Raw genomic sequence first — 101,409 nt, 5'->3', positions numbered from 1 at the left:
TTCTAAATGGCCCTAAGGGCTGGTCCCTGCTCGATGTCCCAGAGGAAGGCGAAAAACCTCCAGGGTCTCTGGCCAATCTGCCCTGGAGGAAAATTCCTTCCTGACCCCAACCATGGCGATCAGTTTCACCCTGTGCATGCGAGCAAGGACCACAATGGGAAAGGACCCACTGGTTGCTATGGTTACACACCCTGCCCCAGTCAAACCCTGAGATACAGTCTGTGTCCCAGTATTCGCCAATCTCCAGTGCTTTCCTCTGATAAGGTACGACTCACTTCATTGCTTCCATCCTGGCAGACAGAACCAGCTGCTCTCCTTCCCCAGCAGGTGAACAGATACGAATTTGAATCCTCCCACAGCCCTGTCAAGGTGAATGCTATTTCTTCACCAGTACCACCAGCAGCAGCATCATTTCCCTACTGGCTGCTCTGACCAGTTGCACTGCTTTATCCTTGGTGGGTCCAACAGCCTCTTCCTCCATAGGCAGGTATCAATCAGCCCCTTCATTAACACACAGATACAACCAGATATTGCTGACCTGTGACAGTTACAACCAGCTCCACTGCTCAGTCCTGACAGACACAACCTGTTACACTGCTTTCCTCTTCCCCTGCACTAATTTCTCCTTCCAGTTCCTCTCTCTATAGTCACAACCAGCTCCTTTGTGTCTCTCTTGCCAGGGGGATTTCAACACCACTCACAGCAGAAGCAGATGCACTGAGAACCTAACTGACAGAGACAGCTGCACCGCTTCCCCGTTAGAACGGCCAATTTTCTCTGAGTCATAACCTGACGGAGTTAGACCCAACTGCATAGTTCAGCACCCAGTCAGAGTGTAAAACCAGGAATTTTTTCTTACTGTTCGTTGGATCTAGTTCTGAAGGAAATTGGAAAACTTGGGGAAATATATTCACTGTCCTACCATGAACCCTTCATTCTAATGGCTGTGGGAAGGGCACCCACATATCCCATTCCTCACGAGTACAAGCCAATAGTTATCCAACCCATCCTAAAAATGACCACCCTGTCATTAGCCCAATATCAGACAATGCATTCCATTCTGGGAGAGGGCTCTGTTAAGTCAGCATCTGATTAGGCTCCAGTCTCCTAGAGTAATAACACCTGGTTCCTATACAGTGTTTTCCATCAGAAGATCTCCAGGTGCTGTGCAAAGGAGCTCGGTGTCCTTATTCCCATGTTACAGATTCAGCAACTGAAGCACAGGGAGAGGAAGAGACTGTTAGAGCGCTTTCCCTTCACCCTCTCCCCGGGTTCTTGTCACGCAGACAGAAAGCAGAAGACCAGAAAGCAGAAGTGCCGGCAATGTGATGTTTATTGAGGTTAGTTCCAAGCAAACATATCCAGAGCTCTACACGCTGGCAGAGTCTGTTCCCAAGTGTTCCATTCCCAGCTCCGACGCCACAGAGTGTTTACTCTGATCACCTTTCCCAGCTCCGACGCCACAGAGCATTTATCCCGATCCCCCTTCCCAGCTCCGATGCCGCAGAGTGTTTACCCCAATCCCCCTTCCCAGCTCCGATGCCGCAGAGCATTTACCCTGCATCCCCCTTCCCCGCTCCGACGCCGCAGAGCCTTGCCTGTGTCCCCATTCCCACCTCCTCCTTCTTAGCAGGCCCAGATATACCCAGGTCTTCGTCCCACCTCTTTTGTATCCCATAGGGGGTGACGAGAGGGTTGTGCTCTGGCCAAGGACAGGCGTTTCTTTGGCCTTTAGTGTTTCTTATGCCTCCCACCCCCATCTCCCCTTGCCCCTCCTAACTGGTTGCTTGACCTTGGCTTGAGAAAGAAGTCAGGCAGCCTTTCAGTGTATGCTCAGATTTAAAATTTTTATTAGAAAATGTTTAAAAATAGATGATACAGAGTGTTGAAACTTCAGTTATTAGTCATCGGGGGTGACATATAGAGTATAGGGGGATGTTAGTATTTTGATATTGGATAGCACATAACACATACAATCTGCAATATCCCCAATGGGGGGGTATAAGGTGGATGAATCAAGGTACAGTCAGCAAGCAGTGAGGGTACATCACTCATACAGGAATTACAGACAATCATAGGTATAAATAAGTGGGCCAGGTAATGAGGATAGGATGACCCTCACATGGTGCAGTTCAGTTTGGTTCGGTGGGTTCAGGGTTCAGGGGATAAGGTCCAACAGAGGAAGTCTTCAGGTCTCTGCTTCATTGCGGGTGCATGAAGTCACACCGGCTCACTCTCGGTATTGGCAGTGGCCAGTGATGTGCTCTGTATAAATGTCTCGGGACCATCAGATAGCGTCCGAGACCATTAGACTTCGCATGAGCCGCGCGTAGCGATGGCCTACCCCGCAGGTCCTAAGTACACGCTCGTCACAGGGGTCCCAGGCGCCCAGGGCCCCAACGATCAGAGTGTCGGAGTACACCTTATAGCCCTTTGCCCGCAGGGTGTCAGCCAAGGGGCGTACTTTTCAAGTTTGCAGGCTCGGGCTTCGCGGAAGGCCGGTGTCCTATTCTCGAACGGGATTGTCACATTGACGAGGATGATCTTTTTCCAATCCTCATCCGCGACGACAATGTCCGGGTGCAGCGGGCTGTCGGTGTCGGGGATGGCGCGGTTAATGGCGCTCTCTCCCAGGCGCGGGGCGATGGCCTTCACTAGGTGGTCCTGGACGGCGTTGTGGCGCAGCTGCCAGGCTCTGGCGTGGGGCTTGCAGCTGCACAGGACGTAGGACAGGGTCTCCATGATGTACCCGCACTTCCTGCAGTGCTTGTCCCAGTTCCCATGGCGGATGGCTCCATTGAGAGGGATGCAATCAGTCAGGTGCGGTGTATGAACCGCCAGTCAGCGAATCGAGTGAAGCTGCCCGCGGGGAGAAAGTCGTTGCTGGAGTCCCACTTGCTGGTCACCTCGAAGGCCTTACCCTGGTCCGGCTTTTCCTCACTCCCACCATGCCCATAACACTTTAGCTCCATCTCTTATCTTTTCCCATTGCACTAAAAGCCCCACCTGACTGTGGGAAATGCAACACACAGTGTCTTTGTTCATTGTTCTTCACACGTTTTAGGATACGAGATAAGAGTATCAAAAAGTCAAACCCAAACTTCTGTCTCAGCCTGACAAACAAGCCTAGATATTAACAGGGACTTGTTCAAGATCCCCCTGCAGCCTAGCCCAGGTCTCCTGAGTCCCGTCCTAGGCTCTGTCCACTAGACCAGCTCAGACATATTTCATTTTGTCCATTCAATGGACCGTATCACAGCCAGTGCGCCAGGGACAGCTGCTGTGGGGCTGCTTGAGCATTTCTAGTCTAGCCCCACTGTGCTCTGGCTTGGTGCTTTCTCTCACTCCTGCCTTCCGGGATGATGGTTTTTAGCCCGTCAACAAGACTGAGGAGGCTGGGTCCCAATGCCTGAATGACTGAGACACTGGGAGCCTGGGTCTGCCCTGGGTCCCCTGGACAGCAGTGACTAAGGTTCTAAGTCACTCGGGTGAGCCGGGCACAGTCCTTCATCTGGCAGGATCCGGGAGAATGGGGCTGGGTCACTGGGACCTGGCTGGGATGGGTGGGCCCAGGAGGGACTGGAAGGGGCGGCTGCATTCTGAAAGGATTTGAAAGATTCTATTTCTGGGGCCAAGAGGCTACTTCACCCCATCTCGAGGTGTCACTTAGTCTAGTCTAGTCTAGGCAAGTTCTTATCCTGCACTCATCTCTGAAGCATCCATAGCGTCCAGTTAGGAATTAAGGACTGGGACTGACCTCTGTCATGTGGTGTTTGTTCTCTCATTTGCTCATGGGGCAAAAGCATGTGCAGGGGCGTGTCTTGTTTTGGTAAGATTTATACACAGATATTTATACACACTGGTCTGTTTCCAGTAGAGAAGGCAGGTCCGACCCAGACTCCTGGTCCTTGCAGCAGGAATGGGGAGGTTTGGGATGGGTCTGGGTTTGTGGGGAGCTCGTTCCACCGTCTGGGGCCAGCCGCCAGTTAAGTTCTGTCTCCTGCACAGATGAGCTTTACCCTGGTGATAGAGAGTCCACTGGGCCGGAGGAGCGGAGCTGTCACCCACGGTCTCATCCCTGGGCCCAGGCCATGGAGCGCCTTGAAGATAAGGGCCGAGCTTCCACCCAGCCTGTCCCACTGGCTGGCACTTGGGGGTCCTAGCCATGGATGCTCCCACTCCCTGCCCCATGGCATGCAGAGAGGGGGAATCAGGAATGCAGCCCCTCTTCTCCACTTGTGCTGGGATCTGCAAACTCTAGCATGGCTGTGCAGGGGCTGTCCTCCCCCTCTCCCCCATCCCACTGCATAGAGGCCTTGGGACTAGGGACAACGGATGAGGCTCACAAAGGTACTTGGATGCTGTGACACTCAGGCCCCTTGGCAAAGGGGCCCCTGTTTTTTGCAAACAACTTTCATCTCAGACCTGACAAACTCACTACACCAATTATGTATTGCAGGGTATTTATCCAGAAGGGGTAATATGTAAGGTATCTACAGAAAGCTCGTAACTTGTCGAGGCTCACAATTGTTGTGAGATGCGGGTAAGGTAACATTTAAGGAATAATGTAACGATATTGACAATTTGCTTGGCCTCGGAGTAAACGTTAGTCCCCAGGGGGTTATGTGCCTTAGTGGTGGCTGTCCCCTTTCCCTGGTTAGCCGGTAATGTAATGCCAGGCTCAGTTGTCTAGTCTTGCTACATCCCAAGACTTTCAATGGCAAACCCTCAGAGACAACCAGGGCCGGCTTTAGGAAGTGTGGGGCCCAATTCGAACAGTTTCAACGTGGCCCCGGCAGGGATGACTAACAAAAAAAAAAAACACTTAAAAAAATACCCTTTCATTTCTTCCATGTATTATTTACTTTCCATGACTACATAAATAATAAGAAAATTATATATTACATACATTGCGTCATATATTAATTAGCTGATTTTCACTTTCATATTAGGACAATAATTTATGTTTTGATAGTTGTACAACTGATTTTCTTCAATAATGTTTATTTTATTAAAATTTATAAAATATTTCCTTATTAATATAAAATTGTGCCCTCCTCCCCCCCCGCAGCACCGCCCTGCCCCGCAGAAACAACTCCCTCCTCCCCGCGGAAACAAACCCTGCTTCCCCAGCGCCGCCCCACCGAAACAGCTGTGGGCCGAAAAGGAAGGTTTGGGAGCGGGGGGGGGGGGGAAGAAACGGCACACATAGGGTGACCAGATCACAGCAGTAAAATAGGACCCGCCCCCTCCCCGTTCGGCCCCACCATCACCCCCCTCTTCCCCCCTAACCTGCCGTTGGCTTGCTGCGTCCCTCCTAGTCAGTCCCCGACCCACCACTCGCCTCCTTTCATCTTCTCCCTCCCCTGCCAGAAACCCCCATGCCCGCCCCTAGAACCCCTGCTGACTCACTGCTCGCCTCTTTGCCCACCCGCTGCTTGCCCACCCGCTCGCCCCCGACTTGCTGCTCGCCCCCCCCCCCCAAGTATAAAGCCTCATTCAAAGACCCAGGGTCACTATATTACTGCACACAGCAGTCAATCAATGCAGTTTTAGTTAAATCTCTGCATTATGCATTTTTGTATAACTTTTATATGACTTTGTATTGACCCTTGGTAATATGTTATAGCAGGCCCCTATGGTAGTATAATTAAGGTAAAAGAAAAATGTCTTTTTGCTAGAAGTAGAATAAGATCTTCCCCCCACTTTGTAATCAATTGCCCTGTTGAATGAGGGCTATTCTCCCCCCAAAGCCGATCTATTTTATTGTTGCAGGGAAATGAAGGAGCCAGAGTTTAATGGAAATATTCAGCCCCTACAGTGGTCTTGCAGCAGGGGAAGCAGAGTTGATGGGAAGGGAACTGGTTTGGATAGGAGCCCCTGTCCCCCTCCTTTGCAAAATAATTTGGGGAGGGGAATCAGATCACTCCGTGCCTCAGTTTCCCCTCTCTGGGGTGGTGGGGGAAGAGATAAAAGTCTCAGCCTGTCGTGTTGCAGACCTTTCGCATTCTCCCCTCTTGATGTATTTGATTTCCTCGTCCAAACCTTCCTCTCTCTCTCACCTGGAATTCACAGCACTAAGTACCGGCTCGGGGCTTTCTTCCTGGGTTACATGATCCCGAGTTTAGTTTTGAAACAGACACAGGCAGGCACAAACTCACCCTAAAACAGCAACACCACCAAAAACCACAAAGCCAACCCAATATTACAAACCTAGGGGGAAATCACAGGATCAAACACTCACCGACCAAAGCCCCAGCAGCTGCTCAGGTGAGTGAAGTCGACTGCAGAGACTCCTGTCTCCCACCGGACCGGAAGCCCCCTCGGGGTCTCCTCCAGTTGAGTGCCGGGGGGAGGGGAGGGGAAGGCTGCAAAGCACATGTGCCTTCTCCCCCCCTCCCAACCTGCAATAGCCGCCGCTGCCTCTGCTGGCCAGCATCTCTCATTGCCTAGCAGCAACAGCTGCTGCTTCCAGGAGAGCCGCAGAGCTTTGCTTCAGGCAGGGACGCTGCCCGATCTGCGCGGGGCCCTCTTAGGCGCGGGGCCCAATTCGGGGGAATCGGCCTAAAGCTGACCCTGGAGACAACTGAAAACAATCGAAACCACTTGGCAGTAAAAAAGGAACATTACAACAGACAAGGGATCACCCTGCCTGGGAATAGAAACAAAAGACTTTTTCAGTGTAACACTGAAGGGGAGAGGCCCCCTGAATCCATTCACTGAGGAAACATCTTGCTGAACGGGGGTGTTTCATGAAAGTTTGGATCCTGGTTCCTGTGCCACTAGCGAATTCTGCAATAGACTGAAATTCAGGGGGGGTGGGAGGTTATTTTGCCCGCTAGGAAAGGGAACTATTGATAAGTGTGGCCCTAGTTTGCATTTTATGATTTTGTTTTGTATTGTAACCACCGGTTTCACCTGCTCACTTGTTTATAGTGGAATCTGTATTCTCTCTTAAATAAACCTCTTGTTTCACTACAAGTGCTGTGTGGTTTACAGGAGCAATGATTTAAGGTGAAACTAGTAAAGTGGGATATGTTGCTCCTTTAGGGGCAGAGGATCTGGGCTTTCTGGGAGTAGCCAGCATCAGGGGCTGGATATCACAGGGGAATGCTTCAAGGGGACTGGGGTGCACCTGTGAGGCAGACAGGGCTGGCCTAGCCCATAGGAGAGTGCTTGAGTGGCTGACGGGCTGGTGGGGTTAGGGAGCTGACCCCAGCCACCACAGCAAGGCTCCCTCTGGCTAGAGTACCTCAGTCCTGGGTACCCCAAGAAAATCACAGGCAGCTAAACCCCAGACTAGGTCTGGGGTTTAGGTGCCTAAGTCTCAGTTTGAGACTTCACTGAGATCCACAAACCTCCCCCTGGCCCATGAAGGCGCCTAAACTCATTTGGCACCAACGTTTTCAGGGAAAAGTTGCCTCCACCCCTAAGTTTGTGCCTCGGGGCATATGCCCTGCTGCCTCGCTCTAGGTGCCTGAGTACTTAGCTCCTGCCTACGCCCCAGTGCGATCTGTGAATCGGGGGAAGACAGGCACCATCAGACTTGCATGCAGGGTCCAAGCCAGTATGCGCGCTCAGAGGCCACCTACCGGAGCAGGTCCCATCAAAATCTGGCTGGCAGCGAAGGAGGTGGTGGTGTCCACCGTATGGCTTCTAGCCCACTGGTTAGCACACTCAGCTGGCCTGTGGGAACCCCAGGTTCAATTCCCCCATTTGCTTGCGGCGGAGAAAGGATTTGCACAGGAGAGGTTTCCTAACCACTGGGCTAAGGGATATTCTGATGGAGGATCCCTCGGTTTCAGCTGTCGTATTCTGGATCAATACCAGATCATTGGAGCAAGGGACTGGGCCCTGGATTTCCCACCTCCCAGCTCAGTCCCTACCCATCAGGCTTCACAGTCACGCTCTCTGGCCCAATAATCTTCAAGCTGTGACTCGGTGCGGGGGGAGGAATAGGAAAGGGATGCAGTGAGATTCTGCACTCGTGAAAGGAAGTGCTGCAAGACAAAGCCAAACAGAGGGACGGTTTAAGCTGTCTCTGGTCCAGGGATTGAGCGAGAGGGGAGGCTGGCAGGTCGGCACTGGAGATGGTAGGTCTAGCACCTTCTTCTACCTGGGGACGTGGCTGGCTTCACCGGCGCAGTGTTTAGGAAGGAGGGAGGCAGGCAGAGGAGCTGCTGCTCACAAGGGAGAGCTACAAGCTGGCTCCTTAGCGACAGCCCCCACCCTCCGCCCCAGACACCTCTGAGTGTGGGGACAGGGGACAGTGCCAGGAACAGAGACCCCAAATGGCCCCCAGAGCAGGACCCTGCATGGGCAGCAGGGACGATGCCCTGACAGTGCCCCAAGACCCCTGCAGAAGGAAACTCCAGGTGGTGAGGGGGGCTGAGTTCTCTCCTGTGCTTAAGATTAATTGAAATGAGACCACCCAGCTTCAACCAGCAGAGCCCCACTGCCCCGCCCTGAGCTGTCAGGGGAGCCCCCTCCCCCCCACACCTGCCCCGCCCTGAGCTGTCAGGGGAACCCCTCGCCACCCCACTACCCCGCCCTGAGCTGTCAGGGGAACCCCCCCCACTGCCCCACCCTGAGCTGTCAGGGGAGCCCCCTCCTCCCCCCCACTGCCCCACCCCGAGCTGTCAGGGGAGCCCCCTCCTCCCCACCGCTGCCCAGCCCTGAGCTGTCAGGGGAAACTCCCTCCAACTGACCAGCCCTGAGCTGTCAGGTGAGCCCCCCCTCCACTGCCCCACCCTGAGCTGTTGGGGAGTCCCCTTCCGCCCACTGCCGAGCCCTGAGCTGTCAGGGGAACCCCCTCACCGCTGCCCAGCCCTGAGCTGTCAGGGGAGCCCCCTCCCCCCCCTCACTGCTGCCCAGCCCTGAGCTGTCAGGGGAGTCCCCTTCCGCCCACTGCCCAGCCCTGAGCTGTCAGGGGAACCCCCCCCACCGCTGCCCAGCCCTGAGCTGTCAGGGGAGCCCCCTCCCCCTTCCACTGCCCCGCCCTGAGCTGCCAGGAGAGTCCCTTCCCCCTCCACTGCCCAGCCCTGAGTTGCCAAGGGAGCCCCACCACTGTCCAGCTCTGAGCTGAGGAGAGCCCCCCTGCACTCCCACCCAGCCCTGAGCTGCCCAGGGAGAGCCCCCCTGCCATTGCCCCGCCCTGAGTTGCCAAGGGAGCCCCCCCGTGGCCCATCTGAACTGAGGCGAGCCCCCTCATGAACCCCCCCCCAGCCCTGAGCTGCCAGGGGAGCCCCCTCTGCTGCACAGTCCTGACTTGCCATGGGGAGCCCCTCCCCACACTGGTCAGCCCTGAATGCTCAGGGAGAACCCCCCATTGCCCAGCCCTGAGTGGCCAGGGAGAGAACCCCTCCCCACCCCACAGCCCAGCCCTGAGCCGATAAGGACAGCCCCCACCCCCATGCTGTGCAATTGGGATTTCCCTCAGTCACCTGAGCTGGGAGGCTCTCTCTCCCAGCAAACCCATGAATATCTCCTGCATATCAGCTCGAGATCCCGACCTGGGAAGCAGAGCTAAAGGTTAAAAAACACATGGGGGGGGCTCTTCCCCGCTTTCCCCTTCCCTTCCTTTCTGCCTTCCCTGCAGAGCTCCTACACTAATGACTTTACTGAATGCTAGCCAATGGCTCCCTGTGCCCCCCAATTCCAGCCAGGTGGCTGGTACAGCCGGCTTTGTGGGTGTCACTGGGAAGAGCTGGCGCACGGGCGGTGGAATAGCAGCAACCCCAGCATGAGGATTGGTTGGGAAAGTGGAGATGGGCTACCAGAGACAGCCTCATTCAAAGCCTCCCTGCCAGCCAAAAGACAGCATGGAGCCTCTCCGGCCTGGGAGGCTGCTTGGGGAGCCAGCCAGCCACCCCTGGGAAGCTGAGACCCGGATGAGAGGAGCAGCCAGGCCTTGCCACACCACCAGCCTAGCTTCACTGGTTCAGACCACACCCCTCCTTTCCCCCAGATCTCTGGCAAGGCTGGGCTCAGCCCCTGTTGGTAAGATGCCAGAGGGTACATCTGCACTGTGCTTTACACCCACAGCAGTGCGTCTCACAGCCCAGGTTCGCAGAGCTCACACTATGGCCCTACACACAGCTGTGTAGACATTCGGGCTGGGGCAGGATCCTGCCCTCTGAAGCCCAGGGAGAGGAGGGGGCTGCTGGCGCAGCTTGCAGCATTTCCGGTTTAGACCCAGGGATGGTTCCCATTGTTTCTAATTCTAATATAACTCTATTACACTGGAATATTGCTCCGACTGACTGAGCTGCTCAGCTGTTTATCTGATTTATGGACAAAAACTGCCTCCATCCTCTGAGCTGAACTCATGACACTGACCGACAACATCTCACACTCATACTCACGTTCTCCAGGACGTTCATTAACAACCTGTTGTGGAGATGATGTTGCTAAATCGAATCACTTGCCTTAAATTCCAACGGTTCCTTCTTCCCCTGTGGAGGCCGGCAGCTCTTCCCTCTGAGATTCTGCATTTTATCTGCATGGTAAATAGGAACTAATCAGAGATAGTGTCTGTGTCAGCCAGGTGTCTCCAAGTGTCTGTTTCAGCTCAGTGTGTAAATATGCTTGGACCTGCCTGCTGTGAAGCACAGAGGGGTTTATGGACATGTTTTTCTGACCCCCAGGGCAGCGCCGGAGGACTCTGCTCCAGTCCAAGGGCTTGGGGATGTGGCTGGAATGTCACCCGACTCCTGTGCTTTGCTGCCATTCACTGGGGTAAGCCTTCCTGCTGCTCTTTGATGGCCTGCTGCTGCCCCTGCCAGGGGAGAATTCACAGACGTATCCCCGGGAAAGCCCTGGGAGAGGAGTGGCATTGTTGTGGCACCATCAGTCGCTCCTGGTCTAACTAGGGACATGTCACTGCCAGGCCATTGAAACAGATTCATTTGGGCCAGAATTCCCACCCGGGGGTGATTATTTAGGGACCTAAATCCTATTCCTCCTAATCTCTTCTCTTTTGGCCCCTCCTGTATCCCAGAAAGCAGTAGAGTCCCTAGCAATTACCTGAGAAACACGGCCCCCTGAGGCTGAGGAAGCCAGGTGCTTCCACCCTAGTTACAATGGAGAGGCCTTCACATGGGCCTGCATGGCTTCCCAAGGCAGCTCACAGTTCCCCAGCCAGGCCAGGGGCCGATGAATTCCTCTGCACAGGCGTGGTCCAGGCCAGCTCTCCCCTCTACAAGTGCTTCCCTGGGCCTGCTCACTGCACTGAGAATGTCTGGACCTAGGGGTGAAAGTAACTTAAAGGACTTACCGGTACGTTGGAGTCTTCAGCAGGGGGTGTGGCCTCAACCAGAAGGGGCGGGGCCTTTAAATATCCGGGCTCTTTAAATCAAGCTGTGGATGAATTTTTTTGATTTTCCGTTGGGGAAAATCTAAATCAAATCTTTTGTTTCAGGTCAATTCAACCCAAATGAAAATATTTCAGTTTGTTGAACTGAACAGTAACATTTCATTTCAAGTCAGTTTGCTATTAACCTGCATCTATCTTTGGTGACATGCTGTCTCGTGGAAGTTGTACTTTGGGTGTTTCTAGGGTTACCATCCATCCGTATTTCCCCGGACATGTCCAGCTTTTGCGTCTTTAAATAGCCGTCCGGGAGGAATTGGTAACAAGGTTAAAAGGTCTGGGATTTCCCCCCCTCTCCTCCCTCCCTCCCTTCCATGCAGAATGCGGCACGGCTCATTGGGCGGCTGGGCCTGATTGAGCCGCTCCCCTTGGCCTCCAGCAGCCAGAGCCCCTCTCCTGCTCCACCCTGCTGCCTGCAGCCCGGTGTAATGACAGAAACCGCCCCACCGGGAGCTTGTTTTGCCTAGACGTGGAGCTAGCATTTGACCGGCATGGGCATGGTAAGGGGAGTCCCAGGGGGCAGTCAGGGAGCGGGAGGGTTGGATGGGTCCCTGGCCTCCACCTGCCACCCCCCTCCGTGCATCCCCCCCCGCCTCTCCTGTGCCTGCTTGTGCTGCCCACATTCCTACGCCCTCCCGGCAGCAACTGCTGTCTGCTGTCCCAGGGTCCTAGTGCCCCCCCATCCACTAATGGCAAGACAGGCTGCCCTTACCCTGCCCTTCCACCCTAGCCCTGAGCCTCTCCAACACCCCAAACCCCTCATCCCCAGCCCCAGCCCTCATCTCCCCACATCCTAATGCTCTGCCCCAGCCCTGAGCCCCCTCCTGCATCATGAACCCCTCATCCACAGCCCTCACCCCTGCACCTCCTCCTATTCCCAAACTCCCTCCCAAACCCCCTCCCCTTCCCACACACACCCTCCTGCCTTCAAATTCCCTCCCAAAGCTTGCACCCCCTCCCTTTGCACTGCCTCCCACCCCCAAACTCCATCCCAGAGCCTGCACCCCTCATCCCCTCCTGCACACCCACCCCCTGCCCCAGCCCGGAGCCTGCACCCAGCACCCAAACTCTATCCCTGCACACTGCACTCCTCCTGAACCCTAATACCCAGCCCAGGACCTGTACCCCAGACCTCCTCCCCCCACCCAACCCCCTCCCAGAGCCTTAGGCAGGTCGGGGGGTCAGGTTCTGGGCACCACCAAAATTTCTACAAACCTGACACCCATGCGAGTGGATAAGGGTCGGGGCAGTCAGGGGACAGGTAGGGTCCTAGGGGGACAGTTAGGGTGGGGGGGGTTCTCAGGAGGGGGCAGTCAGGGGACAAGAAGCAGGGGGGGTTGGGGGCTCTGAGGGGGTGGGAAGTGGGAGGGAGTGGATGGGGGCGGGGCTAGGGAAGGGCTCCCCCCCCCCCCCAGTGTCCTCTTTTTTGATTGTGGAAATATGGTAACCCTAGTGTTTCATGCCTCCATTTTATCCCAAAGGCCAGGCTCCTTGGCCAGACTATATCTCCCATGATCCACTGTTGTCTTCCCTCTGCTGGGACACATGGCTGCAGTTGTATCATGGGAGAGACAGGCTAGCCAGGGATCCCGGTCCACAGGGGAAAATGAGGGCCTAAGGCCACTGAACTACAACTCCCAGGATGCACTCCAGCACCACAGGCAGATACAGTTTAATGTTGAACTGACTCGAAGTGAAACATTTTGACTTTTCCTAATCAACATTTTTCTGAACTTTTTCATTTTGTGAAAAAAAATTATATTTCAACCTTTCAGGATGAAAACAAAGGTTGAAATATTGGAATTTCCTGCAGAAAAACATTTTTTGGTTGAGCTTTAGCTCTAAGGGGCAAATCCTGAAGTTGTATTAAATCTATGGTGCAAGACTTTTGATCCATGCTTTGCAAATCAAGTGTATGATATGTTCCCTGAAATGAACACTACTGAGCTGAGGCCAGGTCCCTAGGCTGCACTGTTTAGAAGAAGATCTGACTTCAGGGCTATTTTCAGATAGATTTCCGTAACCGTAGAGACACTTCAATATGGTGGTTGTTTTGTAGCTAAAATCCCTTGATTGCATCAAGTAATGATGAGAAGTAATATAGATACAGTGTTTCAGTTATGTCACGTTCAACTCTGTGCTAGTTTCAGCCTTGATTTGTAGTTCATCTTTATCTTTTCCTGATTTGTAAGCACTATCAGCTGGGCCAGTTTCTTCTCCATTTTACAAAGCTCTCCAAAAATGTCTTGTATCTTAGATTAGCTGCTAAAGCAGAGAAGTGCCAAACACCTGCAACTTCTGGGAATGCTCAAATCTGGCTCTGGATCCAGACTTTGTTGATGGTCTCATATGTAAAACTACAAAAGAAAAATTAAAATGGAGTGAATCCCATATTTCTGTGCCTGTCAAAAGAGGGCCTCGAGCACGGATATGAGGAAAAACTAAGTTTTAATGAACCTCCTTAAAAACAATTCCGCCTCTGGGAAATCCTTTTGGTTCTTCCTGGTGCACTGAAAGTATCCCAGCATACATCTCTCAGTGACAACAGCATGGAATCCATCTATGGATCACAATGAGACATTTGATATTTGTGGTGTCTCATTGTGGGATACTTTCATTAAACCACAACCTACCAAAGGATTTCATAGAATGGGGGAAAGGGGGGTTGGTTAGTTAGCTTGTTAACCTCTGCTGAGTGGAGACATTCAGACCAGAAATCAAAGCCTAAAGCCGTTTTAATTTTTGCAGTTCACCTTTTACCAATTTTCAATCCCTGTATTTCTTATTTCACTAAACTCTGCTAGTTAGGTAGAGACTCTCAGCATGAGATCTGTGATGTCAGAGCCAAGAATAACAAATATAGACCATTAGAACTGGACTGGTCTCTTACAGGCAGGCTGGTATCACTGCCTAGCATTAAGGCTGCCAATGCTTCCCATTATAAGACTCTGGTTTCTGTTGCTTATAACTTTGCCAGGCTTTAACCATTTGGATGGACAGTTTTCCACACGGGTTGTCTGCCCCAAGCTGAACTATTTGGAAAATGTCAAGCAAAACACTTCAGCTATGTCCAAGAACAAGGCTACGGAAAAAATATGTTGTTTTGCTCCTGTTCAAAAAATCGGGTGAGCTTTTTTTTGAAAAGCTCTGGTGCCCCCCTTTGGAGCAGGAACTTGAAATGTGGCAGGGAGCAGGTGTTTGTGTCAGGGAGATGCCTGTGTCTCTGGTCACACTAGTGTGTGCAAGCGGTCTCCTGACCGGGAGCATGTGCGCCTGTCTCGCTCGTTGTCACTAGAGCCCTGCAAGTCTGTGGTATCTGCTTTAGATCCATGGATATCCGCATCTGTGGAGATAATTATGTATCCGCGCAGGGCTCTACTCAAATGGGACACCCAAAATTACTTCCGGCCTTAATCTCTCTCGTCCAGCTCCTCAAAGGTATTTAGGCACCTAACTTGCAATAAAGTCAATGGCTGTTAGGTGCCTAAATACCTTTGAGAACCAGTGCCTCTATGCCTCTGTTCCCATCTGTGAAATGGGGCTAATACCCCCCTCTCATCTCCCAGGGCTGTTGTGAGTATAAACTCATTCATGTCTGTGAAGCACTCAGATACTGGCATGATGAGCGCTATAGAAAAGCCTTTGGGGAAATGAATAATTCTGTCTTCAGAGCAGGGTTTGTATAGTGTGCAGTAAATAAGGCTGGGGCGGGGGAGGGGGGAGGGGTGGTCACACATTGACCAGTGAGGAGAAAACACACTATTGAATAGCTCCTCATTCAGTGAGCACTGTCCATCCTCTGCACCGAGGGAGGCAGAGGACCCATGGAAAAATAGTACATTATCATGCCATTAAAGACTATACCATTGTGCATGCGCATAAGGGGGCTGAACTCAGTTACATGGGCAACCTTAATATTGGCATTTCCTAACGTTTGAGCGCTTGACTTTGCAAGCTAAATAATGTTCTTTTAATGCAGTTCCTTTGTGTGTGATATAAGATATAGTCTGGTGTCACCCATTGATAGTCAACTCATAGCTCTGTCACTGACTGTCACACAACTTTGCCTGTTTTTACTCTTTCCAACAGTGCTAGTGACTCAGGTGGAAGTGGGAGCCTGGACCTACCATTATGGTAACAAAGCTGATTACTCCTGGGAGCTGGCCAGAAACTTTTGCAGATCATTCTACACCGACCTCGTAGCAATCCAGAACCAGGGGGAAATTGCTTATCTCAACAGTGTCTTACCCCACCATAAAACATACTACTGGATTGGGTTACGAAAAATAAACAATGTCTGGACGTGGGTTGGCACCAACAAGGCCCTGACGAAGGAGGCTGAGAACTGGGCTAACAAGGAACCCAACAATAAAGGGAGGAACCTAGACTGTGTGGAGATTTACATAAAGAGGGATCGTGATGCTGGAAGATGGAACGATGAGAACTGCCAAAAGAAAAAGAGGGCGCTGTGTTACCAAGGTAACCACCCCACCACTGTCATTCTCTCTGGAAGTGTGGGTCTGTCTAACACGTGTAGGGCTGGGGAGAGTTGCTGGATTGACAGCTCTGGAGAATTAAGTCCCTAATGGTCCATAGAAGAGTGACAATGGGCCGGCCGCCTCCCATGCCCCCTCGTGGTCTGAGGTTGCTCCGCAAGCCACTCTCGCCTCGCCTGGCTGGAGTCTTTCCCTACTGCCTGGAGTCTGTTCTCCCTGGCTCTCAGCCTTCTTCAGCCCTCTGGCTCAGGCTTCCTTCCAGGCCCAAACCCTGCCCCCGGTGAAGGGTTTCCTGCAGAAGCCTCCTGGCTTGTCTCTCCCTGAGCATCCCCCTTCTCTGAAGCTTCCTGCCACTTGTCCAGGGACATCAGCTGACCCCTGCTCAGCTGTGCCTACCTGGTAACTAGGGTTGGCTGGCCCCAGGCCTCTAGCCCTTAAAGGGCCAGACACACGGTTACAAAGAGGTACTGTCTGGGCAGAGGAACTTCACCCACCCACCCACCTAGAGTGCCTCAACCCTCATCTGCAGGGTCAGTCGGTCTCCATGGCCCACCGAATCCTGACTTCTCTACGGAGACAGCTACCAAGGGCCTGGTTAGTGGTTGCTGGTGTGAGGCATTAGTGATATTGTCCCGTGGCCGGCAGCACAGGCCTGCACCCGCTTTGCATGTTAGCTGCTGTGTGTAACACCTGTGCCTGGGAGCACTCACTGCTCTCTGTGCCTCGCTGGGCCACGCAGACGGGAGCTGAGCCTGGGCTCTCAATGAGTCTTGCTTTGATCCCTAGATTCCTCTCATCACAAAGTCCCGTTGTAAATTGACATGCCAGGCACTTGGTCCCAGGAGCACCTGTTCTGAGCCCTGGGGGGATGCAGTGGAGTCTCCTTGCCAAAGAGTTACTACCCTCTTCGGAGTGCAATCATTGCGGGGGGGGGGAAGGAAGGTCAAAGCACAGCCTGATAGCCAAACGTGGCACACGCTGCCCTCTGATCAATGCCTGGGTGTGTCCCCTGCAGGCCCAGCATGCAACGCTCCATCTCAATCCAGAGGGCAGCCTACCCGTCCAGGTCAGCGCTGTCCACAGGCAGCGCCTCTGGGTCCACGAGCAGTGTGACCATCTGTGCAAAGCAGCCACTGCCTCCAAGCTTCTGGCAAGGTGCCAATGCCACCTGGCTGGGCAAAGCTTGGGTGCCCTGGATGGTATCTAGGCCCCGAGTGCTCTTGCAGGGCCGGAGCCAAGGCCTTTGAAAGCAGGTTTTTAACCCATGACTTTAACAGGCTCTGACAGAATCCCGCAGTGAAGAAATGCAGCAGGGATGGAGTGCAGGATCCGGGCAGTGGGGTGGGGTCTGACTGGGCACTAAGGAGCTGTTAGGGTGGATCCTAACCCAGCTGTATCTCTGCAGCGTCTTGCCAGCGTTCCTCCTGCAGCCAGCGTGGCGAATGCGTGGAGACCATCGGGAACTACACCTGTGATTGCTACCCTGGTTTCTCCGGGCCTGAGTGTGAACACGGTAAGGGCAGTCGAACAGGGGCACTAGGGGAGGGAGCCCCGCTGCAGGGCCTGCTACAGTCACTGCATTTACTTTCTGGAGGGTCTCCCCAGAGACGGCCTCTGGGGCGACGGCCTGGGCACCCCTCAGTGCTGCTCTTCGATTCACCAAAGAGGGGGACTAGCACAGCCGGAGGAGGGGCCGTTGCTATGGCTCCCTGGCCAAGGAGGTAGAGTGGGGTGGGGGTGTAGCCTCCCAAGCGCCTGCCCGCCCTGCGGCTACAGCACGCCCGCCCCAGGCCAGCCCCGGCAGTTTGCCTCCCTTAGGGGTAAGGCTGCCCCCCATCCCGCTGCCAGCTGGAGCTGCCCAAGCAGCACAGACAGTCGCGTCTCCCGTAGGGCCGAGCAGGGTGCCCAGGCCTCGACTGGGGGCAGAGCCTCCTGCTGGGCTGAGTCTGCAGCAGCTGCCAGGCCCGGAAAGTCTCTCAGCTGTGGGGGGGGGGGGGGGGGGGGGGGGGGGGCGCGTCGGCTTGTGCCCGACGGCCAGACACCGCTTCTCAGACAGGCTGCTCAGCTCGCTCTGTTACCCCCAGAAAGCACGTGCTCTTCTCCTTGCCTTGCCGAGCTCAGCCTCTGCAGGGCCTAGGGTTACCATAGATCAACAATCAAAAAAGAGGACGGTGGGAGCCCCGCCCTAGCCCCTCCCACTTTCCGCCCCCTGATTGCCCCCCTCAAAACCTGCAACCCCCCCCCACTCCTTGTCCCCTGACTGCCCCCTCCTGGGACCCCTGCCCCTACCTGTCCCCTGAATGCCCAAAACCTTATCCACATCCCCACCTCCTGACAGACCCCCAGGACTCCCACATCCCATCCAACCACTCCCCGCCCCCTGACAGACCCCCTCCCCAGAACTCCCGACCCATCTAAACCCCCCTGCTCCCTGACCCCGACTGATCTGATCCCTCTCCCCACCCCTGCTCCCTGACAGCCCTGCCCCCAGAACTCCCAACCCCCCTGCTCCTTGTCCCCTGACTGCCCCCTCCTGAGAGCCCCCCATCCTAACTGCCCCCTAGGACCCTACCTGTCCCCTGACTGCCCAAAACCTTTGGCGTCGGGGAACTGGACAGCAGCCGCTCCGGAGTGTGCAGGTGGGTGCCAGCAGCTGCTCCTGCCTCCTCCCCACTGACTGTACAGTGGGATTCTCAGAGCAACCCAGATCCACTGATGCTGATTGGACGTTGGGCACCTCGCCCCTTTGAACAGCCCCTGCCTTAGCATTGAATACCTGTGGCTTCTCCTGCGGTGTTTGCAGCCGGTGGTTGGCCTGGAGCCCTCACTAATCTTTCTATCTCTCTGGGGTTTAGACCACAGTCATCTCCGTGTTATCTGCACCTTTACCAGCTCTCCAGGTACAAGTATTGTCTCTGGCTGGTTTCCCCATCCTCCCATGGTGGTTGGTTTTTAATTGTAAAATGTAGTCGCGCTCCAGCTGAATGTAACTGGTTTGATGTCTTCCGCTTGGGAAGCTCCACCACAGTCACAGGGACCACCCGAGTCTGCAGGCTGGACGAGGGTTGTCCCCCGCCACACCTGTCAATCGTAAATAAGATAAATAGATCTTTTTCATTCTTACTGGAAGGCAGGGTTCCTGGCCCACAAATCAGCCTCATAGCTTCTTTCTGAACCCTTTCCAAGTTTGCAAAGCCCTTTTAAAAGCGTGTGCCCAGAACTGGACACGGGCTTCCATTAGTGGTGTCACCTGTGCTGTGTTTAGAGGCAAAATCCCTCTCTACTTGCACTCGATAGCCCCCTGTGTCTGCATAGATCAGTTCTGGGAGGGCACTCTAGGCAAAGGGGCGGTTCAGAAGAAAGCATGAAGATGCTTGTGGGAGCCAGCTAACCAGAAGCAGAGACTGGCAGCATGGGTAGAGCAGAGGGCCCGAGGGTGGAAAGATGATAAAAAGCAAGATCAGATAAGTAGGGAGAGGCAGAGTTGTGCAGGAACAGATATGTTTGGGGTGTAATCAGCTAACCCTCACTCACATCCTCAGCTAGCCCTGTGCATAGCAGTGTGAGCATGGTAAACAGTCCCTTACAACTGGGGCCAGCAAAAATTGTTGTGCAGGGCTATTCAAATGCTAAGGCTGACTTTGATGTGCAGCTGTCAAAAAAATATTAGCAGATGCCACACATAACCAGTCTGACTTAGAGGACTAGGAACTGACCGAAGAGCGACTACAGACCTCAGCCTTGACAAGCTTCATGCTAGTAATGAATGGTCTGCAGCAGATTCCCCACACCCGGGGGTGGCACTGTGCATTTCCTAGACCGTGCCCAGTACTGTGGCCTCTGCAGCATGTTCTAACTGCTTGAAACCTACCCTGCTCTAGAGTGAGGCCAGCAAGAGTCACGGGCTTTGTGACGGGATCAGTAAGAACAGGAGCCGCCCAACACCTTAAGCCAAAGAGTCTGATGGATAATTTCCAACCAGAAATGCCCCTCTGAACCCCTGCATTTCCTGCATTTCTGCTCCCCGAGCGGCCGGAGCGCCAGGAGGAGGGCGGAGAGCCCGGCCGCTGCCCCGCTCTCCCCGGCCTCTCCAGGTGCCACCCCAAGCACATGCTTGGTAGACTGGTGCCTGGAGCCGGCCCTGGTGTTCCTGTCGACTAATAAACCTTCTGTTTTAATGGCTGGCTGAGAGCGGAGTTGGGGTGCAGGGCCCTTTGGCTTCCCCAGGAGCCCCGCCCAGGCGGACTCGCTGCAGGCTGCGCACGGTGAGGAAGGGGATGCTGAATGCTCTGTGGTCAGACCCAGGAAGGTCGAAGCTGTGTAAGCTTCTTGCCCTGGTGACAATATGCTCAGAGAGGGGAGGCTCCCTCGGGGTCCTGACTGGCCTCATATGGAGTAGTTCCAGAGCATCGCCCGGTAACTCCGTGACATGCCCCGACCCCTGGTAGAGCTCCTCATTCACTGCACAGCTGAGACAGCGGCGCAGAGTGAGACAGGAGCATTAGGGAGCCCGCGGCCTGCACAGTGAAGTTGGCCCTACACACACACTAAATATTGGTTTATAAATGCTGGCTGTAAAAACCGGGATGCATGGCTGCATTGTGAATGTCACAGGTCACTAAATCCAGCTGAATCCAACCCAGTTCTCAGACATTTCTCCCCTGTTATAACTGTTCCCTTGTAAATGTCAGCAGTTTATCCCAAAGTGTTTTGGCTGCAGAGGTTTTAAAGAAAACATTGCACTGAATTTTTGTTTTATACAGGGAAAAGTGTGTTTCTTCACATTTCTCATAATCAAAACTTAGCTTTGGCTTAATCTTTCCCCAAAATTTCACCTTTGCACATATAAGCAATAGCCCAATAAGCAAAAGTTTTGGAAAATTCTGAGCAACTGAAAAACCAGGACTTAGCATGGAAACCTTTAGGCATCCTTAACTGTAGAAAAAAACAAGGAGTCTGGTGGCACCTTAAAGACTAACAGATTTATTTGAGCATAAGCTTTCGTGAGTAAAAACCTCACTTCTTCGGATGCATAGAGTGAAAGTTACAGATGCAGGCATTATATACTGACACATGGAGAGCAGGGAGTTACTTCGCAAGTGGAGAACCAGTGTTGACAGGGCCAATTCAATCAGGGTGGATGCAGTCCACTCCCAATAATAGATGAGGAGGTGTCAATTCCAGGAGAGGAAAAGCTGCTTCTGTAATGAGCCAGCCACTCCCAGTCCCTATTCAAGCCCAGATTAATGGTGTTAAATTTGCAAATGAATTTTAGTTCTGCTGTTTCTCTTTGAAGTCTGTTTCTGAAGTTTTTTTGTTCAATGATAGTGACTTTTAAATCTGTAATAGAATGACCAGGGAGATTGAAGTGTTCACTTACTGGCTTATGTATGTTACCATTCCTAATGTCCGATTTGTGTCCATTTATTCTTTTGCGGAGGGACTATCCGGTTTGGCCAATGTACATGGCAGAGGGGCATTGCTGGCACATGATGGCATATATAACATTAGTGGATGTGCAGGTGAATGAGCCCTTGATGGTGTGGCTGATGTGGTTGGGTCCTCTGATGCTGTTGCCAGAGTAGATATGGGGACAGAGTGGTGTCCCTGTTCTGACTATTATCAATTTGCCTCCCAGTCAGGCCTAAAGGCTCGAGTTGGGACTCTGTCATGTAGGTTTCAGAGTAACTGCTGTGTTAGTCTGTATCCGCAAAAGAACCGGAGTACTTGTGGCACCTTAGAGACTAACAAAACGAAAGCTTATGTTCAAATAAATTTATTAGTCTCTAAGGTGCCACAAGTACTCCGGTTCTTTCTGTCATGTTGGACACTTGTACAATAGAAGATGGCCCCTCCCCTGAAAAGCTGACAATCAGACAGACACAGCGATACAGGCAAACTAGAAATAGGCACATGTCGAAAGAGCAGAGGGGGTGAGGAGTAGGAACTTCCTGTGCATGAAGGACGCACTCCAGCTGAGTGGACTGTCTGCAGCTGTCAAGTACCCAGCCCTGGCCACCCCGGGCGGGGGCCAATTAAATTGCACTTACTGGCATGGAGATTTCACGTATAACTCCAGCTGCGCCTTCTCCTGCAAGACCGGGTTTGTGCTGAATGGAGCAGAGACACTGGAGTGCACGGCCCTGGACAATGGACAGGGCGTCCCTGTGATGTTATGAGTGTAATATAATATCTCATTGAAAGGTGACATAGGGCCAGAAAGAGTTAATTAACTCACAGATTGACCTGACCCATGGCTGAACTTTAAAGACTGGTTAGGAAGATATGTAAATGAACAAAGCTTTGAAATGCAGCCTGCATTGTTAGAGATAGAAGGGGAGATGTTTGCTCAGGTCTTGTGATGTAAGGAGACAAGTCTTGTCTATTGCTATAGGTTTGATTCAAAGATCAAAAAACGAATATTAACATTTATGATGACACGAGTGAAATAGTAATATCCAAGAAGCAGTGCATACGTGGAAGAAGTTTCTGTGTGTCTGTCTGGTATCTCAGAAGTGAATCTGGCATAAGGCTCAGGAAGATGTTTCTCTAGAGCAAATTGAAGTTGGTGATCAGGTTAAAGACCGAACTGAGGAAGTAGGGGGTACAGTCCTGGTGAGTGATAAATTGTTGGCTAGTGAAGCTTGGGAAAGTCAGCCTGACCCAGGTAAAAGTGATGTAATAAGACACTATTTGTGGAAACAGCAGTTTATCTGTTAAGGGAGGGGAAGGCAAAGGAAGTTTAGATGAGCATAGGCTGCCTTCTGAGCTGATGGCTTTGTCTAATCAGCAGTTTGGGAAGGCCAGGTTAGTGGAACGTGAGTATCCCTGTACCTTACCTGTTACCAGCCTGAAGAATTGTGACAGTGAAGGAAATGTTTCTGTGACTGTTGGGGGTAATGACTTGCCTATGAAGGGAGCTACCCAATCTCCAAGCAATTGTTCATGAACAGCCATGTGTGCTAGGATAAGAGAAATAATATCCGAAGCTGTTTGTTTGTTAAAGGGAAATGTTTCTCCAGCTCTTTTCTGTTTGTAAAGCAGAGAGAAGAAGTCTTTGAAGTCTGCAAAAAGTCCATAGCTGTGCCTAGTAGGGGCGAAAAGGAATTGTTTCCATTGACTCTTAATGGTCCATTGTTGATAGTAAACAGTCTCTTATCAACCTGTCTGTACTGGGCTAGCTTGATTATCACTTCAAAAGTTTTTTTTCTCTTACTTAATTGGCCTCTCAGAGTTGGTAAGACAACTCCCACCTGTTCATGCTCTCTCTGTGTGTGTGTGTATATATATATATATATATATATATATGATGTTCCATTCTATATGCATCCGAAGAAGTGGGCTGTAGTCCACGAAAGCTTATGCTCTAATAAATTTGTTAGTCTCTAAGGTGCCACAAGTACTCCTCTTTTTTTGCTGATACAGACTAACACGGCTGCTACTCTGAAACCTGTCTTCTGAGGAAAGTGTGTTGGTACCTAGTGGCCAAAGTCTTTCAAATGAAAATGAATCCACTGAATTTGCTTTCAAAAAAAATCCACTGTGGGGAGCTTTGAGGAGATTTCAGATGGAATAAAAATTGTTAGGGAGTTTAAACAGCCCTATAAGCTTAACCAGCTTGTTGGGGAGACAATGGTGTTGGGACAGGACTGTCTCCATGTGGATTCTTTGAGTAAACAAACAGTCTGTATCTCTGGTTCAGAGGGAAGACTGGACAGCTGAATCTGCAGAGCAGAAGGACAGTTGTGCAGTGAATCCCTGGAGAATACAGGGGATGGCAGGTAAACTCTTGGCTCTAGATATTTTGGATATGACTTGTAGTCTTAGTGGACTGGACATCTGATTCCATATAGAAGCAGAGGTTGGTAATGGAAGGACAAGAGAACCTTGAATTTAACATGCTAGTGAAAATTGACAGTCTCTCTTAAGGACTGTGCGCCTGACTGTCCCCCCCTCCCAAGCCTGCATCTTGTGTTATCACTTGCATCTGTGAAAAGGAAACCAAGCAGAATTGCTGAATTTTACATGGCGGGTAGTGATCAATCTATCGGGGATCAATTTATCGCGTCTAGTATAGATGCAATAAATCGATCCCCGATCGCTCTGATGGGGGAGCGGTGGCAGTCGACCCCGCGCCGTGAGGACGTGAGGTAAGTCGACCTAAGATACATCGACTTTAGCTATGCTATTCTTGTAGCTGAAGTTGCATAACTTAGGTCGATCTCTTCCCCCACCATCCAGGGTAGACCAGGCCACACACTTTGCACAGTATAACTAACTGCACAAAATGCAGCAGAATAACGTCCTGTGTTTCAGGCTTTTATAGATTTTAAGGCCAGGGAGGGATCATTATGTACATCTACACTGACATCCTGCAGAACACAGGTCACAGACTCTCGCTTAATAATTCTTGCATCGAGCCCAGAACTTTTGAGCTAAATCACATTAGAAGCAAGAAGATGACCAAGGACAGGGTAGGCCCGTTACTCAATGAGGGGGGAAAAACAGTAACAGAAAGTGTGGAAACGGCAGAAGTGCTAAACAACTTTTTTGTTTCAGTTGTCACCAAAAAGGTTAGTAGTGATTGGACATCTAACATAGTGAATGCCAGAGAAAATGAAGTAGGATGTGAGGCTAAAATAGGGAAAAAACAAGTCAAAAATTACTTAGACAAGTTAGATGTTTTCAAATCACCAGGGCCTGATGAAATACATCCTAGAATATTCAAGGAACTGACTGAGGAGGTATCTGAGCCATTAGCAATTATCTTGGAGAAGTCATGGAAGAAGGGAGAGATTCTAGAAAACTGGAAAAGGGAAAATATAGTGCCATTCTATAAAAAGGGAAATAAGGACAACTTGGGGAATTACAGGCCAATCAACTTAACTTCAGTTCCTAGAAAGATAATGGAGCAAATAATTAAGTAATCAATTTGCAAATACCTAGAAGACAATAAGGTGATAAGTAACGGTCAGCGGGGATTTGTCAAGAACAAATCACGTCAAACCAACCTAATAGCTTTCTTTGACAGGTTAGCAAGCCTTGTGAATAGGGGAGAAGCAGTAGATGTGGTATATCTGCACTTTAGTAAGGCTTTTGATATTGTCTCACATGACCTTCTCATAAACAAACTAGGGAAATACAACCTAGATGAAGCTACTATAAGGTGGGTGCATAATTGGTTGGAACATCGTTCCCAGAGAGTAGTTATCAGTGGTTAACAGTCATGCTGGAAGGGCATAACGTGTGGGGTACCACAGGGATTGGTTCTGGGTCCAGTTCTGTTCAATATCTTCATCAATGATGGCATAGAGAGTACACTTATCAAATTTGCAGATGATACCAAGCTGGGAGGGGTGGCAAGTGCTTTGGAGGATAGGATTAAAATTCAAAATGATCTGGATAAATTGGAGAAACGGTCTAAAGTAAATAGGATGAAATTCAATAAGGACAAATGCAAAGTACTTCACTTAGGAAGGAACAATCAATCAGTTGCACACATAGAAAATGGGAAATGACTGCCTAGGAAGGAGTACTGTGGAAAGGGATCTGGGGGTCATAGTGGATCACAAGCTAAACATGAGTCAACACTAACGCTGTTGCAAAAAAAAAAAAGCAAACATAATTCTGGGACGTATTAGCAGGAGTGTTGTAAGCAAGACACAAGAAATAATTCTTCCGCTCTACCCTGCCCTGATTAGGCCTCAACTGGAGTATTGTGTCCAGTTCTTTGCGCCACATTTCAGGAAAGATGTGAACAAACTGGAGAAAGTCCAGAGAAAAGCAACAAAAAATGATTAAGGGTCTACAAAACATGACCTATGAGGGAAGATTGAAAAAATTGGGTTTGTTTAGTCTGGAGAAGAGAAGACTGATGGGGGACATAATAACAGTTTTCAAGTACATAAAAGGTTGTTACAAGGAGGAGGGAGAAAAAATTCTTCTATCTCTGAGGATAAGACAAGAGGCAATGGGCTTAAATTGCAGCAAGGGAGGTTTAAGTTGGACATTAGGAAAAACTTCCCAATTGTCAGGGCAGTTAAACACTGGAATAAATTGCCGAGGGAGGTTGTGGAATCTCCATCACTGGAGATTTTTAAGAGCAGGTTAGACAAACACCTGTCAGGGATGGTCTAGATAATACTTAGCCCTGCCATGAGTGCAGGGGACTGGACTAGGTCTTTTCCAGTCCTACAATTCTAGGATTCTATATACTATGTTGATTAAAAAAACAGCACCATACACAATCAGAATATCAGAGGTCTTACAGAAGTCTAAGAGTTAGTCTACACTAGATGTTGCTGCACCAATGTAGCGTGTGTGGTGAAGATGCTCTATGCCGACGGGAGAGCGCTCGCTCATTGGCATAATAAATACACCTCCATGAGAGGCAGCAGCTGTGTCTGTGGGAGAAGCTCTTCCGCTGACATAGCGCTGTCCACACCGGTGCTTAGGTCGGTGTAACTTGCATCGCCCCGGGGGGGTGGCTTATTCACCTCCCCGAGCGATATAACTTACACCAGGGGTCGTCAACCTTTCAGAAGTGGTGTGCCGAGTCTTCATTTATTCATTCTAATTTAAGGTTTCGTGTGCCAGTAATATATTAACGTTTTTAAAAGGTCTCTTTCTATAAGTCTATAATATATAACTAAACTATTGTTGTATGTAAAGTAAATAAGGTTTTTTAAATCTTTTAGAAGCTTCATTTAAAATTAAATTAAAATGCAGAGCCTCCCGAACCAGTGGCCAGGACCCGGGCAGTGTGAGTGCCACTGAAAATCAGCTTGTGTGCCGCCTTCGGCACGCGTGCCATAGGTTGCCTATCCCTGAGAAATACCAATGTAAGTGGTAGTGTGTACAAGCCCTAAGTGTATTATGTCAACAGTTACCTTTATCAACCAAATTAGTCATAAAAAAAACTATAGCAAGTTTGTTTGTCTGGGATTATAGCCATATTTACCAGCTGATGGTTTTCAAAGCAGGCTGGAGCCAGTGGAGCAGGTTACTGGGTTTATGAAGGGAGGTGTGGTGATCTGTGGGTTTCTTGTCTAGGGTTGGCTGTAGGGTTCCATTGTTGAAGCTGATGGTGGTGTCCAGGAAGTTGATACTAGTGTGGGAGTGTTCCCCAGAGAGTTTAATGGATGGCTGGCGGTTGTTGAAGTTGGGGTGGAAATCTACTTGGGAGTTTAAGCATTGCATTGTGCTGTGGTACTGGGAGTATCTCTCCCAGACCTGAGGAAGAGCTCTATGGAGCTCGAAATCTCATCTCTCTCACCAACAGAAGTTGGTCTAATAATAGCTATTCCCTCACCCACCTTGTCTTTCTAATATCCTGGGACTGAGACAACTACAGTGCACTCAACGTGATGGCATTTCTCTTGGTCTGTGACACAATAATCTGGAACACCACAGCCCATCAATTCCGAAGTTTCAGGGAGTATTGAAGGCATCACTGGGCAGAACTCTGTTGTTCTTGTCTGAAATCAGAAAACCCAAAGGGGGAAAAGTGGGGGACACATGGAGTGCCTGCTCTGTTTATTCATAGACTCTAGGACTGGAAGGGACCTTGAGAGGTCATCGAGTCCAGTCCCCTGCCCTCATGGCCGGACCAAATACTGTCTAGACCATCCCTGATAGACATTTATCTAACCTACTTTTAAATATCTCCAGAGATGGAGATTCTACAACCTCCCTAGGCAGTTTATTCCAGTGTTTACCCACCCTGACAGTTAGGAACAGTTAGCAGAGTAACAGTTTGGAACAAAGATCCCTCTGCAACTGTCTAAATGAAAGAACCAGTTTATGGCACCAATTAACACTTTCCAGAAGAAAAACATTCCCATCTTGTCTCTGCTCAGTCCCCCAGTAGAGTGTGACATGCTGACACTGGATGATTTATGTCCCGGGCAGGAAGAGGAGAAATAATAACAGTGGGGAAGGGAGGAGGGGAAGGCTCACAGAGCCCCTGACACAAGGAGGATGGGGGACCTGGTCTGGGGACAATGCTGGAACGAGGGTACAGCCAAAGCCCTGAGCATGCAGGGAGAATGGGGGGCCCTGGAATGGTGGAAATGGAGAGAATTATGGCACAGAGAGCTCCTGGCTTGGGGCAGAATTGGGGAGTGTAGCATGGCGGGGGGGGGTGAGAAATGGGGGAGACAGAGCTCCTGGCACAAGGGTGGGGGCTAGGGAGTCCCTGAAATAGAGGGGGATGGGAGGGTGGCCCCCAGGGACCTTGTGGGGACAGAGGGATGCAAAGAGTCCCTGGTGCATGCAATGTGCTTGACCTACAGAACCAGCAAAAATGTGGGCATCCCTCTAGTTTAGCCCCTGAAGAGTCCAACCCAAACCCACAAAGGGTTGAGCAGAGTCAGGATGAAGTTGTATGCTCAGTAATAGGTTGTAATTGAGTGTTTGCTTTGCAATAGTGCTTAGAGGCCTCAACCAACATGTGGGGTCCACTGTGCTAGGCCCTGTACACTAGAGCTGGCGGTTTCAGTTTGTGAGAAGTTTCATTATTTCAGAATTGGCTTCATTCCAAATCGAGACGGATCAGGACTGCACCAGCGCCAGGGACCCGAGGGCTTCCAGAGTCCCAGAGGCCAGTTACAAGTAGAGCAGCCTGGGGAGTCACTGGCCCAGGACTCTAGAGGCCCTGGGATTTCCAGCCCGGGGCAGTCTGCATGTTGGAGCGACCCCAGAGCTCCACCCCTGGGAGCTGGTCCTGGAACTTCCAGGCTTCCAGCTCCATGGCAGGGACACTGGAAGCGCCAAGAGCCCTGGCTCGAGCAGGGAGCCGAGCAGACAACAAGAGCCCCTAGAGACCTGGCTCTGCCACAGTGTGGGGAGCCCACCCGCCCCGAGACTCGACTCCCGACTCCCCGAGCTGGGGCTCGCAGGACACAAGAATGGCCAGACTGGGTGAGACCAAAGGTCCAGCTAGTCCAGTGTCCGGCCTTCTGACAGTGGCCAGTGCCAGGTGCCCCAGAGGGAATGAACAGAATGGGCATCATCCAGTGATCCGTCTCCTGTCGCTCATTCCCAGCTTCTGGCATCCCCATCCCTGCCCATCCTGGCTAATAGCTATTGATGGACCATCCTCCAGGCACTTATCTGGTTCCCTGTGGCTCTTGGAACACCAACAGAAACCGGTGTGTGTTTTGACGAAAGTGGAGTCAAATCTGTAGTAGATTTGGTGAATCAGTTCTCTTCAGTGCATTGGCATTTTCAGTCTAAGCTAAGTTTTGCCAGAACATTCGCAATCAGCTCTACTGTAGATGGACATAGTGCGAGAGCCCCTGAGCCAAAGAATTTACACTCTAAACAGACAAGACAGACAAAAGGGGAAGATCGGGCAGACGTCCTAACAGTAGATTGGGAAGTGAGACACAGAGAGATTAAAGGACTAAATCCACACAGGGCTTTAGGTCCTTAAATCCAACATCTGGGGGCCATGGAGATCCTCAAAACCCCTGCTCAGCTGTCGCCTGGCTCTGGAGCTGCTGAAGTTTCCACCAGTAAAACCAGTGCTAAAGACTTGCTGACACTCTCTCGCTATGCTGTAAGCACAGCCCTGCCCAGAATAACGGTTTTCCCCGATCCTCACTCCCCTGCCCTTGCCAGCAGAAGTGCATCACTTCTCAGAACTGCCCATTCCACGTTCTTCAGTGAATCCCATTTTTCTGTAACAAAGGAGAATTGGCTACCCTCTCTCTTGCCCTGCATTGGGCTGGTGAAGGGAAATAGGTCTCAAGAAGGGTTTGAATGTAAGGAATTTGGCAGGTGTGTCAGGCTTACACAAGGTTCAGGTATGTCGTCACATTGTTGGAGGGGGTTTGTCTAGACTGAAGCTTCTGGGGTTACCTGCTCACTAAACAGAGCAGAAAAGTCTTGACATGCACAATACAGCTCTATATGGGGCCAAACAAAAGAACATCCATTTAAACTCTTAACAAGCAGGAGAAACTAAACATCAGGACTGGCGAGATTCATTTTATACATCTGCCCTTGTTTGCTGGCACATTGAACTGTTTCTCAATGAAGGTGCCATCATCTGCGTTTCTCTTTCTGCAGAAATTACCCACCTGATGGTGAAACAAACCCCAACCAGTGTCAGTGATTTCAAAGGCTCAGAACTTACCACGAAGTGTACATTCAAGACAGTCAATAACCACAGCACCATGTATGTGCGATGGTATAACTATGGGACTGAGGGACTAAAGAAAGAGCTGGTGAATGAGAGCGGTGTGATCATAACCCTGCATTTGGACAATGGGTTTGCCTCTCTCACTTTGAAGAATGCGAATTCATCTCATACAGGACCCTATGTGTGTGAGGTAGGGAAGATAGCAAGGAACCTCTCTGGGACTGGAACAGGAACCCAAGTGCTGGATTTTCCTACCTGATCTTCTTGGGGAAATGGAGGCGAGTGAGTGAGAACAAGAGCACACATCTCCTGGAAGGTCTTGAGTGTCTTCAGTTCCACCTTCAATGGGAGCTGAGGGTGCTCCATGCCTGCCCAGAAGCACTAAACTCCTTGCAAGATAGAGCCCTGCAGGATGGTATTAAGGGGGAACAATGTTTCCATTTTAGGTCCTTTACAGCCAAATGTTTCACATGGCCTCAAATTAGTCTCTAAACGTATGCTTGCTCATGTTGCATACACACACATTGGTACATTCAAAGCCTGCCTGCGTGCCTGGAATCTGGAATTTGTGAGAGATAACAGGGTAGTTAGACATGAATTCATGTCTGATTTGTGGATGGGTGAAACCTGGGGCTGCTTCTTATGTCAGATCCGGTTCACATAAGGATCCATATTGCAGGAGGCAACTTCTCCAGACTGAACATTCGGGGGAGTGGGGAGATGGTTTGCTGGTCTTGCCAGGCATCATAAAGCTATGAATGGAACTAAGTGAAAGCATCACGTTAACCTCTAATAAGCAGAGAATGTTAAATGGCCAGGCTGGGAAAAGGACACAAAATACTGGAGAGGGAGACATTTATTTTAATATATCCTCAGTCAACAGCCATTTACGGATGTGATTTTGGTAAAAATGGCAGTGGAAATGGAACCAGAGTGACCATCCATGGTAAATAGCAGCATTTTCCTCTCAGATCTTCACTGTATTTCCTAGGGAAGAATAAGGACTAGGAAAGGAAGAGCTAATGCCAATACTTTGCATGGGGTGATATTGATGGGACAGGAGTTGCTGGCAAATAGAAGGAGAAGGCAAAGCTATGGAGAGATTTGCAGTGAGAAGTCAGTGATTCCCGGTGGCTTTCCAGATCCTGCCCATCTCTTTTTTTTTTTTTTTTGTCATCCAAATACTTACAACCCCCCCCCCTTCCTGATGTCCCTCGCACAGCAGCACAGCATTGCTACCCACCAGAATTCTCTGAGCCACTGGGTGATGGGTGAATCACAAAGGGTTCAGAGGTTCAGAGAAGCACCTCCAGGTTGAGAAGATCTTCTCGCCCGTATTGAGCAATCAGTTTCACCATGACAGGCTCTCTCATAAGAAGATTTCCAGCATTTTCCAATTTTGAGTGGGATGGAAATGCCTCTCGGTATATTGCTGATTCTGCTTTCAGTCTTGGACAAAAACAAGAAGTGTCTAGAGAACAGCCCTAAAAACCAACTCACAGCAGTAGCGCTATTGTAAGCTGCAGTGTTTTGGACCATAACTGTCTTTCTTTTTTTTTAAATGAGGGAAATCTTGTTGAACCTCAGCACAGGTTCCAGTTTAATTCTGGGTGAGGGTGTAAGCTAGTCCTTACTTTATCCTAACTGATTAGCTCATTGCAAATACCATCTTCTGACAAATGAATCCAGCAGGTTGGTGTCGGTTATTATTCTTCCAGTAGTGGTGGAGCAGCGACCCAGTTTGCCTTTTCTCCTTCGGCTGTTCTGCCGCGGGACTCCTTGGGTGGTGGTAGTCTAGTGACCCTAGCTCACAGCGTCGTCCCCTGCCCCTATCCAGCAGGACTCCTGTAGAGGTGGTAATGCATGACCGAAACTATCTTGTTTTTCCCTAGAACTAGTGGTGATGGGGATGCACTAACTCAACTTGCCCTGCCTCTGTAGCCCCGTCTAGTAGGACAGCAGCTAATTAATGTTTCTTTCAACAGCACATGACCAAAGGCCAATGAGCTCTTACATTGTCCCTGGGGCTGCAGCTGGGACACTTCTCTTCTTGCTGGTGCTCGGTATCCTTTTGTGGAGATGGAGACCATGCTCCAAAGGTAAGATTTACTTGGACAATAAATGTAAGCAAGTTCTGTATGAGGGGAGCTCATAGGATGCCGATAGAGTCTTCTTCGTGTTCTTCCTTTAGCTGAATAAAGAGTAATTTGGGGAATTTTTGCCATCGAACATATAGCAGTGGTGGTGAACTGGCAGCCCTAGTTAGTGAAGTCTCATACCTAAGAACAGATGCCACCTGGGCAATGATAGGACTATTCTATGTCTCCTCCCTGACTTGAGGAAGCACCTCAAGGTGTGCAAGGTGCATTCAGTCTCCACGTCTATTCCACCTTTGGCTGGATTGCCAATAAAGTCACCAATTATTGGCAATTGCTCGGGTGGGAACGTGTGGGCTGTAGATACTGCTCCACTATGAACTAACGAGACTGACCACTAACTCATTTAAGTGACCCAAAAAGTCATCAGAGAATAACCAGCTTTGCCACAACTTCATTTTTTTTCCAGAACCACTTCAAAGCAGGTCAGAGGCAGAGATGAATCAGATGGAGACGGTGAGTTGGAGAGCTTATCATAAGAGCGCGTTTAATTTTTCTCTCTAGCATAGGGGAACTGGGTGTTGAGCATCAATTCCAGGAATACAAGGTAATAAAGAAATCGGTTCTCCTTTTACAGACTGCAGCTCCAAGAACTTCAGGGTAACAGAAAATGCAGCACTAGTCCTGGATAGGATCAGGAGTGGTACGACATTTAAAAGTTAGAGGGGATCAAGAATTAGCCTTAGAGCAAAGATAAAGATGACATAAATTAGTGATTGCACAGAATCTTCAGCGATAATAGAGAATGCAGCATTGGTTCTAGGCAGTGGGACTGGGAAACCTCAAAATACTGGAGAATGCAGCATTTGCTCCATGAACTTTAGAGGTGTTTCATAATCAGAATACAGCTTCCTAAAAAGTCAGCACACTCTTTTACAGTGCCTGTGTCAGTGGAAGATGGTCTAGCATTATAATAGTATGATATGGGCATCACTAACAATTTACTTCAGACCTTGCAAAGCAGAAAGGAACGAGCAGTCTTCACTCATTTTCCTCTTGCTTTGCAGTCTTCTCCACCAGCTGATGACGTGACTTACCTTAACTTGAACTTCCACAAAAGCCATGCAAAAGCAGAGGAAAACGTTAATATATATGCAAATGTCAACCGTTATCATCACTAGGGGAAGAGCTAGTGGGAATTAACAGAGGGGTAACCAGCATTTCACATGTCCATTAAATGCAAGTCTCCATAAAACAACGAATTAGCTGTTAGAAAAGGATGTCCTTGGAGATCAAAGTCCTCTAGTTATGAACAGAGCAGGTAGCAGTGCAAGATTCCCTAGTTTCCTGCTCCACCAACATGCCTCAATTCTGATCTGGAGAGACCAATTCTGTGGGCAAACGGAGAGTTCTGCTAACCCATCTACTCTTGGCCTAAGAGCTGCAATCAGATTGTAGCAACTTTTAGTAGCTATTTACCAGCTCTGTATTTGAACAAGTGACCGAGAGCCAAGCCCTTGAGCCATGAAGTATGGAAAATGTTGCCATCTTGTCGTGAGAAGCGCTGTCCTCCGCTGAAGATGCCAAATGTGCTGAATGAGGAAGGAAAAGCCTCCGAAGAGCCATGCTCCCTACACTGGAGGATGTACAATAATGCTGATAAAACTCAAGAGCAATGTCCCATACTTTCATGAATGAAACTGACATGATTGTTGAATCTTTCTAAGCACAAAGCAGCTTCTCTGTTGGGAGTGAATTCAGCTTCCCTGGATTCCACCCACTTAAGAGCCAAATAACAACAATGTGAATTGCTTCGCCAGCAGATTTTAAATATTAACTAAAGCTTTTACAGCAAGTTTAGGCCAGGATTAAGTGTGTGCAATTGCACTGATTGAAATGGAGTTGTACCTACTTACACCAGGAATGGATTTGTCCCCGTGTGTCTGCGTGGCTTTACTGTAAATTTAAAAAGGAAATGTGTAATTTAAAAAAAAGCATCATTTCTAGTGGTGTAAGTAGATTGTGCTTTTAGATAATAATTAATAATAATTTTAGAGAACCCCCCGGGAAAAATAACCCAAAGGGGCTGTTGGGCTCCCAAAAATGGAGAGACGCTCAAAAAATCATCAGGAGTGTCTTTGAAAATCTTCCCATAATGCATTGATTTTTATGACTACTGCAGATGCATGAGATATAACCTGTGCAGATCACAACTCATGGATGCCATAAGGATACAACCAGAAGAAACAGCACAGCAACCATGTGAACACCTGCAAAATGTTCTGCTTATTATTAATACCTGCATCAATTCATTATTAACTAATACATGGCATCACCAGTTTTCAAGCCTGAACTCCCAAAAGAAAAGACAGCTATCGAATTGCATTGTGATTGCACCAAGACTGGGTTTGGTCCCCTTATGTGGGGTAGGTCTTTAGCCACAAGTTTCATTAATGCAAACGATGGGTTATTCAGTGGTAACTGTTGTTCATTGGGTATATGGCCTCTGCAGATCCACCCAGGGCAAATCTGCAGAGGCAGTCCTTCCAGAAGAAGAACTGGGTGACTAAATACCCACCATGAACACCACATATGCTGGGTGGAGACCAAATTCAAGCCTGGCTGAAGTCATTAAGGTTTTCAACCATTTACACCAAGACTCTACATATGCCTTACAATATAGATAAGAATGGCCATGCTGCGTCAGATCAATGCTTCATCTCGCCCAGTATCCTGTCTTTGACCAGTGCCAGATACTTCAGAGGGAATGAACAGTACAGAGTAATTTCAAGTGATCTATCCCCTGTTGTCTAGTCCCCCCTTATGACAGTTGGAGGTTGAGAGACACCACACTGAATGACTAAGCTGTGTACAAAATATACAGTGGTTGCCCTAAACATTACAGCTTATAGCAGAATTACTGCTAATGGTTTAGGCCATTACTATACAATACTGCATTGTAAGGGGCTTGACTCACCACCTGCAGCACCTCCTGCTGGTCGTCCTCAGGGAATTAGCTCTCCCAGCATCTGGAGCGCCCTCTGCAGGCTGGTGATCCGCCTTACCGCTGGCCCCATGTCCCTTCGAAGATCCCGGTGCCCCATTTACCTGGGGTGCTGCCCCTCTGGCAGTAACCCCTCACAGTCTCAGGATCTCCCCCTCCCAGGGGAACCCCCACCCCCTATCCCCACTTTGTCTCAGTGTTCGGCTACTGACAGTCCCCATCTAGCCCCCTGCTCACTGGAGCGGACTGCAGTATAAGCCACTCATCATAGGCAAAGGGGGTTCACACCTGCTGCCTCTGCCTACCCATGGGCTGCCCCCTGCAACCCAATACCTAATGGGCCTTACCAGCCCTGCAGCCTGGGGCTTTCCTAGGCCGGAGCTCCCCAGCTCCCTAGGCCTTTCCCCAGCCCTGCTCCAATCTAGGTTCCCTTCTTGGCACCTTGCAGCCAGGCCCTTCTCCCTCTACAGGCAGAGAAGACTGCCTGGGCCTCTGACTCACAGCCTTTTATAGGGGCCAGCTGGGCCTGATTGGGGCATGGCCCCGGCTGAGCCTACTTTGAAGAGGGAGAGTTTGGCAGGAAATCAGCAGTTCATCAATGTTGATAAAAACCACTCATTACCAAAAACAAATTCTTTTATTCGTGGTCTTTCTTCTTTCCACTATGAAATTAATTATTCCATTATTTTAAAAGCAGCGTATTTGAGTAAAAGGTAGGGTTTCCAGAAGCTGGTAATGCTCCTACTTATACAGCCCAAAATGCCATTTGCCTTCTTGGCAACAAGGGCACACTGTTGACTCATATCCAACTTCTCATCCAATGTAACTCCTAGGTCGTTTTCTGCAGAACTGCTGCATAGCCAGTCAGTCCCTAGTTTGTAACAGTACATGGGATTCTTCCATCCTAAGTGCAGGACTCTGCACTTGTCCTTGTTGAACCTCATCAGATTTCTTTTGGCCCAATCTTCTAATTAAAAAAACCTATTGAGTTAATTTTCTGATCAGCAGATACAGTAGTAGAAGTAAAAAGAAGAAATGTTTGTGATTTCCCCTAAAGGCTTCTTTCAAGCAGTGATCTATTGGATGTAGGAGGATGAGGATACAGGCCTTATAGGGGACTTCAGCAGGATCCACCCCCCAGGACCATGTTTTGAAAATGCCTAGGGCAAGTTGGCACCAGGGGTGGCAGGATTGTATAATTTTTGGTGGTGCCCCTAACGGGATCAAGTCCCACCCCCTCGACACTTGCTTTGTAAGCCAATATATATTTTTTAAAATAATGTAAAAATGTGAGGGCTCTGGGGTGGGACTGGGTATGAAGGGTTCATGGTACAGGAGGGGGCTCTGGGGTGGGGCTGGGGATGATGGGCTTGGGGTGTGGGAGGGGGCTCAGGGCTAGGGCAGAGGCTTGAGATGTGGGGGTGAGGACTGCGGGGTGGGGCTGGGTACAAGGGGTTCATGGTGCAGGAGGGGGCTCAGGGCTGGGGCAGAGGGTTGGGGTGCAGGGGGTGAGAGTTCTGGCTGCAGGTGCGGGCTCTGGGGTGGAGCAGGGTGGGGAATGAAGAGTTTGGGGTGCAGACAGGCTACCCCTGGCTGGGGAAAGAGAAGAGGACACTCACCTCGCATCACTGTCACTGCACATGCTCCTAGGGCCCCTCTCAGGTCCAGGAAACAGCCTCGAACCCCTGTGGTGGGTGCAGGGGGGAGCTGCCATCATATGTGCATCTCCCCCCTGCTGCTGCCCCTCACTGGGGGTGGGGGATGGGGCTGCCCCTTGCCCAGCGTGGGGCAGGAGCAGTGACTGTATGTGGTGGGGGGCCCTGTGCTGGTGAAGGGTCCCGCTGGAAAGGGGAAGGGTCTGTCCGAGGCGGAAGGGCAGGGGCAGGGTCAGCCTGGGTCAGCCTGCCCTAGCACTAGTGGTTGGGGGGCGCTAGGACCCTGCGGCGGCAGTTGATGCCGGGAGCCGGCAGAGCAGAGTGGGGGGGGGGGGGGCAAGTGCTGATGGACGGACAGAGCTGACTCAGAGGTGATGCTCCGAGTGAATATGCAGCCAGGGCTGAAGCTTAGATAGAGACTTTAGGGCACTGTCTAATTACCCCTCTCTGAGCAGCCGCCGCTACTTGTCAGTCTCCCGTTCTTGTACCGACGGCCCAAAAGGAGATGGAACAAAAGCAGAGCTCAGGAGCAGGGGAAACTGACTCCTGGAGTTTTGGGCACTAAGGGAAATGGATTCAAATATCTGAGCAAACACCCTGGAATTCTAGATCTTTCTCCTGTCCCTCCAAGCCTCACACCTGGATGCACAATGGGTGAAATCCTGACCTCACTGAAGTCAGCTGGAACTTTGCATGGCACTCTGTCATAAACAGATAGTTAAGGGTTAATTCCTCTTTTACCTGTACGGGGTTAAGAAGTTCACATAGCCTAACTGACACCTGATCAGAGGAACCAATGGGGGGACAAGATGTTTCAAAAGAGGAAGGAGGGAAATCAGTTCTTTGTCTGTTCTGTAGGTGTGTGCCGGAGTGAAAAGATCCGGGAATCAGCCATCTAACATTTCTTAAAAGTAGTAAGTGTTTAGAGAAGGAAGGTATTAGATTATGTTTATTTTCTTTTGTGACTTTCTTTTTACATAGAGGGATAATCAAATTGGGTTTCTTTTGTGTAACTAAGGTTCTGCCCAGAGGGACATCCTCTGTGTTTTAAATCTGTTGTCTGTGAGAGTAGCTTGCATGCTACTCTCACAGAGGTATTCCTTTCACCCTTTTTTCTTTAATTAAAAGTCTTCTTTTAAGAAGCTGATTGATTTTTCCTTGTTTTAAGATCCAAGGGTTTGTTTGGATGTGGACTCACCAGGAATTGGTGGGAGGTGAATCAGTCCTAATCCTGCCAGGGAAAGGGGGATAAAGACTGGGGAGATATTTTGGGGGGGAAGACAGAGGGTATGTTTACACTACGGGATTACTCCGATTTTACAGGATTCGATTTTTGGTAACAGATTGTATAAAGTCTAGTGCATGTGGCCACGCTAAGCACATTAATTCGGCGGTGTGCATCCATGTACCGAGGCTAGCATCAACTTCTGGAGTGTTGCACTGTGGGTAGATATCCCATAACTATCCCATATTTCCCGCAGTCTCCCTCGCCCATTGGAATTCTGGGTTGAGATCCCAATGCCTGATAGGGCAAAAAACATTGTCGGGGGTGCATGTCGTCAGGGTGCATGTCGTCAGGCCCCTCTCTCCCTCAGTGAAAGCAATGGCAGACAACCGTTTCATGCCTTTTTTCCTGGGTGAACTGTGCAGATGCCACACGACGGCAAGCATGGAGCCCACTCAGCTCAAGACAGCAGTCATGAACATTGTAAACACCTCGCGCATTATCGTGCAGTTTATGCTGAACCAGAACCTGCAAAACCAGGTGAGGAGGAGGTGGCGACAGCAGCGCGGCGATGAGACCGATGAGGACATGGACACAGAATTCTCTCAAACCATGGGCCCCGATGCTTTAGCGATCATGTTGTTAATGGGGCAGGTTATAGCTGTGGAATGCCGTTTCTGGGTCCGGGAAACAAGCACAGACTGGTGGGATCGCATAGTGTTGCAGGTGTGGGATGATTCCCAGTGGCTGCGAAACTTTCGCATGCGTAAGGGCACTTTCATGGAACTTTGTGACTTGCTTTCCCGTGCCAAGATGAGAGCAGCCCTCACAGTTGAGAAGCGAGTGGCGATAGCCCTGTGGAAGCTTGCAATGCCAGACAGCTACCGGTCAGTCGGGAATCGATTTAGAGTGGGCAAATCTACTGTGGGGGCTGCTGTGATGCAAGTAGCCAAAGCAATCACTGAACTGCTGCTACCAAAGGTAGTGACTCTGGGAAATGTGCAGGTCATAGTGGATGGCTTTGCTGCAATGGGATTCCCTAACTAAGGTGGGGCGATAGATGGAACCCATATCCTTATCTTGGCACCGGAGCACCAGGGCAGTCAGTACATAAATCACAAGGGGTACTTTTCAATGGTGCTGCAAGCATTGGTGGATCACAAGGGATGTTTCACCAACATCAACGTGGGATGGCCGGGAAGGGTTCATGATGCTCGTGTCTTCAGGAACACTAGTCTGTTTAAATGGCTGCAGCAAGGGATTTACTTCCCAGACCAGAAAATAACTGTTGGGGATGTTGAGATGCTTATAGTTATCCTTGAGGACCCAGCCTACCCCTTATGCCATGGCTCATGAAGCCATACACAGGCAGCCTGGACAGGAATCAGGAGCTGTTCAACTACAGGCTGAGCAAGTGCAGAATGGTGGTAACGTGGTAGAATGTGCCTTTGGACGTTTAAAGGGTCGCTGGCGCACTTTACTGACTCGCTCAGACCTCAGCCAAACCAATATTCCCATAGTTATTGCTGCTCCCTGTGTGCTCTACAATCTCTGTGAGAGTAAGGGGGAAGACGTTTATGGCGGGGTGGGAGGCTGAGGCAAATCGCCTTGCCGCTGATTACGCGCAGCCAGACACCAGGGCAATTAGAAGAGCACGCCAGGAAGTGCTACGCATCAGAGAAGCTTTGAAAACCAGTTTCATGACTGGCCAGGCTACGGTGTGAAAGTTCTGTTTGTTTCTCCTCAATGAAAACCCGCCCCCTTGATTGACTCATTCCCTGTAAGCAACCCACCCTCCCCCCTTCGATCACAGCTTGCTTTCAAAGGAAATAAAGTCACTATCGTTTAAAAATCATGTATTCTTTATTAATTGATTATAAACATAGGGAGAGAACTGACAAAGTAGCCCAGGTGGGGTTTCATATGAGCTCTTTCATTGTGGGTCGACTGCATGATCTTAGAGAACATGTCATCTCGCGTGCATTTTTTTTGCCGCCTTATCTGAGATAGCCTTCGGGACGGAGGAGGGAGGCTTGAAAAATTTGCAGCTGCAGGAGGGGAAAAAAGGGAGAGAAGTATTTAAGAAGATACATTTTACAGAACAATGCTTATACTCTTTCACGGTGAACAACACTATTCAGATGACGTAGCACATGTGATTTCGGTACAAGGTCGCATTTTGCATCTTAATATTGAGTGCCTGTGGCTTTGCTGTTAGAGATCACAGACGCAGGGCTGGACAACAGAATTCGGCTTGGATGCAGCCACGGTAAGCTGTTGTCTTTCGGCTTCTGCAACCTTCTTAAAAGCAGCGCCCTCCTTTCCCATACCAAGCAAAGCCCGTTGAGTGCTGTGGTTTTTGTGTTAACGTGCAGCAGAAGAAACCAAACTAACCCCCCCATCCAATTCTCTGGGATGATCGTTTTACCCCTCCCCCCACCGCGTGGCTGGTATCAGGGAAGATCCATGCTAGCGAAATGCGAAGAGCTCAGCGCCAATGGGCCCCCCCTCCACGCCCGCCCCACCGCTTGGTAACTGCAGGGAAGGATTTCTTTTCAGCCACAGGCAAACAGCCCAGTAGGAACGGCCACCTCTGTCCCCTTAATTAAATTCCCGTATTTCAAATAGGTTACCATGAATGATATCACTCTCCTGAGGATAACACAGCGAGATAAAGAACGGATGTTGCTTGAATGCCAGCAAACACCGGGACCATACGCTGCCAGGCTGTGTCATCCAATGATACCAGATTACTTGCTACTAGCATGGAGTGGTATAGTGTCCTACCATGGAGGACGGAATAAGGCTGCCCTGCCCAGAAACCTTCTGCGAAGGCTTTTGGCATACCTCCAGGAGAGCTTCATGGAGATGTCCCTGGAAGATTTCTGCTTAATCCCCAGACACATTAACAGACTTTTCCAGTAGCTGTGCTGGACACGAATGCATCCCAAGTCCTCAGAGAAAATTAATCATTAAAAAACGCTTGCTTTTAAACCATGTTTTATATTTACAAAGGTACACTCTCCAGAGGTCCCTTCCATGGCTTCATTGCCTGGGATTCCGCCTTGGGAGGGTTGGGAGGGTACTTCAGTCAGGCTGAGAAAAAGATCCTGGCTGTTGGGGAGAACGGTGTGCTGTGTGCTCTCCTCAAGCTCGTTGTCCTCCTCCTCCTCCTCATCTTCCCCATCCGCAAAATACTCAGGCTTGGCTGAGAGTAACTCCTCATCGGAATCCATGGTCGGGGTGGGGTAGTGGTGGCGGCCCCCCCTAGAATTGCATGCAGCTCAGCATAGAAGCGGCATGTGTGCGGCTCTGCCCCGCACCTTCCATTTTCTTCTTTGGTTTTCTGGTATGCTTGTCTGAGCTCCTTAACTTTCACGTGGCACTGTAGTGAGTCCCTATTGTGGCCTCTCTCCATCATGCCCTTGGAGATTTTTTCAAATGTTTTGGCATTTCGTCTTTTGGAACATAATTCTGCTAGCATGGAATCATCTCCCCATACAGCGATCAGATCCAGTACCTCCTGTACGGTCCATGCTGGAGCTCTTTTTCAATTCTCGGACTGCATGGTTACCTGTGCTGATGAGCTCTGCGTGTTCACCTATGCTCTCCACGCTGGGCAAACAGGAAATGAAATTCACAAGTTCGCGGGGCTTTTCCTGTCTACATGGCCAGTGCATCCGAGTTCAGATTGCTGTCCAGAGCGGTCACAATGGTGCACTGTGGGATAGCTCCCAGAGGCCAATACCGTCAAATTGCATCCACACTAACCCTAATTCGAACCGGCAATGTCAATTTCAGCGCTACTCCCCTCGGAGTACAGAAATCGATTTTAAGAGCCTTTTATGTCGAAGTAAATGGTGCAGGGTTAATTCGATTTAACGCTGCTAAATTCGACCTAAACTCATAGTGTAGATCAGCCAGAGTTTCCAAACAACTCTCCCATAAATGTGTGTTTAAACTATTTGGTGGTGGCAGCAACTAGATCTAAACTGGAAATTAAGCTTAGGGGATTCTCTCATGCAGGTTCCCACATCTGTACCCTAAAGTTCAGAGTGGGGGTGCAACCTATGACACACTCGCTCCACAGCATTTGTGAGGGTAAAGTGGCTCCAGACAAGTCAGATTTATAAACTCTGTACAGACAGCCAGATCCCACCCATATGCACACTGCTCTTGGTTCCCAGCATGCAAATGAAATCAGGGATGCCATATCTTGATGCATCTTGGCACAGCAGGGACGCAAAGGATGACATCTGCCTGTGCCAAGGGGCACTGTCACACCCTGTCCAGCTGTTGGAAAAGCTCCTGAGCGAACATTGGCACATACCCGGGGGCTACAGAGCTTTGGGAGGGTGTTCATTCCTGTGACAATTCACACATTCAAGTTTTAACAGGGTAACTCCACTGGGTTAACACATCTTTAGGCCGTGGAGGGTGGCGGCTGAGTTCATAGAATCATAGAATATCAGAGTTGGAAGGGACCTCAAGAGGTCATCTAGTCCAACCCCCTACTCAAAGCAGGACCAATTCCCAACTAAATCATCCCAGCCAGGGCTTTGTCAAGCCGGGCCTTAAAAACCTCCAAGGAAGGAGACTCCACCACCTCCCTAGGTAACGCATTCCAGTGTTTCACCACCCTCCTAGTGAAATAGTTTTTCCTGATATCCAACCTGGACTTCCCCACTGCAACTTGAGACCATTGCTCCTTGTTCTGTCATCTGCCACCACTGAGAACAGCCGAGCTCCATCCTTTTTGGAACCCCCCTTCAGGTAGTTGAAGGGTGCTATCAAATCCCCCTTCATTCTTCTCTTCTGGAGACTAAACAATCCCAGTTCCCTCAGCCTCTCCTCATAAGTCATGTGCTCCAGACCCCTACTCATTTTTGTTGCCCTCCGCTGGACTCTTTCCAATTTTTCCACATCCTTCTTGTAGTGTGGGGCCCAAAACTGGACACAGTATTCCAGATGAGGCCTCACCAATGTCGAATAAAGGGGAACGATCACGTCCCTCGATCTGCTGGCAATGCCCCTACTTATACAGCCCAAAATGCCGTTAGCCTTCTTGGCAACAAGAGCACACTGTTGACTCATATCCAGCTTCTCGTCCACTGTGACCCCTAGGTCCTTTTCTGCAGAACTGCTACCTAGCCATTCGGTCCCTAGTCTGTAGCAGTGCATGGGATTCTTCCGTCCTAAGTGCAGGACTCTGCACTTGTCCTTGTTGAACCTCATCAGGTTTTTTTCGGCCCAATCCTCTAATTTGTCTAGGTCCCTCTGTATCCGATCCCTACCCTCTAGTGTATCTACCACGCCTCCTAGTTTAGTATCATCTGCAAACTTGCTGAGAGTGCAGTCCACACCATCCTCCAGATCATTAATAAAGATATTAAACAAAACCGGCCCCAGGACCGACCCTTGGGGCACTCCGCTTGAAACCGGCTGCCAACTAGACATGGAGCCATTGATCACTACCTGTTGAGCCCGACGATCTAGCCAGCTTTCTATCCACCTTACAGTCCATTCATCCAGCCCATACTTCTTTAACTTGGCGGCAAGAATACTGTGGGAGACCGTATCAAAAGCTTTGCTAAAGTCAAGGAATAACATATCCACTGCTTTCCCCTCATCCACAGAGCCAGTTATCTCATCATAGAAGGCAATTAGGTTAGTCAGGCATGACTTCCCCTTCGTGAATCCATGCTGACTGTCCCTGATCACTTTCCTCTCCTCTAAATGTTTCATAATTGATTCCTTGAGTACCTGCTCCATGATTTTTCCAGGGACTGAGGTGAGGCTGACTGGCCTGTAGTTCCCCGGATTCTCCTTCTTCCCTTTTTTAAAGATGAGCACCACATTAGCCTTTTTCCAGTCATCTGTGACCTCCCCCGATCGCCATGAGTTTTCAAAAATAATGGCTAATGGCTCTGCAATCTCACCCGCCAACTCCTTTAGCACCCTCGGATGCAGCGCATCCGGCCCCATGGACTTGTGCACGTCCAGTTTTTCTAAATAGTCCCGAACCACTTCTTTCTCCACAGAGGGTTGGTCACCTTCTCCCCATGCTGTACTGCCCAGTGCAGCAATCTGGGAGCTGACCTTGTGCGTGAAGACAGAGGCAAAAAAATCATTGAGTACATTAGCTTTTTCCACATCCTTGGTCACTAGGTTGCCTCCCTCATTGAGTAAGGGGCCCACACTTTCCTTGATTTTCTTCTTGTTGCTAACATACCTGAAGAAACCCTTCTTGTTACTCTTAACATCTCTTGCTAACTGCAACTCCAAGTGTGATTTGGCCTTCCTGATTTCACTCCTGCATGCCTGAGCAATATTTTTATACTCCTCCCTGGTCATTTGTCCAATCTTCCACTTCTTGTAAGCTTCTTTTTTGGGTTTAAGATCAGCAAGGATTTCACTGTTTAGCCAAGCTGGTCGCCTGCCATATTTACTATTCTTTCTACACATCGGGATGGTTTGTTCCTGCAACCTCAATAAGGATTCTTTAAAATACAGCCAGCTCTCCTGGACCCCTTTGCCCTTCATGTTATTCTCCCAGGGGATCCTGCCCATCTGTTCCCTGAGGGAGTCAAAGTCTGCTTTTCTGAAGTCCAGGGTCCGTATTCTGCTGCTCTCCTTTCTTCCTTGTGTCAGGATCCTGAACTCGACCATCTCATGGTCACTGCCTCCCAGGTTCCCATCGACTTTTGCTTCCCCTACTAGTTCTTCCCTGTTTGTGAGTAGCAGGTCAAGAAAAGCTTTGCCCCTAGTTGGTTCCTCCAGCACTTGCACCAGGAAATTGTCCCCTACACTTTCCCAAAATTTCCTGGATTGCCTGTGCACCGCTGTATTGCTCTCCCAGCAGATATCAGGGTGATTAAAGTCTCCCATGAGAACCAGGGCCTGCGATCTAGCAACTTCTGCTAGTTGCCAGAAGAAAGCCTCGTCCACCTCATCCCCCTGGTCTGGTCGTCTGTAGCAGACTCCAACCACAACATCACCCTTGTTGCTCACACTTCTCAACTTTATCCAGAGACTCTCAGGTTTTTCTGCAGTTTCATACCGGAGCTCTGAGCAGTCATACTCCTCTCTTACATACAACGCAACTCCCCCACCTTTTCTGCCCTGCCTGTCCTTCCTGAACAGTTTATATCCATCCATGACAGTACTCCAGTCATGTGAGTTATCCCACCAAGTCTCTGTTATTCCAATCACATCATAGGTCCCTGACTGTGCCAGGACTTCCAGTTCTCCCTGCTTGTTTCCCAGGCTTCTTGCATTTGTGTATAGGCACTTAAGATAACTCAACGATCGTCCCTCTTTCTCAGCATGAGACAGGAGTCCTCCCCTCTTGCGCTCTCCTGCTTGTGCTTCCTCCCAGGATCCCATTTCCCCACTTACCTCAGGGCTTTGGTCTCCTTCCCCCAGTGAACCTAGTTTAAAGCCCTCCTCACTAGGTTAGCCAGCCTGCTGGCGAAGATGCTCTTCCCTCTCTTCATTAGGTGGAGCCCGTCTCTGCCTAGCACTCCTTCTTCTTGGAACACCTTCCCATGGTCGAAGAATCCAAAGCCTTCTCTCCGACACCACCTGCGTAGCCATTCGTTGACTTCCACGATTCGACGGTCTCTACCCCGGCCTTTTCCTGGCACAGGGAGGATGGACGAGAACACCACTTGCGCCTCAAACTCCTTTATCCTTCTTCCCAGAGCCACGTAGTCTGCAGTGATCCGCTCAAGGTCATTCTTGGCAGTATCATTGGTGCCCACGTGGAGAAGCAGGAAGGGGTAGCGATCTGAGGGCTTGATGAGTCTCGGCAGTCTCTCCGTCACATCGTGTATCCTAGCTCCTGGCAAGCAGCAGACCTCTTGGTTTTCCCGGTTAGGGTGGCAGATAGATGACTCAGTCCCCCTGAGGAGGGCGTCCCCGTTCACCACCACCCTCCTCCTCCTCTTGGGAGTGGTGGTCGTGGAACCCCCATCCCTAGGACAGTGCATCTTTTGCCTTCCAATCGGTGGAGTCTCCTTCTGCTCCCTTCCCTCAGATGGGTCATCTAGTCCACTCTCCGCATTAGTACCTGTAGAGAGAACATGGAAACGATTGCTCACCTGTATCTCCATTGCTGGTGCATGGACGCTCCTCTTTCTCCTTCTGGAGGTCACATGCTGCCAAACCTCCTCACAATCCTTCTGTCCCTGCTGCGCCTGCTCTGAATCTTCAGAACATTGTGGCCGTAGAAGCATCTCCTGACGTCTGTCCAGGAAATCTTCATTTTCCCTTATGCAACGCAGAGTCGACACTCGTTTCTCCAGCCCTCGAACCTTCTCTTCCAATATGGAGACCAGCTTGCACTTTGTACAGACAAAGTCGCTTCTGTCCTGTGGAAGAAAGACAAACATGGCACAACCTGTGCAGGTTACAACAGCTGATCGCTCACCTTCCATATCACCGTCCTCTTAAGAGCTTCCTCAACTGTTGCAGGAACTACTCAGAGAAACCTGCAGATGAAAGCCTCAGTGCACTCTCCCCACGCGAACTCCCAGGCAAACTCCCGCTGTTAGCCTCTGCTGTTCGCCGCTGACCAGTTACAGGTCATTCCAACAGCAGTTGTTCTCTTGGTTAACAAATAAACACCCCCTAGGTGCACTGAACCGAGGAGTGTCCATGCTTCTGTTTGACCTGTGATCAGCAAGGCTATGGGTGAACTCCCAGCACTATGGGAGTCAATGGCAAAGTTCCCACTGACTTCAGTGGGGCTAGAACTTTACCCTGTGCTCCTTCCCCATCACAGCTGGGAACATTCACACAGCTTTCCTCTGAGTGGGTATGAGGGACGGGGCTGTGTTTTACTGCAGTAGGATCTTATGGGGGTGACAGAGGACCCAGGGGAAATGCCACTCCTCTGCATTACAGTGGAGTGCACAACTCTGAGCTTGTGTGTGAACACTGGGGAGCTAAACCCTGGTTTGCAAGTTTACCTGGGGCACAGGCCTTGGCCCAGCTCTCTGCACCATGGGGAATTTCACTTGATGGGGGACCTTGTCAATATCCCTTTACTACAGGTGTTTTTAGAAGACTCCTTCATATAGTATTTGAGTCAGACTTTGCTTTTTTGTTGGCACCTGGAGCCAATTAGAAACAGCCAGGGAGCAGGGCAGGAGATTGGGAAGCTTTGGGCCAGAAGGCAAGGCAACCAGAGAACTGCAAGGGAAAAGAGGAAAGTATAACAGGATGGCACCTATCTTTCATGAGCATTGCCTGGTCAAGTGTGCCTGCAGTTTACAAATAGTATCAGGCCATACCCCCAGGAAGTCCTCCCTCCCTGGAGACAGTCATTTTCACCCACTGGGTCTCTTCTGGCCCCAGCTGAGCCTCTTAGCAGTTCTGTTCCCCTTCTGGGGGTGCATGACAGTTCAACTGTAAGCCCACTTCTCCAGTGACCTATGGGAGGGGAGGGGACTGGACCGGACCAGGCCCACTCACTACTCCAGGTCCCAGCCCAGAAATCCAAAGAATAGCAGCCACACACCACAGATACTTCCCTGGGCCACTTTCCCACAGCCCCAGCCTTCACCAATACTTCACCCTTACCTCAGGGCTCTTCTAGGTTCAGCCAGGAGCTCTTCCTCACTGCTCACCAGCACTGAGGTGTCCATGGTGCTGCTATTCCCTTTGGCCAGCCAAGAGCCCCTCTAGCTCCAACAAGGAACTGACTGATACAGCCGCTGCAGCTCCTTTTATATGGCCCTCCTGAGCCCTGATTGGCTGCTTTCTGCAGCCTTTTCCTGATTGGTCACTTCCTGCACAGTCTCTCTAGGCTGCTTGGAGGGCTTAGCTCCACTGCTTCTTTCCTGGGATGGATGTGGCAGGACCCTAAGGCCTCCAGCAGGGGGCCTCTGGGCCCAGTCCACCCCGTTGCAGGAAGTAAATGGAGAGAAAAGATAGAAAACAAAAGACAGCAAAAAAAAAAGAAAAACACAAAAGACAAGAAAAGATCTGATGGAAATAGCCCCAGAAAAGGGGGGATGGAAGAGGAAATAGAATAGATACAGGCAGAGAAAACAAGGGAAACAAGTGGGGAGAGCTGTGATGATTGCAGAGGGTGGGGGAGGGTGACACACTGCTGGTGGAGGGAAGGTCCCGTGTGCAGAGAGATGGGGAAGGGTCATGTGTATGGGGGAGGGGGAGGACAGCTTATTTTTAAAAGAAGCACAGAGGCAATGATGAAAGGTGACACATTTCACTTTCTATTATTTTTTATTGTCTGTTTCTAAATGGCCCTAAGGGCTGGTCCCTGCTCGATGTCCCAGAGGAAGGCGAAAAACCTCCAATCTGCCCTGGAGGAAAATTCCTTCCTGACCCCAACCATGATGATCAGTTTGACCCTGTGCATGCGAGCAAGGACCACAATGGGAAAGGACCCACTGGTTGCTATGGTTACACACCCTGCCCCAGTCACACCCTGAGATACAGTCTGTGTCCCAGTATTCGCCAATCACCAGTGCTTTCCTCTGATAAGGTACGACTCACTTCATTGCTTCCATCCTGGCAGACAGAACCAACTGCTCTCCTTCCCCAGCAGGTGAACAGATACGAATTTGAATCCTCCCACAGCCCTGTCAAGGTGAATGCTATTTCTTCACCAGTACCACCAGCAGCAGCATCGTTTCCCTACTGGCTGCTCTGACCATCTGCACTGCTTTATCCTTGGTGGGTTCAACAGCCTCTTCCTCCATAGGCAGGTATCAATCAGCCTCTTCATAACACAGATACAACCAGATATTGCTGACCTGTGACAGTTACAACCAGCTCCACTGGTCAGTCCTGACAGACACAACCTCTTACATTGCTTTCCTCTTCCCCTGCACTAACTTCTCCTTCCAGTTCCTCTCTCTATATTCACAACCAGCTCCTTTGTGTCTCTCTTGCCAGGTGGATTTCAACACCACTCACAGCAGAAGCAGATGCACTGTGAATCTAACTGACAGAGACAGCTACACCGCTTCCCCGTTAGAACGGCCAATTTTCTCTGAGCCATAACCTGACAGAGTTAGACCCAACTGCATAGTTCAGCACCCAGTCAGAGTGTAAAACCAGGAGTATTTTCTTACTGTTCATGGCCAGCTGTGCCACTATCACCTGGAAAATTACAAACAGCTCAATTACTTATCTACTAACATCTAATCCAAGATCCCTTCTCTTCATATATACCACCAGCTTCATTGTACTACAGGTGAAACTCCCAATCTGGTCACTGAGTTGATTTCTTTTCAGAAGTTTACTGAGCTGTGCAGTTTGTCAACTGCTTGTCAATTTCTTCTCTCCAAAGGGAAGATCATCGGCATTTCTCGTACCTGAAAGTATGGTCTCATCCATTTATTTCCAAAGGAATGCTTGAAGGCATTTCTCACCTCTCAACAGAACAATCACCTTTCGTATATCTTCCTGGCATAAATCTTCCTACTGTTCCCACAGCTTGAAGCCCAGTCAGCTGTAATGAGCAGTATTTGAAAGATACTTTATTATTACTTGGTATGTTCAGATTCTGGGGTCTTACACTGAAATGTTGCTTTGCATCCGATTTATTTAGCATGAAGAGAACATTGAATGCTCATCTCTTTGTCAGTGATGGTCTGAGCATTGCTCTCCTTTTGCAATGTCTAAATCTTGATGGGTGGTCCCTTAACTAGAGAGAGGAGATGCTTTTCTTACATCTCTGCAAGAATGGCTGTCATCAGTTTTGTGGTATTCCCCTCTGAATGGCAGAAGAATCTGAAAATGTACCCAGAATCATTGACTTCTAGATTATTGCCATGAGACGGAGCACGTCTTACCTCGTCACAGGAATGATCCACTTCATGTATCTTCTTCCTGCACTTCTAAAGACAATAAAGTGCAATGAACAATTCTGCACAAATATAATCAGTAGCACAGCTAATCTCTTGCAAGAGCAGTTCAAATGCTCACCTTTCAGTTGCCCTCTTATTTACTGAGATGTCTAAATACCAATGTTACCACCCAGCTCCATTTTTTCTTTGGTGAACAAAAATGGATCGCTATCATGATCGTTTGCAACTTCCAAGCCTTCCTGTCTGGGAAGATCAGCTCAGCTGCATTTCTTCCATCTGAAAGACTGACCAGATCCATTATTGTCACCTGAACTCTCTGAGCATGTGCATGTCTCACCTCACAAACGGGGACGATCAGCTTCTCTAATTGCTTCTTTAAAAGCTCAGCCCTCTGCTCTCCTGACATCTGGAGAAGTGCGAGGTGCTGTAGTGATCAATATCTGACAGATTTGTTTGGTGTCTGGAGGGCTCTTCACTGAAATGATCATTTTTCATCACCCCACTTTCCCTTAACACAGTATCAGTGCCTCCCTTATGGCCAAACTATGCTTCTGCCAGCTTGCCTTTCTCTAAGTATTGCTCTCCGCCAGGCACTAGGAAAGCAAAGATGCGGCACCATCTGGGTTTGATGGAATAGAGGCATAGACCTGTGTGTGCCATGTGCATCTTGATAGACCTACAGCCCAAATTGTTTTATTATTTTCCTCAGCATGACATACAGGAGGGGCAATCAAAATCAGCCTGGCAGAACATGCATGAGAACGGTCTCTGGACAGAGAAGCAATTGATCAAAATCACATTCTCTGATCTCTTGGGGCCAAGTCCTGTTCCCATTGAAATCAAAAGGTGTTTTGTTATTGAGGTCAATGGGAACAGGCTTTGACATTTGGAGAGGAAAGAACAAAACCACTCAAGTAAGGGCTATGTTGTTTATACCACAGGTATCAAAGGCTGCTGACTCATGTGAGAAAGTCAACAGACATCTGATCTTTGTCCACTGCAAGAGAAAACTCACCAATCAATGAGGCTAGAACAGTCTCTGTACCATACCCAACTCATAAGTTCATCTGCAAAGGATCAAGGAAATATGAAGGCTCCAGATTACCTTAAAGTCCTCACTTCCTTGGTTAGATGCCCCCATTAGTAGATGTTCATAGCCCGGAGGCTGAAGCAGGAAAGAGGCAAATAGAAATGTTTCCAGGTCAGGGCCCTTTAGCTTCTGCCAAGTGCCAAGTGCAGGGAAATCTGTTCTCATTGTGAAGATGGTGTTTGGAGTCACATGGGCAAGTTACATGTCCATCACCCCCACCCATCTTCTAGTTAGAACGTTCACAAAAAGTCCATTCAGTGTAGACAGGCGTTTTCCAGGGTCCGTTGTGAGCTAAATGTTCCTTACTGGGCCATTCAGCTTGACTTGTCCCTTCATGTGCACAATGGCCCACACAGCTGGACACTAAGGGCAGTAGCGTGTGGCCAGATGTGTGCACTGAACATGCTCTCAGCACATTGTCTCTGGATGGCTGGTGCTGACACCAGGCTGGGCTGGGCTGGCCCCATCACTTCAAGGACTGGCCGGCGTGGGTATCATTTAGGAGGGGCCGGGGGGGCCTCTAGCCCCAGAGTTTCTTACCTGTGGGCTGTGAGCAGACCTCGCCCTAGCCCCATATGGAGCTCTTAACTGCAATACAGCTTGAGTGTGATCTGTGATGAGTTCTTTGCTGCTCCCAGCTTGTGCCCTTGGGGCAGGGAGTTTGTTTATAAACAAAAAGAAGAACAGGAGTACTTGTGGCACCTTAGAGACTAACAAATTTATTAGAGCATAAGCTTTCGTGGACTACAGCCCACTTCTTCGGATGCATATCGAAGAAGTGGGCTGTAGTCCACGAAAGCTTATGCTCTAATAAATTTGTTAGTCTCTAAGGTGCCACAAGTACTCCTGTTCTTCTTTTTGCGGATACAGACTAACACGGCTGTTACTCTGAAACTTGTTTATAAACAGAGGCTGGCTGATTATGATAACAAAAGGCTTGTCATTACATTAAATTAAGGATCGTTAGATGATACCGAAAGCATTGCCAGGCACTCCAGTTAAAAGATAGGAAACAAAGGGTAGGAATAAATGTAGTGTCCCCAGGGGTCTGTACTGGGACCAGTGCTAATCAACATATTCATAAATGATCTGGAAATGGGGGTAAAATCTGCAGGTGATACAAAACTACTCAAGATAGTTAAGTCCAAAGCTGACTTCAAAGAGTTACAAAGGGATCTCACAAAACTGGGTGACTGGGCTACATAATGGCAGATGAAATTCAATGTTAACAAATGCAAAGTAATGCACAATCGAAAATCTAATCCCAACTATAAATACAAAATGCTGGGGTCTAAATTAGCTGTTACTACTCAAGAAAGAGATCGTGGAGTCATTGTGGATAGTTCTCTGGAAACATCCACTCAATGTGCAGTAGCAATCAAAAAAGCTAACAGAATATTGGGAATTATTAAGAAAGGGATAGATAATGAGACAGAAAATATCATATTGCCTCAATCTAAATCCATGGTATGCCCACATCTGGAATACTGTGTGCATTTGGTCATGCCATCTCAAAAAAGACATATTAGATTTGGAAAGGGCAACTGAAATGATTAGGGGTGTGGAACACCTTCCCTATGAGGAGAGATTAAAAAGACTGGGGGTTTTCAGCTTGGAAAAGAGACGACTAGGGGGGTTGAAAATCATGAAAATTGAATAAGAAAATGTTAATTATTCCATCAGATAACATAAGAACTAGGGGCCACCAATGAAATTACTAGGCAGCAGATTTAAAACAAACAAAAGAAAGTATTTCTTCATAGTCAACCTGTGGAACTCTTTGCCAGGGGATGTTGTGAAGGCCAAAACTATAACAAGATTCAAAAAAGAACTAGAGAAGTTCCTGGAGGACAGGTCCATCAATGGCTATTAGCCAAGGTAGGCAGGGATGCAACCCCATGTTCTGTGTACCCCTAGCCTTTGTTTGCCAGAAGCTGAGAGTGGGTGACAGGGGATGGATCACTGGCTCACCTGTTCTGTTCATTTCCTCTGGGGCACCTGGCATTGGCCACTGTTGGAAGACAGGATACTGGGCTAGATGGACCCTTGGTCAGACCCAGTCTGGCCATTTTTATATAGAAACCAGATGTAGCTCCCCCGCTGTAACCCACTAGAGCCCACTCCCCTCCCAGAGCTGAGATAGAGCCCAGGAGTCCTGACGGGGTCGCTCTCTCCACAGAGTTAATAACAAAGTAAAAACATACATTAACATTTTAAACCTAACCTGTCTCCCTTAAGTGACTTGCCACGAGATGTCAGAACATGTTAGTATTAGAGCTGAGTGGGTCTAATATTTATTTAATTTCCTTTCTTTTATATAGGAATTAGAGTGCCTAAGTAGCCCCTGGAATCACAACTAAAGTTGCCCCCACCTACCAAAACCTGAAATGGCACCGCTGCTGGCTAGGTGGAGAGAAGGGCCCTGCAGCGGGGAAGGCAGGTTTCCTGGGATGACTCTGGAGGCAGGGATAGTCTGGCTCCCATAGAGATGTTGCACAGAGCAGCAGAAAGGCTGTCTTTGGGTTCAGGCCCTAGGTCCCAGGAGCTGTGGGTTCAGGTCCAGCACTGATACCCGCCACTGTGTGACTGGGCAGGTGCTGTGTGCTCCATGGGGCAGGGCTGTCCCTCGCTCTGCGGCTGTAGCTGCGGTGACAGAGGCCTTCAGTGATTGCAAAAGGATGTCAGAGTGAGGCTGCAAAGCAGCTTTCTGTGTTGAGGTGGAACTTGGAAGGCAAGCTGTGGACCTCTACCTTCTTCTTCAGCAACAGTCTTTGGGGACAGAACAGAGAGGAATTAGGTCTGGTTGACTGTTATTTTAATGTATAGAATCCCACACGCCATGTGCATTTGATGCCACCAAATTACTGGGAATTAACACAGCCTCTCAGGCCAGCCCCGTTGGTGTATATTTACTCCACTAAAATGTACAATTCTACCCCAAACATTTTGCAAATGGAAGATGGTTAGAGTCTGGCACACCACTCTAGGCTTGATTGACATTGGCCAAGTGTCTCATAGTTTTTACTGGTCTGCGCTGCAGGTTCCTCCTTTTGTCTGGGATTCATCCTTCTGGAGCCAAAGGCAATTCTTTGGAATCAGAAATGTGTGGAGCTAAGGGTGTTCTGATTTTGCTTTTGGTTGGAAGTGGGCAGAGTAATTCCTGGGGAAAAACATCCCTCCAGGACTATTTCACCTGGAAGCAGGACAGAACAAAAGACTCCACCAGAGCACAGAGCAATCCTAGATGAGACAGAGACAATGGGACCTAGTTCTGAAGGAAATTGGAAAACTTGGGGAAACATATTCACTGTCCTACTATGAACCCTTCATTCTAATGGCTGTGGGAAGGACACCCACGTATCCCATTCCTCACAAGTACAAGCCAATAGTTATCCAACCTATCCTAAAAATGACCACCCTGTCATTAGCCCAATATCAGACAATGCATTCCATTCTGGGAGAGGGCTCTGTTAAGTCAGCATCTGATTAGGCTCCAGTCTCCTAGAGTAATAACACCTGGTTCCTATACAGTGTTTTCCATCAGAAGATCTCCAGGTGCTGTGCAAAGGAGCTCGATGTCCTTATTCCCATGTTACAGATTCAGCAACTGAAGCACAGGGAGAGGAAGAGACTGTTAGAGCGCTTTCCCTTCACCCTCTCCCCGGGTTCTTGTCACGCAGACAGAAAGCAGAAGACCAGAAAGCAGAAGTGCCGGCAACGTGATGTTTATTGGGGTTAGTTCCAAGCAAACATAACCAGAGCTCTACACGCTGGCAGAGTCTGTTCCCAAGTGTTCCATTCCCAGCTCCGACGCCACAGAGTGGTTACCCTGATCCCCTTCCCCAGCTCCGACGCAACAGAGCGTTTATCCCGATCCCCCTTCCCAGCTCCGATGCTGCAGAGCGTTAACCCACGTCCCCCTTCCCCGCTCCGACACCGCAGAGCCTTGCCTGTGTCCCCATTCCCACCTCCTCCTTCTTAGCAGGCCCAGATATACCCGGGTCTTCGTCCCACCTCTTTTGTATCCCATGGGGGGTGAGGAGAGGGTTGTGCTCTGGCCAAGGCCAGGCGTTTCTTTGGCCTTTAGTGTTTCTTATGCCTCCCGCCCCCATGTCCCCTTGCCCCTCCTAACTGGTTGCTTGACCTTGGCTTGAGAAAGGAGCCAGGCAGCCTTTCAGTGTATGCTCAGATTTAAAATTTTTATTAGAAAATGTTTAAAAATAGATGATACAGAGTGTTGAAACTTCAGTTATTAGTCATCGGGGGTGACATACAGAGTATAGGGGGATGTTAGTATTTTGATATATGCATAACACATACAGTCTGCAATATCCCCAATGGGCGGGGGGGGGTATAAGGTGGATGAATCAAGATACAGTCAGTAAGCAGTGAGGGTACATCACTCATACAGGAATTACAGGCAATCATAGGTATAAATAAGTGGGCCGGGTAATGAGGATAGGATGACCCTCATATGGTGCAGTTCAGTTTGAGGGTTCAGGGGATAAGGTCCAACAGAGGAAGTCTTCAGGTCTCTTCTTCATTGCGGGTGCGTGAAGTCACGCTGGCTCACTCTCGGTATTGGCGGTGGCCAGTGATGTGCTCTGTATAAATGTCTCGGGACCATCGGATAGCGTCCGAGACCATTAGACTTCGCATGAGCCGCGCGTAGCGATGGCCTACCCCGTAGGTCGTAAGTACGCGCTTGTTACAGGGGTCCCAGGCGCCCAGGGCCCCAACGATCAGAGCGTCGGTGTACACCTCATAGCCCTTTGCCCGCAGGGTGTCAGCCAGGGGGGCGTACTTTTCAAGTTTGCAGGCTTGGGCTTCGCGGAAGGCCGGTGTCCTATTCTCGAACGGGATTGTCACATCGACGAGGATGATCTTTTTCCAATCCTCGTCCGTGACGACGATGTCCAGGTGCAGCGGGCTGTCGGTGTCGGGGATAGCGCGGTTAATGGCGCTCTCTCCCAGGCGTGGGGCGATGGCCTTCACTAGGTGGTCCTGGACGGCGTTGTGGCGCAGCTGCCAGGCTCTGGCGTGGGGCTTGCAGCTGCACAGGACGTAGGGCAGGGTCTCCATGATGTACCTGCACTTCCTGCAGTGCTTGTCCCGGTTCCTGTGGCGGACGGCTTCATTGAGAGGAACGCAATCAGTCAGGCGCGGTGTATGAACCGCCAGTCGGCGAATTGAGTGAAGCTGCCCGTGGGGAGAAAGTGGTTGCTGGAGTCCCACTTGCCGGTCACCTCGAAGGCCTTACCCTGGTCCAGCTTTTCCTCACTCCCACCGTGCCCATAACACTTTAGCTCCATCTCTTATCTTTTCCCATTGCACTAAAAGCCCCACCTGACTGTGGGAAATGCAACACACAGTGTCTTTGTTCATTGTTCTTCACACATATTAGGATACGAGATAAGAGTATCAACAAGTCAAACCCAAACTTCTGTCTCAGCCTGACAAACAAGCCTAGATATTAACAGGGACTTGTTCAAGATCCCCCTGCAGCCTAGCCCAGGTTTCCTGAGTCCCGTCCTAGGCTCTGTCCACTAGACCAGCTCAGACATATTTCATTTTGTCCATTCAATGGACCGTATCACAGCCAGTGCGCCAGGGACAGCTGCTGTGGGGCTGCTTGAGCATTTCTAGTCTAGCCCCACTGTGCTCTGGCTTGGTGCTTTCTCTCACTCCTGCCTTCCGGGATGATGGTTTTTAGCCCATCAACAAGACTGAGGAGGCTGGGTCCCAATGCCTGAATGACTGAGACACTGGGAGCCTGGGTCTGCCCTGGGTCCCCTGGACAGCAGTGACTAAGGTTCTAAGTCACTCGGATGAGCCGGGCACAGTCCTTCATCTGGCAGGGTCCGGGAGAATGGGGCTGGGTCACTGTGACCTGGCTGGGATGGGTGGGCCCAGGAGGGACTGGAAGGGGCGGCTGCATTCTGAAGGGATTTGAGAGATTCTATTTCTGGGGCCAAGAGGCTACTTCACCCCATCTCGAGGTGTCACTTAGTCTAGTCTAGTCTAGTCAAGTTCTTATCCTGCACTCATCTCTGAAGCATCCATGTAGCGTCCAGATGGGAATTAAGGACTGACCTCTGTCATGTAGTGTTTGTTCTCTCATTCGCTCATGGGGCAAAAGCATGTGCAAGGGTGTGTCTTGTTTTGGTAAGATTTATACACAGATATTTACACACATGGCTCTGTTTCCAGTAGAGAAGGCAGGTCCGACCCAGGCTCCTGGTCCTTGCAGCAGGAATGGGGAGGTTTGGAATGGGTCTGGGTTTGTGGGGAGCTCGTTCCACCGTCTGGGGCCAGCTGTCAATTAAGTTCTGTCTCCTGCACAGATGAGCTTTACCCTTGTGATAGAGAGTCCACTGGGCCGGAGCAGCGGAGCTGTCACCCACAGTCTCATCCCTGGGCCCAGGCCATGGAGCACCTTGAAGATAAGGGCCGAGCTTCCACCCAGCCTGTCCCCCCGGCTGGCACTTGGGGGTCCTAGCCATGGATGCTCCCACTCCCTGCCCCATGGCATGCAGAGAGGGGGAATCAGGAGTGCAGCCCCTCTTCTCCACTTGTGCCAGGATCTGCAGACTCTAGCATGGCTGTGCAGGGGCTGTCCTCCCCCCACATCCCATCCCACTGCATAGAGGCCTTGGGACTAGGGACAATGGATGGGGCTCACAAAGGTACTTGGATGCTGTGACACTCAGGCCCCTTGGCAAAGGGGCCCGTTTTTTTGCAAACAACTTTAATCTCAGACCTGACAAACTCACTACACCAATTATGTATTGCAGGGTATTTATCCAGAAGGGGTAATATGTAAGGTATCTACAGAAAGCTCATGCCCTCCTCCCCCCCGCAGTACCGCCCTGCCCCGCAGAAACAATTCCGCCCTCGCCGCGGAAACAAACCCTGCTTCCCCAGCGCCGCCCCACCGAAACAGCTGTGGGCCGAAAAGGAAGGTTTGGGGGCGGGGGGGGGAGGAAACGGCACACATAGGGTGACCAGATCACAGCAGTAAAATAGGACCCGCCCCCTCCCCGCTCGGCCCCACCATCACCCCCCTCTTCACCCCCTAACCCTCCGCTGGCTTGCTGCGTCCCTCCTAGTCAGTCCCCCACCCACCACTCGCCTCCTTTCATCTTCTCACTCCCCTGCCAGAAACCCCCATGCCCGCCCCTAGAACCCCTGCTGGCACCCGCTGCTTGCCCACCCGCTCGCCCCCGACTTGCCGCTCACCCCCCCCCCCCAAGTATAAAGCCTCATTCAAAGACCCAGGGGTCACTATATTACTGCACATAGCAGTCAATCAATGCAGTTGTAGATAAATCTCTGCATTATGCATTTTTGTATAACTTTTATATGACTTTGTATTGATCCTTGGTAATATGTTATAGCGGGCCCCTATGGTAGTATAATTAAGGTAAAAGAAAAATGTCTTTTTGCTAGTAGTAGAATAAGATTTTCCCCCCACTTTGTAATCAATTGCCCTGTTGAATGAGGGCTATTTCCCCCCCTCGCCCCAAAGCCGGTCTATTTTATTTTTGCAGAGAAATGAAGGAGCCAGAGTTTAATGGAAATATTTAGCCCCTACAGCGGTCTTGCAGCAGGGGAAGCAGAGTTGATGGGAAGGGAACTGGTTTGGATAGGAGCCCCGTCCCCCTCCTTTGCAAAATAATTTGGGGAGGGGAATCAGATCACCCCGTGCCTCAGTTTCCCCTCTCTGGGGTGGTGGGAGAAGAGATAAAAGTCTCAGCCTGTCGTGTTGCAGACCTTTCGCATTCTCCCCTCTTGATGTATTTGATTTCCTCATCCAAACCTCCCTCTCTCTCTCTCTCACCTGGAATTCACAGCACTAAGTACAGGCTCGGGGCTTTCTTCCTGGGTTACATGATCCCGAGTTTAGTTTTGAAACAGACACAGGCAGGCACAAACTCACCCTCAAACAGCAACACCACCGAAAACCACAAAACCAACCCAATATTACAAACCTAGGGGGAATCACAGGATCAAACACTCACCGACCGAGGCCCCAGCAGCTGCTCAGGTGAGTGAAGTCTACTGCAGAGACTCCTGTCTCCCATCGGACTGGAAGCCCTCTCGGGGTCTCCTCCAGTTGAGTGCCGAGGGGAGGGGAGGGGAAGGCTGCAAAGCACATGTGCCTTCTCCCCCACTCCCGACCTGCAACAGCCACCGCTGCCTCTGCTGGCCAGCGTCTCTCATTGCCTAGCAGCAACAGTTGCTGCTTCCGGGAGAGCCACAGAGCTTTGCTTCAGGCAGGGACGCTGCCCGATCTGCGCGGGGCCCTCTTAGGCGCGGGGCCCAATTCGGGGGAATCGGTGGAATCAGCCTAAAGCTGACCCTGGAGACAACTGAAAACAATCGAAACCACTTGGCAGTAAAAAAGGAACATTACAACAGACAAGGGATCACCCTGCCTGGGAATAGAAACAAAAGACTTTTTCAGTGTAACACTGAAGGGGAGAGGCCCCCTGAATCCATTCACTGAGGAAACATCTTGCTGAACGGGGGTGTTTCATGAAAGTTTGGATCCTGGTTCCTGTGACACTAGCGAATTCTGCAACAGACTGAAATTCAGGGGGGGTGGGAGGTTATTTTGCCCGCTAGGAAAGGGAACTATTGATAAGTGTGGCCCTAGTTTGCATTTTATGATTTTGTTTTGTATTGTAACCACCGGTTTCACCTGCTCACTTGTTTATAGTGGAATCTGTATTCTCTCTTAAATAAACCTTCTCTTGTTTCACTACAAGTGCTGTGTGGTTTACAGGAGCAATGATTTAAGGTGAAACTGGTAAAGTGGGATATGTTGCTCCTTTGGGGGCAGAGGATCTGGGCTTTCTGGGAGTAGCCAGCATCAGGGGCTGGATATCACAGGGGGAATGCTTCAAGGGGACTGGGGTGCACCTGTGAGGCAGACAGGGCTGGCCTAGCCCATAGGAGAGCGATTGAGTGGCTGACGGGCTGGTGGGGTTAGGGAGCTGACCCCAGCCACCACAGCAAGGCTCCCTCTGGCTAGAGTACCTCAGTCCTGGGTACCCCAAGAAAATCACAGGCAGCTAAACCCCAGACTAGGTCTGGGGTTTAGGTGCCTAAGTCTCAGTTTGAGACTTCACTGAGATCCACAAACCTCCCCCTGGCCCATGTAGGCGCCTAAACTCATTTGGCACCAACGTTTTCAGGGAAAAGTTGCCTCCACCCCTAAGTTTGTGCCTTGGGGCATGTGCCCTGCTGTCTCCCTCTAGGCGCCTGAGTACTTAGCTCCTGCCTACGCCCCAGTGCGATCTGTGAATCGGGGGAAGACAGGCACCATCAGACTTGCATGCAGGGTCCAAGCCAGTATGCGCGCTCAGAGGCCACCTACCGGAGCAGGTCCCATCAAAGTCTGGCTGGCAGCGAAGGAGGTGGTGGTGTCCACCGTATGGCTTCTAGCCCACTGGTTAGCACACTCAGCTGGCCTGTGGGAACCCCAGGTTCAATTCCCCCATTTACTTGCGGCGGAGAAAGGATTGGCACAGGATAGGTTTCCTAACCACTGGGCTAAGGGATATTCTGATGGAGGATCCCTCGGTTTCAGCTGTCGTATTCTGGATCAATACCAGATCATTGGAGCAGGGGACTGGGCCCTGGATTTCCCACCTCCCAGCTCAGTCCCTACCCACCAGGCTTCATAGTCACACTCTCTCTGGCCCAATGACTCTTCAAGCTGTGACTCGGTGCGGGGGGAGGAATAGGAAAGGGATGCAGTGAGGTTCTGCACACGTGAAAGGAAGTGCTGCAAGACACAGCCAAGCAGAGGGACGGTTTAAGCTGTCTCCGGTCCAGGGATTGAGCGAGAGGGGAGGCTGGCAGGTCGGCACTGGAGATGGTAGGTCTAGCACCTTCTTCTACCTGGGGACGTGGCTGGCTTCACCTGTGCAGTGTTTAGGAAGGAGGGAGGCGGGCAGAGGAGCTGCTGCTCACAAGGGAGAGCTACAAGCTGGCTCCTTAGCAACAGCCCCCACTCCCCGCCCCAGACACCTCTGAGTGTGGGGACAGGGGACAGTGCCAGGAACAGAGACCCCAAATGGCCCCCAGAGCAGGACCCTGCATGGGCAGCAGGGACGATGCCCTGACAGTGCCCCAAGACCCCTGCAGAAGGAAACTCCAGGTGGTGAGGGGGGGTTGAGTTCTCTCCTGTGCTCAACTCGCCAAGATTAATTGAAATGAGACCACCCAGCTTCAACCAGCAGAGCCCCACTGCCCCGCCCTGAGCTGTCAGGTGAGCCCCCTCCCCCGCCCACTGCTGCCCAGCCCTGAGCTGTCAAGAGAGTCCCTTCCCCCTCTACTGTCCAGCCCTGAGCTGAGGCAAGCCCCCTCATGCACTCCCACCCAGCCCTGAGCTGCGCAGGGAGAACCCCTCACCCCACTGTCCCGCCCTGAGTGGCCAGGGAGAGAACCCCTCCCCACCCCACAGCCCAACCCTGAACCGGTAAGGACAGCCCCCACCCCCATGCTGTGCAATTGGGATTTCCCTCAGTCCCCTGAGCTGGGTAGCTCTCTCCCCCAGCAAACCCATGAATATCCCCTGCACATCAGCTCGAGATCCCGACCTGGGAAGCAGAGCTAAAGGTTAAAAACTGCATGGGGGGCTCTTCCCCGCTTTCCCCTTCCCTTCCTTTCTGCCTTCCCTCCAGAGCTCCTACACTAATGACCTTACTGAATGCTAGCCAATGGCTCCCTGTGCCCCCCAATTCCAGCCAGGTGACTGGTACAGCCGGCTTTGGGGGCGTCACTGGGAAGAGCTGGCGCACGGGCGGTGGAATAGCAGCAACCCCAGCATGAGGATTGGTTGGGAAAGTGGAGATGGGCTACCAGAGACGGCCTCATTCAAAGCCTCCCTGCCAGCCAAAAGACAGCATGGAGCCTCTCCGGCCTGGGAGGCTGCTTGGGGAGCCAGCCAGCCACCCCTGGGAAGCTGAGACCCGGATGAGAGGTGCAGCCAGGCCTTGCCACACCACCAGCCTAGCTTCACTGGTTCAGACCACACCCCTCCTTTCCCCCAGATCTCTGGCAAGGCTGGGCTCAGCCCCTGTTGGTAAGATGCCAGAGGGTACATCTGTACTGTGCTTTACACCCACAGCAGTGCGTCTCACAGCCCAGGTTCGCAGAGCTCACACTATGGCCCTACACACAGCTGTGTAGACATTCGGGCTGGGGCAGGATCCTGCCCTCTGAAGCCCAGGGAGAGGAGGGGCCTGCTGGCGCAGCTTGCAGCATTTCAGGTTTAGACCCAGGGATGGTTCCCATTGTTTCTAATTCTAATATAACTCTATTAAACTGGAATATTGCTCCGACTGACTGAGCTGCTCAGCTGTTTATCTGATTTATAGACAAAAACTGCCTCCATCCTCTGAGCTCAACTCGTGACACTGACCGACAACATCTCACACTCATACTCACGTTCTCCAGGACGTTCATTAACAACCTGTTGTGGAGATTCATAGATTCATAGATTCTAGGACTGGAAGGGACCTCGAGAGGTCATCGAGTCCAGTCCCCTGCCCGCATGGCAGAACCAAATACTGTCTAGACCATCCCTGATAGACATTTATCTAACCTACTCTTAAATATCTCCAGAGATGGAGATTCCACAACCTCCCTAGGCAATTTATTCCAGTGTTTAACCACCCTGACAGAGATGATGTTGCTAAATCGAATCACTTGCCCGAAATTCCAACTGTTCCTTCTTCCCCTGTGGAGGCTGGCAGCTCTTCCCTCTGAGATTCTGCATTTTATCTGCATGGTAAATAGGAACTAATCAGAGACAGTGTCTGTGTCAGCCAGGTGTGTCCAACAGTGTCTGTTTCAGCTCAGTGTGTAAATATGCCTGGACCTGCCTGCTGTGAAGCACAGAGGGGTTTATGGACATGTTTTTCTGACCCCCAGGGCAGCGCCGGAGGACTCTGCTCCAGTCCAAGGGCTTGGGGATGTGGCTGGAATGTCACCCGACTCCTGTGCTTTGTTGCCATTAGCTGGGGTAAGCCTTCCTCCTGCTCTTTGATGGCCTGCCGCTGCCCCTGCCAGGGGAGAATTCACAGACGTATCCTGGAAAGCCCTGGGAGGGGAGTAGTATTGTTGTGGCACCATCAGTCGCTCTGGTCTAACTAGGACATTTCAATGCCAGGCCCGTTGAAACAGATTCATTTGGCCAGAATTCCCACCTGGGGTGATTATTTAGGGACCTAAATCCTATTCCTCCTAATCTCTTCTCTTGGCTTTTGGCCCCTCTGTATCCCAGAAAGCAGTAGAGTCCCTAGCAATTACTTGAGAAACACGGCCCCCTGAGGCTGAGGGAGCCAGGCGCTTCCACCCTAGTTACAATGGAGAGGCCTTCACATGGGCCTGCACGGCTTCCCAAGGCAGCTCACAGTTCCCCAGCCAGGCCAGGGGCCGATGATCTCCTCTGCACTGTGGTCCAGGCCAGCCCTCCCCTCTGCAAGTGCTTCCCTGGGCCTGCTAACTGCACTGAGAATGTCTGGACCTAGGGGTGAAAGTAACTTAAAGGACTTACCGGTACTTTGGAGTCCTCAGCAGGGGGTGTGGCCTCAACCAGAAGGGGCGGGGCCTTTAAATACCCTGGCTCTTTAAATCAAGCTGTGGCTGAATTTTTTTGATTTTCCGTTAGGGAAAATCTAAATCAAATCTTTTGTTTCAGGTCAATTAACCCAAATGAAAATATTTCAGTTTGTTGACCTGAACAGTAACATTTCATTTCAAGTCAGTTTGCTATTAACCTGCATCTATCTTTGGTGACATGCTGTCTCATGGGAGTTGTACTTTGGGTGTTTCTAGGGTTACCATCCATCCGTATTTCCCCGGACATGCCCAGCTTTTGCGTCTTTAAATAGCCATCCGGGAGGAATTGGTAACAAGGTTAAAAGGTCCGGGATTTCCCCCCCTCCTCCTCCCTCCCTCCCTTCCTTCCATGCAGAGTGCGGCATGGCTCATTGGGCGGCTGGGCCTGATTGAGCCGCTCCCCTTGGCCTCCAGCAGCCAGAGCCCCTCTCCTGCTCCCCCCTGCTGCCTGCAGCCCGGTGTAATGACACAAACCGCCCCACCGGCAGCTTGTTTTGCCTAAGCGTGGAGCTAGCATCTGACCGGCATGGGCATGGTAAGGGGAATCCCAGGGGGCAGTCAGGGAGCGGGAGGGTTGGATGGGTCCCTGGCCTTCACCTGCCACTCCCCCTCCGTGCATCCCCCCCCGCCTCTCCTGTGCCTGCTTGTGCTGCCCACATTCCAAAGCCCTCCTGGCAGCAACTGCTGTCTGCTGCCCCAGGGTCCTAGTGCCACCCATCCACTAATCGCAAGACAGGCTGCCCTTACCCTGCCCTTCCACCCCAGCCCTGAGCCTCTCCAACGCCCCAAACCCCTCATCCCGAGACCTCATCCCACCACACCCTAATCCTCTGCCCCAGCCCTGAGCCCCCTCCTGCATCATGAACCCCTCATCCACAGCCCTCACCCCTGCACCCCCTCCTATCCCCAAACTCCCTCCCCACCCCCCTCCCCTTCCCACACACACCCTCCTGCCTTCAAATTCCCTCCCAAAGCTTGCACCCGCTCCCTTTGCACTGCCTCCCACCCCCAAACTCCATCCCAGAGCCTGCACCCCTCATCCCTTCCTGCACACCCACCCCCTGCCCCAGCCCGGAGCTTGCACCCAGCACCCAAACTCTATCCCTGCACACTGCACTCCTCCTGAACCCTAATCCCCAGCCCAGGACCTGTACCCCAAACCTCCTCCCCCCACCCAACCCCCTCCCAGAGCCTTAGGCAGGTGGGGGGGTCGGGTTCTGGGCACCCCCAAAATTTCTACAAACCTGACACCAATGCGAGTGGATAAGGGTCGGGGCAGTCAGGGGACAGGTAGGGTCCTAGGGGGGCAGTTAGGGTGGGGGGGGTTCTCAGGAGGGAGCAGTCAGGGGACAAGAAGCATGAGGGGTTGGGCGTTCTGAGGGGGGCAGTCAGGGGGTTGGAAGTGGGAGGGAGTGGATGGGGGCGGGGCTAGGGCAGGACTCCCCCCCCAGTGTCCTCTTTTTTGATTGTGGAAATATGGTAATCCTAGTGTTTCGTGCCTCCATTTTATCCCAAAGGCCAGGCTCCTTGGCCAGACTATATCTCCCATGATCCACTGTTGTCTTCCCTCTGCTGGGACACATGGCTGCAGTTGTATCATGGGAGAGACAGGCTAGCCAGGGATCCCGGCCCACAGGGGAAAATGAGGGCCTAAGGCCACTGAACTACAACTCCCAGGATGCACTGCAGCACCATAGGCAGATACAGTTTAATGTTGAACTGACTTGAAGTGAAACATTTTGACTTTTCCTAATCAACATTTTTCTGAACTTTTTCATTTTGTGAAAAAAAAATGATATTTCAACCTTTCAGGATGAAAACAAAGGTTGAAATATTGGAATTTCCTGCAGAAAAACATTTTTTGGTTGAGCTTTAGCTCTAAGGGGCAAATCCTGAAGTTGTATTAAATCTATGGTGCAAGACTTTTGATCCATGCTTTGCAAATCAAGTGTAAGATATGTTCCCTGAAATGAACACTACTGAGCTGAGGGCAGGTCCCTAGGCTGCACTGTTTGGAAGAAGATCTGACTTCAGGGCTATTTTCAGATAGATTTCCGTAACCGTAGAGACACTGCAATATGGTGGTTGTTTTGTAGCTAAAATCCCTTGATTGCATCAAGTAATGATGAGAAGTAATATAGATACAGTGTTTCAGTTATGTCACGTTCAACTCTGTGCTAGTTTCAGCCTTGATTTGTAGTTCATCTTTATCTTTTCCTGATTTGTAAGCACTATCAGCTGGGCCAGCTTCTTCTCAAAACTCCATTTTACAAAGCTCTCCAAAAATGTCTTGTATCTTAGGCCTAGTCTTCACTTACCGGCTGGTCCGGCAGCACGCCATCGATGTTCTGGGATAGATTTATCGCGTCTGGTTAAGACGCGATAAATCGATCCCGGATCGATCCCGGAAGTGCTCACAGTCGGCGCCGGTACTCCAGCTCGCCGAGAGGAGTACGCGGCGTCGACGGGGGGAGACTTCCGGCCGCGTCTGGACCGCGGTAAGTCCGGACTAAGGTACTTCGAATTCAGCTACGTTATTAACGTAGCTGAATTTGCGTACCTTAGTCCGAAGTCCGGACTAAGTGGGGACCAGCCCTCTGATTAGCTGCTAAAGCAGAGAAGTGCCAAACACCTGCAACTTCTGGGAATGCTCAAATCTGGCTCTGGATCCAGACTTTGTTGATGGTCTCATATGTAAAACTACAAAGGAAAAATTAAAATAGAGTGAATCCCATATTTCTGTGCCTGTCAAAAGAGGGCCTCGAGCACTGATATGCGGAAAAACTATGTTTTAATGAACCTCCTTAAAAACAATTCCGCCTCTGGGAAATCCTTTTGGTTCTTCCTGGTGCACTGAAGGTATCCCAGTATACATCTCTCAGTGACAACAGCATGGAATCCATCTATGGATCACAATGAGATATTTGTGGTGTCTCATTGTGGGATACTTTCATTAAACCACAACCTACCAAAGGATTTCATAGAATGGGGGGAAGGGGAGTTGGTTAGTTAGCTTGTTAACCTCTGCTGAGTGGAGACATTCAGACCAGAAATCGAAGCCTAAAGCCGTTTTAATTTTTGCAGTTCACCTTTTACCAGTTTTCAATCCCTGTATTTCTTATTTCACTAAACTCTGCTAGTTAGGTAGAGACTCTCCGCATGAGATTTGTGATGTCAGAGCCAAGAATAACACATATAGACCATTAGAACTGGACTGGTCTCGTACAGGCAGGCTGGTATCACTGCCTAGCATTAAGGCTGCCAATGGTGCCCATTATAAGACTCTGTTTTCTATTGCTTATAACTTTGCCAGGCTTTAACCATTTGGATGGACAGTTTTCCACACGGGTTGTCTGCCCCAAGCTGAACTATTTTGAAAATTTCAAGCAAAACAGTTCAGCTATGTCCAAGAACAAGGCTACGGAAAAAATATGTTGTTTTGCTCATGTTCAAAAAATCGGGTGAGCTTTTTTTTGAAAAGCTCTGGTGCCCCCCTTTGGAGCAGGAACTTGAAATGTGGCAGGGAGCAGGCGTTTGTGTCAGGGAGATGCCTGTGAAAATTGGCCCCAAATTTGGCCAAGTTCTAAGCCTTTGAAAAACTGCAGTTTGTAGTTGCTCAGTAGAGACTGATTTTAGCAGCCACATTCCCTGAAGGTTCCATCGATAGTACTGGTCGTGCTCCAGCTCGGGCTCAGCCGGATGTTCCCTGTAATTGCAGCTCTGGGCTGAGCCAGGCACTGGAACGGGGAGAAGAGAGGCTGTCTCTCCTGGGCTCTCATGTCCGTCCTCTGAGCTCAGGCAGCGCGGAGCAGGAAGCTGCCTTATTTGAAGGCAGAGGGACAAGAGCCAGACCTGCAGTGGGTAGGGATGGCAGAGGGTGTAGATTGGGAAAAGGAGTCCGGGGGAAGACGGGGACTGGAGGTTTGCATCAGAGACAAAAAAAACTGGGATTGGGAATTGGGGAGGGGAGAGACTGGGTCTGGCTGGGCAAGGAGACTGGGACTGGGATCCGGGGAAGACTGGGTCTGGCTGGGCAAGGAGACTGGGACTGGGATCCGGGGAAGACTGGGACTGGCTGGGCAAGGAAACTAGGACTGGGATCCGGGGGAGGGAAATGAGGGGAGTGGGAGCAAGTAGGCTGGAGGAGAGTGAGGTTGGATGAGGATCTTGGGGGATCTTGGGATTATTTAAGCAGGGGGACTGGGCCGGAGAACCAGTAGGGCAGGAGGAAGGAGGGAAGGGGGAGGGGAGACAACTCTGACAAGGAGCTGATGTTCAGGGGGGAATGGCTGGGAGAAGGAGGCCGGAGATGTCTGCAGAGACTGGATGACAAACCCAGGGAGGGAGAGTGGCCCTGCGAGCCAATAGGGATATAGATCGGATAAACAGCCAGGATGGGGGGGCGGGCGGGGGAACTGGGACTGGCTGGGCAGGGAGCCTGGGGACAAGGAGCTTGGAGGGTGGGGGAAACTGAGAATGACCAGGGTAGGTGAGTAGGACTGGGTATGGAGGGATGCCTGGGGAGTCCAGAGAGGTGAGACTAGGACTTGCTGGACAATGAGATTGGTACTGAGATGAGGAGCCAGGGATGGGGAAGAGACGGGCCCGGGACAGGGACAGGTTGGAGGGGACAGGGCGGAAGGGGCCATGCTTAGGAGGCAGAGGCAGAAAAGTCTGTGGCCACTAGAGAACACTCCCCTCTAGAGCCTGGAATGGAACCCACAATTCCTGAGGTCTCTGCTGTCAGCAAATAGCTGTGAAATCCCCTGGCAAAATGTGTGTCTCATCTCCCTCTAGTGCTGGCCCATAGGGAGTATGACAACCTGCTACTGCTATTGGCTCCTCCATTCGCTCAAGTGGCCGAGGTCTGTGCACGGGATCTCAGGATTTTAACCCTGCTGATGATCCATATCGGTGTCACTATGATGCCACGTGATGGGTCTTCTGTTTTTTACAGTTTGCTTTTTAAAAACCGTAGGAAGTTCCAGACACACACACACACACTACAGAAAAACCTACTTTAAAAGAACATTGTTAACGTTTCAAAGTCAAGCACTGATACCCTAGGAAATGCCAGAACCCTTGCCTCGCTGAGTGCACAGGATGGACCTACGCTAGGGAATGAACGCAGGTTGTACAGTGAGAAAAGCTGTTGTCTGTAGGAGCCCTACCCCATCTGTTGCAGGAGCTGGAAGGTGTGATGAATGAGGCGCGGATTGCAAGAAGAGAAAGGATGGTTTCAAGGGTAAGGCTGTTGACTGCCGCCCTGGAGAATTGGATTCTATCCCTGCCTCTGCCCCAGAGTTCCCATGTGATGCTGGGCAAGTCACTTAAACCAAACTTTTCCCGGGTGGCCACTGAATGTGTGTTCCTCACTTTCTGGGTGCTCAAATTGAGACTCTGGGGTCTGATTTGCGGAAGTGCTGAGCACTCACAGCTGCAACTGAAGTCAATGGGAGCAGTGCTCTGAACATAGTGCTTTAGAATGCTAAATACTCCAGAAAATCCGGTCCTCGGGGTCTCAAATGCAGATACACAATGTATATCCGCGGGTGCGGATATCTGTGGCTATAAAGCGGATCTCCACGGATTCGCAGGGCTCTAGTGACAGCGAGTGAGACCCGCAGGGCCATGGCCAACGACTGGGCCAGGAACCGCAGCGGCGAAAGAAGCAGCATGTCGGGCTGTCGTCGCAGGAGCCAGAACCCAGCCCAGGCAGCTCCTCCGGCATGGCTGTACCTCCGCCAGCCCTGCCAGCGGGGCGGGCACTAGACTGACTGGCAGCTGTCTCTGGTCACACTAGTGTGTGCAAGCGGTGTCTCCTGACCGGGAGCATGTGCGCCTGTCTCGCTCGTTGTCACTAGAGCCCTGCAAGTCTGTGGTATCTGCTTTAGATCCATGGATATCCGCATCTGTGGAGATAATTATGTATCCGCGCAGGGCTCTACTCAAATGGGACACCCAAAATTACTTCCGGCCTTAATCTCTCTAGTCCAGCTCCTCAAAGGTATTTAGGCACCTAACTTGCAATAAAGTCAATGGCTGTTAGGTGCCTAAATACCTTTGAGAACCAGTGCCTCTATGCCTCTGTTCCCATCTGTGAAATGGGGCTAATACCGCCCTCTCATCTCCCAGGGCTGTTGTGAGTATAAACTCATTCATGTCTGTGAAGCACTCAGATACTGGCATGATGAGCGCTATAGAAAAGCCTTTGGGGAAATGAATAATTCTGTCTTCAGAGCAGGGTTTGTATAATGTGCAGTAAATAAGGCTGGGGCAGGGGGGAGGGGCGGTCACACATTGACCAGTGAGGAGAAAACACACTATTGAATAGCTCCTCATTCAGTGAGCACCGTCCATCCTCTGCACCGAGTGAAGCAGAGGACCCATGGAAAAATAGTACATTATCATGCCATTAAAGACTATACCATTGTGCATGCGCACAAGGGGGCTGAACTCAGTTACATGGGCAACCTTAACAGTGGCATTTCCTAATGTTTGAGCGCTTGACTTTGCAACCTAAATAATGTTCTTTTAATGCAGTTCCTTTGTGTGTGATATAAGATATAGTCTGGTGTCACCCATCGATAGTCAACTCATAGCTCTGTCATTGACTATCACACAACTTTGCCTGTTTTTACTCTTTCCAACAGTGCTAGTGACTCAGATGGAAGTGGGAGCCTGGACCTACCATTATGGTAACAAATCTCATTACTCCTGGGAGCTGGCCAGAAACTTTTGCAGGTCATTCTACACCGACCTCGTAGCAATCCAGAACCAGGGGGAAATTGCTTATCTCAACAATGTCTTACCCCACCATAGAGCATACTACTGGATTGGGCTACGAAAAATAAACAATGTCTGGACGTGGGTTGGCACCAACAAGGCCCTGACGAAGGAGGCTGAGAACTGGGCTAACAAGGAACCCAACAATAAAGGGAGGAACCTAGACTGTGTGGAGATTTACATAAAGAGGGATCGTGGTGCTGGAAGATGGAATGATGAGAACTGCCAAAAGAAAAAGAGGGCGCTGTGTTACCAGGGTAACCACCCCACCACTGTCATTCTCTCTGGAAGTGTGGGTCTGTCTAACACGTGTAGGGCTGGGGAGAGTTGCTGGATTGACAGCTCTGGAGAAATAAGTCCCTAATTGTTCATAGAAGAGTGTCAATGGGCCGGCCGCCTCCCATGCCCCCTCGTGGTCTGAGGTTGCTCCGCAAGCCACTCTCGCCTCGCCTGGCTGGAGTCTTTCCCTACTGCCTGGAGTCTGTTCTCCCTGGCTCTCAGCCTTCTTCAGCCCTCTGGCTTGGGTTTCCTTCCAGGCCCAAACCCTGCCCCCGGTGAAGAGTTTCCTGCAGAAGCCCCCTGGCTTGTCTCTCCCTGAGCATCCCCCTTCTCTGAAGCTTCCTGCCACTTGTCCAGGGACATCAGCTGACCCCTGCTCAGCTGTGCCTACCTGGTAACTAGGGTTGGCTGGCCCCAGGCCTCTAGCCCTTAAAGGGCCAGACACGCGGTTACAAAGAGGTACTGTCTGGGCAGAGGAACTTCACCCACCCACCCACCTAGAGTGCCTCAACCCTCATGTGCAGGGTCAGTCGGTCTCCATGGCCCACCGAGTCCTGACTTCTCTACGGAGACAGCCACCAAGGGCCTGGTTAGTGCTAGCTGGTGTGAGGCGTTAGTGATATTGTCCCGTGGCCGGCAGCACAGATCTGCACCCGCTTTGCATGTTAGCTGCTGTGTGTAACACCTGTGCCTGGGAGCACTCACTGCTCTCTGTGCCTCGCTGGTTCCTTTGGCTGGGGCGTTAAAGTCCTGCCTTCCACGTTCTCCCTCACAAATGGGCCACGCAGACGGGAGCTGAGCCTGGGCTCTCAATGAGTCTTGCTTTGATCCCTACATTCGTCTCCTCACAAAGTCCCGTTGTAAATTGACATGCCAGGCGCTTGGTCCCAGGAGCACCTGTTCTGAGCCCTGGGGCGATGCAGTGGAGTCTCCTTGCCAAAGAGTTACTACCCTCTTCGGAGTGCAATCAGTGCGGGGGGGGGGGGGGAGGCAGGAAGCTCAAAGCACAGCCTGATAGCCAAACGTGGCACACACTGCCCTCTGATCAATGCCTGGGTGTGTCCCCTGCAGGCCCAGCATGCAACGCTCCATCTCAATCCAGAGGGCAGCCTACCCGTCCAGGTCAGCGCTGTCCACAGGCAGCGCCTCTGGGTCCACGAGCAGTGTGACCATCTGTGTAAAGCAGCCACTGCCTCCAAGCTTCTGGCAAGGTGCCAGCACCACCTGGCCGGGCAAAGCTTGGGTGCCCAGGATGGTATCTAGGCCCCGAGTGCTCTTGCAGGGCCGGAGCCAAGGCCTTTGAAAGCAGGTTTTTAACCCATGACTTTAACAGGCTCTGACAGAATCCCGCAGTGAAGAAATGCAGCAGGGATGGAGTGCAGGATCCGGGCAGTGGGGTGGGGTCTGACTGGGCACTAAGGAGCTGTTAGGGTGGATCCTAACCCAGCTGTATCTCTGCAGCGTCTTGCCAGCGTTCCTCCTGCAGCCAGCGTGGCGAGTGCGTGGAGACCATCGGGAACTACACCTGTGATTGCTACCCTGGTTTCTACGGGCCTGAGTGTGAACACGGTGAGGGCAGTCGAACAGGGGCACTAGGGGAGGGAGCCCCGCTGCAGGGCCTGCTACAGTCACTGCATTTACTTTCTGGAGGGTCTCCCCAGAGACGGCCTCTGGGGCGACGGCCTGGGCACCCCTCAGTGCTGCTCTTCGATTCACCAAAGAGGGGGGCTAGCACAGCCGGAGGAGGGGCCGTTGCTATGGCTCCCTGGCCAAGGAGGTAGAGTGGGGTGGGGGTGTAGCCTCCCAAGCGCCTGCCCGCCCTGCGGCTACAGCACGCCCGCCCCAGGCCAGCCCCGGCAGTTTGCCTCCCTTAGGGGTAAGACTGCCCCCCATCCCGCTGCCAGCTGGAGCTGCCCAAGCATAGGGTTACCATATTTAAAAAATAAAAAAAGAGGACACTCCACGGGCCCTAGCCCCGCCCCTTTCCCACCCTGGCCCCACCCCGTTTCCACCCCACCCCCACCCCGCCCCAACTCCGCCCTTTCCCCACCTCTTCCCCAAAGTCCCCGCCCTAACTCCCCCTCCTCTCTCCCAGCCACGCGAAAAGGGCTGCCCGAGCGCTACCGGCTTTATGGTTTGCCGGGCAGCCCCCAGACCCTGCGCTCCCGGCCGGCGCTTCCCCAGCGCAGCTGGAGCCCGGGAGGGGAAGCGCCCAGCTGGGGGCGCAGGGTCTGGAGGCTGCCCAGCAAACCATGAAGCCGGTAGCACTCGGGCTTCGAGCAGCCCCCTTGCCTCCGGACCCTGCGCCCCCGGCCGGGCACTTCTCCTCCCCGGCTCCAGCTGCTCTGCTCCTCCCCTCTCAGACTTCGGCTCTGTTTAAGAGCCAAGCTGTCCGAGCCAGCGCTACCGGCTTCGGGCAGCCCCTATGCCTCCAGACCCTGCGCCGCCGGCCGGGCACTTCCCTTCCCGGGCTCCAGCTGCTCTGCTCCGGCGGCGCAGGGTCCGGAGGCAAGGGGGGCTGCCCGAAGCCGGTAGCGCTGGCTCGGACAGCTTGGCTCTTAAACAGAGCCGAAGTCTGAGAGGGGAGGAGCAGAGCAGCCGCGGGAGGGGAAGTGCCCGGAAGGTATTTTTCCCGGACATGTTCGGCTTTTTGGCAATTCCCCCCGGACGGGGGTTTGATTGCCGAAAAGCCGGATATGTCCGGGAAAAACCGGACGTATGGTAACCCTACCCAAGCAGTACAGACAGTCGCGTCTCCCGTAGGGCCGAGCAGGGTGCCCAGGCCTCAACTGGGGGCAGAGCCTCCTGCTGGGCTGAGTCTGCAGCAGCTGCCAGGCCCGGAAAGTCTCTCAGTTGGGGCTGGGGGGAGGGGGGGACGTCGGCTTGTGCCCGACGGCCAGACACAGCTTCTCAGACAGGCTGCTCAGCTCGCTCTGTTACCCCCAGAGCACGTGCTCTTCTTCTTGCCTTGCCGAGCTCAGCCCCTGCAGGGCCTAGGGTTACCATACTTCAACAATCAAAAAAGAGGATGGTGGGAGCCCCCCCAGCCCCGCCCTAGCCCCTCCCACTTCGCACCCCCTGACTGCCCCCCTCAAAACCTGCAACCCCCCCCATTCCTTGTCCCCTGACTGCCCCCTCCTGGGACCCCTGCCCCTAACTGCCCCCCAGGACTCCAACCCCTACCTGTCCCCTGAGTGCCCAAAACCTTATCCACACCCCCGCCCCCTGACAGCCCCCCCGAGAACTCCTGACCCATCCAACCCTCCCCCTGCTCCCTGTCTCTTGACTGCCCGCTCCAGAACCTCCCGCCCCTTCTCCGACTCCCTGGCCCCCTTACCGTGCCGCTCAGAACAGCGTGTCGGGCTCCACGCGGAGCCGGAGACGCTGCCACACTCCCCCACAGAGCGCATAGCCCGGTTCCCGCCCTCGCAGAGTGCCGCTGAGTGGCACACTGGGCAAACAGGGAGGGGGAGCAGAGGAAGGAGCTCCAGACTGCTGGAGGCCCGATGCAAATGGCTGGTGATCTGCGAATGCAGGGAGGGGGAGAGAGAGGAGGGGAGTGATCTGAAGCTGCAGGGGAGAGGAGGGGGGAAGTGGAGGAGGGGCTCTGGCTGCCGGAGCCCCGTGTGAGTGGCTCGATCCGGCTGGCTGCCCTGTCAGCCGTGCTGTGCTCTGCATGGGGGAGGGGAGGAGAAATCTGGACATTTACAAATTCCCCCCGGATGCTTTTTTTAAACTCAAAAAGCTGGACATGTCCGGGAGAATCCGGACGAATGGTATCCCTCGCAGGGCCGTCACGGCATGGCTCCATTGCAGCTGGGTGCAGGCCCAGCAAGCCAGGCTGGGGCTAGGGGGCTCAAGCCCGAGCTTTACAAGTAGCGGTGTGGATGTTGCGGCTCCTGCTGAAGCCCAGGCCGAGGGGCTGGGGTAGGCTGTGCTCCAGAGAGCCTGAGACCTGGCAGCTTGAGGGAGCCACAGGCAGGTGTGCTTGAAATCCCCCTTTCCCCCCCCCCCCCCCCCCGCCTCCCAGCTGCTCATGCTGCTGTATTTCCTTTGAGTTGTGAGGTGCAAAAACCTTGACCCCGGGCCTGACTGCAGTCATCCCCTGGGGGAATTTAGCTACAAGTCCACATGCAAGTTCCAGTGCCAGGAGGGGTTTGAACTGCAAGGGCTGGACACGCTGCAGTGCTTGGCGTCGGGGAACTGGACAGCAGCCGCTCCGGAGTGTGCAGGTGGGTGCCAGCAGCTGCTCCTGCCTCCTCCCCACTGACTGTACAGTGGGATTCTCAGAGCAACCCAGATCCACTGATGCTGATTGGACGTTGGGCACCTCGCCCCTTTGAACAGCCCCTGCCTTAGGCATTGAATACCTGTGGCTTCTCCTGCGGTGTTTGCAGCCGGTGGTTGGCCTGGAGCCCTCACTAATCTTTCTATCTCTCTGGGGTTTAGACCACAGTCATCTCCGTGTTATCTGCACCTTTACCAGCTCTCCAGGTACAAGTATTGTCTCTGGCTGGTTTCCCCATCCTCCCATGGTGGTTGGTTTTTAATTGTAAAATGTAGTCGCGCTCCAGCTGAATGTAACTGGTTCGATGTCTTCCGCTTGGGAAGCTCCACAACAGTCACAGGGACCACCCGAGTCTGCAGGCTGGACGAGGGTTGTCCCCCTCCACACCTGTCAATCGTAAATAAGATAAATAGATCTTTTTCATTCTTACTGGAAGGCAGGGTTCCTGGCCCACAAATCAGCCTCATAGCTTCTTTCTGAACCCTTTCCAAGTTTGCAAAGCCCTTTTAAAAGCATGTGCCCAGAACTGGACACGGGCTTCCATTAGTGGTGTCACCTGTGCTGTGTTTAGAGGCAAAATCCCTCTCTACTTGCACTCGATAGCCCCCTGTATCTGCACAGATCAGTTCTGGGAGGGCACTCTAGGCAAAGGGGCGGTTCAGAAGAAAGCACGAAGATGCTTGTGGGAGCCAGCTAACTAGAAGCAGAGACTGGCAGCATGGGTAGAGCAGAGGGCCGGAGGGTGGAAAGATGATAAAAAGCAAGATCAGATAAGTAGGAAGAGGCAGAGTTGTGCAGGAACAGATATGTTTGGGGTGTAACCAGCTAACCCTCGCTCACATCCTCAGCTAGCCCTGTGCATAGCAGTGTGAGCATGGTAAACAGTCCCTTACAACTGGGGCCAGCAAAAATTGTTGTGCAGGGCTATTCAAATGCTAAGGCTGACTATGATGTGCAGCTGTCAAAAAAATACTAGCAGATGCCACACATAACCAGTCTGACTTAGAGGACTAGGAACTGACCGAGGAGCGACTACAGACCTCAGCCTTGACAAGCTTCATGCTAGTAATGAATGGTCTGCAGCAGATTTCCCACACCCGGGGGCGGCACTGTGCATTTCCTAGACCGTGCCCAGTACCGTGGCCTCTGCAGCATGTTCTAACTGCTTGAAACCTACCCTGCTCTAGAGTGAGGCCAGCAAGAGTCACGGGCTTTGTGAGGGGATCAGTAAGAACAGGAGCCGTCCAACGCCTTAAGCCAAAGAGTCTGATGGATGATTTCCAACCAGAAAGGCCCCTCTGAACCCCTGCGTTTCCGCTGCTGCAGACATTCACAATCGTCCGAGTGTTTGGATTTAAAAGTAGAAGCCATCGTTGATGGGGCAGCCAGATTGTCCAGGGGAGAAAGCAGCACCCTCGACCTGGTAGGAGGGTTCCTCCTGGCAAGCAGAGGGCCTAGTGGGACATGGGCAGGTGCGTATTGGAGGATTTGGCAGCTGTGAGGTTATGGATGTGTGTCTTATCCCACCCACCTCAATTGTGGCACTGAATGAGCTGGTTACCTGGAATACTACAATAGTCTGTCATTTTCCTTGGTGCTGTCATTAAGTCTCCCTTTCTATGCACTTTGTTTCTTTAATGTGACAATAGAGTAATTCCTACCTCTGAAAGACTGGCAGCGTGACGGACAGACTATTGCTTGGTCCGGAACATTTCATCAGACCGAAACAAGTCAAGCTGGGAAAGGAGCAGGTCTCTGGCACAGGAGTGGGGTGTCTATAAAAAGAGCCCTAATAGGACAGAGCAAATAGTTTATTGACTAAATAATCACATTTGATAAGACACATTTTGGCCCCGATCATGAAGATCTCTCAACAGTGGGCAATTGGAATAAATGAGCCCTGAACGTGTCTTCTTCAACCTGGCCCTTTAAATGGTAATAAACACCTACCTCTTGTCTAGTACTTCCCATCAGTAGCTCTCAAAGCTCTTTACAAAGCAGGTCAGTATGATTATCCCCATTCTACAGATGGGGTAACTGAGAAAGAGAGGGGAAGTGGCTCACCTAAGGTCACCCCCTTGGGCCAGCAGAAGAATCCAGGTCTCCCCTGCAGAAGTAGCCACACTGTCCCTTTTCTAATGGGGCTCTTGAACATTTTATAGCTACATTGGTCCACAGCTGAATTCTTCTTTTTCTCTAGCTTGGCTTAAATGTTATATTTTGCATGGATTAAATGTATTAATTAATTGCACCCCTTGAAGTTTCTAACGATGCAGCTCCTTCAGCTGTCGCAGTTCAGTACTTTTACTCCAAGAATGCAATAAAAGATCTTATCGAACGATTGCAAGTTCTAGGCTGCATTGTGTAAGATGCACAATGAGTGATACCTGGGCTCAGCGGCAGGACACTGTGCCTTATTTTCTGCAGGATTGGATGGCGGGCAGTCAGCATGGCAAGGCACTGCAGGAACACATCGTTCACCCTGCATTTTACACTGAAATTACGTTCATGGACTTCATAGACAGAGCAATACATGGTACTAAAAGATGCTCCGAGTGTTTGGCTAAGACTGTGAGATTAGCGTGTTTTATAAGAGAAGCAGTATGTGATCACACAACTGAAAACTGTACCACAATGTGCGAACAAAGGGGAGGCGACTTATCCAGTTCTGCATGCAGGTGCTGATTTCTTGACTTTCTTGATAGCATTTCTTGACTTCTGAGCACCTAGTGGTGCAAATTTAGTGTCCTCATAGCATCATTTGGGGATGAAATTTCCCAAGTTGTTGTTTTAAAGAACAAAGACATTGCACAGTCTGGAACTCTTTGGCTGGTACCTGCAGGATGCCCTGTCCTGTGCACCATTCACGCTCAGTGAGACAACACCTCCCGGGGAGTCTTGCTTTGCCGAATGAGCGCTCAACTCAATGAGACAAGAACCTGCCTTCCTGAGTGTGCCCTGTGACAAAGGGGGGATTTTCCCTTGTTATGTTGAAGATTCGTGTTGAAAATTATGTTTGAAAATTCATGGCGGTCGGGGGAAGTCCCGGACGATTGGAAAAATGCAAATATAGTGTCCATATTTTAAAAAGGGAAGAAAGAGAACCCAGGGAACTACAGACCAGACCGGTCAGCTTCACTTCAGTCCCCGGCAAAATCATGGAGCAGGTCCTCAAGGAATCCATTTTGAAGCACTCAGAGGAGAGGAAGGTGATCAGGAACAGTCAACATGGATTCACCAAGGGCAAGTCATGCCTGACCAACCTGATTGCCTTCTATGATGAGATAACTGGCTCTGTGGATATGGGGAAAGCGGTGGATGTGATATATCTTGACTTTAGCAAAGCTTTTGATACGGTCTCCCACAGTATTCTTGCCAGCAAGTTAAAGAAGTATGGATTGGATGAATGGACTATAAGGTGGACAGAAAGCTGGCTAGTTCGTTTGGCTAAATGGGTAACGATCAACAGCTCGATGTTTAGTTGGCAGCCGGTATCAAGCAGAGTGCCCCAAGGGTCAGTCCTGGGGCCAGTTTTGTTCAACATCTTTTTTAATGATCTGGATGATGGGATGAATTGCACCCTCAGCAAGTTCACAGATGATGCTAAGCTGGGGGGAGAGGTAGATACACTGGAGAGTAGGGATAGGGTCTATTTCACTAGGAGGGCGGTGAAGCACTGGAATGGGTTACCTAGGGAGGTGGTGGAATCTCCATCCTTAGAGGTTTTTAAGGCCCGGCTTGACAAAGCCCTGGCTGGGATGATTTAGTTGGGGTTGGTCCTGCTTTGAGCAGGGGGTTGGACTAGATACCTCCTGAGGTCTCTTCCAACCCTAATCTTCTATGATTCTATGTGAGCCTCTGTGAGTCTTACTGTTGAGCTGATGTGAGTTTTACTGTTTTGCATGAATACTGTGTGTGCTTCAGTTTCCCTGTGTGCTACACCAATACCTCGGTGGTGGGAATAGGGGTGTGAGACTTTGGATGAGACCCTCTGGGGCAGGTGCGGCTGCTCCAGCTGCCTGCACATATGCTATGGCCGGTCCCCTTCATAACCTTACACCCAGGAGGGGCTGCAACCAGGTGACGACCAGGTGACACTTTGCCTGGGAAGCGAGAAAAAGACAAGGAGGAGAAGCAATGGGGGAGTCTGAGGTCAGGTTGCTGGAACCTGGCAGTCTGCGTGGGGGGGACTGGAAGAAGGGGAGTCCAGGGCATCTGGCCCAGGACTCCACAAGATGGACTTGGCTGAAAGTCACTGTTTTCTGTGCTAACAAGTTCTGTTCTATGCTGTGTTCCTGTCGACTAATAAACCTTCTGTTTTAATGGCTGGCTGAGAGCGGAGTTGGGGTGCAGGGCCCTTTGGCTTCCCCAGGAGCCCCGCCCAGGCGGACTCGCTGCAGGCTGCGCACGGTGAGGAAGGGGATGCTGAATGCTCTGAGGTCAGACCCAGGAAGGTCGAAGCTGTGTAAGCTTCTTGCCCTGGTGACAATATGCTCAGAGAGGGGAGGCTCCCTCGGGGTCCTGACTGGCCTCATATGGAGCAGTTCCAGAGCATCGCCCGGTAACTCCGTGATATGTCCCGATCCCTGGTAGAGCTCCTCATTCACTGCACAGCTGAGACAGTGGCGCAGAGTGAGACAGGAGCATTAGGGAGCCCGCGGCCTGCACAGTCAAGTTGGCCCTACACACACTATAAATATTGGTTTATAAATGCTGGCTGTAAAAACCGGGATGCATGGCTGCATTGTGAATGTCACAGGTGACTAAATCCAGCTGAATCCAACCCAGTTCTCACAGACATTTCTCCCCTGTTATAACTGTTCCCTTGTAAATGTCAGCAGTTTATCCCAAAGTGTTTTGGCTGCAGAGGTTTTAAAGAAAACATTGCACTGAATTTTTGTTTTATACAGGGAAAAGTGTGTTTCTTCACATTTCTCATAATCAAAACTTAGCTTTGGCTTAATCTTTCCCCAAATTTTCACCTTTGCACAGATAAGCAATAGCCCAATAAGCAAAAATTTTGGAAAATTCTGAGCAACTGAAAAACCAGGACTGAGCATGGAAACCTTTAGGCATCCTTAACAGTAGGTGTCCCTGTTCTGACTATTATCAATTTGCCTCCCAGTCAGGCCTAAAGGCTCGAGTTGGGACTCTGTCATGTAGGTTTCAGAGTAGCTGCCGTGTTAGTCTGTATCTGCAAAAAGAACCAGAGTACTTGTGGCACCTTAGAGACTAACAAAACGAAAGCTTATGTTCAAATAAATTTATTAGTCTCTAAGGTGCCACAAGTACTCCGGTTCTTTCTGTCATGTTGGACACTTGTACAATAGAAGATGGCCCCTCCCCTGAAAAGCTGACAATCAGACAGACACAGCGATACAGGCAAACTAGAAATAGGCACATGTCGAAAGAGCAGAGGGGGTGAGGAGGAGGAACTTCCTGTGCATGAAGGATGCACTCCAGCTGAGTGACTGAGTGCAGCTCCCAGCAGAGCTGGGGCTGTGAGGCCGTTGCCCTGGCTGTGGACAAGTAGAGCAGCCTGGGGAGTCACTGGCCAGGACTCTAGGAGCCCTGGGATCTCCAGCCCGGGGCAGTCTGCATGGCGGAGCTACCCCAGAGCTGCACCCCTGGGAGCTGGTCCTGGAACTTCCAGGCTTCCAGCTCCAGGGCAGGGGACACTGGAAGCGCCAAGAGCCCTGGTTCGAGCAGGGAGCCGAGCAGACAACAAGAGCCCCTAGAGACCTGGCTCTGCCACAGCGTGGGGAGCCCACCCGCCCCGAGACTCGACTCCCGACTCCCCGAGCTGGGGCTCGCGGGACATAAGCGCATAAGAACGGCCAGACTGGGTGAGACTAGGTGCAATGAGAATAAGTATAAATAACAGCAATGATCATTGTCCTTTCCTTCCATGTCAGACTTTCCTGACATCATTTTGTCTATTTTACTTCCCCTTTCCTTAGGCCTCCTACATCTTTCTATCCCTCTCCCCTGATTTGCCCACACTCACTTTCTTTCTCTCCCATCCTTTCTTTTCCACTCCCAGCTCTCTCTTTCCCTCAGTCTTCTCCCCCATCTACCTTCCTTTCGTCTCGTGTCTCCCATCTCTAGCTCACTTCTTTGAACCCTCCCTCAAGTCTCTGGTTGGCCCATTTTTGAGATTTGCCTCCCTGGCGCAAACTAGGGTGACCAGACAGCAAGTGTGAAAAATTGGGACAGGGGGTGGGGGGTAATAGGAGCCTATATAAGAAAAAGACCCAAAAATCGGGACTGTCCCTATAAAATCGGGACATCTGGTCACCCTAGAGCAGACACTCCACCGTGGGGCTTGCAGGCCCAATTCCCTGCATCTGGGCTTCTCTCTAGATCCCTAGGAGCCACCCAGTGCTCTCTCGCTGACACTTAGGGAGAGGCCCCCTGGAGCTCGTACGGCAGACTGGAGCCAGTGGGACAGGCCGGCTAACAATGCCAGTGGGACAGGCCAGCTAACAGTGCCAGTGGGGCCTGTGTAAACTGCCCAGTCTGAGCCCTCCCCACTCACCGCTCTGAACATCATGCCGTGACCTTCAGCAGAGAGTTCCTGCTCTGGCACTTGGCTTCCTTGTAGAGAAATGGAAACATTCTGCATTGGATCATTTGCAAACAATTTTGTTTGATTTAATTCTTCCTCCTGTTGCAATAATGTAAATAGTGACGCTGAACTTTGTGTTTCAGGAGCTGCAGAAAATACTGCTGCTGTCTTTGGGGTGAATCAGACACCCCCTTCTATCCGTGCAGTGGAAGGGTCAGAGTTCACCATCGAGTGTACATTCAACACAAGGAATAATTCAACCAAGTGGTTTGCTGCATGGTATAAAACCAGAAACTATGTAACAGAAAAGTTATCCAATGGAACAGATCGAATCAGATTATCAGGAGATACAGAAAAGAGGTCTCTTTCCCTCACTGTGAAGAAAGCTGACGTCACTGATTCTGGAACCTACCAGTGTGGGGTTGGGAGCAAATATGGGACATCTCCTGGGACTGGAACCCAAGTGACCATCGATGGTAAATACCAGCATTTCCTTCTCTGTTCTACAAAACCCTTCCGGGGAGCTCAGGACACTGGCCTGGTTCCAGACAGCTGGGGCAGGTGGTGCTGGGGGACATGGAGCAGCACAAAGTGTAAAGGGCAGAGCTGTGGGGAAAACTGGGGGACATTCTGTGGTACGTACAATGGTCCTGATCCTGCATTCCACTGATTTCTGTGGGGGCTTTGTCTGCACAAGGAATTCAGGGTCAAGCCCCAGATATTCAAAAACTGTTTTGAGATGGGGTGTGAGGGGAGGTTTCTAACTGGCTAAGCCTGTGAGGCCTAATACACAACTGGAGAGACAAGGTGGATGAGGGAATATCTTCTATTGGACCAACTTCTGTTGGTGAGAGAGACAAGCTTTCAAGCTTACGCAGAGCTCTTCTTCAGCTCTTGGAAACTTAGGTCTGGTCTACACTACAGACCTATGTCGGCATAACGATGTAGTTAGTTACACCGACCGAATCTCTTGTGTAGACAGTGGTGCAGCTGGGCTGATGCAGTATTTTCAGTATCGAAGTGCCCTTACTCAGAGAGTCACAGGTGAATACAAGGTAGAACGGCTGGTTTAGCATAAGTAGTTAACACCTATTTTAAGGGACCATTCAAGGCAGGGTGGCCCGTTAACACTTCTGCAGTCATAGGACAAAAAGAGTGGGTTAGGGGGTTACAGATTGTTGTAACAAGCCATAAATCCGGTGTCTGTTCAGTTCATGATTTTTAGTGTCTAGCAGAGTTATGAATTTAAGCTCCCAGGCTCGTCTTTCGAAAGCGTTGTGCAGGCTTCCTTTGAGGAAGTGTTCCCCACCGGAGACAGGGTGGTTTTGTCTTTTAGCATTTTCCTGTGTGAGTTCATTCAAGAGCATCGTGATTGTCTGGTTTCACCCACATCGTTGTTATTGGGGCATTTAGTGCACTGGATGAGGTACCCCACAGGTTGTGATAGGCTTGTGTAGGATCCGTGGATCTTGAAAGGTGAGTTGTGGGGGGTGTTGATCATTGTAGCAGTGGAGATCTGTCTCCAGATTTTGCATCTGTTATTCTGGCAGGATCTGGTGCTGCTTTGAGTTGGTGTGTCCTGGTCTGTGTGGAGCTTACATCTGATGATGCCCTTGGAGAGGCTGGGGGGTTGTTTGAAGGTCAGAAGTGGGGGTTCAGGGAAGATTTGTTTCAGGATGTGGTCCCCATTGAGTATGGGTCATAGTTGTTTGATGATACCCCATATAGGTTGCAGTGTTGTGCGGTAGGTAGCAACTGGTGTGCAGTCAGAGGAGGTTTTATTTCTGTATTCAAGCATGTTCTCTCAGGGCATTTGGACAGCCCATTCCATGATGCAATCTACTTCTCTAGTAGAATGTCCGTGTTTGGTGCAGGCGGTTTTGTGTGCATTAAGGTGTGTGTCTCAGACTGTCTCCTAGGAGCGTATTCTCTGCTGTCTGAATGCTGGGCTGTAGATTACAGATTTCTTGGTTGTTTGGGGTGGTTACTGGGTTTATGAAGGGAGGTGTGGTGATCTGTGGGTTTCTTGTCTAGGGTTGTCTGCAGAGTTCCATTGTTGAAGCTGATGGTGGTGTCCAGGAAGTTGATGCTAGTGTGGGAGTGTTCCCCAGAGAGTTTAATGGCTGGGTGGATGGGTGGTGGTTGTTGAAGTTGGGGTGGAAATCTATGTGGAAGTTTAAGCATTGCATTTTGCTGTGGTGCTGGGAGTACCTCTGCAGACCTGAGGAAGAGCTCTATGGAGCGTGAAAGCTCGTCTCTCTCACCATCAGAAGTTGGTCCAATAATAGCTATTACCTCACCCACCTTGTCTCTAATATCCTGGGACTGACACAGCTACAGTGCACTCAACGTGATGGCATTTCTCTTGGTCTGTGACACGATAATTTGAAACCCCGCAGCCCATCAATTCCAACATTTCAGGGAGTATTGAAGGCATCACTGGGCAGAACTCTGTTGATATTGGGGAAATCAGAAAACCCAAAGGGGAAAGTGGGGGACACATGGAGTGCCTGCTCCCTGTTTAGCAGAGTAACAGCTTGGAGCAAAGCACCTCTGTAACTGTCTAAATCAAAGAACCAGTTTGTGGCACCAATTAACACTTTCCAGTAGAAAAACATTCCCGTCTCATCTCTGCTCCTTCCCCCAGTAGAGTGTGACATGCTGACACTCTGGGTGATTTATGTCCCGGGCAGGAAGAGGAGAAATAATAACAGTGGGGAAAGGGAGGAGGGGAAGGCACACAGAGCCCCCGACATGGGGAGGTTGGGGGACCTGGTCTGGGGATAATGCTGGAATGAGGGTACATCCAAAGCCCCAAGCATGCAGGGAGAATGGGGGGCCCTGGAATGGTGGAAAGGGAGAAAATTAGGGCACAGAAAGCTCCTGGCCTGGGGCAGAATTGGGGACTGTGGCATGGGTGGGGGGAAGAAATGAGGGAGACACAGAGCTCCTGGCACGAGGGTGGGGGCTAGGGAGTCCCTGAAATAGAGGGGGATGGGAGGGTGGCCGCCAGGGACCTTGTGGGGACAGAGGTATGCAAAGAGTCCCTGGTGCATGCAATGTGCTTGACTTACAGAAGTAACAAAACATGGGCATCCCTCTAGTTTAGCCCCCGAAGAGTCTAACCCAAACCCACAAAGGGTTGAGCAGAGTCAGGCTGAAGTTGTATGCTGAGTAATAGGTTATTTAGTGTTTGCTTTGCAATAGTGCTTAGAGACCTCAACCAACATGTGGGCCCCACTGTGCTAGGCCTTGTACACTAGAGCTGGTGGTTTCAGTTTGTGAGAAGTTTCATTGTTTCAGAATTGGCTTCATTCCAAAAGAAGACGGATCAGGATTGCACCAGGGCCGGGGACCCGAGGGCTTCCAGAGTCCCAGAGGGCAATTACAAGTAGAGCAGCCTGGGGAGTCACTGGCCCAGGACTCTAAAAGCCCTGGGATCTCCAGCCCGGGGCAGTCTGCATGGTGGAGCTACCCCAGAGCTGCACCCCTTGGGAGCTGGTCCTGGAACTTCCAGGCTTCCAGCTCCATAGCAGGGACACTGGAAGTGCCAAGAGCCCTGGCTCGAGCAGGGAGCCTAGCAGACAACAAGAGCCCCTAGAGACCTGACTCTGCCACAGCGTGGGGAGCCCACCCGCCCCGAGACTAGACTTCCCGACCTGGAGCTCGCAGGACAGAAGAACATAAGAACGGCCAGACTGGGTCAGACCAAAGATCCACCTAGCCCAGTGTTCTGTCTTCTGACAGTGGTCAGTGCCAGGTGCCCCAGAGGGAATGGACAGAACGGGGAATCATCCAGTGATCCATCCCCTGTCGCTCATTCCCAGCTTTGGGCATCCCCATCCCTGCCCATCCTGGCTAATAGCCATTGATGGACCATCCTCCAGGCACTTATCTAGTTCTTTTTTGAACCCTGTGGATCTTGGAACACCAACAGAAACCGGTGTGTGTTTTGACGAAAGTGGAGTCAAATCTGTAGTAGATTTGGTGAATCAGTTCTCGTCAGCGCATTGGCATTTTCAGTCTAAGCTAAGTTTTGCTAGAACATTTGCAATCAGCTCTACTGTACATGGACATAGTGCGAGAGCCCCTGAGCCAAAGAATTTACACACTCAGACAAGACAGACAAAACGGGGAGAACGGGCAGACGTACTAACAGTAGATTGGGAAGTCAGACACAGAGAGACTAAAGGACTAAATCCACACAGGGCTTTAGGCCCTTCAATCCAACATCTGGGGGCCATGGAGATTCTCAAACCCCCTGCTGAGCTGCCGCCTAGCCCTGGAGCTGCTGAAGTTTCCCCCAGTAAAACCAGTGCTAAAAAGACTTGCTGATACTCTCTCACTATGCTGTAAGCACAGCCCTGCCCAGAATAAGGGTTGCACCCTGATCCTCACGCCCCTGCCCTTGCCAGCAGAAGTGCATCACTTCTCAGAACTGCCCATTCCACGTCCTTCAGTGAATCCCATTTTTCTGTAATGAAGGAGAATTGGCCACCCTCTCTCTTGCCCTGCGTTGGGCTGGTGGAGCGAAATAGGTCTCAAGAAGGTTTTGAATGTAAGGAATTTGGCAGGCGTGTCAGGCGTACACAAAGTTCGGGTAAGAAGTCACATTGTTGGAGGAGGTTTGTCTAGACTGAAGCTTCTGGGGTTACCTGCTCACTAAACAGAGCAGAAAAGACTTGACATGCACGAAACAGCTCTATATGGGGCCAAACAAAAGAACATCTGTTTAAGCTCTTAACAAGCAGGGGAAACTAAACAGCAGGAGTGGAGAGATTCATTTTGTACATGTGCCCTTGTCTGCTCGCACATTGAACTATTTCTCAATGAAGGTGCCATCATCTGTGTTTCTCTTTCTGCAGAAATTACCGACCTGATGGTGAATCAAACCCCAACCAGTGTCAGTGATTTCGAAGGCTCAGAACTTACCATGAAGTGTACATTCAAGACAGTCAATAACCACAGCACCATGTATGTGCGATGGTATAACTATGGGACTGAGGGACTAAAGAAAGAGCTGGTGAATGACAGCAATGTGATCACAACCCTGCATTTGGACAATGGGTTTGCCTCTCTCACTTTGAAGAATGTGAATTCATCTAATAATGGAACCTACGTGTGTGAGGTGGGGATCACAGCAAGGAACCTCTCTGGGAATGGAACAGGAACCCAAGTGACCATCGAGAGTAAATGCCAGAATTTCCTACCTGATCTTCTTGGGGAAATGGGGGCGAGCGAGTGAGAACAAGAACACACATCTCCTGGAAGGTGTTGAGTGTCTTCAGTTCCACCTTCAATGGGAGCTGAGGGTGCTCCACACCTGCCCAGAAGCACTAAATTCCTTGCAAGATAGAGCCCTGCAGGACAGTATTAAGGGGGAACAATGTTTCCATTTTAGATCCTTTACAGCCAAATGTTTCACATGGCCTCAAATTAGTCTCTAAACGTATGCTTGCCCATGTTGCATGCACATCCATTGGTACATTCAAAGCCTGCCTGCGTGCCTGGAATCTGGAATTTGTGAGCGATAGCAGGGTAGTAAGACATGAATTCATGTCTGATTTGTGGATGGGTGAAACCTGGGGCTGCTTCTTATGTCAGATCCGGTTCACATAAGGATCCATATTGCAGGAGGCAACTTCTCCAGACTGAACATTCGGGGTGGGGGGATGGTTTGCTGGTCTTGCCATGCATCATAAAGCTATGAGTGGAACTAAGTGAAAGCATCACTTTAACCTCTGATAAGCAGGGGATGTTAAATGGCCAGGCTGGGAAAAGAACACAGAATACTGGAGGGGGAGACATTTATTTTAATATATCCTCAGTCAACAGCCATTTACAGATGTGACTTAGGTAAAAATGGTGGTGGAAATGGAACCAGAGTGACCATCCATGGTAAATAGCAGCATTTTCCTCTCAGATCTTCACTGTATTTACTAGGGAAGAATAAGGACTAGGAAAGGAAGAGCTAATGCTAATACTTTGCATGCAGTGATATTGATGGGAAAGGAGTTGCTGGCAAACAAAGGAGAAGGCAAAGCTATGGAGAGATTTGCAGTGAGAAGTCAGTGATTCCCGGTGGCTTTCCAGATCCTGCCCATCCTTTTTTTTTGTCATCCAAGTACTTGCAACTCCCCCCTCTTCCTGATGTCCCTCGAGCAGCAGAGCATTGCTGCCCACCAGAATTCTCGGAGCCACTTGGGTAAATCACAAAGGGTTCAGAGGTTCGGAGAAGCACCTCCAGGTTCAGAAGCTCTTCTCGCCCGTATTGAACAGTCAGTTTCACCATGACAGGCTCTCTCATAAGAAGATTTCCAGTATTTCCCAATTTTGAGCAGGATGGAAATGCCTCTCGGTATATTGCTGATTCTGCTTTCAGTCTTGGACAAAAACAACAAGTGTCTAGAGGACAGCCCTAAAAACCCACTCACGGCAGTACCGCTATTGTGAGCTGCAGTGTTTTCGACCATAACTGCAGAATACTGTCTTTTTTTTAAAACGAGGGAAATCTTGTTGAACCTCAGCACAGGTTCCAGTTTGATTCTGCGTGAGGGTGTAAGCTAGTCCTTACTTTATCCTAACTGATTAGCCCATTGCAAATACCATCTTCTGACAAATGAATCCACCAGGTTGGTGTCATGCTTCCCATAGTCTTGGAGCAGCGACCCAGTCTCCCTTTTCTCCTTCGCCTGTTCTGCCGCGGGACTCCTCGGGTGGTGGTGGGGGTCTAGTGACCTAGCTCACAGCATCGTCCCCTGCCCCTGTCCAGCAGGACTCCTGTAGAGGTGCTAATGCCTAACCCAACTTATGTTGTCTTTCCCTAGAACTAGTGGTGATGGGAGTGTAATAACTCAACTTCCCCTGCCTCTGTAGCCCCGTCTAGTAGGACAGCAGCTAATTAATGTTTCTTTCAACAGCACCTGACCAAAGGCCAATGAGCTCTTACATTGTTCCTGGGGCTGTGGCTGGGACACTTCTCTTCTTGCTGGTGCTCGGTATCCTTTTGTGGAGATGGAGACAGTGCTCCAAAGGTAAGGTTTACTTGGACAATAAATGTAAGCAATTTCTGCATGAGGGGAGCTCATAGGATGCCGATAGATTCTTCTTTGTGTCCTTCCTTTAGCTGAATAAAGAGTAATTTGGGGAATTTTTGCCAGTGAACGTACAGCAGCGGTGGTGAACTGGCAGCCCTAGTTAGTGAAGTCTCATACCTAAGCACAGATGCCGCCTGGGCAATGGTAGGACTATTCTATGTCTCCTCCCTGACCTGAGGAAGCACCTCAAGCTGTGAAAGGTGGATTCAGTCTCCACGTCTATTCCACCTTTGGCTGGATTGCCAACAAAGCCACCAATTATTGGCAATTGCTCGGGTGGGAACGTGTGGGCTGTAGATACTGCTCCACTATGAATTAACGAGACTGACAACTAACTCCTTCAGTTAATGACCCAAAGGTCATCAGAGAATAACCAGCTTAGCCAAGACTTCATTTTTTTTCCAGAACCACTTCAAAGCATGTCAGAGGCAGAGATGAATCAGATGGAGACGGTGAGTTGGAGAGCTTATCATAAGAGCGCGTTTAATTTTTCTCTCGGACATAGGGGAACTGGGTGTTGAGCATCAACTCCAGGAATACAAGGTAATAAAGAAATCGGTTCTGCTTTTACAGACTGCAGCTCCAAGAACTTCAGAGTAACAGAAAATGCAGCACTAGTCCTGAATAGGATCAGGAGTGGTACGGCATTTGAAAAGTTAGAGGGGAATCAAGAATTAGCTTTGGAGCAAAGATAAAGAGACATAAATTAGTCATTGCACAGGATCTTTAGCGATAATAGAGAATGCAGCATTGGTTCTAGGCAGTGGGACTGGGAAACCTCAAAATACTGGAGAATGCAGCATTTGCTCCATGAACTTTAGAGGTGTTTCATAATCAGAATACAGCTTCCTAAAAAGTCAGCACACTCTTTCACAGTGCCTTGTCAATGGAAGATGGTCTAGCATTATAACAGTATGATATGGGCATGAAAAGAACAAGCAGTCTTCACTCATTTTTGTCTTGCTTTGCAGTCTTCTCCACCACCAGCTGATGAGGTGACTTACGCTGACTTGATCTTCCACGAAAGGGACACAAACGCAGAGGAAGAGGTTGTTTACACGGAAGTGAAGATACGGCCAAAACAGAGAGATGACAATGACATCTACGCAAAAGTCAACCCTCGTCATCGCTAGGGGAAGAGCTAGTGGGAATTAACAGAGGAGTGACCAGCATTTCACATGTCCATTAAATGCAAGTCTCCATGAAACAACGAATTAGCTCTTAGTAAAAGATGTCCTTGGAGATCAAAGTCCACTAGTTATGAACAGAGCAGGTAGCAGTGCAAGATTCCCTCATTTCCTGCTCCACCAACATGCCTGAACTGTAATCTGGAAAGACTAATTCTGTGGGCAGACGGAGAGTCCTGCTAACCCATCTACTCTTGGTCTATGTGCTGCGATTGCAGCCAGGAAACGGGTTGTGCAGTGGACAGTGGTTCACTAGGAACTGAGTCGAGACCAGAAATTCATTTAACAAACTCACCAGCCATCAGATTGTAGCAAGTTTTAGTTGCTATTTACCAGCACTGTATTTGAATAAGTGACCGAGAGCCAAGCCCTTGAGCCACCCAAGTATGGAAAATGCTGCCATCTTGTTGTGGGAAGCACTGTCCTCTGCTGAAGATGCCAACTGTGCTGAGTGAGGAAAGAAAAGCCTCCGAAGAGCCATGCTCTCTACATTGGAGGATGTACAATAATGCTGATAAGGCTCAAGAACAATTTTGCATACTTTCATGAATGAAACTGACATGATTGTTTAATTCAGTGGTTCTCAAACTTTTGTACTGGTGACCCATTTCATATAGCAAGCCTCTGAGTGTGACCCCCCTGATAAATTAAAAACACATTTTTATATATTTAACACCATTATAAATGCTGGAGGGAAAGCGAGATTTTGGCTGGAGGCTCACAGCTCGCGGCCCCCCATGTAATAACCTCATGACCCCCTGAGCGGTCCTGGCCTCCAGTTTGAGAACCCCTAGTTTAATCTTTCTAAGCACATAGTAGGCGCCTCTGTTGGGAGTGAATTCAGCTTCCCTGGATTCCACCCACTCAAGAGCCAAACAACAACAATGTGAATTGCTCCGCCAGCAGATTTTAAATATTAACTAGAGCTTTTACAGCAAGTATAGGCCAGGATTAAGCGCGTGCAATTGCACTGATTGTAATGGAGATGTACCTACTTACACCAGGAATGGATTTGTCCCCTCGTGTCTGCGTGGCTTTACTGTAAAATGAAAAAGGAAATGTGTAATTTAAAAAAAAAGCCTCATTTCTAGTGGTTTCAGAGTAGTGATAATCAGGATAGCCCATATCCAACAGTTGACAAGAAGGTGTGACGTTTCAGAGTAGTAGTCGTGTTAGTCTGTATCCGCAAAAAGAACAGCAGTACTTGTGGCACCTTAGAGATTAACACATTTATTTGAGCATAAGCTTTCGTGGGCTACAGCCCACTTCTTCAGATGCATAGACTCACTCACTCACTCATGCCCGTCACCCCAATCGGGGTATGGGCCGCCAACCACAGATCTCCAGAGTCCTCTATCCTGGGCCATTTGCTCTAGCTGGTTCCAGGTATAGCCCATTTTCATGCTATCAGCCTGAAGGTCGCGTCGCCAGATGTTTCTTGGACGGCCTCTTTTCCGCTTGCCTTGGGGGTTCTACCGCAATGCCTAGTAGGGTCAGGTTGTTGCTCCTCATCTCTGCTGCGACCTGCGCCGTCTTTCTTGTCTCGTACATGGTCCTCACGTTCCATGTACCGATGGTAATCCTCCTGGTTGCAAGAAGGGTAATCGGCGTAGTGGCTTCCTCACGACTTTCACCACCCAGCGTCATGCGTCTTCGAGTTGAAGACCCTTCTTTTTCCAGGCTAAAAGTCTCTGTTATCTCTATTGTTGGCGTTTCTGTAGCAGATTAATTTTTTACGGGGTGGAGTTGCTAGCCCCACGCCCAACCTCCTCCTTTATCCTGACTTGGGACAGGCAGATGGCCCCAAAGGACCTCTCTGGTGGAGTTCAGATGCATAGAATGGAACATATATTGAGGAGATATATATACACATACAGAGAGCATGAAAAGGTGGGAGTTGTCTTACCAACTCTGAGGGGCCAATTAAGTAAGAGAAAAAAACTTTTGAAGTGATAATCAAGATAGCCCAGTACAGACAGTTTGATAAGAAGTGTGAGAATACTTACATGGGGAGATAGATTCAATGTTTGTAATGGCTCAGCCATTCCCAGTCTCTATTCAAGCCTAAGTTGATTGTATCTAGTTTGCATATCTAGTGATGTAAGTAGATTGTGCTTTTAGATAATAATCAATAATAATAATAATTTTAGATAAACCCCCAGAAAAAATAACCCAAAGGTACTGTTGGGCTCCCCAAAATGGAGAGACCCCCCAAAAATCTCCCCATGACGCACTGATTTTTATGATTACTGCAGATGCATGAGATATAACCTGTGCAGACCACAACTCATGGATGCCATAAGGAGACAACCAGAAGAAACAGCACAGCAACCATGTGAACACCTGCAAAATGTTCTCTTATTATTAATACCTGCATCAATTCATTATTAACTAATACATGGCATCACCAGTTTTCAAGACTGAACTCCCAAAAGAAAAGACAGCTATCGAATTGCATTGTGATTGCACCAAGACTGGGTTTGGTCCCCTTATGTGGGGTAGGTCTTTAGCCACATCAGTTTCATTCATTAATGCAAACGATGGGTTATTCAGTGGTAACTGTTGTTCATTGGGTATATGGCCTCTGCAGATCCACCCAGGGCAAATCTGCAGAGGCAGTCCTTCCAGAAGAAGAATTGGGTGACTAAATACCCACCACAAACACCACATATGCTGGAGTCATTAAGGTTTTCACCCATTTACACCAAGACTCTACATGTGCCTTACAATATCGATAAGAATGGCCAGGCTGGGTCCGATCAATGGTTCATCTCGCCCAGTATCCTGTCTTTGACCAGTGCCAGATGCTTTAGAGGGAATGAACAGTACAGGGCAATTTAAAGTGATCTATCCCCTGTTGTCTAGTCCCCCCTTATGACAGTTGGGGGTTGAGAGACACCACACTGAATGACTAAGCTGTGTACAAAATACACAGCGGTTGCCCTAAACATTACAGCTTACAGCAGAATTACTGCTAGTGATTTAGGCCATTACTATACAGTACTGCATCTACTTCTTACCACACCAAATACTTCCATTCATCCATGCTGACTGTTCCTGATCACTTTCCTCTTCCTCTATATGACCTCACCTGCTTTGTCTCTGATATCCTGGGACCCACGTGGCTACAACACCCCTGCATGCACATGTAGGCAGAGACATCATGTTTGTGTAGCACACCGGTGAAAGGGGAGCACGGAGCTAAGTGTACAACTTGCTGCTGCAGCTGGGTAGGAAGAACTCAGCAGCTGCAGAGCGGCTCTTCCAGGAAGGCAGGCGCAAGTTCTCCTGTCCCGTTACACGTGCAGCGCCCTGCACCGGGAGGACGTTAAGCACAGATCCTCAAAGGGATTTAGGCACTGAATGCCCAGAGAAATCAATGGGAGTTAGGCACCTACAACCTTTGAGGATCTGGGCCTGAATGCTTGAGAGCAGGCTTTGCCCGGCTGGCACAGGTTCTGCTTTGGAGTGACACGGTTGCAGTGATATTACCGCTGGAATTAAGGCTGGTTGGCTATTCGCATTCTCTCTCTTACCGACATAGCTTAGGCTGTGCCCGTGGAGCCATTTTGTTCCTTATCCAGCAATTTTATGAAACTTCATTGACGTTATTTGTTCAACTGCACTTTTCTTTGTTAGAGAACAGACGTCAAGGGGCTCTGAGTGCTAAATTGCTAATATTTCCTGTGTGCAAATAAACATTAAAAAAAACCTATTGGGTTAATTTTCTGATCAGCAGATACAATAGAAGAAGTAAAAAGAAGAAATGTTTGTGATTTCCCCTAAAGGCTTCTTTCAAGCAGTAATCTATTGGGAGTAGGAGGATGAGGATACAGGCCTGATAGGGGACTTCAGCGGGATCCACCCCCCAGGACCATGTTTTGAAAATGCCTAGGGCAAGTTGGCACCAGGGGTGACAGGTTTGTATAATTTTTGGTGGTGCCCAGAACGGGATCAAGTCCCACCCCCACACACACCTGCCTTGTAAGCCAATATATATTTTTTAAAATAATGTAAAAATGTGAGGACTCTGGGGTGGGGCTGGGGATGAGGGGTTTGGGGTGTGGGAGGGGCTCAGGGTGTGGGGGTGAGGGCTGCAGTGTGGGGCCGGGGATGAGGGGTTTGGGGTGTGGGAGGGGGCTCAGAGCTAGGGCAGAGGGTTGAGATGCGTGGCTGAGGGCTGTGGGGTGGGACTGGGGATGAGGGGTTCATGGTACAGGAGGGGGCTCAGGGCTGGGGCGGAGCGTTGGGGTGCAGGGGGTGAAAGCGCTGGCTGGGGGTGCGGGGTCTGGTATGGGGCAGGGCCAGGGATGAGGAGTTTGGGGTGCAGGCAGGCTGCCCTTTGCTTGGGAAAGAGAGGAGGACACGCACCTCGTTCCACTGTTACTGCACGTGCTCCTAGGGCCCCTCTCAGGTCCAGGAAGCCCCCTTGAATCCCCTGTGATGGGTGCGGGGGGGGGGTTGCCATCACACATGCGCCTCCTCCCCTGCTGCTGCCCCTCACTGTAGCCTCTCTGGGGGTGGGGGATGGGACTGCCCCTTGCCCAGTGTGGGGCAGGAGCAGTGACTATATGTGTGGGGGGGACCCTGTGCTGGTGGAGGGTCCCGCCGGAAAAGGGAAGGGTCCGTCCGAGGCGGAAGGGCAGGGTCAGCCTGGGTCAGCCTGCCCTGGCACTAGTGCTGGGGGGACGCTAGGACCCTGTGGCGGCAGTTGATGCCAGGAGCCAGCAGAGCGGAGGTGGGGGGAGGGGGACAGGGGCAACTGCTGCTGGACTGACAAAACTGACTCAGAGGTGACGCTCCGAGTGAATATGCAACCAGGGCTGAAACTTAAATATAGACTTTAGGGCGATGTCTAACTAGCCCTCTCTGAGCAGCCGTCAGTCTCCCGACGGCCCAAAAGGAGATGGAACAAAAGCAGAGCTCAGGGGCAGCGGAAACTGACTCCTGGAGTTTTGGGCACTAAGGGAAATGGATTCAAATATCTGAGCAAACAGCCTGGAATTCTAGATCTTTCTCCTGTCCCTCCAAGCCTAACGGGTGAAATCCTGACCTCATTGAAGTCCGTTGGAATTTTTGCATGGCACTCGCTCCACAACATTTGTGAGGGTAAAGCGGCTACGGACAAGTCAGGTTTATAAACTCTGTATAGACAGCCGGATCCCCCCATGTGCACACGGGCCCTGGTTCCCAGCATGCAAGGGAAATCGGGGATGCCATATCTGGATGCATCTTGGCTCAGCAGGGAGGCAAAGGATAACATCTGCCTGTGCCAAGGGCACCGTCACACCCTGTCCAGCTGCTGGAGCAGCTCCCGAGGGAACATTGGCACATCCCCGGGGGCTACAGAGCTTCGGGAGGGTGTTCATTCCTGTGACAATTCACACAGTCAAGAGTTTTAACAGCGCAACTCCACTGGGTTAACACCTTTTTAGGCCGGGGAGGGTGGCGGCTGAGTTGTAATACAGTCATTGTGCAATTCTTTTTTCTTAGCTGTTCACACACCTCTTATCAGCAGTGCTCAGTCACTCTTAACCACCTTAGCTACATTTGCTTTGGGGAAGTGCACCCAATTTTTTTTAACCATTCTTTGTCGGCAGTGCTAAGTGCGCTTAGTGGCTATTACTGAGCACTAATCACTACTAAGTCTGAAACCGGTTAAGGTTGGGAAATGGGGGCTAGGAAGCGACTTTTAATCACAGGGTGGTGGCAGCTGCCTGTATTGGAGCTTGAATTGCATTTCGTTTTTCTGCACATCATCCAAGCCGCAAAGACGTTTCTCTACCCATTGTCTGTGTTGGGAGTTCCGCTACATGTGGAGGTAGCGGTGGGGTCTGTAAGCACATCACACTAGCTGCACTTTCCCCAACCTTGGGACTCTGGATATTTCCTAACCCACATGGGGAGGGACAGACAGAAAAGCATTTGCAGTAAGATACAGTATTGCCAACCCCAAATATTCAACAATCATGAGTCCTGCTCACCAAAAGTCATGAGATTGTTTTAAAGCCAATGTGATTATGTAAAAGTTAGTACATTTTCTGTTGTTTTTATTTCCCTTCTGCTTTTTGAGTCTTTAGGGTGCACTGGGGTCACATGAGGGCCAGAAACTTATTTTTTCTTTAAGAATGAAGACTGAACTCAACACCGATCCTCTTTGGTACATCTTCACTACCTGCCGAATCGGCAGGTAGTAATCAATGTATCGGGGATCGATTTATCGCGTCTCATCTAGATGCAATAAATTGATCCCCGAACGCGCTCCCCGTCGACTCCAGAACTCCACCAGAGTGAGAGGCGGAGTCGACAGGGAACCGTGGCCATCGATCCCGCGCTGTGAGGACCCGAGGTAAATCAATCTAAGAGATGTTGACTTCAGCTACGCTATTCTCGTAGCCGAAGTTGCGTATCTTAGATCGATCCCTCCCCCCCACTGTAGACCAGCCCCTTGACTCCAGAAGCCAGGGCAGAAAGTAAAACAATAATTTTCATGAGACTCATGTCAAACTAGTTACACCATTCCAATTCATGTGCTGTGAATTCTGGTCCCCAATTCTGAGCCTGAAAACATCTTATGTTCATCATGACTAGGAAGGCGAGACCTCACACAGGTCAAGGAAATGATAACATTTAATAAAAGGACTACGTGGAATGTGTAAGGAAAATATTTTAAGAAAGAGATGGAAACCAACAAAACATCACGGGACTAAATCATGAACAACAGCCAACGGACCTGTCTGGTTTTAAGATAAAGTTAGATAAGTTTATGGAGGGAATGGTTTAATGGTAAAACATAGTAGTCAAGGAAAGCCAAGCAATGGTGGGTAAATAGTATAATGGCTAACGGGGTCGGGCTGGAGACTCTTGCCTATATGCTTGGGGTCTTACTGATCGCCACATTTGGAGGTCGGGAAGGAATTTTCCTCCAGGGCAGATTGGCTGAGCCTCTGGAGGTTTTTCGCCTTCCTCCGCAGCATGGGGCAGGGATCTCTAGCAGGAGGGTCTCTGCCGATTGAAGTCACTAAAAACAGGATTGGGGACTTCAACAGCAGAGTCCAGGGAAGGGGTAGGGACGGTTTTACGGCCTGCAGCATGCAGGGGGTCAGACCAGATGATCATAATGGTCCCTTCTGACCTTAAAGTCTATGAGTCTATGAGTCTCTGCATCTGCCTCCTTGCTGTCCCCATGACAATGAGGGGAGAATTCCTCTTGGGGACAGATAGGGATGTCTCCTGCATGCAGTTTGGGGGGCAGGCACTTGGTGAGGATCCAGGACTCCTACAGGCTCATTGCTCCTATAAGGGGACATGCTCACCCCTGCGGCGCCTCCTGCTGGTCGTCTGGGGAATCAGCTCAATCCAGCCTCCGCAGCGCCCTCTGCAGGCCGGTGATCCACCTTGTTCTCTACTAGCCCCTGTGTCCCTCCCAGGACCCCGGTGCCCCTTGCTTTACGTGCTGCCCCCTGGCAGTACCCACACACGTTGGGTCTCCCCTCCCAGGGGAACCCCCACCCACTAACCCCACCTCACCTCAGAATAAGGCTGCTGCCAGTCACCATCTAGCCCCACGCCCTGGGGCAGACGGCAGTATCAGCCACTCATCACAGGCAAGGAGGGTTTGGACCTGCTGCCTTGGCCTACACCTGGGTTGCCCTCTGCAACCCCCAGTACCCCTTAGCCTAATGCTAGGCTGCAGCCTGGGGCTTTCCAGGCTGGAGCTCCCCAGCTCCTCAGCCCTTCCCCAGCCCTGCTCCACCCAGGTACTCTGTCTTCGCTCCCTGCATTCAGGCTCTTCTCTCTCTCTGAGTGCAGAGAGAGAGACTCTGAGCTCCTGGCTCCCAGTATCTTTATAGTGGCCAGCTGAGGCCTGATTGGGGTGTGGCCCAGCTGCAGCTACTTCCCCAATCAGCCTAGGTAGCTTTTCTTCCACAGCCACAGCCCCCTGCAGGGCTGGCTTTAACCCTTCCCCTAGGGCTATTCCAACCCCCTCAGGGCAGGAGCTGGTGCCCACCCCCCTACAGCTCCCTTTCTGGATGCTCATGGGGGTCCCCCTGTGAGGGGTTTTGGGGGCCGGTGGAGGGTGTGGTTCTGGGAGTCCTGCAGACTCCGCCCGGTCAGGGGCAGTGAGTTAGCAGATGGACCCCAAACTTGTTTGGCCACACATTCTATCAATCTCTCCATTAGGGAATGCCCCCTTCCCTATGGTGAGCCTTCTGCTCCATGAATGGGTTCATTGGTGTGCAACGGCATGGCACCCCCCTCTCATTGGCGCCCTCTTCTGGTTGGGTGTGTCTGTGATCTTTAAATAGTCCTAGGCCATACCCTCAAGGCTTCCTCCCAGGAGGCAATGGTTTCGTTCTCTTGGTGTACAAAGTAACTCAGTTCCGTTTCTGGGGGTTTCTCGCTGTCTGATTCTAATCCAGTTCCTCAGTGGCCTATTGGAGGGGTGGGGGAGACCAAGGCCCACGCACTACTCTGGATCCCAGTCCAGGCATCTTAAGAATAGCAACCACGTGCCACCATGTCCCTTTAACTACATGGCTTTCAGTTCCCTGAGCCACTTTCCCATGGTCCAGCCTTTGCCAAAGCTTCACTCTCACCTCAGGCCTAGCAGCCAGCCAGGAGCCCTTTCTCACTCCCCCAGTCCCTGCCAGCACTGAGCTGTCTGTGGTGCTGCAGTTCCCTTTGGCCAGCCAGGAGCAACGTGTGCCCTCCTCTAGCTCCAGCAAGGAACTGACTGTCTCTGCCTCTGTAACTCCTTTTTACAGGGCTCTCCTGGGCCCTGATTGGCTGTTTCACCTGCAGCCACTCTAGGCTGCTCGGAGGTCTCCTCTTCTGCTCCTTTCCTGGGATAGATGTGGAATACCAAGGCCTCCAGCAAGGAGCCTCTGGGATTAGTCCACCCCATCACATGGTGCTGAAAAGTCAGATCCTCCTGTGCCCTGAGGAACTCAAACTGCTCCTGATTCCTTATGTCCATGCCAATAACCAGGTGCTACAGAGTCCTACTCCGTCTGCCTCTGCTGTCTCTGGGGTGCTGCTCCTGCCCTTCTAGCAGGATGGTTTCCCTCCTTGGAGCCAAAGGTCCTGCCATTTCAAAGACAAGAGTAGCATTACATGTTTTTTTCCACAGGAAAAAAAACAAGAAATCTTCCCCCTTATCATAATTTGCTGAAGGAGGCCACAATATTGATACTTTTCAGCATTCCAGGAATGTGACTGTTAGACCATCCTTGGTTCCCAGACAGCTTTTGCAGCCCACGAGGAAGGAGCAGAGGCTACTGATACTAAGATACATGTACTAAGGTTTTTAAACATTTAGAATTTTCATAGACTCTCAGAAGGCCGGGGAGTGGCAGTTCATACCAGGGGCAACGCTACCAGCTTACAATTTCTTCTTTAAAGGCCAGCCAACATTTGGAGAAAATAGAGGTTGTCAAGGTACCAGCATGGAACAGGGACATGGCTTTGCAATCCGGTGGAGGAGATCCAGCACTCTATGCCAGAGAGATGTTTCTGCAAATGGTCACCCCTGTACCTGTCACTGAATGGAGGGGTTTGATCAGCTGTGAAGGTGGACTAAGCAGATATGTTCTGCTCTTGACCATCAAGACTCAGCTTCTGCTACACTACAAATTTGTTGAACTGTACTTACAGGCCTAGGAGGCACTTTGACTGGAAATTGACTATATTCTCATCAAGCTCATGGAGTTGTCGTGCAAAGGAAAATGTGAACTATGACGACCCCCTACCCCACCCTGCCCCAGCATCACCAGAAAATCCTCTCTCTGTGCCTGCCTAACAGGGGAAAGTGCAGGGAAAGAAAGAGACACGGCTCCTTTATATGGTTCGCTGGAGTTTCAGAGCAGCACCACATGCCCCTCACCTCTCCATAGCAAAGGGACATCGCACTGTGTTTATCCAGCTGCCAGACCGGCTTCCTTACACACCCTCATTTCCAAACTTGTGTAGCATGGCTCAGAGCGGGGAGAAGCCAGACCCCAGGGACAGAAAGAGTAGAATTTTGTCATCTTCCAAGGGAGAGAGCACTGTTTCTCAGATAACACAGCTCTACAGCCAAAATGTTTCTGAAATAAATGTAGTCAAACTTTACTAATTCTGGGTCACTGAGAACAAAAATGATGCTTAAAATTGTTGATTGGCTCTAGTTTTCAAGATATGCTATTGGGTCAGTATATACGACCCTTGACTTGGGAATAGCGGAGGATAAGTGAGTTATAAAGGGAAGGGATCTCAATTTAAACCAGAAATGACTAAAATACATCTTTGACTGTATCCATGAATAAATCTATGACTGGGTTTGGACAGTACTTGCTTTTTAGGCAAAACAATGAATGATGCAATCTGAAGCTGATATTGCATCATACATGATATGAATTGCATCATGTTATTCCTAGAAGTCATGGATGATGCAATCATAACGAAGCTTACATCACTCTGCTGAACAAATTGCCCTATATCAGCTCTAGAAATCATCCAGTGTTGTGCTCTCTTTTATGTCCGTGTTTGATTTTGCAAAGGGACACATTTCCATTTAGCCAAAGTGAGCAGAGATGCCTCGTACTTGTGTGAACAGTCCAGATAACTTCTGCTATGTTTGTGGTGAAGTGACTTTTGCATCACAAAAACGCAGTATAACCACTATGGTTAAGAAAGCCTATCACCTTTATTTTGGCTGCAAAATTGGAGATCAGGACAAGAGGTGGGCCCCACACATATGCTGCAACACTTGTGCAACAAATCTTCTCCAGTGGTTGAACAGGAAAAGGAAATCTATGCCTTTTGCAGTGCCAATGATTTGGAGAGAGCCAACAGATCATACCAGCAATTGTTACTTATGCATGGTGCTTCCAGTTGGGAAAGGTGTGTCAAAGAAGAAAAAGTGGATTGTGCATTATCCAAACATTCCATCAGCTATACGCCCAGTACCCCACGGAGAAGAACTGCCAGTTCCTGATGCACCAGAATCATTCTCACTTGAGTCAGACGAGGAAGAGGATGAAACTTCTGGTCCTGAACCATCAATGTCACAGGACCCACATTTTCTCCCATCCTCCTCCTCTGAACCACACCTCATAACACAAGGTGAACTGAATGACCTTGTCAGGGATTTGGAACTACCCAAGAGTAAGGCAGAGCTGTTGGGCTCCAGACTACAGCAGTGGAATCTCCTGGCAGGTGATATTAGGGTTTCCATGTTCCGTGACCGTCAAAAGGATCTTGTCCCATTCTTCTTCATGGAAGGTGAACTTGTAGCCTGCAACAACATCGATGGTGTGATGGCAGCCCTCAACATCGTTCACAATCCAGATGAGTGGAGACTGTTCATTGATTCATCAAAGACGAGTCTTAAAGCTGTTTTACAGCATAATGGCAATGTTTTGCCATCAATTCCAGTTGGTCATGCAGTCCATATGAAGGAAACCTATGACAACATGAAACAACTTTTGAGGTGCATAAACTATGACCAACATCAGTGGCAGCTTTGTGGTGATTTGAAGGTTGTTGCTCTCTTGCTTGGTCTGCAGACTGAATATACAAAGTACTGCTGTTTTCTCTGTGAATGGGATAGTTGTGCAAGAGATTCCCACTACATCAAGAAGGATTGGCCACTCCAACAG

General features: G+C 50.5%; 3 protein-coding genes across 5 annotated transcripts; 2 read left to right on the top strand and 1 right to left on the bottom strand.

Moving 5' to 3' along the window:
- The first annotated feature begins 7,995 nt into the window (after positions 1 to 7,995).
- LOC103307309 (P-selectin-like) lies at positions 7,996 to 36,524 on the top strand. The gene is made up of 7 exons (XM_065566902.1): positions 7,996 to 8,093; positions 10,647 to 10,737; positions 15,461 to 15,850; positions 17,273 to 17,380; positions 31,999 to 32,112; positions 32,579 to 32,625; positions 33,177 to 36,524. The coding sequence occupies exons 1-7, from the start codon at positions 8,091 to 8,093 to the stop codon at positions 33,288 to 33,290; spliced, it is 867 nt and encodes a 288-aa protein (XP_065422974.1). The 5' UTR covers positions 7,996 to 8,090; the 3' UTR covers positions 33,291 to 36,524.
- A 3,333-nt stretch (positions 36,525 to 39,857) lies between these two features.
- Positions 39,858 to 59,238, bottom strand: LOC135975577 (uncharacterized). Of its 2 annotated transcripts, XM_065566901.1 has the most exons (4): positions 58,948 to 59,233; positions 49,822 to 49,866; positions 46,096 to 46,365; positions 39,858 to 40,041 (listed from the first exon to the last, which is right to left on the bottom strand). In XM_065566901.1, exons 1-4 carry the CDS (start codon positions 59,008 to 59,010, stop codon positions 39,991 to 39,993), a joined length of 429 nt encoding a protein of 142 aa, XP_065422973.1. In that variant the 5' UTR covers positions 59,011 to 59,233; the 3' UTR covers positions 39,858 to 39,990. The 2 variants fall into 2 exon arrangements, with proteins under 2 accessions (XP_065422973.1, XP_065422972.1); XM_065566900.1 differs by lacking the exon at positions 39,858 to 40,041 and having other exon boundaries at positions 45,058 to 46,365; positions 58,948 to 59,238.
- A 1,459-nt stretch (positions 59,239 to 60,697) lies between these two features.
- LOC135975576 (P-selectin-like) lies at positions 60,698 to 91,847 on the top strand. Of its 2 annotated transcripts, none has more exons than XM_065566897.1 (8): positions 60,698 to 60,812; positions 62,873 to 62,963; positions 70,216 to 70,605; positions 72,089 to 72,196; positions 86,349 to 86,672; positions 88,404 to 88,517; positions 88,986 to 89,032; positions 89,552 to 91,847. In XM_065566897.1, the coding sequence occupies exons 1-8, from the start codon at positions 60,810 to 60,812 to the stop codon at positions 89,711 to 89,713; spliced, it is 1,239 nt and encodes a 412-aa protein (XP_065422969.1). In that variant the 5' UTR covers positions 60,698 to 60,809; the 3' UTR covers positions 89,714 to 91,847. The 2 variants fall into 2 exon arrangements, with proteins under 2 accessions (XP_065422969.1, XP_065422971.1); XM_065566899.1 differs by lacking the exon at positions 86,349 to 86,672 and adding an exon at positions 74,686 to 74,859.
- The last annotated feature ends 9,562 nt before the right edge of the window (positions 91,848 to 101,409 follow it).

Source organism: Chrysemys picta, chromosome 14 (genome assembly GCF_011386835.1).
Source record: "Chrysemys picta bellii isolate R12L10 chromosome 14, ASM1138683v2, whole genome shotgun sequence".
Taxonomy (NCBI): Eukaryota; Metazoa; Chordata; order Testudines; family Emydidae; genus Chrysemys; species Chrysemys picta.
This window is presented reverse-complemented; position numbering and strand designations above follow the sequence as displayed.

Excerpts from the sequence above, each read along its gene's own strand:
- LOC135975577 (XM_065566900.1), bottom strand. The coding sequence starts at position 59,010 with ATGGGAGACAGGAGTCTCTGCAGTAGACTTCACTCACCTGAGCAGCTG. Across the intron at positions 49,867-58,947 it reads AGCTGCTGGGGCCTCGGTCG|AAGTGCAGGAAGAAGATACA; the intron begins GTGAGTGTTTGA and ends TATTGTCTTTAG. Across the intron at positions 46,366-49,821 it reads TGGATCATTCCTGTGACGAG|GACAGAAGCGACTTTGTCTG; the intron begins GTAAGACGTGCT and ends TTTCTTCCACAG.
- LOC135975576 (XM_065566897.1), top strand. Across the intron at positions 70,606-72,088 it reads GAGGGCGCTGTGTTACCAGG|CGTCTTGCCAGCGTTCCTCC; the intron begins GTAACCACCCCA and ends GTATCTCTGCAG. Across the intron at positions 72,197-86,348 it reads CGGGCCTGAGTGTGAACACG|AAATTACCGACCTGATGGTG; the intron begins GTGAGGGCAGTC and ends CTCTTTCTGCAG.
- LOC103307309 (XM_065566902.1), top strand. Across the intron at positions 17,381-31,998 it reads CGGGCCTGAGTGTGAACACG|CACATGACCAAAGGCCAATG; the intron begins GTAAGGGCAGTC and ends TTCTTTCAACAG. Across the intron at positions 32,626-33,176 it reads AGATGAATCAGATGGAGACG|TCTTCTCCACCAGCTGATGA; the intron begins GTGAGTTGGAGA and ends CTTGCTTTGCAG.